Source organism: Oncorhynchus mykiss, chromosome 19, assembly GCF_013265735.2.
Source record: "Oncorhynchus mykiss isolate Arlee chromosome 19, USDA_OmykA_1.1, whole genome shotgun sequence".
NCBI lineage: Eukaryota > Metazoa > Chordata > Actinopteri > Salmoniformes > Salmonidae > Oncorhynchus > Oncorhynchus mykiss.
Window position 1 is genome coordinate 35172676 of NC_048583.1, and position 144179 is coordinate 35316854.

Consider the following 144179-nt stretch of genomic DNA (forward strand, 5'->3'; position numbering starts at 1 on the left):
GTTCAGGCCCTACTCTACCCAAGCCCGACCCTGCCTGAAACCTCAAATAAGAAATAACTTCCTCTGTTAGTAAATCCATTAGCTACCCTCTATCTGTCACTCGCTCCCTGCGCACAGCTTGCTCTGCTCATGGTGGCTCTTAGTCACTCTAAACTCATTTTCTGTGAAATAATTTCTCCTGTCTTATATTTGATGAGGTTGAAAGACTTCTGACACCATGTTATGATCTTAGTCAGATATGGCTGTAATGCACAGCAGAGCACGAGCAAATGGCTCAGCTTCAAAATGTTAGAAATCAATTTAGTGATATCTGTACCCAATTTAGTGATATCTGTAACCTAGTTATTGATGAAAAAACAGGCCCTACCTGGCCCTAACCCAATGTATAATGTCGGGACCTGTCGGGCTCGGGTCGGGTAGCAGAGCTCAGGTCCATGTGTGCTCTGACATAGCACAAGTGTGTCTACATTACTCTATTTATATGTGAGATATGTTTATTCAACAGGAAAAGTTCAAACATCGCTGGTTTGCGTCTTTAAGTGATTAGGGATGGTTTTTGGACAGCACCTTAGCCTCCAGTGTCCCTGCAAGGTGAGGCCATGGGCCAAATGTACTCAGCGTGCCACCGAGAGTGCATGTTAATCCCTGTGTTTTTATCCTATCGGTTCCCAGTGTAAATGACTCGCAGGATATTAAAGACGAAGAGAGGGAGGGATTGTTGCTCTGAGAGCTTAGGGGAAATCAAATGAGTCATTATCATTTTAATGCAGGCTTACTGTTGGAGCTGTGAAATTCAAGAGACATGTACCTTCATATCCATTCCTCCCCACTATCTGTCTCCGCCACCCGCCTCTCATGTTTCCAATACTCATTCCCGTTCATTTACTGAAATGTATACCCATTTAAACCCGTACCACACTTCAGCCCTTTACCTGTTTTGCAACCTAATAGGCTATAGAGAGCTGACAGTGTGCAATTGCATTCGCCCCTATTTCACATTATTAATACATTGGACGATTATGCAACACTTATCAAAGCTGATTCATGTCAAGTGTGGACCGATGCTTTTTAACACATTTGTTTTTTTGTTATATTTTAATTACATTTTTAAAGGGGTTGTATGTGAAATGCAGCCCCTCTTGGAAACTAGGCGAACAACAATTAGCCTGAATTCAAACAACTTCCCCCCCCTCCTGGCTTTTCTCCTCATTCCCTCCCCCGCTCCCTCTTTAAGTTTTAAGGTTCACTTGTGCATCTTTTTACTTTTGGTTTTGTACACCAGCTTCAAACAGCTGAAAATGTCAATATTTTGGGATATTGAAAAGATATTTCACGACGGACCGTCTTATGTTGTCAAATAGGAAGGCTGCATTATCAGAATGTGAAAAAATATTGTGAAACACTATAATTCCACAATTACCGAAGATATATTATGGAAATGTCCTGAAATTACAATGCTAAACATTGTACATGTAGCTCCTTTAAGCAAATTGTTGTTTATGTTTTGACCCTCAACTTCTTGTTTTACTTGAAAAAATGAGACACAGCATGAGCTGTAGAGGAATGATCCCAGAGGCAGAACAAACCTTTCATAAACCCCAAGTCTTTATTTACTACATATTGTCTCATGGTGTTGCTATCCATTTTGAAAATAAAAGAGAGCCGCACACTCTAGGAGCTCAGATGCAAAAATGTAATATCCAGCGTTTCGACAGCCAAGCTGTCTTCATCAGGGTATATCAGGTTATAGGGTATATCAGGTTATAGGGCATATCAGGGTATATCAGGTTATAGGGTATATCAGGTTATAGGGCATATCAGGGTATATCAGGTTATAGGGTATATCAGGTTAAACCCTGATGAAGACAATTTTGCATCTGAGCTCCTAGAGTGTGTGGCTCTCTTTTATTTTCAAGTTTTCTACTTCGCTAGCCAGCACCTCGCCTATATAGGTGTGCGTTTCTTTTTCTTCTCGGGTTGCTATCCACTTTGCCTTCCCACTGCACTTGCTGAGTGATTGCATTATTTTTTTTAAATGTCCACATCATTATTTACCTGCAAGTTCATTTATGCTTTCGTAGATGAGCTTTGCATGAAAAATACACTACTTTCCACAATTGATTTAACATAAATTACAATAGGCTTTCCTGATGCAGACTAGCTATTTTATGGGAATTTCCCAGCTTATATGATTGTTCAGAATGAGGGAGAGGGCAGAGGGGACTCCCAAATAAAAGAGAATGATGCACAATCACATTGATTAAGAGTAAGCACTAGATGTATGGTAGCCATATTAGGACAACCTCAGACTATGACACCAACTTCCTGTGACCCTGAGTTTGTCCAAATATGGACATTGTAAGGGTGGAACAAACTCTTCAAACTGAAAAAAGAGAAACAAGAGAAAAATAAACATAAAATGTGTCATTATTGAAAATATCTCAATCTTTAGGTTAATTTGCACATTATTAAGTCGATTTCTACCTTGTCTATATCTGTAACACAACGTTAGTTCAGCATCAGTTGTTTCATCAGCAACATCCATTCTGTTAAAAGGCATCCTCCGCTCTCTTTTTGTGTTCTGCCGTGTATTTCAGGGATGAAAAGCCCTGTGCTTTCCTGTGTGTATGTACCTGCCACTGGGCCTCCTCCCGGCCCACTCTAGAAGGGCCCAAGGGTATTAATTAAAATATGGCGTTGTGGGAAAATTTAATCAGAGTCAGAATGGTCAGCATGTGATCGTACTCAACGTGGTCTCAGGGCAATTCGTATTATTCTGTATGTAGATCTGTAACACTATTTAGCATAATATGTTATGTTACGTTAGATTATGAATGGAATAGCTGTCGACAATATCATACAAATTACACAACATATAGTGTTAATCTGCTAAATTGTATTTATTCGCTCCTATGGCCTATTTATTGCCTACCTCCTCATGCCTTTTGCACACACTGTATATAGACTTTCTTTTCTCTACTGTGTCATTGACTTGTTTGTGTTATTGGCTTGTTTATTGTTTACTCAATGTGTAACTCTGTTGTTGTCTGTTTCACACTACTTTGCTTTATCTTGGCCAGGTCGCAGTTGCAAATGAGAACTTGTTCTCAACTAGCCTACCTGGTTAAATAAAGGTGAAATAAAAATTAAAAATAAAATATAGTATCATACGTCTTACCTGGTCGTACAATAGCAAACAAATTGGATGATGTAACTTATCATCGTTTTGGAGGACATATGGTATTGCATGTCTTTATCTGAGACTAGGTTGCTTGTTGCACTGTTACAACAAAGGAGAATTATGGGGAGAATTTTATTTTGTATTTTTTTTTTACATTTTATTTTACCCCCTTTTTCTCCCCAATTTCGTGGTATCCAATTGTTAGCAGCTACTATCTTGTCTCATCGCTCGGGAGAGACGAAGGTTTAAAGTCATGCGTCCTCCGATATACAACCCAACCAAGCCGCACTGCTTCTTAACACAGCGCGCATCCAACCCGGAAGCCAGCCACACCAATGTGTTGGAGGAAACTCCGTGCACCTGGCAACTTGGTTAGCATGCACTGCGCCTGGCCAGCCACAGGAGTAGCTGGTGCACGATGAGACAAGGATATCCCTACCAGCCAAACCCTCCCTAACCCGGACGACGCTATGCCAATTGTGCATCGCCACACAGACCTCCCGGTCGCAGCCGGTTACTACAAAGCCTGGCACAGCTGGCGCTGCAGTACAGCGCCCTTAACCACTGCGCCACCCGGGAGGCATCACGGGGAGAATTTACGTTAGTTAGGGGAACTAACAACAAAGGTTAGGAGAATTAAAACTAAAAATGTTTGATGAATTTACATAGCAGGTTAGGTGAATTGGGATAAGTTTAAAATAATGGTTAGGGGAAGGGTTAGAATTGTCCCTGTAACTTCCCTGACTCTACTCAAACATGCAAACATTGGATTGCTAGACTATTGTGGATTACGCCCATCCCTCCTTCACAACCAATCTCCCTGCTTTTGTTTCTGTCTGAAGTAACGAGACCATTAATAGATATCATGAATCTTGGAGGTGCTAAGAAATTCGTAAACTACATTTCGTATGGCTCTGAGACCAGGCTGTCATACTCAGAATCTAAATAAGTCTAGCTATCTTTAACTCATTTACTTCCAGACAGACAAAATTAGAGAGGATCAGGTCTGTTGTGCTGTTTAAAGGGGACATGGTCCTGAGAGACACGAAATCCTCTCTACCCCCCTACCTCACCCTACCTCATCTCTCTCCATTTCTCCCTTTCTCTCCTTCTCCCCCTCTCTCTCTCTCTCTCTCTCTCTCTCTCTCTCTCTCTCTCTCTCATTGTCTCTCTCTCTTTCTCCCCCCTCTCACTCCTGAAAGTGTCTGCTCATGTCTGGCCTGGCTGTCACATTGCATTAATGCCCATGGGAGGCAGAAGCACTCATATCTGCTGACAGAAACCTGGACAGGGAGAAGTGCTGTGTTACTAAGTGTTGGACCCCCAGTGAATAGGTGTCAGCCCCACTGGGACAGAATGGATGGTTTTCCCTCTACTGGTCCACACTACTGAAACCACACTCTTACCAACTCAACCACAGGACCAATACACTCCTGGTCCAGCCATGCAGTTAGAGTCAGACTGGCATTTAAAATATAACTCACAGGTATGAAGTTCTCTTTTCTTCAACATAAAAAAAGACAAACAGCACTATGTGATACAAGTAGCCAGAAGATGCACAATCTGAATGAAAAGTCCCCACCCTAAGCTCACTTCTATGGCACCTGAAGATTCCAGGTGCCATGGGAGTCAAAGAAGAGGCAGAGCTGGTAATTAGACAGACAGTGGCACTAGTGTTTTATTGGGTCTGCCTTTCTTTCTGACATTTGCAGTCTGTGCTTTCGGATCCAGAAAGCTTCAGGAGGTGCGAAGGTTCAGGTGATGCTTGTTAGGAGAATAACAAACAAGAACTATATACTTCTCTACTCTTCTGGATCAAAAGGAAAAATGCCATGTAGACACATCATCTGTGCAGTTAATGTACGTACATACGCCCACACCTTGCATAAGTCATTTTTCCATACTTTTTCAGGCATTAGAGGCTCAGAGTGCTAGTAATTACTGTCATAACTCTTTACAACAACAACAACAACACTATGTCATACATTAATTGAACAACCCTCACACAAGAAGACAAAATAATAACTGGCTTACGGGGAAATTGATGCATACCATAAAGTATTCTCCAGACTTTTCTGCGTTTTGACATCCTCTCTTCTGGCATTTAGCCAGTCGAAATATCAGACATGTTTGGGATTTCAGAAGATCAGAAAAACATGGAACATCTTGATGTTTCCAAGTCTATATTTGTTTTGTGTGCAAGAGAGCTGTTTGAGCACTCTGACCATAGAGTGCGGCTAAAATCAGCACAGCTCTGCATCTACATCAAGGTCCGGTGGGCTTGCATTGCGTGGGTTTCTAGGCCTTGTACACGCCAGGTTGAGAGAGATCTCTCTCTGCTTTGAGAAATAGGGCCAGGGCAAGGTCAATATTAAGGGCCAGGAGCCAAAACATTTTTATTTACTCTTGCTCATACTGAGGTTGAACAATCCTGATAAGGGCCATGGCCTCTGCTTGCGTCACTAGCTATGGCAGAGGGTGCAAATGTGTGAAACACTTTCCATTTGTATACCACATTTGTTGATGTAAAATATTCTCATTCCGTGTTTCAAGGGTCTGTGCATTCCCATATTTAATGTTTATGAATACATTTAACAAAATATATATTGTTTGACTCTATTAAAGTACACTGAGCAAAAATATAAATGTAACATGCAACAATTTAAAAGATTTTACTGAGTTACAGTTCATATAAGGAAATCAGTCAATTTAAATAAATTCATTAGAACCTAATCTATGGATTTCACAGATATGCCTCTGTTGGTCACAGGGACGTGGATCAGAAAACCAGTCAGTATCTGGTGTGACCACCATTTGATAGTTGCCTGTGGAATGTTGCACAACTTTTGAGAGAAATAAGCTTTTGTGAGTATGAAAAATGTAATGGAACTTTTATTTCAGCTCATAAAACACGGGACCAACACTTTACATTTTTCTCATATATTTATGTTCAGTATGGGTATTGGTATTTTATTAGGATCCCTATTACTCTTCTTGAGTAGCACACGGAACATGAAATGTGACATAATACAGAACATTAATAGACAAGAACAGCACAAGGACAGAACTACATACATTTAAAAATGGCACACAAAGCTTACATATCAATACATACACACAAAATATCTAGGTCAAAAGGGGGAGAGGCGTTGTGCCGTGAAGTCTTGCTTCATCTGTTTTTTTAAACCAGGTTTGCTGTTCATTTTAGAAATATGAGATGGAAGGGAGTTCTATGCAATAATGGTTCTATATAATACTGTATGCTTTCTTGAATTTGTTCTGGATTTGTATACGTTACACAGTGAGTATTCTAGACATAGAATTAGTTTGAATGACTAAAACTATATTAGATTTACTTACACCTGTATATCAGAATGTAGCGTGAAAACAGGCAGAACCATTTTACTTGGAAAGATTGATTACATTTACAGCAACTTGGGATGTGATTTATTATTATGACATGAACTAAATGTTACAATGTGACACAGATTTGCAGTGATCCATCAGCACAGATCTGGTTGCCTCGGTCATGGTTAAAAATAACAGGATAGCACTAAATGGATTTGCTGAAATTTATGGTTAACATCAGGAAATCTTACAGTCTTGATTTACAGTAATCCTTGTATCAATTGGACTCCTAGGCATATGATCAAAAGGCTGTATTTTAGCCTAGCAATTGCTCTTAATACCACTCTGGTCACATGACAGACAGTAAAGGATGGAATGAGAGAGAGGGAGAGAGAGGGGGGGGGATAGAGCGAGGGAGTGAGTGAGAGAGTGTGTGTGTGAGAGAGAGAGAAAGGGAAAAGTACTGTACTGTGAGACATATACACTCTTAGGGAAAAAAGGTGATATCTAGAACCTTAAAGGGTTATTTGGCTGTACCGATAGGAGAAGGTAGAACTCTTTTGGTTTCAATGAAGAACCCTTCCTAAAGAGATGGATGTGGAATGGAACCCAAAAGGGTTCTGCCTGGGACCAAAAAGGGTTCTAACTGGGTCCAAAAAGTGTTGTCCAGCTGAAGAACCCGGTTTGAACCCTTTTTCTAAGACTCTAGGTCACAGTAGTTAAGGGTGTCTCCCAAGCAGTTAAGAAATTCATTAATAATGAATTGATGTTGTGTGTCCAGACACTCCTGGCAGTTCAGTTGACTGAGCCGAGCCAAGCAGAGCAGTAGGCATCACAGACACAGCACTGACTGCACTAGGGCTACTGAAGTCACTGTGCATTGAAACCCTCTCCACGTTTCTCCCTCAGTCACATTCAGATTCCAGCTGTCGCTGAGATCAAAGACCCCATTCTAACTTGTAGGTTGAAAAATAGAGGCAAGAGAAATTTTAATCAATATTTCCTTTTAATCTGAGAGAAATGGCATGACAACTCCCATCCATAAAGACACTGCTTCTCCTTCTGAGTCACACTGTATGGCATTGGTGGGATCAGAGACTGAAACCTGACACAAAATCTTTGAGAATACTTCTCACTCCTCTATATGTCAATCATAGTATATTTCATAGACAGTCATGACCCTAAGACTGCATGCAAATCCTGTGGATTTAAAAAAACACTTTTATGTATACATGTATACCTTTGTTGTTTGAATCCCAGATTGCCCCTTTAACTGTCCCTTTTCCATGAAATGTAAGCTAACCCATATTTACAGTAGACAACAAAACAGTTTGCATCCGGATATTTTACATTTTAGTAAACACTCTTATTCAGAGCAATTTACAGGAGCAATTAGGGTTAAATGCCTTGCACAAGGGTACAACCACAGACTTACAACTAGTCGGCTCAGGGATTCAAACCAGTAACCTTTCGGTTACAGGCCCAACGCTCTTAACCGCTAAGCTCCTCTATCGCCTGGTCTTTGACAGTAGAGACTGTTCCTGCTTGCTCAATCATCACTCAGCACTTTCAGTGTTGCAACCTTTTACTACACATGATGCATGATGGGAATAGGCATACTGTACTGTCCATCCACTGGTCTGAGTGTTTTTGCAAATGTCCTACAGTATAGCAGTGGGAAACAGCCATCCACTCTATTGACTTCTGCATATTTATTTTGACAGTACACTATACTTAGTGATAGTAGTAGTACTAGTAGTAGATCTACCAGAGTAATATTTGTAGAGTGGTGGAAATGGCATTGATATACTTGTGTTGTTGAAAAACATACCAATTTAACCAATTTATGATGCCTGGAGTGAAGTTAGAGTGCCATTTTTGGACGAAAAACAGATTGCTCAGAATATGTGTTAAATCATTGTAATTGTTAACTGATTCCATAGGCACAAATATGCTGGATATGATGCTAAAACGTTGACAACTGTGATAACCACGACCAAGGAAACTAAACCAAAGCATGGATTGCTGTCATAACTTGTACACAGACTACTTCTAGGGTAAGGAAACAAATGTGTAATTTTGTAATTTTGGTGTACTATCCCTTTAATTTCAGTGTCGAAATATGAAGATTGTGTTTTAGCAAGCGATCACTCTGGGTAATGTGACCTTAAATTGTAATTATGTTTTATTGTAAGAATTGCTGTATCAATTTCCAGTCACACTTCAGGGGCACAGAGTGTGTGTGTGTGTGTGTGTGTGTTTCGATGAAATATGTGTGAGGGGGTGTAAGGGTGTTTGTTATGTCCATAAACTGTAAATACCAATGTAGGACAGAAGTAAAAACAGGAAAACCGCCTGGGCGAGAAAGAGAAAAACGTGTATTTATCTTTCTACATACATTTCTCTATCACATACTGGTAGGCAAAGTCAAATTTGCTCTGGTTATTCCAGGAATAAAATGTGAAGTAAGAATTGGTGACATAGCCTTTGACATTGCACTTACAGTACCTGTGATATGTGGAATTACATTTTTTGAAATACACTCACTCTTACAAATTGAAGAACATTGTTAAAAAATACATATATTTTAAGTCATTTTAATATGAGTGGCGTAATATATCCTATTCACACTCTGATTCCACACAAATTTTACAACATTTTATTTTACCCTTATTTTACCCAATACCCAATACCAATCATTCATGCATATAATTATGATTATATGGCAGTGGAGCAAAAGGTTAATAAAAGGAGTCCCTAGATTAAAAATGTTAAATTAACTCCTTGTAAAATGTCTGACACACTTCTTATAAATAATTCAAGCTCTTGTCGTACCTCCAGGGCAGGTTTATAGAAAACTGCAATTAAGAGCATGTTAGAGTACCAAATCGGCTGACTAGGACAGGCCGGGCCAGCACTAACATAGAAAGGGTAAGACTGAAATTCAGACGCCCTCAATCCCTCGCTCCTATGCTAGCTCAGCATTTGTATTATCCACCATGACCCATAAGTTATGGTCAAGCTTAGAAACAAACATTACAAACTAATGTCTCACGCATCGATCACAACAATAGCCTCATTGCATTTTGGCACACCAGAAGTACATTCATTTCCAATGGAACGCTGCATTTGCTTTGCAGAATTGCGTTGCAGTGCGTTCTGTTAGGTGTATATGTCACAGTTGTTAAAGTACTGTGTGAATTTCACCAGGTTCATATATTAATATGTCACGTTGATTTGTTATTATGCATGCCTGTATCCTGGGAGTAGGGGAGTGTGTACTTACGTTTTGCGTGCTCGTGCTCAAATCATTTTGATGCACTATGAGAGGTAGGCACGCTATTTTTCTGTCTTCAGAAAAGTTAGATTATTTTAAGCACAAAGTCATACACAAAGGGTTTTGTTCATGAATAATGTTGTATATTTAGAGGTTATTCATAAGTGGATGGTATTGTTATGATGCACTTGTAATTGTACTTTTTAGGATAATATCAACATTCTGAATTCAACCTACGGTTAATAGCTAGCTAAGGTATTAGCAGGCTATTGAATGTGTGAACGATTGCTAGCTCCTCGAATGATCCCAGTCCCTTGTATTGTGCATCTGTTGTGGAAAGAGGCGACGATTCGCAGAACATGTGCTCTCTACAAATGCTTTATTTTCTTTTGGATGCAGGTATGTGGTTTTATCTATGTAAAATATATGACATGCGTTGATACATAATAAGGAGAGGCTGTACTAATTTCGAAAATCATTTTGATGCACTATGAGAGAAAGAGGCGACGATTCACAGAACATATGTGGCTCTACAAATGTTTTATTTTCTTCTGGATGCAGATGCAGGATGCAGAGAGTGAGTTCTGCTTAATTAAAACTACCTGATCTCCAAAGTCCACGTCTATAGTCTTAATCAACCACACACAACGCAGAGTTACAGCAGTGCAGGACAGCACCGGTTACACATAGATAGGATTTATAGGACATATGTGTCAAACTGTATGCATAGACGGCTTGACAGAAATGGTAGCAGTGAACTTTGAACTTTTGTTGCACACATATCCAGAAGATGCAGCATACCATTTTGCACAATGATGTTGTAGGTGTGCACATTACCAAAACACAGTCAGAATATTATAGTTGATTTTTGTCTTCACTGGTTAGACTACCAAGGGCTAACATTCTCCAGACTTGGTCAGCTGGGTATGTTTTTAAGTGCATTTAATAGATTCCCACACCAAGAATCGCTTAGCTATACATCATAATTACTTCGATAATAAGCCAAATTGTGTGCCGCCTTTACAGTAGGACCACACAAGTGTTACAATATAATGAGCTTGAAAATATAAACTATTTTGCCCCAAGACCTTGTTTCATATTTGTTAAGGATACAGAAATAATTGTTTATTCTCCTTATCGAACCAGTCCTAGTCACCGTACAAATCTGTACTATTTGCTAACAGCACATGGTCAGTGGTAGCTCACTAAGCTATGTTTCCCCATCTCAAGTTTTTTTTTTCATAGGTCTGCCATATAGTTATTATTGAGCTCTTTCATTAACGTTAGCTGAAAACCAAATCGGGACTCTCTTGGCATGGTCACTGATTGCAGGGAACTTTGCAGGTATGCTACTAGTGCTTGATTTCCGCATAGCGCTTGTGTTTCACTCTAAAAATCCATCATGCATTCACAATGCTGTGATCCTTATGGGAGGATGCATCATCTGGAAGCTTCAGCCTTGCTTGGAGGATGACAAAATCATCTCAGAACCATTTAATTATTTAATAGAGAGAGACCATGATTATCTCTACCTGCTGCACTGAGAGAGCAATACACTGAGGTCTAGTAGTAGTTTGTGGCATCATGGCTCCAGTGTAGTCTGGAAGGCTAATATAAACTCAGCAAAAAAATAAACGTCCTCTCACTGTCAACTACGTTTATTTTCAGCAAACTTAACATGTGTAAATATTTGTATGAACATAACAAGATTCAACGACTGAGACATAAACTGAACAAGTTCCACAGACAAGTGACTAACATAAATTGAATAATGTGTTCCTGAACAAAGGGAAGGAGGGTCAAAATCAAAAGTAACAGTCAGTATCTGGTGTGGCAACCAGCTGCATTAAGTACTGCAGTGCATCTCCTCATGGACTGCACCAGATTTGCCCGTTCTTGCTGTGAGATGTTACCCCTCTCTTCCACCAAGGTACCCACAAGTTCCTGGACATTTCTGGGGGGGAATGGCCCTAGCCCTCACCCTCCGATCCAACAGGTCACAGATGTACTCAATGGAATTTAAATCAGGGCTCTTCGCTGGCCATGGCAGAACACTGACATTCCTGTCTTGCAGGAAATCACGCACAGAATGAGCAGTATGGCTGGTGGCATTGTCATGCTGTAGCGTCATGTCAGGATGAGCCTGCGGGAAGGGTACCACATGAGGGAGGAGGATGTCTTCTCTGTAACGCACATTGTTGAGATTGCCTGCAATGACAACAAGCTCAGTCCGATGATGCTGTGACACACCGCCCCAGAACATGACAGACCCTCCAGCTCCAAAACGATCCCGCTCCAGAGTACAGGCCTCAGTGTAACGCTCATTCCTTCGACGATAAACGCAAATCCGACTATCACCCCTGGTGAGACAAAACCGCGACTCGTCAGTGTAGAGCACTTTTGCCAGTCCTGTCTGGTCCAGCGACGATGGGTTTGTGCCCATCGGCGATATTGTTTCCGGTGATGTCTGGTGAGGATCTGCCTTACAACAGGACAATCCCTCAGTCCAGCCTCTCTCAGCCTATTGCGGATAGTCTATGCACTGATGGAGGGATTGTGTGTTCCTGGTGTAACTCGGGCAGATGTTGTTTCCATCCTGTACCTGTCCCGCAGTTGTGAAGTTCAGATGTATCGATCCTGTGCATGTGTTGTTACACATGGTCTGCCATGGCGAGGACGATCAGTTGTCAGTCCTGTCTCCCTGTTGCGCTGTCTTAGGCGTCTCTCAGTACGGACATTGAAATGTATTGCCCTGGTCACGTCTGCATTCCTCCTGCCTCCTTGCAGCATGCCTAAGGCACGTTCACGCAGATGAGCAGGGACCCTGGGCATCTTTCTTTTGGTGTTTTTCAGTCAGTAGAAAGGCCTCTTTAGTGTCCTAAGTTTTCATAACTGTGACCTTAATTGCCTACCGTCTGTAAGCTGTTAGTGTCTTAACGACCGTTTCAATGGTGCATGTTCATTAATTGTTTATGGTTCATTGAACTAGCATGGGAAACAGTGTTTAAACCCTTTGCAAAGAAGATCTGGGAAGTTATTTTGTTTTTTACAAATTATCTTTGACAGACAGGGTCCTGAAAAGGGATGTTTCTTTTTTTGCTGAGTTTAAAAGCCAATGTGAGAGGAATAGATCTGTCACTCCCTGACCATAGAGAGCCCTTGTTTCTCTATGGTGTAGTTAGTCAGGGTGTGACTAGGGGGTGTTCTAGTTTAAATTTTCTATGTTGGTGTTTTGTATGGTTCCCAATTAGAGGCAGCTGGTAATCGTTGCCTCTAATTGGGGATCATATTTAAATAGCCATTTTTCCCACCTGTGTTTGTGGGATATTGTTTTGTGTTTGTGCATGTGCACCACTTTTTCAAGTTTCGTTATTGGTTTATTGTTTTTGTTTAAAGTTGTACCTAAATAAAGATATGGAACTTCAATCAAGCTGCGCATTGGTCCGCTCATTACGATGATTGTGACAAGATCAAAACTACATCATGGTACTAGTCTTTCAGACATCCTACATAGAAAACACAAGCGTTAGGGGGATCTACTTCTAAAGGCACTGTAATAAAGTGAAATAATACTATAAGACACATGTAATAGCAAGTGTGCATTGTTGTGGTGTGCAGGTTCTATGTTTGCAATTACTACACATTATTCAATACATTTTGACCTAAATGTATAACCCTTGTCTTCCATATTTTCAGCAGTCTTCCTTTGAAGTTGTGTCATCAATGTTCCCGCTAACATTTTTTGCCACTGAGCAAATTTCAGGTGTGCTGAGCACAAACTTGAATGTTGTGTAAATTCTGTGCAACTTCCAGCGTGTTTACTGTGAACACTGAGGCTGTACCCACTTTAAGGCCTACATTCCATTAGACTTTTGGAGAGAAAAAACATGCAGGGCTTAGTATTTCCCTGTCCAGACAAGGAGGTGACTGCTATTGTGTTGTTTGATGCAAGAAAACACTTTAAAAAATACAATTCAGGATTATTCCCCTACCATTATTACATAGAATCAGACAAATTATGCTACTCTCTGCCTATTGGCTACTTAGCTTTTTCAAGCCTGTCTCCAAATACAACACTGTCCTTTTAAGACAAAAAAAGCTATTTATCTGACTCGCTTTTCAAAGATGTACATGTTTTGTGCTCTTGTAGGAAGCAATCACATTGCTGACTACAGATGATCTATAACTGGGCTAATAACTCACTTACTAACAAAGGATATGAACAAATGGGGACACGTGGCTACAAACGCATGTACTCACGACTGCTCATGCTGTAAACACAGTCCAGTTCAAAGTGAATGGCAGAGATCCATATGTGACAATGGGCTATTTGCAGACAGGCCTCCTGCAGCTGTGCATGGTTACTCCGAAATGTTCTGCCTACAAAAAATCTCTTGGTATTTTGCATTGAAAGTAGCTAGAATTTAGTTGATTCAATCACAATTCATACAGTAAAGTGAAATGTATATAGTGTTAATTAACTAAGGGAGATAATTAGAAAGTTGAGTCAAGTTCAATCTCGTGACAGTCCTGGGGGAGCTGTACACCCGCCCATCGGCGCAGCTTAGAGTTAACATTGTGCGTCACCTTTGGAACACTGCTGTCATTGTACTAAATAAGAAAAGTAAACAGTAGGACCCATGCATTTTTAACACCTGCTGTGCCTAAATCAGGCCCTCCAGGAGAGTGAATGTAGTTCAGATGGATTCTGGGGCTTGGTGGTGGGATTTCAGCAGAGCGTGATGAAGATGTACTTAAGTTGGGGCACTGACTGTCTGCCCTGAGCTGACATCATTGCTTCCATGATCTGCATGTACAGTGTGATAAGAGAGAACCACTGTCCATGTGGACAAAGACACAAGAGCCATCAAATAGTACTTGGTATATCTTTATTGAGTGTTGTTTTTCCGGTCCATTTACACTGACTATGCCAAACATTAGGAACACATTCCTAATGTTGAGTTCCTTTTGCCCACAGAACAGCCTCAATTTGTCGGCACATCGACTCAAAAAGGTGTCGAAAGCATTGCACAGTTTAATCAAGTCGGCTGGTTGTTCTTTGGTTGGTGGACCATTCTTGGTACACACAGGAAACTGATGAGCATGAAAAACCTACATAGCAGCATTGTAGTTCTTGACACAAACCGGTGTGCCTGGCACTTACTACCATACCCCGTTCAAAGTCACTTAAATCTTTTGTCTTGCCCATTCACCTTCTGAATGGCACATAAACACAATCCATGTCTCAATTGTCTCAAGGCCTAGAAATCCATCTTTAACCGGTCTCCTCCCCTTCATCTACACTGATTGAACCTGGTCAGTCTATATCACGGAAAGAACAGGTGTTCTTAATGTTTTGTATACAACAGTGTATACATTGAGTGTCTCAGAGTAGGAGTGCTGATCAAGGATTAGGTCCCCATTTACACTTAATCTTATTGATTGTGATCTATAAAACTGATCCTAAATCGGCATTCCTCAGAATTTGATACTTAAAGTGCATTTGGAAAGTATTCAGACCCCTTGACTTGTTACACATTTTGTTAGGTTACAGCATTATTCTAGGTGTGTTGGGTCATTGTCCTGTTGAAAAACAAATGCTAGTCGTACTAACCGCAAACCAGATGGGATGGCGTATCACTGCAGAATGATGTGGTAGCCATGCTGGTTAAGTGTGCCTTGAATTCTAAATAAATCACAGATAGTGTCACCAGCAAAGCACCTCCACACCATCACACCTCCTCCTCCATGCTTCACGGTGGGAACCACACATGTAGAGATCATCCGTTCACCTACTGTGTGTCTCAGAAAGACACGGCGGTTGTAACCCAAAATCTCAAATTTGGACTCATCAGACCAAAGGACAGATTTCCACTGGTTTAATGTCCATTGCTCATGTTTCTTCGCCCAAGAGAGTCTCTTCTTATTATTGGTGTCCTTCAGTAGTGGTTTCTTTGCAGCAATTCTCCTCTGAACAGTTGATGTTGAGATGTGTCTGTTACTTGAACTCTGAAGCATTTATTTGGGCTGCAATCTGAGGTGCAGCTAACTCTAATGAACTTGTCCTCTGCACCAGAGGAAACTCTGGGTACTCATTTTCTGTGGCGGTCCTCATGAGAGCCAGTTTCATCATAGCGCTTGATGGTTTTTGCTACTGCACTTGAAGAAATTTACTAGATTGAGCTACCTTTGGGCGGCAGGGTAGCCTAGTGGTTAGAGCGTTGGACTAGTAACCGGAAGGTTGCGAGTTCAAACCCCCGAGCTGACAAGGTACAAATCTGTCGTTCTGCCCCTGAACAGGCAGTTAACCCACTGTTCCCAGGCCGTCATTGAAAATAAGAATTTGTTCTTAACTGACTTGCCTGGTTAAATAAAGGTAAAATAAAAAAAATAAAAAAAAACCTTCATGTCTTAAAGTAATGATGGACTGTCATGTTTCACACCTGTTAATTGGAATTAATTCCACCTGATGAAGCTGGTTGAAAGAATGCCAAGTGTGCAAGGCTGTCATCAAGGCAAAGGGTGGCTACTATGAAGAATCTCAAATATAACATATTTTGATTTGTTTAATCCAGCAGCTCAGATTTCAAAAAGGCTTTACGGCGAAAGCAAACCATGCGATTATCTGAGGACAGCAGGTGCGACACGAAAGTCAGAAATAGCGATATAAAAAATGCCTTACCTTTGATGATCTTCTTCTGTTGGCACTCCAAAAGGTCCCAGTTACATCACAAATGGTCATTTTGTTCGATAATGTCCTTCTTTATATCCATAAAAACTCAGTTTAGGTGATGTGCTTCAGTCAATAATCCACCCAGTTTCCCTGCATCAAAATGCATACAAAATTAATCCCAAACGTTACTAATAAACTTTTCCAAACAAATCAAACAACGTTTATAATCAAAGCTTAGATACCCTAATAAGTAAATAAACGATAAGATTTAAGACAGAGAATCGTTATTGTCTTTACCGGAGAAAAATACCAAAGAGCACGTTCTCTTCCACGCGCTTGGAAACACTACAGGCAAAATGGGAGCCACCTAGAAAAACTACAATTTCTGGCAAATTTTTCCAAAAAACAGCCTGAAATTCTTTCTAAAGACTGACATCTAGTGGAAGCCCTAGGAACTGCAATCTGGGAGGACTTGGCCTTATAATAAAAGTGATAGCCATTGCAAATAAGGGTAGGCAAAAACATTTTTTGGGGGGGATAGTTTGTCCTCGGGGTTTCGCCTGCCATAGCAGTTCTGTTATACTCACAGATATCATTTTAACAGCTTTAGAAACTTTTTTTTTCTTCTATCCAAATGTAGCAATTATATCCTAGCTTCTGGGCCTTTACTTTGGGCACGCTATTCATCCGGACGTCAAAATACTGCATGATTCCATATGTGTTATATATTAGTTTTGATGTCTTCACTATTATTCTACAAAGTAGAAAATAGTAAAAAGAAAGAACAAGTAAGTGTTTCCAAACTTTTTACTGTTACTGTACTTATTCAGACTCAGTACTTTGTTGAAGCATCTTTGTTAGCGATTTATTTGTTGGCACACCTGTATTTTGGGAGTTTCTCTCATTTTTCTATGCAGATCTTCTCAAGCTCTGTCACGTTGGTTGGGGAGCATCGCTGCACCGCTATTTTTAGGTCTCTCTAGAGATGTTCGATTGGGTGAAAGTCCGGGCTCTGGTTGGGCCTCTCAAGGACATTCAGAGACTTGTCCCGAAGCCACTCCTGCATTGTCCTGGCTGTGTGCTTAGTGTTATTGTCCTGTTGGAAGGTGAAACTTCGCCCCATTCTGAGGTCCTGAGCTCTCTGCAGTCAGGTTTTCATCAAGGATTTCTCTGTACTTTTCTCTTTCCTTCGACCCTGACTAGTCTCCCAGACCCTGCATCTGAGAAACATCCCAACATTATGATGCTACCACCAATATGCTTCACTATAGAGATAGTGCTAGCTTTTCTCCAGACGTGATGCTTGGCATTCAGGCCAAAGAGTTCAATCTTGGTTTCATCAGACCAGAGAATCATTTTTTGGGGTCTTGGAGTCCTTTAGGTGCCTTCTAGCAAACTCCAAGTGGGCTTTCATTGGCTTTTACTGAGGAGTGGCTTCCATCTGGCCACTCTACCATAAAGGCCTGATTGATGGATTGCTGCAAAGATGGTTGTGCTTCTGGAAGGTTCTCCCATCTCCACAGAGGAACTCTGGGGCTCTGTCTGAGTGACCATTGAGTTCTAGGTCACCTCCCCGACCAAGGCTCTTCTCCCCCTACTGCTCAGTTTGGCTGGGTTGGCCAGCTCTAGGGATAGTCTTTGTGGTTCCAAACTTCTTCCATTTAAGAATTATGGAGGCCACTGTGTTCTTGGGGACCTTCGATGCTGCAGACATTTTTTGGTACCCTTCCCCAGATCTGTGCATCAACACAGGTGGACTCCAATCAAGTTGTAGAAACATCCCAAGGATGATCAATGGAAACAGGATTCAATTTCGCATCTCATAGCAAAGGGGCTGAAAATGTATGTAAATAAGGTATTTCTGATTTACATTTTTTATACATTTGCAAACATTTCTAAAAACCTGTTATCACTTTGTCATTTTGGGATATTGTGTGTAGATTGATGAGGGAACATTTTTATTTAATCTATTTTATAATAAGGTTGTAACAAAATGTGAAAAAATTCAAGTGGTCTGAATGCGCTGTGGCCCTGTCCTTAACCTCATCCTCCCTCACAAAGTTCCTTAGTTCTTTGTATGTCTGAATGTTGTACATCTGCAGGGAAATCTTATTTTACTGCCAAATTATGTTTCATGGAATGCATAATGGACTGACACACGCTAACTGATGCATTAAATTGCTCAGTCTGCGGGTTGTCGCTTTAATGCCAGCATATTCATTTTTAAAACAAACTGCGGCATACACCCCACACTAGATCCCTGCCAGCACAGTGACTCAATCTTCGTTAGCACCTCGCTGTGTCTGCCTGTACGCCTCTGCTGCCTCTGCCTTTGTCCCCGGCAAATCCAACACACTCCTGAAATACCTACAAAGAAAAGGCCTTGATAAGGCATTGGAGAACTGACATCCTGTTGGCAATCAGAGTCAGACATTTTTCCCCCAGTCTAAAGGTGTTCCTAATCAGTGCTCAGCATTGTTCTCGTTTGTGACTCTTAGCATCACTACCGTCCGTCGCTGGGTGATTGCACTCTGATTCAGGCTTGTTCTGTATGTACGTCTCTAGTCTCTCTCTCACTTTTTTATTTTATTCCCTCTCCCTCTGTCTCACCCTTTTTTCCATAATGAAAGTGAATTTTTTAGACCTACAGTGCATTCACAAAGTATTCATACCCCTTGACCTATTCCACATTGTAAGGGTTTTCCTCCTCCTCTTAGTCTGAGGAGGAGAAGGATCGGAGGACCAATGCGCAGCGTGGTAAGTGTCCATGGTTGTTTATTTAAAAAACATAAACTGAACACTATGAATACAAAAACAATAAACGTGAAACGAACGAAAACCGAAACAGTACCATGTGGTGAAAAACACAGACACGGAAACAACCACCCACAAAACCCAACACAAAACAGGCTACCTAAATATGGTTCTCAATCAGAGACAATGACTAACACCGGCCTCTGATTGAGAACCATATCAGGCCAAACATAGAAACTGGAAAACTAGACACACAACATAGAATGCCCACTCAGCTCACGTCCTGACCAACACTAAAACAAAGAAAACACAAAAGAACTATGGTCAGAACGTGACAGAACCCCCCCAACCCCCCCCCCCCCCCCCTTGCCGCCGACCCTGACCTGGGACCCTAATAAATAGGCCCACAGGACTGAGGGACACCTCTGGCCTTAACAAATTCCTCCGGACTGAGGGGCAGATCCGGACTGAAGGGTAGCTCAGGACTCAGGGGTAGCTCAGGACTGAGGGGTAGCTCAGGACTGAGAGGTAGCTCAGGACTGAGAGGTAGCTCAGGACTGAGGGGTAGCTCAGGACTGAGAGGTAGCTCAGGCTGGTTGACGGCTCTGGCGGCTCCATGCTGACTGGCGGCTCTGGCGGCTCCATGCTGACTGGCGGCTCTGGCGGCTCCGGACAGACTGGCGACTCTGGCGGCTCAGGACAGACTGGCGACTCTGGCGGCTCAGGACAGACTGGCGACTCTGGTGGCTCAGGACAGACGGGAGACTCTAGCGGCTCTGGACAGACGGGAGACTCTAGCGGCTCTGGACAGGCGGGAGACTCTAGGGGCTCTGGAGAGATGAGAGCACCTGTAGCCAAAGGACGGAGAGACAGCCTGGTGCGGGGGACTGCCACCGGAGGGCTGGTGCGTGGAGGTGGCACTGGATGTACCAGACCGTGAAGGCGTACTGGTGATCTATAGAGCAGGGCTGGCACCATCCGCCCTGGCTGGATCTTCACCCCAGCCCGGCAGATGTGGGGAGCAGGGATGTAGCGCACCGAGCTAAGCACGCGTACTGGGGACACCATGCGTTCCATCTCATAACACGGTGCCTGACCAGTACAACGCCCGCCACGGTTAGCACGGCTAGGAGCATTGGTGATTCCCCTTGCCACTTTATTGTTAAGCCAACGGGTTTTTGGTTTGAGTTTGTTTTGCCTTCACCTACTCAACATGGCATCTTATTGGCTGGTTTGCGTAGCTTGCTTACGAGGGGGGATGTTCCAGTTAGAATCGTCCCAGTGAACAAGCACCAAACCAGCGGTAAGTTGTTGGTTGCAAAGCACTGTACATCAAAAGTTATTTTTACACTCTCAAGTGATGATTTAAATGTACAATTTATATCAAATTGTTTGTGAATGTTATTCGAACATCACACATAAGATGCAGCGTTTCTTTTAGAATATTTGTTGTGCATTTTGTTGTAGAGAATTCCCGCCAGTATTAGCTAGCAACTTACTGTGTCTGGTGGGGGGGTTCATATATTTTGTACAGTGCGTGAGGGCAGAGTTGGAGGGTGAGACGTGCATTGCATGACGTGCAATTTTGTGTCGTTCTTATCAGGTACATTGTTAAAGATATTATATTGTATATTGTAATTGTATTATTTTGGTAACTAGCCCAGTGAACAAGCACCAAACCAGCGTGCGTGAGTGCAGAGTTGGAGGGTGAGACGTGCATTGCATGACATGCAATTTTGTGTCGTTCTTATCAGAATAAAGCTACATGACTGGTGCTACATGTTGGAGTTCCGTGTCGATGACTGATTGTACACAACGCAAGACGAGTACTGTTACAATGGCACAGGACGTGCAGGTCTAGGAAGGTGCACAGGAGGCCTGGTGTGTGAGGCTGGCACAGTCTTCACCAGATGACTAGCACGCACCTCAGGACGAGTGCCGTGCATACTGGCGCCAAACTAACAGCTCTCTCTCCTCACTCTCCTCCAATTTCATCAACAACTCCTCGAATGTCTCATAATCTCCCCTCCGTTCACTCTCCTCCAATCTGTCCAACAACTCCTCGACAATCTCAGACTCACCACTCAACTTCGCCGACTGCTCCATTACCGCCCTGACCGGCTCTGGTTTCCTCCTTGGCTTCTTACGGAAAACAGGGGGAGTTGGCTCAGGTCTAACTCCTGACTCTGCCACACTCTCCCTGTGCTACCCCCAATACATTTTTGGGGCTGCATCTCGGGCTTCCAGCCGCGCTGCCGCGCCAGCTCCTCCTAATGCCACCCCTCTGCTTTCGCTGCCTCCAGCTCTGCTTTGGGGCGGCGATATTCCCCTTGCTCTGCCCATGGTCCTTTTCCGTCTAGGATTTCCTCCCACGTCCAGGAGTCTTGTGTCTTCGGCCGCTGTTGCTGCTGCCCGTTACCACGCCGCTTGGTCCTTGGTTGGTGGGTGATTCTGTAAAGGTTTTCCTCCTCTTCGTCTGAAGGTGTAGATAGCAAATGTTCCTTTTTTCAAAAAATATTATTTTTGTAGCCGAGAATTCGGCCGGAAATTGCGGTCACGACAACGCCGAAAAATATTCCAAATTAGCTCCATAATATTGACAGAAACATGGCAAACGTTGTTTATAATCAATCCTCAAAGTGCTTTTCAAATATCTATTCGATAATATATCAACTGGGACAGGTGGCTTCTTAATAGGAAAGAGAGAAACAATGGCCGCATTTGTCTTTTACGCACAAAACACTCTGAGAGCCTCCAGCTGACCACTGACGCAATGTTGACGTTCAGGCTCATTTTTCAAAATAAAAGCCTGAAACTCTCTGTTGTGACACATTAGGGAAGCCATAGAAAATGGAATCTGGTTAATATCTCATTCACTGCTCAATAGGGACGCATAGGAACGCAGAGCTTTCTAAATAAGAGTCAATATCAGTTCTGTTATACTCACAGACAATATTTTTACAGTTTTGGAAACTTTAGAGTGTTTTCTATCCTAAGCTGTCAATTATATGCATATTCTAGCATCTTGTCCTGACAAAATAGCCCGTTAACATTGGGAACGTTATTTTTCCAAAAATGAAAATAGTGCCCCCTAGATTCAACAGGTTAACTAACCTCCAGACGAGCTTCAATGCCATTCAACTCTCCTTCCGTAGCCTCCAACTGCTCTTAAATGTCAATAAAACTAAATGCATGCTATTCAACCGATCATTGCCTGCACCTGCCCGCCCATCCAGCATCACTACTCTGGACGGCTCTAACTACAAATACCTAGGTGTCTGGATAGACTGTAAACTCTCCTTCCAGACTCACATGAAGCATCTCCAATCAAAAATTAAATCTAGAATCGGCTTCCTATTTTGCAACAAAGCTTCCTTCACTCATGCTGCCAAACATACCCTCGTAAAACTGACCATCCTACCAATCCTTGACTTCGGCGATGTCATCTATAAAATAGCCTCCAACACTCTACTCAGCAAACTGGATGTAGTCTATCACAGTGCCATCCGTTTTGTCACCAAAGCCCCGTATACTACCCACCACTGCGACCTGTACGCTCTCGTTGGCTGGCCCTCGCTTCATACTCGTCGGCAAACCCACTGGCTACAGGTTATCTACAAGTCTCTGCTAGGTAAAGCCGCTCGTAGCACACGCTCCAGCAGGTATATCTCACTGGTCACCCCCAAAGCCAATTCCTCCTTTGGTCACCTTTCCTTCCAGTTCTCTGCTGCCACTGACTGGAACGAACTGCAAAAATCACTGAAGCTGGAGATTCCCATCTCCCTCACTAGCTTTAAGAACCAGCTGTCAGAGCAGCTCACAGATCACTGCACCTGTTCATAGCCCATCTGTATACAGCCCATCTATCTACCTCATTCCCATACTGTATTTATTTATTTTGCTCCTTTTGCACCACAGTATATCTACTTACACATCCATCTTTTGCACATCTACCATTCCAGTGTTTAATTGCCATATTGTAATTACTTCGGCCTATTTATTGCCTTAACTCCCTTATTTGACCTTATTTGCACTCACTTTATATAGACTTTATATTCTTTTTTTTTCTACTGTATTATTGACTGTATGTTTTGGTCATTCCATGTGTAACTCTGTGTTGTTGTATGTGTCGAACTGCTATGCTTTATCTTGGCCAGGTCACAGTTCCAAATGAGAACTTGTTCTCAACTAGCTTACCTGGTTAAATAAAGGTGAAATAAAATAAATTTAAAACATAAAAAATAAGTAACTATCTTAATTTCGCTACTACCATTAAAATGCATGTACTGAAAATACACGCCTACTCCCTTTCTCCCACTCCGGCGCTCAACGTTGCCGGGCTCTTCACCACCGGTGTTGGTAACCCACATTACACACACCTGGTAACCATCATTGCACACACATGCTCCCCATCGTTACGCACACCTGGACTTTATCATCATCCTGATTACTCTCCCTTTATTTAGCCCTCAGTAGCTTCAGTCTTCAGGCAGTAGTGATTTTGTTAACATTCAGTACGCTACTCCTGTTTCTCATTATTATACTCACCTTCTGCACCTGTTTACTGACTCCCTATGTATACATTATAGAATACTGCCTGTCAAGATATGGAAGCAACAGAAGGATACCTCCCAGGTGGTCGACAAACAGGAACACCTATTCCATCAACATCACGACCAGCTGGCTGAACTGGGTACGGTAATGGATCCTCTGCTTTCACCACCACATCAACAACACCCGAGAGGATTCATCTCCAACTAGCGAAGGATTCTCTACCATGATTTGTCAAGCCAGTCCCCCAGCACATCCAGCAGTCCGCCCAGGTCAGCGATGCCCTATTGTCCCTCCTGGACAAATATGATGGGAATTCATCAAAATGCCGTGGCTTCCTACTCCAGTGCTCTCTCCATTTTGGCCATCAGAGAGGAGCCCTCACCATCGAGAGGTCAAAGGTTGCCACTGTCATTTCCCTGCTGACCAGACGGGCTTTGTAGTTGGCTACGGCTGTCTGGGAGAGAGGGAGGAGGAGCTGGGTTCCTATGAGAGGTTCATGGCTCTGTTCAGGGCAGTCTTTGATCATCCACCTGTGTAGCAGCCTCCAGCGGATGGAATGAGCCGGCGCTCCGCGCCTTATTCCGAAGAGGATTGCGCGATGAAGTCCAGAGACCCCTCTCATCTCCCGCCTTCCTCCTTTGTCCGTCTTGAAACAGAGCTTGAACCCATGGAGGTAGGGGCAACACAAAGTGGCGTTGACAGAGACGGCTGAGGCACTGCTCCTCTTCTGGTCAGGAGGGGCACCAGTTTTAGCGGTGTCCAGTGCGTTGCAAGCCAGAGTCCACAAGGACAGTGATCATCCGTTTCCTGGGTAGGCATCAGTATTCTATCATCATCATCTCTTTCCGCCAAAGCCTTTCTGGTTTCCATTTCACTGGCTGGATGTCCCTCATGTGTTGTCACTACAGCTCTAGCGGACTCCGGCGCCACGGGGAATTTCATCGACCAGACCCTCACCCCCTCCCTGAACATCACCTCATACTCACCCTTCCCTTCCTCATCATCAATGCACCAGTACACAAAGTCGTTATCGGCCTCCCGTGGCTCCAATGGCATGACCCCACCATCTCATGGTCGAGGATGAAAATCCAAGACTGGGCACTGGTGGACCTGCTTTTCCTTCCTCTGTGGTTGAGAGTCCTGTGGTTACTCTCTAGCCCAACATCCCAGAGGTATACCAGTATCCCTGGGAGGTTTTCTCCAAGACCTGCGCCACCTGTCTACCTCAACATCGCCCCAGGGACTGTGCCATCGACCTGTTCTGCACCTTTGCGCAGCCTCAATCTACCCTCTGTTGGTAGCTGAAACCAAGGCTATGGAGGAGTACATCCAGGAGGCTCTCCAGCACGTCCACCTCCCCTGCATCGGCAGGCTCTTCTTCATTGCCAAGAAGGGCGGTGGTGTAAGCCCGTGCATCAATTACGGAGGCCTCAATTCCATCACCACCAAGTACCGCTGCCGGCCACGATCAAACAGCTCCGCTGGGCCCGTTATTTTTACCAAATTGGACTTCTGGAGTACCTACAATCTGATCCGCATCCGGGATGGGGATGAATGGAAAACGGCATTCAGCACTATGATTGGCCACTACGAGTACTTGGTGATGTTTTATGGATTAGCCAATGCTCCATCAGTGTTCCAGGCATTTGTTAACGAGGTGTTCCGGGACATGGTTCGGCTCAAGATGGTCATATATATCGATGACATCCTGGTCTACTCAGCCACCTTGGAGGATCACAGCGCCCACGTCAGAGTAGTCCTGGAATGCCTCCTGGAAAATCACCTGCATGTGAAAGAGGAGAAGTGCCAGTTCCATCAGGCCGCTGTCTCCTTCTTAGGATACCAGATCAGTCCACAAAGAGTGATGATGGAGAAGAGGAAGGTTGATGCAGTCAGGTCACGGCCAGTCCCAATCACCATAAAGGGGCAACAACGGTTTTGGGGTTTGTCAAATTCTACCGCCGCTTCATTAGGAACTTCAGCTCCATCGTCTCACCTCTCTCATCAAGGGTGTTCCCCGTAAATAGATGCAGAGTCCTGCAGCAAATGAGTCCTTCCAGACACTGAAGGAACGTTTCACCTCCGCCCCATTGCTGAAATACCCAGATCCTACATGGTGGAGGTGCGAGGGCCATCCTGTACCAACGTCAAGGTAACCCACAGAAATTGTATCCATGTGCATACTACTAAAAAAAATGTCTCCTGCAGAGAGGAAACATGACGTCGGCGACCAGGAGCTCTTGGCGGTGAAGGTGACATTAGAGGAGTGGAGACACTGGCTGGAGGGCGCCAAGGACCCATTTTTCATCCTCACCGACAATCGGAACCTGGAGTACAGTCACATGTCATGATGGCAGTCAATTTCCACATGACCGTTTAGTCACTGTAATTAGGCTTCTTCAAGCTCTGATGCTCTCCAAGCTCTGATGCTCCAAGCTCTGATGCTGCTTATGGCCATTAGTAGCCTACCAAACTAGTGTCGCTCTAATCACTCTGAAATCAATGTCATCGAAAATCTAATCAAACACTTCATGAGAGCCCATAAGCTATGTTGCAAATGTTGCGCAACATTTCTACAGGCTATGCAATTGCAGGAGAAAACAGAGTGATGGCCTCTATTAAAAATAGGAGGATCCCATCAGCTTACCAGCCACCAATTTATTTATTTCAAAAACATTCCTAATATTAAGCACATTGCTTCTCTTTGCAACAGGAGTATAGCCTACCTGGCTGGCATGAAAATGAACCAGGGGAAAAGAAAATTCACAATCACTTGTAAATGATGCCCAGGTTAAGGCAAGAAACAGACCATGCTTTTTTTTTTACTTTTTCAAATCATAGTCGCACACCTCATGTAGCCAAGCCCATAGGCCTAGATGTTTTGATAAGGTTTTTATCACAGCTAGTGTCCAAATAGTTTCTTAAAATGAAGCACATCTATCCGCTTTACAAGGGGTGTAGGGCCTAACTGGCATACATATGCAGAGCGTGAATTTCAAGTTTGAGGAAGAACATTTTTACCATAAAAATGCATGTTTATAATAAAAGCATTACATACATAATCACATTTGTGGTGATTTCCTGCTAATGGAACATTCACACTTATAGCCTACTGCCGTGTGCGTTTTGCTGTAACCTATATATAACTAGGCAGGTTAGTTAAGAACAAATTCTTATTTACAATGACAGCCTACACTGGTCAAACCCGGACGAAGCTAGGCCAATTGTGCACCGCCCTATGGGACTCGCAATCACAGCCAGATGTGATATAGCCTGGATTTGAACCAGATTGTCTGTAGTGAGGCCTCTAGCACTGAGATGCAGTACCTTAGAGTGCTGCGCCACTCAGGAGCCCAATAATATATAATGTGAAGAAATAATATAATGGAATAAATAATATAATATAATAATATAGTAGCCTAATAGTTTATCAACATGTTAAGCTAAATGTTCTCATCTGTTGCATCCGGCTCATTGCTTAAAACAGGTTTTTGATGCTAGTGGTTGTAATAATTTGGAATCTATCGCATCCCACAACTGTCCCAGACTATATTTGGAATATTTATTTCTCGCACAGAATAGGCCAACTTTTGTATTATGTGGGAAAATAGATTGACATAGGCTAGTGCATTTGCTGTTCGTTAGGCCTACTTATCTTGTTTCCTCACGAAAAGCAAATGTGCACAATTCTTCCAATATCTTCAATATGCACCTCTGATTTTGTTAAAATAGTTTTAAAAAGTAGTTACTTGCTGCTCGATCATCCTATTTTTCCAACTTAATTGAGGAAAAGAAGAACAATCCGAAATGTATTTTTGATACTGTCGCAAAACTAACTAAAAAGCAGCATTCCCCAAGTGAGGATGGCTTTCACTTCAGCAGTAATAAATTCATGAACTTCTTTGAGGAAAAGATCATGTTCAGCAGAAAGCCATGGCCCTCCTATGTTGAACATAATAAACGGCTCTCTATCCACCGGATGTGTACCAAACTCACTAAAAGTGGCAGTAATAAAGCCTCTCTTGAAAAAGCCAAACTTTGACCCAGAAAATATAAAAAACTGTCGGCCTATAACGAATCTTCCATTCCTCTCAAAAAATTTAGAAAAGGCCGTTGCGCAGCAACTCACTGCCTTCCTGAAGACAAACAATGTATACAAAATGCTTCAGTCTGGTTTTAGACCCCATCATAGCACTGAGACTGCACTTGTGAAGGTGGTAAAATACCTTTTAATGGCATCAGACAGACTCTGCATCTGTCCTCGTGCTCCTAGACCTTAGTGCAGCTTTTGATACCATCGATCACCACATTCTTTTGGAGAGATTGGAAACCCAAATTGGTCTACACGGACAAGTTCTGGCCTGGTTTAGATCTTATCTGTCGGAAAGATATCAGTTTGTCTCTGTGAATGGTTTGTCCTCTGACAAATCAACTGTAAATGTCGGTATTCCTCAGGGTTCCGTTTTAGGACCACTATTGTTTTCATTATATATTTGACCTCTTGGGGATGACATTCAAAAACATAATGTTAACCTTCACTGCTATGCCGATGACAAACAGCTGTACATTTCAATGAAACATGGTGAAGCCCCAAAATTGTCCTCGCTAGAAGCCTGTGTTTCAGACATAAGGAAGTGGATGGCTGCAAACTTACTACTTTTAAACCTGGACAAAACAGAGATGCTTGTTCTAGGTCCCAAGAAACAAAGAGATCTTCTGTTGAATCTGACAATTCATCTTAATGGTTGTACAGTCGTCTCAAATAAAACTGTGAAGGACCTCGGCGTTACTCTGGACCATGATCTCTCTTTTGACGAACATATCAAGACTGTTTCAAGGACAGCTTTTTTCCATCTACGTAACATTGCAAAAATCAGAAACTTTCTGTCCAAAAATGATGCAGAAAAATGTATCCATGCTTTTGTTACTTCTAGGTTAGACTACTGCAATGCTCTACTTTCCGGCTACCCGGATAAAGCACTAAATATACTTCAGTTAGTGCTAAATACGGCTGTTAGAATCCTGACTAGAACCCAAAAATTTGATCATATTACCAGTGCTAGCCTCCCTACACTGGCTAGAGCTCCATTTTTATGGAATGGTCTGCCTACCCATGTGAGAGATGCAGACTCGGTCTCAACCTTTAAGTCTTTACTGAAGACTCATCTCTTCAGTGGGTCATAGGATTGAGTGTAGTCTGGCTCAGGAGTGTGAAGGTGAACGGAAAGGCTCTGGAGCAAGGAACCGCCCTTGCTGTCTCTGCCTGGCCGGTTCCCCTCTTTCCACTGGGATTCTCTGCCTCTAACCCTATTACAGGGGCTGAGTCACTGGTTGACTTCATGTCGTCCCTAGGAGGGGTGCGTCACTTGAGTGGGTTGAGTCACTGATGTGATCTTCCTGTCTGGGTTGGCGCCCCCCCCCCCCCTTGGGTTGTGCCGTGACGGAGATCTTTGTGGGCTATACTCGGCCTTGTCTCAGGATGGTAAGTTGGTGGTTGAAGATATCCCTCTAGTGGTGTGGGGGCTGTGCTTTGGCAAAGTGGGTGGGGTTATATCCATCCATCCTGTTTTGCCCTGTCCGTGGATATCATCTGATGGGGCCACAGTGTCTCCTGACCCCTCCTGTCTCAGCCTCCAGTATTTATGCTGCAGTAGTTTGTGTCGGGGGGCTAGGGTCAGTTTATTATATCTGTAGTACTTCTCCTGTCTTGTCCGGTGTCCTGTGTGAATTTAAGTATGCTCTCTCTAATTCTCTCTTTCTCTCTCTCGGAGGACCTGAGCCCTAGGACCATGCCTCAGGACTACCTGGCATGATGACTCCTTGTTGTCCCCAGTCCACCTAGCCGTGCTGCTGCTCCAGTTTCAACTGTTCTGCCTGTGGCTTTGGAATCCTGACCTGGTCACCGGACGTGCTACCTGTCCCAGACCTGCTGTTTTCAAATCTCTAGAGACAGCAGGAGTGGTAGAGATACTCTTAATGATCGGCTATGAAAAGCCAACTGACATTTACTCCTGAGGTGCTGACTTGCTGCACCCTCGACAACTACTGTGATTATTATTTTTTGACCATGCTGGTCATTTATGAACATTTGAACATCTTGGCCATGTTCTGTTATATTCTCCACCCGGCACAGCCAGAAGAGGACTGGCCACCCCTCATAGCCTGGTTCCTCTCTAGGTTTCTTCCTAGGTGTTGGCCTTTCTAGGGAGTTTTTCCTAGCCACCGTGCTTCTACACCTGCATTGCTTGCTGTTTGGGGTTTTAGGCTGGGTTTCTGAAGAGCACTTTGAGATATCAGCTGATGTACGAAGGGCTATATAAATACATTTGATTTGACTTCCTGAGCTTTGTATTCAAATAGTTGTAAAAAGTATACGAACCCACAAAGTCCTCAACAGATAAGCACTTTGAATAATGAGCAGTAGGTCGTCACTGTCAGAATTTCACCATCGTCATCTTGGACTCTGCATGGTGTGTTTCCGTTAGTGAACAGATGCAGCATTACAGTGGAATGTCTTCTTACAATGACACCGTGGGCTCTATTTCTGGCTAGCGTTAATGCAGAGCTAGTGTCAAGCGCACGTTAGTTTGCAATTTCATAATGTAAAAGCTGTCACTCTGGCATTTTCCAGCCCTAACGCCAGGTTCGGCAATTTACCTAACAAACATCAGCACGCTTGCACTCAGATGGGAGGGGTGGAAATATTTGAGGCGTGTCCTTAAAAACATGATGGAAAGTGCTAATTTCAGGCAGCGCTGGTAGGGATATTTAAAACTGCTCTAGGGTAGGGGGCACCATTTTCACCTCTGGATGAAAAGCGTGCCCAATGTAAACAGCCTGCTACTCAGGCCCAGAAGCTAGGATATGCATATAATTGGTAGATTCGGATAGAAAACACTCTAAAGTTTCCATAACTGTTCAAATAATGTCTGTGAGTATAACAGTACTGATTTGGCAGGCAAAAACCTGAGAAAAATCCATCCAGGAAGTAGATTTTTTTTATTTTTGTCATTTTCTATTCAATGCCATTACAGTATCCATTGACTTAGGACTCAAATTGCACTTCCTATGCCTTCCACTAGATGTCAACAGTCTTTAGAAATTGTTTCAGGCTTGAATTCTGAAAAATTAGGGAGTAAGACCAGTCTGAATGAGTGGACCCTACAGTGTCACAGAGCTTTTTCATGCACAATTCCTAGAGCGCACCTCTCTTGTTTATCTTTTATAATAACGACGTTATTGTCCGGTTGAAATATTATTGATTATTTAGGCTAAAAACAACCTGAGGATTGAATATTAACATCGTTTGACATGTTTCTATGAACTTTACGGATACAATTAGGATTGTTTTCTGCTTGTTGTGACTGCATTTGAGCCTGTGGATTACTGAAGAAAACACACAAACTAACCAAAATATTATTTTTGTAGGCGAAATAGCTCCGTTTGTTCTTCACGTTTGGCTGAGAAATCGACCGGAAATTGCGGTCACGACAAAGCCAAAAGATATTCCAAATTAGCTCCATAATAATCGACAGAAACATGACAAGCATTGTTTATAATCAATCCTCAAGGTGTTTTTCAAATATCTATTAGATAATATATCAAACGGGACAATTGGTTTCTCAGTAGAAGCGATTGGAATAATGACTACCTCTGTGTTTTACGCGAGAATTTCTCTGGGAGCATCAGGTGACCACTTGCGCAATGAAGCCGCCTACGGGTATTCTTCAACATAAATGCGTAAAACTACGTCACAATGCTGTAGACACCTTGGGGAATACGTAGAAAGCATAATCTGGTTGATAGGGCATTCACAGCTCAATAGGGACGCATCGGAACGCAGGGCTTTCAAAAGATGAGTCACTTCCAGATTGGATTTTTCTCAGGCTGTCGCCTGTAACATCAGTTATGTTATACTCACAGACAATATTTTTACAGTTTTGGAAACTTTAGAGTGTTTTCTATCCTAAGCTGTCAATTATATGCATATTCTAGCATCTTGTCCTGACAAAATAGCCCGTTAACATTGGGGACGTTATTTTTCCAAAAATGAAAATAGTGCCCCCTAGATTCAAAAGGTTAACACAGTGTCCAAAGAAGGGCCAGAAGTATACAGAATGGTGTCGTCTGCGTAGAGGTGGAATAGAGAATCACCAGCTGCAAGAGCGACATCATTGATGTATACAGAGAAGAGAGTCGGTCCCAGAATTGAACCCTGAGGCACCCCCATAGAGTCTGCCAGAGGCCCGGACAACAGGCCCTCCGATTTGAAACACTGAACTCTATCAGAGAAGTAGTTGGTGAACCAGGCAAGGCAATCATTTCAGAAACCAAGGCAATGAATACGGCTGCACAGTATTGTTTCTTATCGATGGCGGTTAAGATATCGTTTAGGACCTTGAGCTTGGCTGAGGTGCACCCATGACCAGCTCGGAAACCAGATTGCATAGCGGAGAAGGTATGGTGGGATTCTAAATGGTCGGTAATCTATTTGTTGACTTGGTTTTCGAAGACTTTAGAAAGGCAGGGTAGGTCTGTAGCAGTTTGGGTCAAGAGTGTCCCCCCTTTGAAGAGGGGGATGACCGCATCTGATTTCCAATCTTTGGGAATCTCAGACGACACGAAAGAGAGGTTGAATAGGCTAGTAATAGGGGTTGCAAAAATTTCGGCAGATAATTTTTAGAAAGAAAGGGTCCAGATTGTCTAGGCCGGCTGATTTGTAGGGGTTCATATTTTGCAGCTCTTTCAGAACATCAGCTGACTGGATTTGGGAGAAGGAGAAATGGGGAAGGCTTGGGCGAGTTGCTGTGGGGGGTGCAGTGCTGTTGACCAGGGTAGGGGTAGCCAGGTGGAAAGCATGGCCAGCCGTAGAAAAATGCTTATTGAAATTGAAAGTGGATTTATCCGTGGTGACAGTGTTTCCTATCCTCAGTGCAGTGGGCAGCTGGGAGGAGGTGTGCTTATTCTCCATGGACTTTACAGTGTCCCATAACTTTTTTTAGTTTGTGTTGCAGGAAGAACATTTTTGCTTGAAAAAAGCTAGCCTTGGCTTTTCTAACTGCCTGTGTATATTGGTTTCTAGCTTCCCTGAAAAGTTGCATATCACGGGGGCTGTTCGATGCTAATGCAGAACGCCATAGGATGTTTTTGTGTTGGTTAAGGGCAGTCAGGTCTGGAGAGAACCAAGGGCTATATCTGTTCCTGGTTTTACATTTCTTGAATGGGGCATGCTTATTTAAGATGGTGAGGAAGGCATTTTTTTAAATAACCAGGCATCCTCTACTGACGGGATGAGGACAATATCCTTCCAGGATACCCCGACCAGGTTGATTAGAAAGGCCTGCTCGCTGAAGTGTTTCAGGGAGCGTTTAATAGTGATGAGTGGAGATCGTTTGACCGCTGACCCATTACGGATGCAGGCAATGAGGCAGTGATCGCTGAGATCTTGGTTGAAAACAGCAGAGGTGTATTACATAATGGCAGGTACACATATTATCATTGAGAGGTATGATAATGGTTTGAGAGTGTAAAGTCACATTTGTAAAGAGGGCCAAGGTGAATTAGTTTTATGTTAACCTTGCACCACCAACACAAATCTTCTCCATGGTTTGGATACTGGTTTGCATAAATTACCATTTGCAATATAAGAAAGTATTTTCTCTGCACCTGCCAGAGAGAAACGTTCTCATTATTGTCCTTTTTTATTTTCCTTCAAGCCAATGGATTTACATTCAACATATGAACGGAGAAGGGATCTCGTTTTAATTTTCAAGGATAGTTCTTCTGCAGCAATGTGAATACCATTTCCATAAATTTTCATAACCTTTCATGGCAGTAAACCCATATTACATTTTCTTTAAGAGAATTATATAAGGTCTGTCTTTCTCCTTTATGGTGCATCAGCTCTCATCAGTGTTGGGATTTGGGTCAAGGTTTCTTGGCAAGTGATAGAAGGACAAGAGCAATTGCTGTGGACACGTTTCGATTCCCCGCAGCAATCTTTACTGCAAGTCTTCCTTTAATCATTTCGAGAGGCTCCCAAAGCATCCACTGGAGCTTCTCCTCTGTGTCTTACCAAAAACTGTGCAACACGTTTCTGGCAAAATGCTTTTGCAGTCTTGCCAAAAATGATTTACAATTTTTTTAAATAGAGTACATACACTAGAGAAGGGCCCTTTCCTGAAAAGCATGAGGTGCACTTGCACTTTAAACTGTGGGTGCAAAATAAATATATTTGAGCCAAAAAGCTCCATTATACAATTTCTCAAACAGTTTAGTCCTTAGGACTTAAAAGTAAGAACTTTGTTGGAACACTGTTTCAATTTAAATCAGTTGACTGCTAAGTGTCTTGGTGTCTTTCCCCAAGTACGGCAGGGAAGTTTTTGGGAACAGGGACAATGGTGGTACAAAATGTTTCTTCTATGCAAATGTTGTTGATCAGTAGAACAAAATAAGTCTCAATGGAAGGGAATCTGCTGCCCCATGAAAATCAGCGAAAGCAAGCTCAATAACTCAATGCATGCTCACACTCCTATTAAATATGCATTCACCTGTATTGAGAATAGGCCTAGACTACATCCTGATTTACCCAGTTTATCAATAGAGATTTAGCATTCAAATAAATTATTACCATTATGTGGTTATGTAGTTAGATTCGGCAAAAACAAAGTCAAATTGATTGTATGATTGTATAATTGAGTCTCTAAAAAATGGACACGAATTTGTATTCAAATGTAATGATTTTGAACTCAAAAGATCTGTCTGGATCAAGTGCCATTCTGTGACTTTGACTAATACCCCTTATTTTTTGATGTGGTATCATTTTGGTATTGTTTTGATATAGAGTATCATGATGGGATCTAATATTGTGACACTAAACCTGGTAACGTGACAATACTACCCTGCATTGATGTTGATAAGTGAAGGTAGGTTTCTACCATTTTGATTTCAGTAATCCAACTCTCTGTACCTCTCAGTAATTACAGTGCCTTGCGAAAGTATTCGGCCCCCTTGAACTTTGCGACCTTTTGCCACATTTCAGGCTTCAAACATAAAGATACAAAACTGTATTTTTTTGTGAAGAATCAACAACAAGTGGGACACAATCATGAAGTGGAACGACATTTATTGGATATTTCAAACTTTTTTAACAAATCAAAAACTGAAAAATTGGGCGTGCAAAATTATTCAGCCCCTTTACTTTCAGTGCAGCAAACTCTCTCCAGAAGTTCAGTGAGGATCTCTGAATGATCCAATGTTGACCTAAATGACTAATGATGATAAATACAATCCACCTGTGTGTAATCAAGTCTCCGTATAAATGCACCTGCACTGTGATAGTCTCAGAGGTCCGTTAAAAGCGCAGAGAGCATCATGAAGAACAAGGAACACACCAGGCAGGTCCGAGATACTGTTGTGAAGAAGTTTAAAGCCGGATTTGGATACAAAAAGATTTCCCAAGCTTTAAACATCCCAAGGAGCACTGTGCAAGCGATAATATTGAAATGGAAGGAGTATCAGACCACTGCAAATCTACCAAGACCTGGCCGTCCCTCTAAACTTTCAGCTCATACAAGGAGAAGACTGATCAGCCAAGAGGCCCATGATCACTCTGGATGAACTGCAGAGATCTACAGCTGAGGTGGGAGACTCTGTCCATAGGACAACAATCAGTCGTATATTGCACAAATCTGGCCTTTATGGAAGAGTGGCAAGAAGAAAGACATTTCTTAAAGATATCCATAAAAAGTGCCGTTTAAAGTTTGCCACAAGCCACCTGGGAGACACACCAAACATGTGGAAGAAGGTGCTCTGGTCAGATGAAACCAAAATTGAACTTTTTGGCAACAATGCAAAATGTTATGTTTGGCGTAAAAGCAACACAGCTGAACACACCATCCCCACTGTCAAACATGGTGGTGGCAGCATCATCATTTTCTTCAGCAGGGACAGGGAAGATGGTTAAAATTGATGGGAAGATGGATGAGGCCAAATACAGGACCATTCTGGAAGAAAACCTGATGGAGTCTGCAAAAGACCTGAGACTGGGACTGAGATTTGTCTTCCAACAAGACAATGATCCAAAACATAAAGCAAAATCTACAATGGAATGGTTCGAAAATAAACATATCCAGGTGTTAGAATGGCCAAGTCAAAGTCCAGACCTGAATCCAATCGAGAATCTGTGGAAAGAACTGAAAACTGCTGTTCACAAATGCTCTCCATCCAACCTCACTGAGCTCGAGCTGTTTTGCAAGGAGGAATGGGAAAAAATGTCAGTCTCTCGATGTGCAAAACTGATAGAGACATACCCCAAGCGACTTACAGCTGTAATCGCAGCAAAAGGTGGCGCTACAAAGTATTAACTTAAGGGGGCTGAATCATTTTGCACGCCCAATTTTTCAGTTTTTGATTTGTTAAAAAAGTTTGAAATATCCAATAAATGTCGTTCCACTTCTTGATTGTGTCCCACTTGTTGTTGATTCTTCACAAAAAAATCCAGTTTTATATCTTTATGTTTGAAGCCTGAAATGTGGCAAAAGGTTGCAAAGTTCAAGGGGGCCGAATACTTTTGCAAGGCACTGTACCTCAAGGAAGGGAGGAAGGAAGGATGCATTTTGAAGTCATTCAAACTGGGCCATCATCCTCATGGCTATTTTCTCTTCAATCATGGTTAATCTCTGAGGCCTATTTGCTGCTGTCTGTGCAACTAAATTCTCCCTCTATGATGTCCTTGTGTGCTGGTACAGCAGGAGTGAGAACCTTGTTTAGGAAATTGCCCTGTGTTGTGAGCATGGCTGACCTAGCAGTGCTGCCCTAAGGTGGAGCTGGGGAGGGGAGGCAGCCTTCCTGAGACTGGGTTGCTTCATGCCTGGGTCCTGATCTGTCACTACTGATTATAAGTAACAGTCTCTGTGGAGGTGGCAGGTTTGATGTATGAGACCGGACAGGCATGGTTTGAACATGTGAAAACAGGATGGGAAGAAGGGCATTATGGAAAGATATGTATGACCAACTATTGAACTGCTTTTGTGAAAGTGATCCACTGCACTGTGCAGACCAATCCTCTCTCTGTACCCCTTTGTCAACTAGTAGTGTTGTAAACTGCACCCTCTCTCAGGGAAGCACACATCAAACTCGGCCATTTAAACTCATCCAACTCATGAGTGGGCACTGTTAATGTATCTCTATGGCAGCACCCAATTGGGAGCTAAAGCTGCCTGGACCTCCCAGAACATGCTGCGGTCGAGCACTGTCCCAGTGACTTCACTAACCCACCAGAATCCTTGAGCTCACACCAATCTCACACAGCCAATTCAGCACAAACAGAGATCAACAAGGGCTGCCCCCGAGGCTGAAACAGCTGCATTAGAGAGCTACCTTACTCAATGAAAATTTACCAAAACAACAATACAATGTAAAAGTGACCATGTTTGCTTTATTAGCTAAAGCAATTTAAAAAATCTAATTAAATTATTTGCTAACTGACATGATATCATGTTGGGACATGAATGCATTCCAGAATTACTGCAAAACAGCACCGTCTCTTGGATAGTGGTGGGGCAACACCCATCTTGTCCTGAATAACGTGTCGCAATCACATGTTCCACCACATATAACAACTTTTTCCATTTGTCTTCTTTTTCTTAAAATATTAGCATCTTGTAATGAGCTGCCAGTTGTGGAAGGTTTTCAAAAGCAGACCCTTTGACACCATGAACAGAGCGTGTGATGTTTACAGAGACAGACACGCCACAATATTTCTGGCTACTGTCTCATGTGTGAAACATTCATTCCTATTCTTTCTTTAGAATGGAGATTGAGATCAGTGACTGCTTGAGAGACAATTTTTGAGAGACTGGCCTTCAATATTGGAGAAACATGACATTTTAATCAGTAATACCGCTCACCCGCTGCCAAAGTGTTCAATATTATATCTTCTACTTTGAAGAATCTGAAATCTGTTTTGATGTTTAAAACTTTTTTGGTGACTACATGATTTCAAATGTGCTATTTCATAGATGTGATGTCTTCACTATTATTCTACAATGTATAAAATAGTTCAAATAATGAAAAACCCTTGAATGAACAGGTGTGTCCAAACTTTTGACTGTTTATACAGTCGTCTGACTATTATCAAAAATATTTTAGAATGTAAATTCTAATTATTATGTTATATTAGATTTCTTTCTGACATTTTATCTTCAAAGCAAGTGAAATGATCACAAAATGGGAATTATTCCTCTGCAGTTTACAGGTTTGGAAAATGGCTGTGGTCCTTTATGGCTCAGTTGGTAGAACATGGCACTCGCACCGCCAGGTTGGTGGGATTGATTCCCAGAGCCACCCATCCGAGAAAAGGTATGCACGCATGACTGTAGGTCGCTTTGGATAAAAGTGTCTGCTAAATGGCATATATTATTATTATTATCTTACAGCTCAGGAGCTCTGATGTACTCCAAGGACTGGGCAGACATACAATCGAAGCAATCTTTACACGGTCAACTTGACAGTTCACTGGAGAATTGGTATATCTTCTTGTGACTATAATTTAATCTGATGACTCTGTACTAGACAAGACAAACCCTCTTATGGTTCATGGAACACTGTGTGAGTGGGATCAAATCTTCCTGTAGTGCTGTCTCAGAGAGCAGAAGGTAGAAGCCCCATCAAGTGGCAGGTTTAAGAGAGAGAGCCAAGGAAAAATAGGAACGTTTCCCTCGGGGCCACAGGTTCCCCAGTGGCTAGGCTGCCACAGGCATTGACAATTCACAGAAGAAAAAAATGGGAAAAGGACATTTTTTTGTTGTCTTTTTTTGTGTGCAAGCCACCCTCTTTTTTGACTAATTCACAGAAAATCTCAATGATTTCTATCATTAGTTCCTAGTTCTATTCTCAACTCACCACTTTCTCAAACCGTATCTTTGAATACCATGTAAAGGCATTACTGGACGGAATCATAGGGAGTGTTGTACAGTAAAGAAGGGAGATATTGGTTTCATCCAAACTGGCACCCTAAAATATTCCTTATAATGTCCACTACTAATAGGGTGCCATTTCAGACACAGCCTATGAGAAAGTAAACACAAAGAGATGGCCTGGCTTCAGAGGGGTCACCACTGTGTGCATATTAAGAAGCATATTAAGTGTCTTTGCCCAGCGCTAATGGACCTCTTCACCTGATGTGTTGGTCTGGCTGTTATAGATTTTTAGTCTATAATATGAACTGGAATAAGAGGTATGCATTTATGGTAGGTAGAGGTGTTCTGTATAAATAGCTTTTTACTCTCATCTTGACCTCTCCTCTCTCCATGAGCCTTGGGACCTAGCTAGAACATGTTGTCCACTTGTACTCATCCTGAAAATGTACCGGACAAAAGTAGGACAACGTTCGGTTGGCGGCATTGGCTCCAGGTTCTGATTGAGAGAGAATAGATTAAAATCCTGTAAGAATTAATCTAGCCGTCAATCAATTACATGATACTGTCTGCTGGCTGACCCCCTGTTATTTGGCTGGTTTAAAGGGTTTGAAGGGCGATAATTGGACTTTGGTTGGGGGAGTGTGCAAGTCATATCTTCTTCTCCATCTCAAACAGAGGATGCCTCCGAGCATAAAATGCACATCTCATAAACATCGTACTGGGCACACCACTTAATTTCAACGTTGACTATTGGGTAATATTTGGTTGAGACGTTGATCAATGAGATTACAACCTATATTCACCCAGTCAAAAAGACAGCCAAATGTTAGTTGAATTTCCAATGTGTTATCACTATGATTTCAACCACCTAAAAGCACAGCTGAATTCTAATGTAAAATCTATGTCAGGTTTTGGTTTAGTTGTCACTCAAATGTCTAGCACTGCACATTCAACCATTTAAAAGCGCAGTAAAGTTAAAACGGGAATACAATGTCAGATATTTTATTTAAATACAACATATTCATGTGTTATCACTGTGATCATCTAATAGCAGAACCAAATAACCTGGATTGCAGTTGAGATTACATTAAAAGTACATAGTGCAAGTGTTCAATGCCGTTTGAGATTCTGCGTAGATTATTTCAGCAGTTGTGAAGATATCCACACACCTGCGACGACCTATGCATGCTATTTTGAACATGCAGGTTTTATATGATTACATAAGAACAACTGTATAGTTACAGTAACATAAAAATGTGGCCATGGATGTGTTACTCATTTTAAAGTTGAATGTTACATTAGAGCTTAAGTTAGCCTTAACATTGGGCTATTTACTGTATTATAAAGGTAATATTGAATGGTGTTTAGTTAACAGCACAAGCAAATGTAAACATACTTAGGCAGCCATTTATTCCACTTTCTGTTGTGGGATCTTGTTTTGTTAGTTGCTGGTTTAGCGCTACTATACTTTATGTGTCGTTTATCTTGTTTTTTTTGTTGTTGATTTAACAAATTCAAAATGTACGCCAACCACGCTGCACCTTGGTCTCATTCAGACAACAGCCGTAACAGAGCTGCTGCCCAGCCTACAGTTTTTTTTTTCTGAGAGTGGATATAACATTGAAAATCTGACGTTGTTTTAAAAGGTACAAATTCAACATATTTTATACAAGGTTTGTCTAATTTGGTTACCATGATGACATCAACCATGATTACTTTTTTCAAATCCAATGTATTTTTCATGTCGATTCCACGTCACAATACGTTGAAAATTACATTGAAACAATGTTGATTCAAGCAGTTTGTGCCCAGTGGGATTTGTTTCCATACATATTCATCTCAGAAGAGTATGACTCTCTGGTTTATCACTACTAGATGATACTATGGCTGTCAGTAGCCTTAAACCTCCTCTATTCTGCTCAGTGAATCTACAAAAACAGGCAGCAACTTGTTGCAGTACTAAACCTGAGATGAATTGCTCCATTTTCTGTTGTGCTGTAGAGCTGTATGTATGAGCGTGCTGATTGATGTCTAGATATATGGCTGATTTGTTTTTACCTAAAAACTAGGGCTTCATAGACAGAATGTGTTCCTTATTTATTTATTTTTTGCATTTTATTATTTCAGTTCAAGGCCTCCATTATGCTATGCTTCTTAGGGTTCAGTGTTACAATGTTTTGAAATATCAAATCATGATCTGAGAGTATCTTTAATCTCATGTACTCCTCCTTCTTAAAAAAACTATAATTGATCCATTCGAAATCAATGGAAAGTTGTTCAATCTGAATGTGCTGTATTTAACCTTGTTTTCTGAGTTGTTTTGTACATATCATGTGGTGATATAAGAGGGCAGAGGGCATAGCATAAAGTTAGGGTTTGCTTTGCCTGAGGAACTGACAGTAACAGATACGTCCTGGATTTTATCTAATTTCAAGAAAAGACAAGGCGACATCTCTCAGATGTTGGCTTTAAATTGGCCTTGTCTGTTTAATGGTCCATTGGCTCTCGCTGACATGAAGTGGCTAGACAGAAGATCATCACTGTGAGATACAGAGATGTGTGACGGGTGAGATACAATTTATGAACAGATGTAAGGTCTTAATTTGATCACCCTGTTGCAGTAAATGTAAAACTTGTAGTGCATTTCAAGATATAAAAAGGCTTCTGAAAAGTGTAATTTCATAACAATTCAAATTTCCTGTTGCTGCAGGATTATTTTCAACACAAGATTCAAGCTTTTTGGGACAATTGGCACTGTCTGCTTTCTTGTGCTGGTCATGTTTGGCTGGTTGTGAACCGTGCTGCTCTTCATCAGTTGAATCCTGTCCCTTGGACCACAGGATCAGGTCAGAAGGCATGAACTCCACATATTCACACAAAAATGTTCACACACACAAACACACAAAACGCGTACATATGTAGGATCTTACTTTGATCATTTTGGTTGATGAGAATTTCCCTGTACAGCAGGAAATTCAAACTTGTAGTGTATTTGAGGTTTAAACAGACCTCTAAAGTTTGTAATTTCCATTTTAAAATGTCAGACTTGATTTGCCCTAACGAAAAAATGTATCAACCCCTATAAAAAAATGTTCACATAATAATTCTAATTTCCTGTTGCTGCAGGATTATTTTCCTGCTGTAGCAAACTGCCTTGAAATAAGACATCTGTACAGACACACACCACAACTAATACCAAACAGATCACAGATGGCTCCAACGTACCAAAGTGAGAGGTTGCCATGACAGATGGACAGTAATTTGCAGTGAAGTGTATCAAGGGATTTTCCTGACTAGCCATTTTTCATTATTCTCTGGGATAGGGGAATGTTTGCATATGGAGCAGTCATCTGACATTTTTCTGGCGTGCCGCAGACTGACTGAAAGGCTTAAACTAGGCTACGTCTGTGTTTTATTCCAAATGCCACTGGCCCCGGAGGGCCCCTATGTCTGAGTTGATCTCTATGGGACATAGTCTAATATGAGGAAACAATAGATTCAGGCTTATTTCTAGTTGAGTTAGTTCGTTTTTCTGGCCATTTAACTTTAGAGGTCGGTCTTTTACGGGTCAGTGGTGTAAAAGGCTAGGAAGTTCAGGCATGTGATGAGCGAGCGTGCGTGCTTGCGTGTGTGTTTCTCAGGGACTTGTTGAGCTGAAAGAAGAAGTAGCGGTCCATTAAATACTGTATGCCTTAATTAGCCAGCTGGTATGACTACTTTCTATGACAACCCAGAAGACATTTTGACCTCTGACAATCTGAAGCTGCAATCCCCACTGCCTCTCTATGAAAAACACATTCAGGTTGACATAGTTCCCTATTCTTAGCCTGAGATGGATACAACTGACATAGTATCCTGGTTACATGACAATTGTTATATTTGACAGACTGTGGAGGAAATTAGCACCTGGCCAGACAAGAACTCATTGCCTACAAATGTTTATTTCCTTTCATCATTTCTTCTCTGTATGACCTGCTGTGTCTCGGTATAGCTGCACAAAGTCTTGGTATATTTCCACTCAATAGCCATTAATTGTATTTGATGGCGACGCTAAGGAGGGCACGTCTCTTGCCGGTTCTTGATCGACTTTGCCTTTTTAAGACTATTTCTGCGTTAATTATTACTTTCTTTGCTCAGAATGTTAGTGCAAAAATATCCTATGACCGATTACATTTTATGGATCATGAATAGGAAGCTACACACTTCTCTCAGCCTCCCAGATCTGGAATATGACAATCGCCGCTATGTTCCCCGCACATAGCAAACCAAGCTCTAAACAAGCTGCTGTCTTGATCTTAGCTTGTTTGCTGTTGCAGGTGAATTCATAAACTGATCACATCCCATTGTTGCTCTCAGTGTATCTATGATAAAAATTACAGACCTCTACATGCTTTGTAAGTAGGAAAACCTGCAAAAGGGGCAGTGTATCAAATACTTGTTCTCCCCACTATATTTTTCTACATGTATATAACCCCTTATTTTTGGTACTAAACAGTCTCTTTATACAGTGCCTTTGGAAAGTATTCAGACCCCTTGACCTTTTCCACATTTTTGTTACGTTAAGCCTTATTCTGAAATGGATTTTAAATCCTCATCAATCTACACAATACCCCATAATGACCAAATGAAAACAGGTTTAGACATTTTTGCTCATTTACTAAAAATTAAAAACAGATATACCTTATTTGCATAAGTATTCAGACCCTCTACTATGAGACTCGAAACTGAGCTCAGGTGCATCCTGTTTCCATTGATCATCGTTGAGATGTTTCTACAACTTGTTTGGAGTCCATCTCTGTTAAATTCAATTGATTGGACATGATTGGTCAGGGACGTGACCATGAACCCGATGGTCCCAACTAATATGACCCCTCTATGGAAGGATTAGACTCTTATGAACACGTACATGTCAGTTGTTTTGCTCTAGGACTTGTCTGAAGGTCCCCAGGACTTGTCTGAAGGTCCCCCGGTACCAGCTAAAACATGTATGGAAGTATACAGTGCCTTCGGAACTATTCATACCCTTCTAACTTTTTCCATTTTGTTAGATTACAGCCTTATTTTTCAAATGGATTAAATAGTTTTTCCCCCCCTCATCAATCTACACACAATAACACATAATGACAGAACAAAAACAGGTTTAGACATTTAAAAAAAAAAAACAAAGTAATACATTTGCATAAGTATTCAGACCCTTTACTCAGTACTTTCTAAAGAAGAAAAAAAAACTATTTGTCCATCCCTTAGCACCTTAACTTCTTCGTTCAGGGCTCTGTTTTCCTGCTGGAGTCTTTGCATTTCTGCCCTGTCTTCATTCAGTGATTTCTTCCCCGAAAAGCAAAAATTAAAAAAGGTTAAAAGTTTCCCTCTTGGAAAAAGACAGGTTACTTTTTAATACAATTACATACTGTGCAAAACAGGACCGATAAGCATAGTCTTATAATTTGGCCCGTTAAAGTGTTTAACTGTAGGCCCTGTTTGAAATAATACATTGAAATGAAATACTGTGCAAAAATGAACAGATAGGCAAAGTCTCATCTGGAAAAAGGGAATGTACTACATACCTCCATTGCTGTCCTCCACATGCTGCTGTGGTGAATATGATTCTGGGTAATATGATGCTTGTCCTAATTGAAAGAAAAATTACATAAGTACATTTGGAAATTGACCATGAAAGCTGATCATGGTTCAGAAATTGAACTTTGCATATCATCTATTTTACATAACAGCTCTAAAGTCCGCTGGCACCGCTATGTTTTCATGGTTCGATAGAAGCTCGCTATACGGTGGGACTGGCGGTGCATCTGGAAGAGAAGCTTTAACACACCAACTCTACCATCCACTGGCACCTCAGTGTTTTCATGTTACATCTGTACCTTCTCCCAATTGTCTAGACCAATTATTAATAAGGTAGAAGCATGAATTATCCCGCAAAGCACTGACTTTACATCAGGCAAGTTAATTACACTAACAGTTCACATGAGTATATCAGAGGTGTCATGACATTGGCCTGTGGGTAAGGTTTATGACCCCCCCATACTGAAGGACTCTTGAATAGGTGTTGTTAAACATAGAGAGTCTGGGAACATCAAACGGTGGGGAGAAAGGGACCATATTTCAGTAATAGAACCAGTTGAAAATATGTGTTGGTACTTAATGAATATGATGTGAGTTTGATTGTCATCTGAGACATTATGACTGATGACAGGATGACATAAACTGTATCTGGGAAAGTCTACACATTCTAGTTATCAGATTCACATGGAATTGTTGTGAAATTTAAATGTTAAAATATGACACTATTTGTGAAAAGATTCAATGTAATTTTAGCTTCCAAATGAGAGATTTGGGTTTTCATAAAGTTAGAGCTCTGCTCAATCAGTGGCCCGCCCCTGTGAAGAGACATGGGCTGTAAAACTATGAAACACACCCTTCTCCCTCCACTATATAAGCCCTTGACGAAAATGTAACCTCCTGTTCCGGGTACATTAGGACAACGGTCCGATGTCAGAAAGATTCAGATAATAACTACAGAGCAAAGCCAACCTCAGCGTGAGCTTTGGTTGTGAATGGAATGACCTTTGAACTCTTATTCACTACAGAAGTGATACCTCCTAGCCGTTGAGTTAGCAGCGGCCGCTGTAAATGTGGGCTAGGAAAGGACGGACAGAGTATCCCATCTACCACACAACAACGACACTACAACGTATTCCGTTCACCACCAGAGACACTCTTCAAAGGACTCTGTTGGGCAACACGGCCATCCATCCACGACCAGAGACACTCTTCAAAGGACAAAGGACTCTGTTGGGCAACACGGCCTTCCATCTACCACCAACCTATTGAAGCGCAGCTCAGAGTAAATATTTATTGCATTTTCCTTTTCCAAATGGGTGGCAATTGAGAATGCATAAGATTCTGTATTTACAATAGAGTAGCTGCCTACGACCTGATAGAGACATAGCTTCTCCCTTTGTTCTTCAGTCTTCCCGCTCTTTCACTCAAACCCAACCCCCTTTTCTTTGTGTAACCAGCTGTCCTATATGTTCCGTCCGCTAGGGACGTTTTCCTTCATGACATCATTTGTAATCAAGGTATGATTTGTCCTGTGTATATGTAATTCTGTGTGATTAGTTAGGTATTTAGTAAATAAATAATTCAACCCAATTTTCTATTGCTGATTCAACTTGTTAGCCAGGGTTTGTGAAGATAACCAAGAATTTACAACTTTCAGATGAGACTGAAATAAGGTGACGATTAATATTGACTGCTATTGATGTAAAATATTACTAGGTCTTTGAGAGTTTATGCGGAAGATAACTGCTCTATACATGTTCTTTCGTGGTGCCCCGACTTTCTAGTTGACCTCTCTGGGATAGGGGGACGCAAATGTCCCACTTGGCCAATTGCCAGGGGAAATGCAGAGCGCCAGATTCAAATAAAATACTATAAAATTCAAACTTTCATTAAATCACACATGCAAATTAAAGCTAAACTTGTTGTGAATCCAGCCAACATGTCAGATTTCAAAAAGGTTTTTCGGTGAAAGCAGAAGAAGCTATTATCTGATGATAGCACAGCAGTAAACAATGAGTAGCATATTTCAACCCTGCAGGCGCTACACAAAACGCAGAAATAAAATATAAAACATACCTTATCTTTGCGAGCTTCTTTTGTTGGCACTCCAATATGTCCCATAAACATCACAAATGGTCCTTTTGTTCGATTAATTGTCCATATATATCCAAAATGTCAATTTATTTGGCGCTTTTGATCCAGAAAAAAACAGCTTCCAATTTGCGCAAAGTCACTACAAAATATTTCAAAAGTTACCTGTAAACTTTGCAAAAACATTTCAAAATACTTTTGTAATACAACTTTAGGTATTTTTAAACGTTAATAATCGATCAAATTGAAGACTGGTCTATCTGTTTTCAAAAGAGGACGAGAGGAAACTAACGCTACTTTTCAAGTCTTGGCCAACTCTCAACAGCATTACCCTTTTCCAGGATGGCCGTACTTCTTCATTGCACAAAGGAAATACCTCAACCAAATTCCAAAGACTGGTGACATCCAGTGGAAGCGGTAGGAACTACAAACACAAGTGCCTAATAAATATTGTTTCCCCATGAGAACCCATTGAACAGACAGCGACCTCAAAAATAAATAATTCTGAATGGTTAGTCCTCTGGGTTTTGACTGCTACATAAGTTCTGTTATACTCACAGAAGTTATTCAAACAGTTTTAGAAACGTCAGTGTTTTCTATCCAAACCTACTAATAATATGCATATCTTATATTCTTGGCATGAGTAGCAGGAAGTTGAAATTGGGCACACTATTTATCCAAAAGTGAAAATGCTGCCCCCTATACCTTAAGTTAATTACATTTACATGATTAGCTCAATCAGGTAATATTAACTACAGAGAAAGGATTTTATAGAATAGCATGTCGTATCACTTAATCCGGCATAGCCAAAGACACGACAGAGACATAGTGTAAATTAGGCAAAATTACCTGCTCTCTTCATGAACTTCATGAACCTATTTCCCAGGTGCTGTCTGGTGACACACTTGAAGGCTAAATTGTTTCTTTTGTAATTGTTTTCTGAGTGGTGGCCAATAACAGATGTCATCATTGGGCCATACTACTACATACGGCTCATTCTTTTCATCCAGGAACTGAACTATGGCAAACTTCATGATCTGAAGGCAGAAGAGAAAGAAGGAGAACTAGGCATAAAGACCACTGACGTCCAAAACGTCCTCCCATGTCTAGGAGTCCTGACATCGCTGCCGCTGCCCGTTGCCACGCTGCTTGGTCCTTTTGTGGTGGATGTTTCTGTAACGGCATTCAGAGGTGGAAGAAGGATCGGACCAAAGTGCAGCGTGGTAAGTGTTCATGATGTAATATTTAATGAAACGAACTGAACACTGAAATACAAAACAATAAAGTGAACGAACGAAAACCAAAACAGTACCGTGTGGACCAAACACTCACACAGAAAACAAACACCCACAAACCAAAAGTGAAACCCAGGCTACCTAAGTATGATTCTCAATCAGAGACAACTAACGACACCTGCCTCTGAGAACCATACTAGGCCGAACAGAAAACAAACATAGAAAAACAAACAGACTGCCCACCCCAACTCACCATAATAAAACAAATAATAAAATAACAGAACTAGGGTCAGAACGTGACACTTACAACCTGGAATTAAAATAGATTTTTGGGGAGTTTGTATCATTTGATTTACACAACATGCCTAGCACTTTGAATATGTGAAATAAGAGAAAAAAAAACGGAAAACTTGAGCGTGTGAAACAATTCACCCCCCCCAAAGTCAATACTTTGTAGAGCCACCTTTTGCAGTAATTACAGCTGTCTCTATAACCTTGGCACATCAAGCCACTGGTATTTCTGCCCATAACTGCTCCAGCTTCTTCAAGTTGGATGGGTTCCGCTGGTTGTACAGCAATCTTTAAGTCATACCACAGATTCTCAATTGGATTGAGGTCTGGGCTTTGACTAGGCCATTCCAAGACATTTAAATGTTTCCCCTTAAAACACTTGAGGTTTGCTTTAGCAGTATGCTTCGGGACATTGTCCTGCCGTCCCAGTCTCATATCTCCGGAAGACTGAAACAGGTTTCCCTCAACAATGTCCCTGTATTTAGCACCATCCACCATTCCTTTAATTCTGACCAGTTTCTCAGTCCCTGCCGATGAAAAACGTCCCCGCAGCATGCTGCCGCCACCATGCTTCACTGTGGGGATGAGGTTCTCGGGGTGAAGAGAGGTGTTGGGTATGCGCAAGACATAGTTTTCCTTGATGGCCAAAAGCTCAATTATATTCTCATCTGACCAGAGTACCTCCTTCCATATATTTGGGGAGTCTCCCACATGCCTTGTGGCAAGCACCAAACGTGTTTGCTTATTTCTTTCTTTCAGCAATGGCTTTTTTCTGTCCACTTCCGTAAAGCCCAGCTCTGTGGAGTGTACGGCTTAAAGAGTTAATGTTAGCATCTAACATTAACAAGCTAGCTAGGTTAGTATCTCAGCTAGCAAGGACACAAGCAGATAATAAGCTAGCCAACTTAACAATACAATGAAACCATTTAGCAAATAACGTTAGCTAGCTAGCTAATGTTAGGCTAGAAACACCATACAGCTAGCTAACATAACCCCGCATTAACATTATTGTCCTACAAATAATGCAGAGAAAAATGCCAGCTAAGTTAGAATGTACTTCATCTTTGAGTTTACTTTTCTTGCTTAATGTGTTAACTTTACTGTTTAAGTAAACATTAAAGACAAACAATCGTAAGTTATAAAAGTTTGCATTAGGTATGACAACAGTCTGATAACATGTAACACAAGAAGGAAAGCTGTAATGTTACTGACTTGAACGAACAAGCTGAGTCGCAATAAAAAAAACAATCTGTACTAGAAGGGATTTTTTTCCCCCAAAAAATGTGTGGTTGTCAAAATGTGTGCTTCTCATCTCCCAGCATCTGTCCTCACATAATGCAGACACCAATATTGGAAGCATCTGAGTTTTTTTGTTGGGGTTGGTGATGTCCGGTCTGGGTGCCGCTGCCCGAAGGAACTGGGGGTGCCTCAGCTTCCATGCCTTAGCTGTCTCGAAAGGTTTTCTTGCCTCGGTTGGCTCGGCAGGCTCCCAAGCCTCGGCCGGCTCATCAGGCTCTCATCCCACGTCATGCCTCAGCCAGCTCGTCGGGCTCTGACGCCTCGGCCGGCTCGTCAGGCTCCCACGCCTCGGCCGGCTCGTCAGGCTCCCACGCCTCGGCCTGCCCGTCTGGCTCTCACGCCTCAGCCTGCCCGTCCGGCTCCCACGCCTCAGCCAGCCCGTCAGGCTCGCCCAAGTGGGAAGCCAGGTGGCGCCCCTAGAGGGAGGGGGGGGGGGGGTACTGTCACGCCTGTGCCCGCTCCCCATCTCTGCTGCTCGAGGGTGCCAGATGGCCTATCATTACGCGTGCCTGTCACCATCGTTACGCACATCAGCACTTCATGGGACTCACCTGGACTCTCTATTACTTTATTGATACCTCCCCTTTATCTGTCACTTCCTCAGTTTCTTCCCCGTGTCCGCACTCATGTCATTTTGTTTCATGTCTGTTATTTATTAAATGTTCACTCCCTGGACTTGCTTCTCATCTCCCAGCGTCTGTCCTTACACATAGACATGTCTGTTCAGTTTTTCTTCCTATAATGACAATTTACCAGAGATATCTGAGAGAAGAGAGAGAGATTACATTTTGAAGACGAAAACTTTGGTGAGACAGAGATAGGGAGACTGCAGTTGGTAATTGTATCAAATTAATCTTTTCACTTGGTTAACAATCCTTCTCTGCTCAGAGCTAGAGTGGCAGCCCGCTTCTCCCTGAGCATGACGGAAATAAATAGATTTTAGCACTTAAAAAAATAGAAATAGATTGAAATCTATTTTGTGCATCTGAAAAATATTAGTATGCTCCCGTCAACCATGAAATACATCCCCTGCTGAAATCATGAAGTGTGGGGCAGGGTTTGGCTGTTCGGCTTTACTTACCACTTGATAGATAGAAAAAGAACGCTCTTATCCTCTGGGGTCGGCTAGAGTTTCTAAAGGTTTGTGTCCTCTATTCTAAAAAAGAGACTGTATGGCTGCTCTTAACAGCCAATGTGGGTTCTTAGAATTGGTTCTGCATAAGAAAGCTTTCTACTTATCACATTTTTTCATAAAGTTATTTTTATATCAGCAGATGTCACAAAGTGCTTTTACAGAAACCCAACCTAAAACCCCAACAGCAAGCAATGCAGACGTAGAAGCACGGTGTGAGAGACCTTTGACGTTATCAACTCTTAATGCGCAATGACCTTGTGCCAAGTCAAGGATCAAAAGACTCCTCAACAGCTTCTACCCCAAGCCATAAGACTGCTGAACAATGCATAAAATCGCCACCAGACAGTTCACATTGACACCCCCCGCCTGTACCTCCACACACTGACTCGGTACCGGTGCCCCCTGTGTATAGCCTCATTATTGTTATTCATATTGTGTTACTTTTTATGACTACTTTTTATTTTTGTCTACTTGGTAAATTTTTCTTCTTGAACTGCACTGTTGGTTAAGGGCTTGTAATAAAGCATTTCACGGTAAAGTCTACACTTGTTGATTTCGGCACATGTGACAAATAATGTTTGATTTGATTTGTTGTCAAGATTGCAGAGCACACTTAAAGACAGGTTTCAAGTCACGAACTGCCCTTATATTGTACCGTCCCATGTTACCGACAGGGATTAAGGGATGGTGAGAGATGGACCGAGTCAATCATTGGATTGCCAGCCATCACCATCAAGGGATCGCTTGGGTCCAGTTAAAGACAGGCTGCGTATGGACTGACACACTGTGGAGCCTATCCCAGATCAGCAATAATACTAGCTAGCTAACTCACCATCAGAGCACTTAACTCCAGACAACTCAAACACTGAGAGGACTGAAATGAGCGGACTGAGAGGTCTGGTCTTTGATTTATTTAAATATATACATTTAAATATAAATATATATTTCACCTTTATTTAATAGCCAGTTGAGAAAAAGTTCTCATTTACAACTGCGACCTGGCCAAGATAAAGCAAAGCAGTGCGACACAAACAACAACACAGAGTTACACATGGAATAAACAAACTTACGGTCAATAAAAAATATTAAAGAATATGTACAGTGTGTGCAAATGAGGTAACGCAATAAATAGGCCTTAGTGGCAAAGTAATTAGAATTTGGCAATTAAACACTGGAGTGATAGATGTGCAGAAGATGAATGTGCAAGTAGAGATACAGGGGTGCAAAGGAGCAAAAAAATAAATAACAATATGGGGATGAGGTAGTTGGATGGGCTATTTGCAGATGCAATGATCTGTGAGCTGCTCTGACAGCTGATGTTTAAAGGTAGTGAGGGAGATATGAGTCTCCAGCTTCAGTGATTTTTGCAATTTGTTCCAGTCATTGGCAGCAGAGAACTGGAAGGAAATGCGGCCAAAGATGAATAGGTTTTGGGGGTGACCAATGAAATATACCTGCTGGAGCGTGTGCTACGGGTGGGTGCTGCTATGGTGACCAGTGAGCTGAGAAGGCGGGGCTTCACCTAGCAAAAACGTATAGATGACCTGGAGCCAGTGGGTCTGGTGACAAATATGAAGCAAGGGCCAGCCAATGAGAGCATACAGGTCGCAGTGGTGGGTAGTACACAGGGCTTTGGTGACAAAACGGATGGCACTGTGATAGACTGCATCCAATTTGCTGAGTAGAGTGTTGGAGGCTATTTTGTAAATGACATCGCTGAAGTCAAGGAACAGTAGGATGGTCAGTTTTACGAGGGTATGTTTGGCAGCATGAGTGAAGGATGCTTTGTTGTGAAATAGGAAGCCGATTCTAGATTTAATTGGATTGGAGATGCTTAATGTTTTTTTTATTTTTTTATTTATTTATCCTTTATTTTACCAGGTAAGTTGACTGAGAGCACGTTCTCATTTGCAGCAACGACCTGGGGAATAGTTACAGGGGAGAGGAGGGGGATGAATGAGCCAATTGTAAACTGGGGATTATTAGGTGACCGTGATGGTTTGAGGGTCAGATTGGGAATTTAGCCAGGACACCGGGGTTAACACCCCTACTCTTACAATAAGTGCCATGGGATTCCATCCGAAAGACGGCACCCTACACAGGGCAATGTCCCCAATCACTGCTCTGGGGCATTGGGATTTTTTGTGAGTCTGGCCGGAGAGTTTACAGTCTAACCAGACACCTAGGTATTTGTAATTGTCCACATATTCTAAGTCAGAACCGTCCAGAGTAGTGATGCTGGACGGACAGGTAGGTGCGGGCAGTGATCGGTTGAAGAGCATGCATTTAGTTTTACTTGCATTTAAGAGCAGTTGGAGGCCCCGGAAGGAGTGTTGTATGGCATTGAAGCTTGTCTGGAGGTTAGTAACACAGTGTCCAAAGAAGGGCCAGAGGTATACAGACTGGTGTCGTCTGCATAGAGGTGGATCAGAGAATCACCAGCAGCAAGAACGACATCATTGATGTATACAGAGAAAAGAGTCGGCCTGAGAATTGAACCCTGTGGCACCCCAATAAAGACAGCCAGAGGTCCGGGCAACAGGCTCTCCGATTTCACACACTGAACTCTGTCTAAGAAGTAATTGGTGAACCAGGCGAGGCAGTCATTTGAGAAACCAAGGCTGTTGACTCTGCCTATAGGAATGTGGTGATTGACAGAGTCGAAAGCCTTGGCCAGGTCGATGAATATGGCTGCACAGTATCGTTTAGGACCTTGAGCGTGATTGAGGTGCACCCATGACCAGCTCGGAAACCAGATTGCATAGCGGAGAAGGTACGGTGGGATTCGAATTGGTCGGTGATCTGTTTGTTAACTTGGCTTTCGAAGACCTTAGAAAGGCAGGGTAGGATACTATAGGTCTGTAACAGTTTGGGTCTAGATTGTCTCCCCCTTTGAAGAGGGGATGACCGCAGCAGCTTTCCAATCTTTGGGGATCTCAGCCGATACGAAAGAGAGGTTGAACAGACTAGTAATAGGGCTTGCAACAATTGTGACAGATAATTTTAGAAAAAGAGGGTCCAGATTGTCTAGCCCAGCTGATTTGTAGGGGTCCAGATTTTGCAACTCTTTCAGAACTCTTTCAGAACATCAGCTTTCTGAATTTGGGTGGGGGAGGTTTGGGCAAGTTGCTGTGGGGGGTGCAGGCCTGTAGACTGGGGTAGTTGTAGCCATTTGGAAAGCATGGCAAGCGGGAGAAAAAATTATTATTGAAATTCTCAATTATCGTGGATTTATCGGTGGTGACAGTGTTTCCAAGCCTCAGTGCAGTGGGCAGCTGGGAGGAGGTGCTCTTATTCTCCATGGACTTTACAGTGTCCCATCATTTTTGGGAGTTTGTGCTACATGATGCAAATTTCTGTTTGAAATAGCTTTCCTAACTTCCCTGAAAAGTTTCATATCGCGGGGGATATTCGATGCTAATGCAGTACGCCACAGGATGTTTTTGTGCTGGTCAAGGGCAGACAGCTCTGGAGTTTACCAAGGGCTATATCTGTTCCTGGTTTTACATTTTTTGAATGGGGCATGCTTTTTTAAGATGGTGAGGATATCACCTCTAAAGAATAACCAGGCATCCTCTACTGACAGAATGAGGTCAAAATCCTTCCAGGATACCCGGGCCAGGTTGATTAGAAAGGCCTGCTCGCTGAAGTGTTTTAGGAAGCGTTTGACAGTGATGAGGGGTGGTCGTTTGACTGCAGACCCATTATGGACGCAGGCAATGAGACAGTGATCCTGGTTGAAGACAGCAGAGGTGTCTTTAGACGGCAGGTTGGTCAGGATGAAATCTATGAGGGTGCACATGTTTACAGATTTGGGGTTGTACCTGGTAGGTTCATTGATACTTTGTGTGAGATTGAGGACATCTAGTTAGATTGTTGAACGGCCGGGGTGTTAAGCATGTCCCAGTTTAGGTCACCTAACAGTATGAGCTCTGAGGATAGATGGGGGGCAATCACATATGGTGTCCAGGGCACAGCTGAGGGCTGAAGGTGGTCTATAACAAGCAGCAACGTTGAGACACTTGTTTCTGGAAAGGTGGATTTTTAGAAGTAGAAGCTCTAATTGTTTGCGCACAGACCTGGATAGTATGACAGAACTCTGCCCCCTATTGCAAATCAAATCAAATTTTATTTGTCACATACACATGGTTAGCAGATGTTAATGCGAGTGTAGCGAAATGCTTGTGCTTCTAGTTCCGACAATGCAGTAATAACAAGTAATCTAACTAACAATTCCAAAACTACTGTCTTGTACACAGTGTAAGGGGATAAAGAATATGTACATAAGGATATATGAATGAGTGATGGTACAGAGCAGCATAGGCAAGATACAGTAGATGGTATCGAATACAGTATGTACAAATGAGATGAGTATGTAAACAAAGTGGCATAGTTTAAAGTGGCTAGTGATACATGTATTACATAAGGATACAGTCGATGATATAGAGTACAGTATATACGTATGCATATGAGATGAATAATGTAGGGTAAGTAACATTATATAAGGTAGCATTGTTTAAAGTGGCTAGTGATATATTTACATATTTTCCCATCAATTCCCATTATTAAAGTGGCTGGAGTTGAGTCAGTGTCAGTGTGTTGGCAGCAGCCACTCAGTGTTAGTGGTGGCTGTTTAACAGTCTGATGGCCTTGAGATAGAAGCTGTTTTTCAGTCTCTCGGTCCCAGCTTTGATGCACCTGTACTGACCTCGCCTTCTGGATGATAGCGGGGTGAACAGGCAGTGGCTCGGGTGGTTGATGTCCTTGGTGATCTTTATGGCCTTCCTGTGACATCGGGTGGTGTAGGTGTCCTGGAGGGCAGGTAGTTTGCCCCCGGTGATGCGTTGTGCAGACCTCACTACCCTCTGGAGAGCCTTACGGTTGAGGGCGGTGCAGTTGCCATACCAGGCGGTGATACAGCCCGCCAGGATGCTCTCGATTGTGCATCTGTAGAAGTTTGTGAGTGCTTTTGGTGACAAGCCAAATTTCTTCAGCCTCCTGAGGTTGAAGAGGCGCTGCTGCGCCTTCTTCACGATGCTGTCTGTGTGAGTGGACCAATTCAGTTTGTCTGTGATGTGTATGCCGAGGAACTTAAAACTTGCTACCCTCTCCACTACTGTTCCATCGATGTGGATAGGGGGGTGTTCCATCTTGTTGGAAAATGTTAAGCCTAGGAATGTAAATTTCAGGATTTTTAGTGGCCTTCCTTAGCCAGACACGGTTTGGACATCCGAGTTGTCAGAGTGTGCTAAAGCAGTGAGTAAAACAAACTTAGGGAGTAGGCTTCTAATGTTAACATGCATGAAAACAAGGCTTTTACGGTTACAGAAGTCAACAAATGAGGGCAACTGGGGAATGGGAGTGGAGCTAGGCGCTGCAGGGCCTGGATTAACCTCTACATCACCAGAGGAACAGAGGAGGAGTAGGATAAGGGTATCGCTAAAGGCTATTAGAACTAGTCGTCTAGTGCATTCAGAACAGAGAGTAAAAGGAACAGGTTTCTGGGCGTGGAAGAACAGATTCAAGTCATAACTTACAGACAAGGGTATGATAGGATGTGAATACAGTAACAATGAGAGAGGTTTTGTCTCTAGAGATATAATTTAGACCAGGTGAGGTCACCACATGTGTGGGAGGTGAAACAAAAGGGCTAGCTAAGGCATATTGAGCAGTGCTGGAGTCTCTACAGTAAAATAAGACAATAATCACTAACCAAAACAGCAATGGACAAGACATATTGACATTTGGGAGAGGCATGTGTAGCCCGGTGATCATAGGGACCAGTGGGAAGCTAGGCGAGCTGGAGACACATTGATTCAGACAGCTAGCGAGCCGGAGCTCAGAGCTTTTTTTGACGGAAAAAGTCTGTTGTAGCCCCCTCGGACGGTTACGGTGCCAGACCGGTCGTGTTGGATCGGCAGGGCTCCGTGTAGGCAGTAAAAGGGTCCATGCCAACTGGCAAAATAGGTGTCCCAATAAATTGTCTGACAAACCTCTTCAGCTAGCCGGGAGATGGGCCTAGCACGAGGCTAGTTCCAGGCTCACTGGTGCTTGCTTCGGGACAGAGACATTAGCCAGGGGGTAGCTACTCGGATAGCAGCTAGCTAGCTGCGATGATCCAGGTGAAAAGGTTCAGAGCTTGCAGTAGGAATCCGGAGATGTGTAGAAAAAGCAGTCTGGGTTGAATCATGCTCTGGGATGATTCGTGCTGTGCAGACTGGCAGGAGTTGACCGTGCTAAGGTTAGCTGATGACCGCTAGCAGTGGCTAACTGACTGCTAGCTTCTGTTTGTGGTCCCGGTTCTAAAGTATAGAAAATAGCAGATCCATACCACATTGGATGAGGCAGTTGTAGGAGAGTATGTTGAAACTGAGGTTAAATATATAAAAAAATATATATATATATATATGAATCAAAAAAAGATACACGGGACACGACAAGACAAAGACGTCTGAACTGGTACGCCATCGATCATTTGTTTGTTTGTTTGTCTTTTCATTCAGGTGGATGAAATGAAATACTCAATAACATAATGTACTTTCCACATCCAGGAAGCCCTTACTTTCATTTGTTTTACTTTTATCTTATATACACAGTGGTTCGTCCTCTTTTGTCATCCTTTTTGTTACCGTAATGATGTTTCTATCTAATGTGCTGCTTGGCACTCAACAAAAAGGCATGTTGGTTTTTGCTTTATACTCTTCCCTCTCCAAATGTTTTCATCTAGTAATTAGTATTAGTTCGGTTGCTCTGGGCCTCTGTTCTTATCGACGAAGAAGTTGAGGCTGATGATTGCCAAGGCGTTAGTATGTTAGTTTACTTGACTACCGTGAGATAATTCAGTAGGTTTTACATTTCCACCGACAGCATAGTGAACATCTTCTGTGTGTGTTGGGGGAGAGGGGCAATGATGGAAGGAAACAATGGCTCTCTACGGTGATATGTTCAAGATAAATCACCAGAGAGCAATGGAGAGAGAGAGAGTGAGAGAGAAAGAGTTAGTAGATATATATATATAGATATAGATATAGAAAGAGTTAGTAGATATGTATATATATATATATATACCGAACCAGTCAAAAGTTTGGACACACCTACTCATTCAAGGGTTTTTCTTTATTCTTACTATTCTCTACATTACAGAATAATACTGAAGACAACAAAACTATGAAATAACATAAATGGAATCATGTAGTAACCAAAAAAGTGTTAAACAAATCAACATTTAGTTTATATTTGAGATTCGTCAAAGTAACCACCCCTTGCCATGAAGACTGCTTTGCACACTCTTGGCATTCTCTCAAACAACTTCATGAGGTAGTCACCTGGAATGCATTTCAATTAACAGGTGTGCCTTGTTAAAAGTGAATTTGTGGAATTGTTTTCCTTCTTTAATGTGTTAGGTAGGGGTGGTATACAGAAGATAGCCCTGTTTGGTAAAATACCAAGTCCATATTATGGCAAGAACAGCTCAAATAAGAAAAGAGAAACAACAGTACATCAGTATTTTAAGACTGGAAATTTCAAGAACTTTTAAAGTTTCTTCTATTGCAGTCGCAAAACCCATCAAGCGCTATGATGAAACTGGCTCTCATGAGGACCGCCACAGGAAAGGAAGACCTAGAGTTACCTATGCTGCAGAGGATAAGTTCGTTAGAGTTATCAGCCTCAGAAATTGCAGCCCAAATAAATGCTTCACAGAGTTAAATGAGGACCCACTGTAGTATGTGCCAGGCCCTCCGGTTTGAGTGAGTCAAGAACTGCAACACTGCTGGGTTTTTCACGCTCAACAGTTTCCCGTATGCATCAAGAATGGTCCATCATCCAAACAACATCCAGCCAACTGTGGAAGCATTGGAGTCAGCATGGGCCAGCATCCCTATGGAACGCTTTCAACATCTTGTAGAAAGCATTCCCCAACGAATTGAGGCTGTTCTGAGGGCAAACAGGGGTGCAAACTCAATATTAGGAATCTGTTCCAAATGTTTTGTCCACTCAGTGTATATATACTGCAGTGGAGGCTCCTCAAAGGAGGACCATCCTCCTCAGTGAATTATATATTTTTTATATAGTGAAACATTAAAAAGGTTATTGTTTAGATAAAATTATGTTCCACTGAACAACATGCAACAATTTCAAAGATTGTACTGATTTACAGTTCATATCAGGAAATCAGTCCATTGAAATAAATTAATTGATCCCTAATAAGAATTTCACATGACTGGTAATACAGATTTTATACTTTGGTCACAGATAACTTCAAAAAAAAGTTTGGGGCCTGGTTCTAAAAACCAGTCAGTATCTGGTGTTACCTCATGCAGCGTGACACAGAGTTTATCATGCTGTTTATTGTGTCCGGTGGAATGTAGTCCCACTTCTCTTCAATGGATGTGCGAAATTACAGGATATTATCCGGAACTGGAATGCTGTCGTGCATGTCAATCCAGAGCATCCCACACATGCTTAATGAGTGACGTGTCTGGTTAGTATGCACTCCATGGAAGAACTAGGACATTTTTAGTGTCCAGGAATTGTGTACAGATCATTGCGACATGAGCTGTGAATTATCATGCTGAAACATGAGGTGATGGCTGCGGAAGAATGGCACGACAATGGGCCTCAGGATCTCGTGATATTATATCTGTGCATTCAAATTTCCAAAGAGAAAATGCAATTCTGTTCGTTGTCCGTAGCTTATGCCTGCCCATACCATAACCCCAATTTCACCATGGGGCACTCTGTTCACAAAGTTGACATCAGCAAACCGCTCACCCACACAATGCCATAGACGCTGTCTGCCATCTGCCCGGTACAGTTGAAACCGGGATTCATCCGTGAAGAGCACACTTCTACAGTTTGCCAATGGCCATCGAAGGTGAGCATTTGCCCACATAGTCGGTTTCGACGCGGAGCTGCAGTCAGGTCAAGACCATGGTGAGCTTCCCTGAGATGGTTCCTAAAAGTTTGTCCACAGAAATTCTTTGGTTGTGGAGGTTGTGGGATGCAAACAAATTTGTGCACATAATTGAGAGAAATAAGCTTTTTGTGCAAATATCTGGGATCTTATTTCAGCTCATGAAAAATGGGATGCTCAGCTTATATTTTTGTTCAGTATAAATATATTCAAGTCACCAAATAATTGATTAAAACACACTGTTTTGCAATGAAGGTCGACAGTAGCCTCAATAGTACTCTCTGATGTAGCACCATGGTATAGCCGGAGGACAGCTAGTCAAAAGTGAAGAGGCGACTCCGGGATGCTGGCCTTGTAGCCAGAGTTGCTGGCCAATAAAAAGGAAAGATTAAGATGGGCAAAAGAACACAGACACTGGACAGAGGAACTCTGCCTAGAAGGCCAGTTGCCTCTTTACTGTTGAAGATGAGACGGATGTTTAGTGGGTACTATTTAATGAAGCTGCCAGTTGAGGACTTGTGAGGCGTCTTTCTCAAACTAGAGGCTCTAATGTACTTGTCCTCTTGTTCAGTTGTGCACTGGGGCCTCCCATTCTTTCTATTCTGGTTAGAATCAGTTTGCGCTGTTCTGTGAAGGGAGTAGTACACAGCGTTGTACGAGATCTTCAGTTTCTTGGCAATTTCTCAGAACAAGAATAGACTGACAAGTGTCAGAAGGAAGTTTTTTATTTCTAGCCATTTCGAGGCTGTAATCGAACCCACAAATGTTGATCCTCCAGATACTCAACTAGTCTAAAGAATGCCCGTTTTATTGCTTCTTTTTTTTTTTTTTTTTTTTTTTTTTTTTTATTTTTTTTTTTTTTTTTTTTTTTTTATTTTTTTTTTTTTTTTTTTTTTTTTTTTTACCTTTATTTAACCAGGCAAGTCAGTTAAGAACAAATTCTTATTTTCAATGACGGCCTGGGAACAGTGGGTTAACTGCCTGTTCAGGGGCAGAACGACAGATTTGTACCTTGTCAGCTCGGGGGTTTTGAACTCGCAACCTTCCGGTTACTAGTCCAACACTCTAACCACTAGGCTACCCTGCCGCCCCTTTAATCAGTACAACAGTTTTCAGAGGTGCTAACATAATTGCAAAAGGCTTTTCTAATGATCAATTTGCCTTTTAAAATGATAAACTTGGATTCGCTAACACAACGTGCCATTGGAACACAGGGGTGATGGTCCCTCCTTCCCTCTGCCTCCCTCCCATAGCTTTTCCTCCCTCCGTGCCTGCCTGCTTGGCACTCTCTCTCAACGCTGTCGTCGCTGCTCTGCCACTGCCAACTGTTCCTGTGTATTTGAGTCCGTCTCTGAGGGGAAAGGTTCAGAATCTATTTATCAGGATGTTTTGTAATTCATTTGCAGTAAACACCCAACTCAATTAGACAGCGAGCTGGATTTTCCGCTCTCTCACTCATGCACCAAGATGGTGATGGTATTTGGAGCACTCTCACCAGCCATACTGTAAGGACGCTCGTTTTTTCCTCTCCCTGCACAATTATGCTTCATCTCATAGTAATTGTTGTTTCTGTTTAGTTATGAGTAAATAATTTATTTTTAACTGTAGGACCTACTCTAATGCTAACAATTTGTGTCTTCATTGTGAATAGGGAGACTGAAGCCACATTGTATTCCAGCACATTGTATTCCCATTAATAACCTCAAAGATTTTACCAGTGATTTAGGTCTACTTTTGCTATGCTATGAAACTGGTTGTGTTGGTTGTCAAGCCAAGAAATTCCTTCCCATCTTACATTGTAGGAGAACAGAGTTTTCGGCACTCAGTAGAACATATAAATGTCAGATGATATGTCAAGTGCCATGTATTTTCTATGGTGCTGGTACATTAGGGTTATCTGCCAAGAGATAGGGTTGAATATGTAATCTCATGTCACATTATCCGAGTGGAGATGTAAAGCTATCTGCCAAGGGTTTGGAGGGAAAATCCCTTATAATCTTCCCCTCCTTGTGTGAATGTGGCAGGTTGTTTGATGGCAAGATATGACAGAGACAGTTGTACCTCCAGGAGTTCCACACACAGCTGTGCATGGAACAAAGTCTAACTGATCCGACAGCCAGGTCCGTGTGGTTACATGAACACACAACACATCGACTGGCTGCTGCTGGCTGATTTAGGATGGACAGAAAAAAGAACAAGGTGAACTTCTTAAAAAAAAAATAATAATAATGTTTTACAGCACCAACCATTTGCTTATGGGATATTTAACTTGTTATGATGTTTTCATGTTCTAAGGCCTTCTGGTGTGTGTGGAAGTGGATGAGGCCCCAGTGGGACAAATGACAGTTGAAGTACATTAGTGTGTTTTCATTAGGAACCTCTTCTGTCAGCATTCCCTGGCTCTGGAGCGAGACTGTGGGCAATAAAACAAAAAACTCACTCCCTCTGCCTGCTATGCCAACTCTGCTTGCTACCATGATAGAGTACAGCCATACATCTCCAACTCACACTAGAGTGAGCACTGGGCGACCAGGCGATGTGCTGCTCTGCCTAGGAAAGACAAAGCCCCAGCAAATGATGTATGGTTGAACAAACTTAAAGAAGAGCAATGTTATGGGTAATAACTTTCATCTGTCTTGGATATCGTCCCACTCCTGACTTAGATGACCAAATGCTGTAGATGGTATGTGTGAGAATAGACGAATTAGGCTTTATTTGAAGCTGCCGTTGAAAGATGTATGGTTTGATAAAATATTGAGACATTTTTCAAAGCAGCTTTTTGGGGGAATTTTGCAACAGGGACAGGAGGAAAATGCATAAATTGTTGGAGTGGAATATTCAGATTCACTCATCATTAGGCTTCTGCACATTTGATACCACAAAACAAAATAACTAATTGACGGACATCGGTTCAATTACTTGAATTCCATTTAGTTCAGGGTTTTTTGTTAGCCCAACATGCCATTCCTCTAGAGAGAAATCAAATCAATCACGAGAGAAATTGAGTCAAGAACTACACTGAACAAAAACAAACGCAGGATGTAATGAGAAAAAAGATCACAGAAATGTTCCATACGCACAAAAAGCTTGTTTTCCTCAAATTTGTTTACATCCCTGTTAGTGAACATTTCTCCTTTGCCAAGATAAATCATCCACCTGACAGAGGTGGCATATCAAGAAGCTGATTAAGCAGCATGACCATTACACCGGTGCACTTTGAGGGGGGACAATAAAAGGTCACTCTAAAATGTGTTTTGTCATGCAATACAATGCCACAGATGTCTCAAGTTTTGAGGGAGCCTGCAATTGGCATGCTGACAGCAGGAATGTCCACCAGAGCTGTTGCCAGAGAATTGAATGTTAATTTCTCTACCATAAGCCGCCTCCAACATTGTTTTGGAGAATTAGTCAGTACATCCAACCTGCCTTAAGCACAGACCACATGTATGGCATTGTGTGGGCGAGTGGTTTGTTGATGTCAACGGCATGAACAGAGTGCCCCATGGTGGCGGTGGGGTTATGGTATGGGCAGGCATAAGCTACAGACAATGAACACAATTTAATTTTTCAATGGCCGATTTGAATGCACAGAGATACCGTGACGAGATCCTGATCCTACCGTGACGAGATCCTGTCATTCATCTGCCGCCATCACCTCATGTTTCAGCATGATAATGCACGGCCCCATGTCGCAAGTATCTGTACACAATTCCTGGAAGCTGAAAATGTCCCCAATCAACTCTACGCAAAGGAGATGTGTCATGTTGCATGAGGAAAATTGTGCTAACACCAGATACTGACTGGTTTTCTGATCCACTCCAATGCGTTTTCTTGAAGATATCTGCATATCTGCATTCCTAGTCATGTGAAATCCACAGACAAGGCCTAATGAATGTATTTAAATTGGCTGATTTCCTTACATGAACTGGAACTCAGTAAAATCATGTAAATTGTTGCATTTTGGGTTTATATTTTTGTTCAGTATATGGGATGCTGGGCTACAATAGTTCAGTGCAGAAACGTGGTACTTAACTACAATGACCATAATCAATTGTGCCTGTTGTTTTCCGGCTCAGACACAAATGAATAAACCTTTATGCCTGCTATGTTAGGTTAGATACACGCATACGCTGCCGTATGAGTGAGGAATGTACACAACACAATGATGAGAGAGGGGTAGAGTTTGTGAAAGTATGCCTGTACTATACACAACTGAAATATTGTATTATTTAATAGTGATTTCCTATATTTCTATGTGAACCTGACAGAGACAATGGAATATTTTCAATGTTATGGCAATTGGATGTTCACTATTTGGGGATTTGGCATTTCCATTAAAAAGCTCTAATTTTAATGTGATTATTTCATAATGCATTTCATATAAAAAAAAAAATTTAAACCATGATTGTTTTAATAATGCAACCGAAACCAAACCAACCTCAAAAAGGACTAATCGCTCAGCACTAGTTACAATATACAGTATCGTCATGTTTCCCCGAACACAGATTGAGTTTATAGGCTCGGACTAAAAAGCACTTTCAAGGCGGGTTTCCCGGAGTCTCTTTTGAAAGACTTATGGTTAATTATATACCTGGAACACTGACCCTACCGATGTCTGATCTTAATTTGCTAAATAATCCTGCCGCAACAGGATTTGAACATAAAGTCCATAATGTTGCTCGATCAGTGAGTAGGCTATTAGCTGGACAAAAATAGGCTACGTGAAAATTGCAATACTGTTAATATAAACGTGTGTTAGTGTGGGTTCTCAGTGAATTTATGTAAACCACTAAACTTCTCTGCATTGTCTGCGGAGCAGGAACATTCTCAGCAACAAAAGTGATCAAATTAAAACTTAGACCTGAATGTATTCTTATGATGATGTCATAACACTGCAACAATTCTGTGAGCAGGGGCTAATGGGTGTAGCTTTTTGTTTGCCAATTAAAGCCCATTCAAAGAAGTGGAAACAGACTAGTGATGACACCACTGTTTGTGCTCTGTAGTGCTGATGGAGGCGTATGAAGAGCCCCTCAGAGCTTTAATGCTACAAGAAAAGACAGTGCCTGTTTACTGTCATATCGAATCACAGACTTTTGCTTGTCCTTTCATCATGAAGGCATTCCTGGGTTTCAGTTAGAGAGACTAGGATTCCTCTGATAGACTTTCCTCACTTCAGATATGATACACTTTTTGTTTTTTAACTCATATGCTACTCTACGAAAGTATGTAACTATCTTCGGGCTTAGTGTGTGCATGTGGGGCGTGGTGTGCATGCCCATGTGTGTGTCAGTGAGTGTGTGTATTTGTATGTTTACTCACGTCATCATGTGTGCCGAAGCGTAAGGAGTGAGTGAGAGGGATTGTTGACATTAATCTCCCCATGTAAAGCATTCATCCTCCTCATTGAATGTATTGATATCTGAGGAGCTTGGTGTGGATGCATCACCAGAGGATCTGTAGCGATGCTATCAGGATCGGTGCGAAGCAGAAGAACACTAAATACCCTCGCATGGTAAGCTGTGAACTATCAGACCAAAGTCAACATTCTGAGGGCACAGGGGGGAAAGGAGATCAAGGTACATGCCCAGTCCATTCGATTAGTCCAGAACATGTCTGCTGGATTGAAGAAAACGCAAGCAACTCATTCTGATCAGAAAGTCACTGCCCTTCAAAAAAAAAACATTTGCAGCAAACTTTCTGCAAGTTTGTGACAAATTTGGTGCAAATTAAATAGTGTGCTACAAAATGTTGCCAGAAGTTTGCAAACATACCAATTTCATTCTGTCATCATCACTGACTGACTGGTTATCATATTTTTGCAGAATTCATTTGATATGTAGCTAGCTAACTAATGATTTGAATAAACATTTATATTTTTAGGTGAAAACGTTTCTGTCTTAATACCAATATGCTAGTGTTGCTGTTCAGTAGCATGTTAGACAGCTAAGGTAGCTAGCTAGCAACAATATGAGTTGATTTGACAGAGCAACACTTCACTTTTGCAATTGGATATGCTTCTTCTACCTGTGGTGTTGGAAGAGGCTGTATTGGGAGGAAGATGCATCAACACCTTGGAAATACATTATGTTTGTAGTGCCCTCACTCATAAGACTTTTTTGAGTGATAAATGAGTGTATCGTCTTCAAGATTGATAAGGTAAGTAAATGCATGTATTATTCTTATAAATGTACTCCATACATTCATTCTTTGTAACAATTAGATATTTCACTGCTTTAAACTAGTAGCTAACTCAAAATGATATTGTATTTGTCACATGCGCCGAATACAACAGGTGAAAAGACCTTAGTGAAATGCTTACTTACAAGCCCTAACCAACAATGCAATTTAAAATACATACAAAAAAAAATAAGTGGGGAGCCAAGCTTCCTGCTATCCAGGACCTCTATACCAGGTGGTGTCAGAGGAAGGCCCTAAAAATTGTAAAGGACTTAGTCATACTGTTTTCTCTGCTACCGCATGGCAAGCAGTACCGGAGCGCCAAGTTTAGGTCCAAGAGGCTTCTAAACAGCTTCTTCACCCAAGCCAGAAGACTCCTGAACATCTAATCAAATGGCTACCCAGATACTGTATTTGCATTGTCCCCCCCACCCTGTTTTACGCTGCTGCTACTCTCTGTTATCATCTATGCATAGTCACTTTAATAACTCTACCTACATGTACATATTACCTCAATTACCTCAACTAACCGGTGCCCCGGCACATTGACTCTGTACCAGTATCCCCTGTATATAGCCTCGCTGTTGTTATTTTACTGCTGCTCTTTAATTATTTGTTACTTTCTTAAAACTGCATTGTTGTTAGGGCTTGTAAGTAACCATTTCACTGTTAAACTACACCTGTTGTATTCGGCGCATGTGAGAAATAACATTTTATTTCATTTGAGGGACAATTGAGTGCTGAGTACCATGCAGTTAGCAAGTTTGGTAGGCTACTAATGAACAGCACCAGCATCAGAGCTTGGAGAAGCCTAATTACGTGACTAAAGCGGTCATATGGAATTTGACTGCCTTCATGACTCGTGACCGCTGGTGTGGCTGTAATACGTTCACCGCAACAGCCCTAGTCCGGTCCGGATTGACCCTTCTCTAGGGTCCGGACCCGGACCGCAGTCCGCTAGTTTAGTTTGGCTGATCTAGACTCGATTGTCCCCAAGTAACTAATCCCCTCTAGGAAATAATGATAGAATTATTCAATGCAAATTAGATACATTGACACTGAAAAGACCATATAAGAGGAAATATACTATGTAAAACAATAACTGTCAATACATTCAGAAAGCATTCAGACCTCTTTTTCCACATTTTGTTACGTTACAGCCTTATTCTAAAATGGATTAAATAAACAAAATGTCATCATTAAACTATGCACAATACCCCAAAATGACTAAATGAAACAGATTGTTTACATTTTTTTCTAATGTTTTAAACAGAAATACCTTATTTACATAAGTATTCAGACCCTTTCCTATGAGACTCGAAATTGAGTCCACCTGTGGTAAAGTCAATTGATTAGACATGATTTGGAAGTGTCAAAGAATTACAACATTATGTTAATCACATTCATTTTATATTAGAATGTAATCTTATATTAGTACTCACACTGTCTGTTTTTCTTAGAGGCAACAGCATAGGTTTCTTAGAACTCTCATGTTTCTGCGTGAAGAGAGAGAAGCCTCTGAGATTTAATTAAGGTTGACATTAAATTTACAATGGCTTGGTGATAAGACAACATTCCATGATTAGTGCCTGTCTGTCAGTGCCAGGGAGACTCAATCTCCAATTTATTTAAGGAAAGGATTTAGTATTCTATGTTGCGTTATTATTTTTATATAAGCAAGCAGTAAATGAACTAGAGACAGATGTTAGGCGCCATGTAAATCTTGATGTCTTGTATGAGCACAATGTACCTTTTTGTATTATTTGCACATATCTCTTCTTCGTCACAAGGACTCAGGAAGACTATAAAGAGATGTAACCTGACCCTGTTTATTTTGGACTATAACTCTACACCATTGGGTGATTGTTAACATTCCATTACTGCAGTAATTACTAATAAAGTTTAATTGTTTTGAAGAAAGCTAAAAGTCTCTCCTTTGTATAGAATAATTCCACTACAAAAGGCACACACCTGTCTATATAAGGTCCCACAGTTGACAGTGCATGTCAGAGCAAAAACCATGCCATGGGTTTGAAGGAATTGTCCGTAGAGCTCCAGGACAGGATAGTGTCGTGGCACAGGTTCTTAAATGGAACCACCAAGACTCTTTCTAGAGCTGACCGCCCGGCCAAACTGAGTCAAACTGAGCAATCGGGGAAGAAGGGTCTTGGTCAGGGAGGTGACCAAGAACCCGATGGTCACTCTGACAGAGCTCCAGAGTTCCTCTGTGGAGTTCCTCTGTGGAGATGGGAGAAGCTTCCATGAGGACAACAATCACTGCAGAACTTCACCAACCCGATGGTCACTCTGACAGAGCTCCAGAGTTCCTCTGTGGAGATGGGAGAAGCTTCCATGAGGACAACAATCACTGCAGAACTTCACCAACCAATATGGTAGAGACACTCCTCAGTAAAAGGCACATGACAGCCCACTTGGAGTTTACCAAAAAGGCAAGACAAGATTCTCTGGTCTGATGAAATCAAGATTGAACTCTTTGGCCTGAATGCCAAGCATCATGTCTTGATGAGACCAGGCAGCACTCATCACCTGGCCAATACCATCCCTAAGGTGAAGCATGGTGGTGGCAGCATCATGCTGTGGGAATGTTTTCAGTGGCTGGAACTGGGAGACTAGTCAGGATCAAGGGAAAGATGAATGGAGCCAAGTACAGAGAGATCCTTGATGAAAACCTGCTCCAGAGCGCTCAGGATCCCAGACTGGGGCGAAGGTTCACCTTCCAACAGGACAACGACTCTAAGCACACAGCCAAGACAATGCAGAAGTAGCTTCGAGGCAAGTCTCTGAATGTCCTTGAGTGGCCCAGCCAGAGCCCGGACTTGAACCCGATCGAACATCTCTGGAGAGACCTGAAAGTAGCTGTGCAGCGATGCTCCCCATCCAATCTGAAAGAGCTTGAGAGGATCTGCATAGAAGAATGGGAGAAACTCCAAGTGTGCCAAGGTTATAGCGTCATACCCAATGAGACTTGAGGCTGTAATCACTGCCAGAGGTGCTTCAACCAAGTACTGAGTAAAGGGTCTGAATACTGATGTAAATGTTATTTTTCAGTTTTTATTTGTTATAAATTTGCAAACATTTCTTAATAACCTGTTTTATGCTTTGTCATTGTGGGGTATTGTGTGTAGATTGATGTGTGAATAAACAATTTAATCAATTTTAGAACAAGGCTAACATAACAAAATGTGGAAAAAGTCAAGGGGTCTGAATACTTTCCGAATGTACCGTATGCAAAATGTATATATCCACAGATTTTTTTGGTACATGAGGAGTTGGAGCTTAAAAGCCCTAAAGGCATAGTGCCTAAAGTATTTTATGTTCTTCACATGCCCACACACTTTATGCATGTAATGTATACAATAACGATGTATTTATAATATGATCCTTCAATTCTATGGAATGCCCACTGTCCTCATATATCATGTCTGCTAAAAATAATATTTGGTTCTTCAATTATAGATGGAACACAAAGTTAACTTTGATTCTATACAAGTAAAGACCAACAAAATCCAACTCATCACATGGAACGTCCACGGGCTCCGTTAGGGGGGAAAAAGCATACGTTTGTCGAACACTTTAAGAGATTGTCAGCGCATGTGTTTTTTTTTTTTTGCAAGAGTTTACAAAACGGAGAAATTTAATATTTAAAGAGGAGCTGGGTTGGAGATGCCTATGCTGTCACCTACTGTAGTATTAATTAAGCAGGGGTGTAGGAATCCTGATCAATAAGAATTATTTTCCCTTATATCCCTGTCACGCCCTGATCTGTTTCACCTGTCCTTGTGCTTGTCTAAACCCCCCTCCAGGTGTCGCCCATCTTCCCCATTATCCCCTGTGTATTTATACAGTTTTCTGTCTGTGTGTTGCCAGTTTGTCTTGTTTGTTCAACCCTACCAGCATTTTGTCTCAGCTCCTGTTTTTTCCCTAGTTTCTCGTCCTCCTGGTTTTTGACCTTTGCCTGTCCTGACCCTGTACCCGCCCACCTGACCACTGCCTGTCTCTGAGCCTGCCTGCCGTCCTGTACCTTTGCTCCACCTATGGATTACCTACCTCTGCCTGACCTGACCCTGCCTGCCTGTCATCCTGTACTTTGGCCTCTGCTCTAGATTATTTACCCCCTGCCTACCATGACCTGTCGTTTGCCTGCCCCTGTGGTTACAATAAACATTGTTACTTCACATAGTCTGCACTTGGGTCTTACCTTGATTCCTGATTGTACAAACTGGCCATGACTGACCCAGCAGACTTGGACCAGCTCCGTAACGCCATCTCCTCCCAAGGAGCCCTCATTGGTAGACACGAGGAGATAATTTGTGATCTGATGGAAGGGTTCCAGGATGTGGCCGAACATCACGACCTAGCATTGGACGGGAGCAATTCCGTAGGCAGCCTACCACGACGGTAACCTCCCAGCCCCTCAGTAACCAGGCTGGCTGGTAGCAGCGCCGTCACCCCGGTTTCCCGGGAACCCCGCTTACCTCCACCTCTGGATTATCGACCCCTGTCTGCCTTGAACTGTCGTTTGCCTGCCCCTGTGGATACAATAAACATTGTTACTTCACATAGTCTGCACCTTGATTACTGATAATCCTAGCACATGGACCAAGAAGGAAGTTGAAGAAGTTACATTTCATGGTGAAGTATATACATTGTATATCACACCAGGGGCATATCTGTTTTTTTTAGATCAAATCCAGAGAGGAACTATTATTTTAGCAAGTGACCTAAATTATAAATTCGATAAGAATGGTAGACGTAGTAATAAAAACAGTACATTTAGGGAGGCTCCAAAGAGGCTGAAATGTTATCTTCTTTTTTTTTTTACCTTTACCAACATGATTAATGACAAATTTAAAAGCTTCTAAGAAAATGTATATATATATCAGAATTAAACAATAGTTATTAGACTACTTATTAGACTAAATAACCCTGAAGCAATTATCAGCAGACAAACCAGTTTCATTGCAATCAACTGGTTTGTTTGTAACACAACCAAACGTGTTGGGCCATTTCGCGGGGCGTATTGACTGAAAGAAACCGATTTGAAGACAACAAGTAATGACATCACTGTGCACCAATGATATGACCACTGTTTCGTTGACTGACTGTATTTTAACCCAATGACCACTGATCGTCTTGAAATCTAGCTGGGTAGATAGCCAATGAGCTGAGGTAAATAGCAATATGCAATGGTTATGTGTTGGAAGACCAACCCATGTGGTAAACTCCGGAGTAAAGCGAGTCATTCGCTATTTAAGTTTTATACCGGAAGGAGCTACGCATATTACGCAAATGGTAAATGCGCAGATTCAGCTGTTTATATATCCATCAGTATGGCGACTAAGTCAGGGAAAGCTAAATCTAAGTCTAGATATACAGATGTACACACAATTTTAGAAGAAATTGATAGGAAAAGTGAGACAGAGATTGTTGTAGGACGATTCATTTAGCGATTCCCAAGTGGAGGAATTTTTTTTGAATGAGAGAGGACATGTTTTGGACTGGTAAGTTCTTCTCATGCCAATGCCCTTGTTTGAAATTAATAATATAAAATATTATTTGTGATTTTTTTATTTATTTTATAAGCAATATATAAACATGTAATGGAATGAAATGTGAGATGCGTGTGTCTGCCGCCCCACCCCAACCCACATGAAATAGCCTATTTGAGGCTGTTGAGGGGAGGGCAGGCCCACAACAATGGCCAAAGTGAAATGGAGACATAGTCTGTCATAATATAATAGAGACAGTAGATCTAGCTGAAATGTCATAATATAAAAGAGACAGTAGACCTAGCAGGTATATAATAATACATTCACCCTTGTGTTCCCTGTACTCTATATATATATATATATATATGTTTATTATACCTGTTGATACTCACTTTACAGCACAAAGAGACTGCTATTGCACCTGGCATCAGCAGCACAATATTGTGTAGAGCTTCAGAAAAGTGGGTGGGGTTATATCCTTCCTGTTTGGCCCTGTCCGGGGGTCTCATCGGATGGGGCCACAGTGTCTCCTGACCCCTCCTATATCAGCCTCCAGTATTTATGCTGCAGTAGTTTGTGTCGGGGGGCTAGGGTCAGTTTGTTATATTTGGAGTACTTCTTCTGTCTTATCCGGTGTCCTGTGTGAATTTAAGTATACTCTCTCTAATTCTCCCTCTCTCTCTCAGAGGACCTGAGCCCTAGGACCATGCGTCAGGACTACCTGGCATGATGACTCCTTACTGTCCCCAGTCCACCTGGCCTTGCTGCTGTCCCCAGTCCACCTGGCCTTGCTGCTGTTCCAGTTTCAACTGTTCTGCCTGCGGCAATGGAACCCTAAACTGTTCATATTTACTCTTGGAGGTGCTGTCCTGTTGCATCCTCTACAACTACTGTGATTATTATTATTTGACCCTGCTGGTCATCTATGAACGTTTGAAAATCTCGGCCATGTTCTGTTATAATCTCCACCCGGCACAGCCAGAAGAGGACTGGCCACCCCGCATAGCCTGGTTCCTCTCTAGGTTTCTTCCTAGGTTTTGGCCTTTCTAGGGAGTTTTTCCTAGCCACCGTGCTTCTACACCTGCATTGCTTGCTGTTTGGGGTTTTAGGCTGGGTTTCTGTACAGCACTTTCAGATATTAGCTGATGTTCGAAGGGCTATATAAATCAATTTGATTTGATAGAGGACTGAGGGTCTTCCAAATATTGAAAGTGTGTAAATAGTTACCCATGTTATTTTGTAAATGTATATATTTTTTTCCATTGTTTTTTTTTGGGGGGGGGGGGTGTGTTAGAACACCATTTTGGCATTTGGTATATAGTTATTTGTTTCAAAATGTATACCTTCACCAATTTGGCCACTTGTACATTTGAGCTACTTGTGTGGGACACCTGGGTGACTTCATGATAAATGTCATGTAACAAATGTAGCACACTCATTTTGGAAGTTATCATTCTGAAACTTTGCACAAGTACTGTTGCCCTCTTATATTTTTCACTGAAATTGTCCCCATCATCCTATCTGAATGTTTGTTTTATCTTGTTCATTTTAAAGATGATGATACAACAATAAAAAGAAAAAACGTATGTTGTTTTTCATTGTATTATCTAAACCAGATCTATTGTGCTATTTTCTCCTACATTCAATTCACATTTACACAAAAGTCAGTGTTTTCTTTCAAATGGTACCAAGAATATGCATATCCTTGGGCCATATTCTGGGCCAGAGCTACAGGCAGTTAGATTTGGGTATGTCTTCAGGCGGGAATTGAAATAAGTAGGGGGGTATTCGCACAGAGAAAAGCACCAGGAATGGATCGCTTTCCCATAGAATTCTATTCAACATTTTGGGACAAAGTAGTGCCCCTATTTACACAAATGACAACACACATCACTCAATTCAGTACTTCCCAGTTCAATGTATCAAACAGTTATTTCAGTTATATTAAAACCAGGACAAACTGGAGAGTCCCCTACTGATGAGAGACCAATAAGTTTAATAAACTGTGACAATAAAATAATAACAAAGCTTAAAAGTAATAGAATGGCAACAGTAGCATACTTGATACAGCATACTTGATACATATCCATCAAATAGGGTTTATAAAAAATAGACAAACAAATACAATAACTTTTGTGTATTGAATACAATACATTATTGGTACAGATGTACCAATAATGGCGGTTGATGCCTAAATGTCTTGAATTTCCTTTTCTCCCCAATTTTTGTAGTATCCAATTGTTAGTAGTGTATCTTGTCTCATCACTACAACTCCCGTACGGGCTTAGGAGAGACAAAAGTCCTCCGAAAGACAACCCAACCAAGCCACACTCCTTCTTGACACAGTGTGCATCCAACCCAGAAGCACCAATGTGTCAGAGGAAACACTGTGCACCTGGCGACCTGGTTAGCGCACACTGCACCCGGCACAGGAGTCACTAGTGTGCGATTAGACAAGGATATCCATACTGGCCAAGCCCTCCCTAACCTGGACGACGCTAGGCCAATTGTGCGTCGCCCCACGGACCTCCCGGTTGCGGCCGGTTGTGACAGAACGTGGGCGCGAACCCAGGGTCTCTGGTGGCACAGCTGGCGCTGCAGTACAGCGCCCTTAACCACTGCGCCACCCCATAGGCCCGGTCCCATATTCTTATCACACAACGATAACATCAAGTTTGTGACTCTACAAACTTGTTGGATGCATTTGCAGTTAGTTTTGCTTTTGTTTCAGATTATTTTATGCCCAATAGAAATTAATGGTTAATAATGTATTGCATTGTATTGGAGTCATTTTTATTGTAAAACCCACAAGTCATGCTAACCTCTCACCTTTACCAATAACGGGAGGTTAGCATGTCTTGGGGGTATGATCTTTGACCTTCTGTAACTTTCTCACTCATCATTGTCCACGAATCATTCAGTAAATAAAAGTGACTCCAAAATTACACAATACAGTATTTGCCATTCATTGAATAAGAAATATTGATGAATAGGAAATAATGCCATACTCCTTAATATGTGCTCCTTCAAATATTTCAGATTAAACTCTGCAACTACTCAGCACAGCAGCATCTCTAGAACATGAGGAGACTAAAAACACCTTCATATGCTGCAGCACACAATAGAACTGTCTAGGCCTCAAATTAAATCACTTGAAGTGAACTCCACAAAAACTTTATATATATATATATACACATATATATATATATATATATATATATATATATATATATATATATATATATATATATATATATATATATACATACATATATATATATACATACATATATATATATACATATATATATATACATATATATATATATATATATATATATATATACATATATATATAGGCCTGTTTTCTTCCCTCCGGATTTGCCGCATTATTAAGTAAGCACTTATCCCTGCATTCCCCTCCAGATAAGAATAGGCGTTGCACAGCCATTCACTGTTTACAGCTCTGCACAGGCGGAGGATCCAGGGGGAAGAAAGCAGCTCTAGACAGTAGACACCATGCCAAAGGGAGCTCTGCCGATTTGGCTGTGCTGCTGCGTTTCCAACCACATGGGAGTTTGAAGTGGACATAATTTTAATCATTAATGAGCATATGTCCTTACTGACTAAGTGTTTTGAAGAATTTAAAGAATATTTCTGTGCGAAAGACCAGGGGGATTCTTATCACACCCAATGAGCACACTGTTATTATTGGGATATCTGATGGGCTGTTTGTTAATGTCTCAACTCATCAGCAGTGGTCAGAGGGCAAACTTAGAGCAGGTTGCACCAAGATAACCTACGACAGCGCAATAGATTGAACAATAGCCCAAACAGAGATGCTGGTTAGCGATTTTGCTTTCATATTGTTTACTATACCCGCGTTGTAAGCCGTTGCAATCTGCTTGGAGATTTACACAGCTTTTCAACCTCGAGCTGTAGCCACCTCATTCCCATTCTCTGGGCTACTCATTGTGTGCAGGCAGCTTTGCAGCTTTGTATTGTGTGGTTTATTGTTCTCTGACAATAATTGGGTTTTGGTCAGTCTATCTGGATGTTGTCATCATCACAGAATACTGAGGAAATTACTGGTAAATTAATCCAGAATGTCACTCAGCACCTGCATGCGTAGAGAGGCAGATGACATGGTCCCTGCTTTTATCCCATGGTTCACAGTGATTGAAAGAATCAACATTGTGTGTTTCCTGAACTGCCCTGGCTTAATCTTCAAATGATCAAATCCCTTTGGCTAACCCCTGGATTACTATTGGATTCAGACTTTGTTGTTCTTGTCATAGTGATGATGAAACTGCTGTAGTGCATTGGTGTTCGTGAACTGAAGTCTCTTTATTTCTTGTTTGTAAGTCCCTTTCATTCTTCCATTTTAATCAATATACTGTAGTACTGTGACAGTGTTTGAAGATGGCTGTCCTTACCTCGTCGCTCCCTGCCTTTTCACATTTCCCTGCTTTTTCCACTTCTCTCTTCACTATCTCATACCTTTTCAAGGGGAATTAAGCTTGAACAACAATACTATTGTGCGTTGATGCTATCGAAGGATGTTAAATCAATGGAACTGATTCTTGTTGGTGTTTGTTGTGTTGTGCTTATTTGAAGTTGCCACCTAGTACCCAGTGTTGTTGCTGTACCTGAACAACAAATAACACTTTTTTTACCAGTCCTTTTGATATGACTGATTTTTCAAGAGATGTGCTCTACTTGCTTTGTCCATCAGAACATACAGTAATATCACATTTACACATATGTTTGCATGTGGAATACTTGAAGAGGAAACCCTTGAGTTTCACTTAGGGCCTCACTTATGTTTGCATGAATGTGAAATTTGTTGGTAAATACGTAACTGTGTAGCCTATGTGTGAACAAATATGCATACATCTGCATTACAAAAGTATACGTTTGGTTTGATTGGTTTGGAATGATTCATTTAATGTTGGCTTGATTTCAAAAATAATTCTAAAGAATGTGTTTAAAAAAATGCCAGCTTGACATGAAAAGGTTATTTTCTGCACTTTTCTGCATATATGATTTCTCTTTTCAACTCCAAATCCTCCACTGTTGTTCATGGCATCCAACAAATGTAAACACCTGGAGTTTGGTAAACGGGATTGGCACTTGGATTCGTGCCAGTTCTATGGTAAGATGACATGCTAAGAATGGAGGGTTGTAAACAGAAAAAGAGTATGGGGAAACCTCCCATAGCATTAAGCAAAGCCAGTTCAGAAGGGAACCCAGAGAGTTGTGGCATCAGCTGATGCATCAGCGGATATTGTGGCAATTGGATTCACACTCTACTTACATGCGGTTTATTTAAGTTGACCAGTTCTATACATGCTTCCCTGATGCCAGATGTCACGCGCACACTTGTGCTTTTGTCTCTCCTGCCATTGCGTTGCTGCTGAAACTAGCTGTTACTCGCTATCCTTGCTGTTTTCGGATATCCAATCTCCACCCCTGCCTCCACCTGTCTGGGTTCTTATTTTATCATCTTTATATGACACTTCGCTCTGGCTGTGAGCTAGCCTGAAGGAGCAGAACCTAAGGCCAAGACTATGCATTGTAATCTTTTCTAAATAGGTAAACATACATGTGGTGTTTCCTTTCTGAACTGTATTTCCACTATTTTAAGTGCTTGGTGCTGTAACCAAAACAAGTCACGCTGATGGAAGTTAAACTCAAAACGGAAGCAGAGTGCCCATTTATCAGAGCAGTTATCTTTTCATTTCAGATCTATTCTGAAAGAGAAGAGAGGCGGGATAAATTCTTAATATGTTCAGGGATGTAGCTAGCTAGTATCCCATTGGAAGTATTTCATTGGGGACCCAGTGAAGACGCTAATAGCTGGCTGCTATGTTGCAGTTCTTTCCTTAATGCATCTCAGTCAAAGTGAAGGTCCAAGCTGCAGGGAAAGACATTATTCATGCAGCTAAATATCCAGTGGAAAATAAACTTCCTCTCCCTCTGTGACTATTTACAGATCACTTACTTGACTATACTGTCTGTATATGAGGCCCTGGTGGAGCCATTCATACATATCACTTACTTGACTATACTGTCTGTATATGAGGCCCTGGTGGAGCCATTCATACATATCACTTACTTGACTATACTGTCTGTATATGAGGCCCTGGTGGAGCCATTCATACATATCACTTACTTGACTATACTGTCTGTATATGAGGCCCTGGTGGAGCCATTCATACATATCACTTACTTGACTATACTGTCTGTATATGAGGCCCTGGTGGAGCCATTCATACATATCACTTACTTGACTATACTGTCTGTATATGAGGCCCTGGTGGAGCCATTCATACATATCACTTACTTGACTATACTGTCTGTATATGAGACCCTGGTGGAGCCATTCATACATGTCACTTACTTGACTATACTGTCTGTATATGAGGCCCTGGTGGAGCCATTCATACATATCACTTACTTGACTATACTGTCTGTATATGAGGCCCTGGTGGAGCCATTCATACATATCACTTACTTGACTATACTGTCTGTATATGAAGCCCTGGTGGAGCCATTCTTACATATCACTTACTTGACTATATTGTCTGCTATAGACCATCAAGTGCTAACAGTCAGTATCTGGATAATATGTGTGAAATGCTTGATAATGTATGTGATATCAACAGAGAAGTATATTTCTGGGTGATTTAAATATTGACTGGCTATCATCAAGCTGCCCACTCAGGAAATAACTTCAAACTGTAACCAGTGCCTGCAACCTGGATCAGGTTGTCAGTCAACCTACCAGAGTAGCTACAAACAGCACAGGAATTAAATCAATCATCAACATGTATTGATCACATCTTCACAAACGCTGCAGATATTTGCTTTAAAGCAGTATCCAAATCCATAGGATGGAGTGATCACAATTTAATCGCCATATCTAGGAAAACCAAAGTTCCAAAGGCTATGTCAAACAATACGTTCTGTAGTGATTCATATCTTGATGATGTAAAGGATATTTGTTGGTCTGTGGTGTGTAATGAGGAGCAACCAAACGCTGCACTTGACGCATTTATGAAACTACTATTCCAGTTACTAATACGCATGCACCCATTAACCTCTGCGCACCGAACCCGGTAGCGGGATGAAATTCAACAACATATGTTGATCGCTACATAAATAGTGATATTAAACATTCATGAAAATACAAGTGTCTCACATGTTTCAAAAGCCTAGAATCTTGCTAGTCCAACTGCGTTGTCAGATTTTAAGAGGATTTACTGTGATTTACACCAATGATATGACAGCTGTTTCGTTGATTGACTGTATTTTAACCCAATGACCACTGATCGTCTTGACATCTAGCTGGGTAGATAGCCAATGAGCTGAGGTAAACGGCAATATGTAATGTTTATGTGTTGGAAGACCAACCCATGTAGTAAACTCCGGCGTAAAGAGGTTCATTCGCCATTGACGATTCATACCGGAAGGAGCCACGCATGTTGCGCACAGCATTGTTTTGGTAAAGCGCATATTCAGCTGTTTATATATCAATCAGTATGGCGACTAAGTCAGGGAAAGCTAAATCTAAGTCTAGATATACAGATGTACACACAATTGTAGAAGAAATTGATCGAGGACGATTCATTTAGCGATTCCCAAATGGAGGAATATTTTTTGAACGGAGAGGACATCGTTTTGGACTGGTAAGTTCTTCTCATGCTAATGCCGTTGTTTGAAATTAATAATATTAAATATTATTTGTGAAATGAAATAGCCTATTTGAGGCTGTTGAGGGGAGGGCAGGCCCACAACAATGGCCAAAGTGAAATGGAGACAGTAGATACAGCTGGTCTGTCATAATATAAATGAGGCAGTAGATCTAGCAGGTCTATAATAATATATTAAATCTTAAGAAAATTACTGTAAAAACTGTTAAATCTCCTTGGATTGATGAGGAACTGAAAAATGTATGGTTGATAGGGATGAGGCAAAAGGTATGGCAATTAATTCTGGCAGCCCAACTGATTGGCAAAAGTACTGCAAATTAAGTAATCATGTGACTAAACTAAATAAAAAGAAAAATAAACTACACTATGAAACAAAGTTAAATTATATAAAGAATGATAACAAAAAGCTTTGGGGCACCTTAAATTAAATTTTGGGGAAAAAAGCCAACTCGACTCCTTCATTTATTGAATCAGATGGCTCATTCATCACAAAGCCTACTAATATTGCAAACTACTTTAATGACTTTTTAACTGGCAAGATAAGCAAACTTAGGGATGACATGCCAACAACAAACGCTGACACTACACATCCAAGTATATCGGACCAAATTATGAAAGACAATAATTGTACTTTTGAATTCTGGAAAGTCAGTGTGGAAGAGGTGAAAAAAATTATTGTTGTCTATCAACAATGACAAGCCACTGGGAACTGACAATCTGGATGGAAAATTACTGACAATAATAGCAGATGATATTGCCACATCTTGTTGGGGAATAATCAGAATTAGTTGGTAACATAGGTAAGATGTTTTATATTCATTATATGTTTGTAAGTTACTTCTCATCGGAATGTTTATTTTTGTATAATACTGTGGCCGGGTTGCAGTCATCTGTTCTCTGTCAGGACTAAGTTACTTGGAGAGAGGGGAGAGATCAAGCGTGTATCTCTTGGCTCCACAATGTCTGTGTGCCAGTCAATGTGTCTCTGTGATCTTGTCAAGGAGGGGGCATGTGATATATGCCTGTTGATATGATGATTTGTTTTATGGTTCTGAGTTTGAGAAAAGAACATAGTTTAGGAGACAAAGCTGAACGATAATTTATGGCCAAGGCTGTCTGGCTATGTGTGTCTTTGCTGGAGGGAAGCAAACGTCATTCCGCTACCCAAGAATAGTAAAGCCCCCTTTACTGGCTCAAATAGCTGACCAATCAGCCTGTTACCAACCCTTAGTAAACTTCTGTAAAAAAAACAAATTGACCAGATACAATGCAATTTCACAGTAAACAAATTGACAACAGAATTTCAGCATGAGTACAGGGAAGGACACTCAACAAGCACAGCACTTACACAAATGACTGATGATTGGCTGAGAGAAATTGATGATCAAATGATTGTGTGGGCTGTCTTGTTAGACTTCAGTGCAGCTTTTGACATTATCGATTACAGTTTGCTGCTGGAAAAATGTTTGTGTTATGGCTTTACACCTCCTGCTATAATGTGGATAAGGGGTTACTTGTCTAATAGAATGCAGATGTTGTTCTTTAATGGAAGCCTCTCAAATATAATCCAGTTAGAATCAGGAATTCCCCAGGATAGATGTTTAGGCCCCTTGCTTTTAATTTTTTTAACTAACGACATGCCACTGACTTTGAGTAAAGCCAGAGTGTCTGTGTATTCGGATGACTCAACACTACAGTGCCTTGCGAAAGTATTTGGCCCCCTTGAACTTTGCAACCTTTTGCCACATTTCAGGCTTCAAACATAAAGATATAAAACTGTATTTTTTTGTGAAGAATCAACAACAAGTGGGACACAATCATGAAGTGGAACGACATTTATTGGATATTTCAAACTTTTTTAACAAATCAAAAACTGAAAAATTGGGCGTGCAAAATTATTCAGCCCCCTTAAGTTAATACTTTGTAGCGCCACCTTTTGCTGCGATTACAGCTGTAAGTCGCTTGGGGTATGTCTCTATCAGTTTTGCACATCCAGAGACTGACATTTTTTCCCATTCCTCCTTGCAAAACACCTCGAGCTCAGTGAGGTTGGATGGAGAGCATTTGTGAACAGCAGTTTTCAGTTCTTTCCACAGATTCTCGATTGGATTCAGGTCTGGACTTTGACTTGGCCATTCTAACACCTGGATATGTTTATTTTTGAACCATTCCATTGTAGATTTTGCTTTATGTTTTGGATCATTGTCTTGTTGGAAGACAAATCTCCGTCCCAGTCTCAGGTCTTTTGCAGACTCCATCAGGTTTTCCTCCAGAATGGTCCTGTATTTGGCTCCATCCATCTTCCCATCAATTTTAACCATCTTCCCTGTCCCTGCTGAAGAAAAGCAGGCCCAAACCATGATGCTGCCACCACCATGTTTGACAGTGGGATGGTGTGTTCAGGGTGATGAGCTGTGTTGCTTTTACGCCAAACATAACGTTTTGCATTGTTGCCAAAAAGTTAAATTTTGGTTTCATCTGACCAGAGCACCTTCTTCCACATGTTTGGTGTGTCTCCCAGGTGGCTTGTGGCAAACTTTAAACGACACTTTTTATGGATATCTTTAAGAAATGGCTTTCTTCTTGCCACTCTTCCATAAAGGCCAGATTTGTGCAATATACGACTGATTGTTGTCCTATGGACAGAGTCTCCCACCTCAGCTGTAGATCTCTGCAGTTCATCCAGAGTGATCATGGGCCTCTTGGCTGCATCTCTGATCAGTCTTCTCCTTGTATGAGCTGAAAGTTTAGAGGGACGGCCAGGTCTTGGTAGATTTGCAGTGGTCTGATACTCCTTCCATTTCAATATTATCGCTTGCACAGTGCTCCTTGGGATGTTTAAAGCTTGGGAAATCTTTTTGTATCCAAATCCGGCTTTAAACTTCTTCACAACAGTATCTCGGACCTGCCTGGTGTGTTCCTTGTTCTTCATAATGCTCTCTGCGCTTTTAACGGACCTCTGAGACTATCACAGTGCAGGTGCAATTATTCGGAGACTTGATTACACACAGGTGGATTGTATTTATCATCATTAGTCATTTAGGTCAACATTGGATCATTCAGAGATCCTCACTGAACTTCTGGAGAGTTTGCTGCACTGAAAGTAAAGGGGCTGAATAATTTTGCACGCCCAATTTTTCAGTTTTTGATATTGTTAAAAAAGTTTGAAATATCCAATAAATGTCGTTCCACTTCATGATTGTGTCCCACTTGTTGTTGATTCTTCACAAAAAATACAGTTTTATATCTTTATGTTTGAAGCCTGAAATGTGGCAAAAGGTCACAAAGTTCAAGGGGGCCGAATACTTTCGCAAGGCACTGTATACACGTCAGCTAATACAGCAACTGAAATGACTGCAACACTCAACAAAGAGCTGCAGTTAGTTTTAGAGTGGGTGGCAAGGAATAAGTTAGCCCTAAATATTTCTAAAACTTAAACCATTGTATTAGGAATAAAACTCACTAAACCCTAAACCTCAACTAAATCTTGTAGTAAATAATGTGGAAATTGAGCAAGTTGAGATGACTAAACTGCTTGGAGTAACCCTAGATTGTAAACTGTCATGGTCAAAACATACTGATGCAGTAGTAGCTAAGATGCAGTGAAGTCTGTCCATAATAAAGCGATGCCCGGCCTTCTTAACAACATTGTCACCAAGGCAGGTCCTACAGGCCCTAGTTTTGTCGCACCTTGACTACTGTTCAGTCATGTGGTCAGGTGCCACAAAAAGGACTTAATATTAATAATATGCATGTCAATCTCTCCTGGCTGAAAGTGGAGGAGAGATTGACTTCATCACTACTTTTATTTATGAGAGGTATTGACATGTTGAATGCACCAAGCTGTCTGTCTAAACTACTGGCACACAGCTCGGACACCCATGTATAACCCATAAGACATGCCACACGAGATCTCTTCACAGTCCCCAAGTCCAGAACAGACTATGGTAGGCACACAGTACTACATAGAGCCATGACTACATGGAACTCTATTCCATATCAAGTAACTGACGCAAGCAGTAAAATTAGAGTTTAAAAAAAACATTAAAAAATACCTTATGGAACAGCGGGGACTGTGAAGCAACACAAACATTGGCACAGACACATGCATACATACACATGGATTTAGTACTGTAGATACAGTTGAAATCAGAAGTTTACATACACCTTAGCCTAATACATTTAAAACTCACAATAGCCATTTGTGACCAAGCTTTAACTTCCTTTAACTGATGTCTTGAGATGTTGCTTCAATATATCCACATAATTTTCCTACCTCTTGAGGCCATCTATTTTGAGAACTGCGCCAGTCCCTCCTGCAAGAAAGTACCCCCACAACATGATGCTGCCATCCCTGTGCTTCACGGTTGGGATGGTGTTCTTCATCTTCCAAGCATCCCCATTTTTCCTCCAAACATAACAATCGTCATTATGGCCAAATAGTTACATTTTTGTTTCATCAAACCAGAGGACATTCCTCCAAAAAGTACGATCTTTGTCGCCATGTGCAGTTGCAAACCATAGTCTGACTTTTTTATGGCAGTTTTGTAGCAGTGGCTTCTTCCTTGCTGAGCGGCCTTTGAGGTTATGTCGATATAGGCCTAATTTTACTGTGGATATAGATAATTTTGTACCTGTTTCCCTCCAGCATCTTCACAAGGTCCTTTGCTATTGTTCTGGGATTGATTTGCACTTATCGCACCAAAGTACGCTCATCTCTAAGAGACAGATGTAACTTTCACACATTAACAAGTCCAATACAGCAAATGAAAGATAAACATCTTGTTAATGTACCCGTCATGTCCTATTTGAAAAATGCTTTACAGCTAAAGCACAACATATTATGTTAGGACAAAGACAAGTCGAAAAAAAACACAGCCAAAAAGCAGAAATATAGATACAAATTAATCACTAACCTTTGATGTTCTTCATCAGATGGCACTCATAAGACATCATGTTACACAATACATGTATGTTTTGTTCGATAATGTGCATATTTATATCCAAAAATCTCAGTTTACATTGCCGCCTTACGTGCAAAAATGTTTTGATTCCAAAACATCCAGTGATTTTGCAGAAATACTCAGAAATAAAACATTGATAAAAGATACAAGTGTTATTCACAGAATTAAAGATAGATAGACTTCTCCTTAATGCAACCGCTGTGTCAGATTTCAAAAAAACTTTATGGAAAAAACATAATCTGAGAACGGCGCTCAGAACCCAAAACAGCCAGAGGAATATCCGCCATTTTGGATTCAACAAAGTTAAAAACAACATGAATATTCACTTACCTTTGATGATCTTCATCAGAAGGCACTCACAGGAATTCCAGTTCGACAATAAATGACTGATTTGTTCCATAAAGTTCCATAATTTATGTCCAAATAGCCACTTGTTGTTAGCGTGTTCAGCCCAGTAATCCATCTTCATGAGGCGCAGGCACTTCATCCAGGCAAAAACTCAAAAAGTTCCATTACAGTCCTTTAGAAACATGTTAAGCGATGTATGGAATCAATCTTTAGGATGTTTTTAACATAAAACATCAATAATGTTCCAACCGGAAAATTCCTTTGTCTTCAGAAAAGCACTGGAACGAGAAGTATCTCTGTCGGGAGCGCTCGTCATGAGACCGAGGCTCTCTGCTAGACCACTGACTCAATGACTCACTGTCTCATGAGCCCCTCCTTTATAGTAGAATCCTCAAACCAGTTTCTAAAGACGGTTGACATCTAGTGTGAGCCCTAGGAAGTGCAACCTCATCCATATCTCAATGTGTATTCGGTAGGCCAAGCTTTGAAAAACTACAAACCTCAGATGTCCCACTTCCTGGTTGTATTTTTCTCAGGTTTTTGCCTGCCATGTGAGTTCTGTTATACTCACATCATTCAAACAGTTTTAGAAACTTCAGTGTTTTCTACCCAATACCAATAATAATATGCATATATTAGCATCTGGGACAGAGTAGGAGGTAGTTCACTCTGGGCACGCTATTCATCCAAAAGTGAAAATGCTGCCCCCTATCCCAAAAAGGTTAATGGCACAGTCAACTTAGTGTATGTACACTTCTGACCCACTAGAATTGTGATACAGTGAATTATAAGTGAAATAATCTGTCTGTAAAGAATTGTTGGAAAAATGACTTGTGTCATGCACAAAGTAGATGTCCTAACCGACTTGCCAAAACTATAGTTTGTTAACAAGAAATTTGTGGAGTGGTTGAAAAACAAGTTTTAATGACTCCAACCTAAGTGTATATAAACTTCCGACTTCAACTGTATGTGGTAGTTGTGGAGTAGGGGCCTGAGGGCATACAGTGTGTTGTGATATCTGTCAATGTATTGCTTTGGCAGCAGCTAATGGGGACCCATAATAAATACAAATACCACGAGGCTACCAGCCTATCCCATTTTCCTAATATTGAGTTGAACACATTAGATCAGGGTGAGTGTGACATCAATATTGTGAGTTAAAACAAAGGCTAATAAACATGATGGTCAACATAAATTCCAATGTATCCATTTTGACTGAACATTGATGTATGTTTCATGTTTCAAGGATTAAGTAGCTTGATGACAAGAAATGTGTTTCAGATAGTCCTTGGATGTCATTAAAGTTGTGTGTTCATTGCTACATGAATGATTGCATTAACATTTTAGTCATTTAGCAGATGCTCTTACAGGAGCAATTAGGGTTAAGTGCCTTGCTCAAGGACACATTGGCAGATGTTTCCTCTAGTTGGCTCAGAGATTCAAACCAGCAACCTTTTTGGTTACCGGCCTAACACTCTTAACCGCTAGGCTACCTGCTGCAACTATATTTATCTCTCAAAGTACCTGGAATCTCTCAGGTATGTGTTGCTCTTGCAATTCAATTCCAGAGAGAGGGAATTCACATTTTGGTTAAGCCATTTTATCAAATCAGTGGATAAAAACTATTTTCAACATGGTTAGGGAACAATAATTTATTCTACCCTGCTATTGTTTGTTACATCTGATTTCCTGTTGTTATTGAGATCTGTGACTACTAAAGGGGCGGAGATAGATAGTAGGTAGAGCAGGCTATTGTATGAGCTCCAACCTGCCATTAACTTTTGGAATTATGAGTCTTCTCCTTACTATTGAAATGGAGGTCCTCAAGCTTCTAAATAGAGCTTTGCATGTAAAAGTATGTTTAAAAGCTTTCATTTACATTTTTAACAGTTCTTATGAAAAGCATCCATATATCCTGGAGTAATTCATTCCTGGCATGAAGAAGTCAGTAACGCTGCCTAAAGGTAACTGCCAAAATAAAGGAAACACCAACAAAGTGTCAAAATAGGGTGTTGGGCCACCACAAGCCGCCAGAACAGCAATGCGCCTTGGTATAGATTCTACACCATTCTTCCATGAGAAATTCCAGCTGTCTCAGGCGCCGCGACAGAATCTCCCATAAGTGTTCAATTGAGTTGAGATCTGGTAACAGAGAGACACACTTTAAACCCTCCTTTGCTCCTTTAAGACCCCTCTTTTAAAGTCAAGTCACTGAGATCTCTTCCTCTAGCCATGGAAGGCAAGATAATGAGGAACTGGGCATTTTTAAACATGACCTTAAGCATGATGTGATGCTAATTGCTTAATTAACTCATGGACCACACCTGTGTGGAAGCACCTGCTTTCAATATACTTTTTATTTTGGCAATTACCTGTACTTCAGGGTTCCAATACTGGGGAAATTAGATGAGAAGGTACAATAGTGCCACCTGGGTGTGTTTGGCAGTACTGCTTCATGCAGATCTGTGACTACGTCGTGCTGTACTGCAAAATGATTTATGCAATATCCGCTGAAAGAGAGCACTACAGGCCTATTTGGACACTGTCTCGGTTCTGTGACCTTGTCTGTGATAAGATTGTCTGACCCCAATACCACTGTAGCATGCTGTACATGCCTACTCTAGTATTCCTACACAATGTATCACTTTGACTTCAAGAGTACCCTCCATGAGCACATCTCAACCCCTTACTAGTTTACTATCAGGGCTTGGATAGACAGACGTAAGTCAGTTGTCTGATAGACCTGCACAGAACCACAACCCAGTCCGGTGTTCATCTATAGTAGACAACATGAACTGCACACTGAACCACAAGCCTCTAGGGTCAAGTCCTATTTCTAAGAGGCAGCAACATCATTGCTTTCTGTCAACATGTCAGCAGCATGGCGTGCTTGGTGTAGAGTATGTGACAACAATGCTAGATAGAGGTGATGTCATATGCCTGACGCCAGCAGAGATTGCAGACATGTTGAGTATGTGTACAGTCGAAGTCGGAAGTTTACATACACCTTAGCCAAATAAAAATTCTAATTATGTTTCACAATTCCTGACATTTAATCCATGTAAAAATTCCCTGTCTTAGGTCAAGTAGGATAACCACTTTATTTTAAGAATGTGAAATGCCAGAAAAATAGTAGAGTGAATGATTCATTTCAGCTTTTATTTCTTTCATCACATTCCCAGTGGGTCAGAAGTTTACTTACACTCAATTAGTATTTAGTATTGTTACCAATCCCTTTGGCCCGGCAGTCTAGGGAGGGGATGGTAACGAGACCAGACGTGGTAACGAGACCTAGACGTAACATAACTCATGCAAAGGAAATTTGTGAAAAAGTAACAGTGAGAATGGAAAACCACAGACAACTAAATTAACGTCAAATACTCATGGTTTATTGTCCTAACCTACTTGCCAAAACTATAGTTTGTTAACAAGAAATTTGTGGAGTGGTTGAAAAAAGTTTAAATGACTCCAACCTGAGTGTATGTAAACTTCTGACTTCAACTGTATGTGATCGCTGCGGAAATTGAACCCACAACCTTTGGCATTACTAGCACCACCATCTTTCCGACAAAGCCACACAGAACCATTGTGTTGGAGGTTTACATGGTGCTGAAGAATGGAGATGTTGTAATACGTTTCAAGCGGCCACTAGCCTCTCTAACCACTCCCTTCATCAGCCTGATGCCCTCCTGCTTCACTCCCAGACAGGGTTAAATTCACAACAGCCTGTCATTATAGATTGACATCGGTTTTGGACAGCTCATATTGTTGATGTCAGCTCATTCTGGGAAAGGGGATAAAAATCAGGGGAGGAGGGGGGTCAAGTGGGAAAGGGTAGTATTACTGTCTCAGAGAATGATGCTATTTTCTGACAGTAGACTTTAAGACGTAGCATCTGACATTGCACTTGTGATACCAGGAGACCATTGTAGCATACTGCAGGACAATCAGCCTTACACTTCTGGCAGTTGACATTACGTTATTATAACCCTGATATGAAGCCTAAAATGCTTCATATCCCCCCATTTATTGTGGATCTTCAGTATAGCTATCATAACTATAGCTTTGACAGTAAAACACAAAGTGTCTGCTTACAGAGATCAACAACAATATTTTCTATGTTTAGAATCGCAGTAAAGAGTTTTAAATCCACATGATTGCGAGTGAAACATTTTGCACGGCAAAGAAAAGGTTATACGGGCAGTATGTCATCCCTTCCTCTGGCAGTGTGTTGTGTATGCATGTAAAATAAAATGTAAGGGTAAAGAACAGCTCATTAGTTTAGGTTTTTAATCAACTGTCAGAGTCCTTTTAGCAAGACACGCCAGCATCCCAGAAACAGGACTGCCATGCTTTCATTTAAGTGAGGTCCTGCGCCACTGCTTGAATGTCATTCAGCTCATGGTTCTGATTCAGCCCAGCATTTGGTCGGTCAGTGGGAGATATCAGTCTAAAATAGAGCTCTGGGATTCAAGCATTTACATTTTGAATCATTCCATTTCTCGCCGTTGCCCGATATGTTGCTGAAATGACATGTTTTAAACCACATTTTTCACAAATGGACACAGACATTTATTGATGTCCGGCTGTGCACAGAGGAGACCTATTTGTGTAATGTAAGACACCCAACTGTTCCCTCTGAGCCACTCTCTCATAAGCAAAATAGTAAATACAGCTGGGTATAATGACCTGCCAAGATAAAGCAGTTAAATTGTGCTCTATATTATAAATGATATGTCTATATTATAAACAGGATGCATATAAACCAACCATTATGCCCTTGTATATTATGCCCTTGTATGTGATATAGCCTATTCTTACTGATAGTATAAATGTTATTTGTTTGATCAAACGTACGTTTTGTGAATGTTTTTTTTATTTTTTAGGTTATGTGTGTCTGTGACCATTTTTCCTATACCCCAGCCATTTAACCGGGCTCTAGAGAACTAGCAGACAAAAGGAGAGAAAGAGAGAGAGATAGAGAGAGGAGAACCCAGGATCACACATCTGTTCTAATGCTCCGTCCCCAGAGAGAGATGTCCCCATTCAGAGTTCAGCCCCAGAGGGATTGACGGATGATGGGCCTTGTTGAAATCCTTATCTGTCTCACAGCGGCTAGCTATACTACGTTGGTATTCCATGGCCTTTTTTCTGAGATTTACCCAGACAGCGATGTATAACGCGCCTTCCCCTGAGACATGCATTCACTCTGTTTAGTTGGTTAGGTTGATAAGTTGGGTGTCTGTTTGATTGCTCAGTTGCCATACTATAAGAGTGATTTCTAGTCTGATATACAGTAAGGCAGGTGCTCCATCCATGTGTCTAGTCCATTTGAAAACACTGCATCACCTGAGACATGTATTCGATCTGAATGATGGTTGATATATTGTTGTCTGTATAATCGTTAATTTGCTACCCATAAGAGTAATCACCAGGATAATACAGGGACAGTAGACCATGTAGGTCCATTTGGAGTAATTTAATCACCCGAGACATCCAAGGTTGGTTGATCAATTGTCTGTTTTATTGTTCATTTGCTACCCATAGAGTAAGAGTGATTACCAGTATGATACAGGTGCTCAGTGTGTCTACCAGGATAAGATGAACGTCCATTTGGAGAACAGTTTATTTTGCATTGGCATATAATGAAGAGGCTATTCTGACTGTTCATCCATGCATTATCCTCCTCACACACAAATAAATAACTTCCTACCTTGACAGGAAAACATTTGATGTGTCTAAGAATGAATTAGAAAGTAAAATGTCCAATTTGGTTGTTATAAAAGGTGTGGGAGACTGAGTCTGCATCCCAAATGGCATCCCTATATACTGTAGTGCCCTACTTTTGACCAGGACCATTTGGGACACATCCTTAGACTGTTAAAGGGAATGACACATTCCTCCTCTCCCTCATTACAGCGACATCAGAGGCAGGAAACCTGAATGTGGCTCACGCTGCTATCTTAATTACCCATTCCAATTAATGTGTCCTTTACTCTAAGGACATCTGGGGCAGAGTGACACTAAAATGAGGGCTGTAAAGTAAAAAGCTGCTCCTCTTCTATTCTTACCTAGCTAGGCTGTGGTGGGAAAATACATTTGAGTGAAGTGTGGCCATGACATTTTGTTAAGCATCATTATGATGAGTGATGCACACTGAACACCTTGACCAGATTGGTTTGAAATTAGCAGCTCGTGTTAATAATATCCTCTTAAGGATCGGACCCTTTTGGGGGGCTTTTTCACCAAAAATTACATACCCAAATCTAATTGCCTGTAGCTCAGTACCTGAAGCAAGGATATGCATATTCTTGATACAATTTGAAAGGTAACACTTTGAAGTTTGTGGAAATGTGAAGTTAATGTAGGAGAATATAACACATTAGATCTGAAATGCAAGGGAAAGGCCATACATTGAAATAGGATTGGTGTAATTTAGATGTTGTCCACAAGATGGCAGGAGTGTGTGTGCAAAGTTTCAGACTGATCCAGTGAAGAATTACTTAACTTCACAATATTTTGTATCGAGACTGCCAGGAGTTTGCCCAAATGTACAGAATTTGTCAATGTATACATTTTCAAGTACATAACCATAGAGAACATACAACAACAAAAAGTTTTTTTTTACACACTCCCAGGAATGTCATACATAGCTGTCATTAGCTTCTCTACAGGGAGGGGGGGCAGAGACAGCAGTGGGGTCAAACTGTAGAACCCAGTACCTACATTTGAATATTAAAATAGATTTTATCAAACAAAACTATGCTACATTTTATCTCTGGGACCCTCAGGATAGGATTACTGAATGTAAGTACATTTTTGAGTTTCAGTGACAAAAGTGTTTTGTTGTTGTGCACTATCCTCAAACAATGCCATTGTATTTTTTTTGCTCTAATAGCTGCTGTAAATTTGACACAGCAGTTAGATTAACAAGAATTGAAGCTTTCTGCCCATATAAGCCCATGTCTATGTCCTGGAATTGGCTGCTGTTTACAACGTCATTCTAGTCACATTATCGCATATTGAGCATTAACTGTCCCGGTTTAGGGACACCGAATACCTTGGTTTGACTAGATTGGTTTGAAATTAGCAGCTCATATTAAGAAGGTGAATGCTAGATACAGGAATATGTACTGTTATGTCCTGAGGAATGACATGATGATTTTGACCTTGTCCATGGGAACATGTCAAATTGTATTTTCTTGCTTTTGCCAGGTGTTTGTCACTGGTTTGTTAGCTGTCACTATAAAAGCTCACTCATTAATTAAAGCTAGGTTAATCTTATCAGTCAGTTAATGTATTCATGTAATGCAATGATTAAACTCTAATCTATTACACTGACATGAGCATTGGTATTATGTAGTTAAAGGTGTAAATTACTGTTAAATGACCCATCTGCTCCACTCTTAGTGAGAGAGAACTCCTTGTGCTCACAATTCTGCTCCACCTTTGATATGGACCAAGGAGCAGAGTATGGCTCCATCCCAAATGACACCATATTCCCTATATAGTGCACTACTTGTAGAACAAATTTAGTGCACTTAATAGAGAATAGGGTGCCATTTGGGATAATACATATGATTGGCCCCTCTATTGCCTCTTTTAGACAAAAAATACACTGCCTTTCTTTACAACAGATAGATATATTTTAAACTAATGTCATATTTTGTTTAATCTGTTCATGTAGCACACAGCTTATTTTCAGTATGTCAGACCAAGTAATTTACTATGCAAAAAAAACAAGGCCTTTCTCCTTTAATGGTACACTCTCAGGTTCATCTGTGATGTCTCTCATTAACTATGAGAAAGGAGCAGTTTACTATCGTCTCAATCCAAGGTAGTCAATTTGAAGGTAATGAGCATGGCTTTAGTGTACGCACTACACAGAGGCCTGACATCTGTAACAGATTAACAACTTCTCCAGATGAGTGCAATGTACTGAGTTCTCCATCCCCATTCTGAGTAGGACGCTATCACTGTGACAGTGAATGGATAGAGGAGAGCATGGCCGTATGTGCAGAGAGACATTTGAGAAAGATTATACGACAACGAATGGTTGCAGAGTTCTAACAGCGTCCATGGTATTATACCAACCAATCTGAACTTTATGCAAAGCGTGGCATTTGAAGTGATGAAATATGTGCTTATAAGCGTGTGTGTGTGTGCACACGCATGCGTGGGCTGGTGCCCATGCCTGCATACCGTATGTACTGTATGTTCAGTATGTTTTGTGTGTGGCTAGGTTGGTGGCTATAGCAATATTTAGACCGAGAAAAATCACTCCACTCAATCCCAGGCTGAACAGGAAGGAAATGGCACAGAATCTCAAAGAAACCGTTTCCCTAATCAGAACTCTACCACAGACAATTATTGTATTCTAGATTAATGTTCCCAACAGAGTGATTCTTAAGACATATTTCACAACCCAATGGGTGTTTTCGCAGACAAGTAAAACAGTCTTGACGTAGTGTTTTTTTTAGATGTTTCAACTAAGAGAACGTGTTTTAAAGCCATGCTCTGGTAGAGTCAAGTCTCTTCATCCTAGAAATGTTCCACCACAGATCAGAGTGTTTTTAGAGCCAAGCTGCAATACAAAGAGAATTTCCAGAGTCACACAGATTGCGTGGAGGTATAGGCTGTGAAGGGTCTCTCCCCCTTAAAGAGAAAAATCTGTTTGTAGTCAATGACTGGGAGTGGGAGTTACAAGGTTATGTAAAGGAAAGGCTGTCATATACGGGACAATGTATTTGGGAAGTTTTCAGACGCCTTCACTTTTTCCATATTTTGTTATGTTACAGTCTTATTCTAAAATGGATTACAAAATCCCCCCCCCCCCCCCCCCCATCAATCAACACACAATACCCCATAATGACAAAGCAAAAACAGGTCCTCAGACATAAAAAATAAAAAAATCAATATCACATTTACATAATTATTCAGACCCTTTACTCAGTACTTTGTTGAAGGACCTTTGGCAGCGATTACAGCCTTGAGTTGTCTTAGGTATGATGCTACAAGCTTGGCACAACTGTATTTGGGGAGTTTCTCACATTCTTCGCTGCAGATCCTCTCAAGCTCTGTCAGGTTGGATGGGGAGCGTCGCAGCACAGCTATTTTCAGGTATCTCTAGAGATGTTAAATCATGTTCAAGTCCGGGCTCTGGCTGGACCACTCAAGGACATTCAGAGACTTGTCCTGAAGCCACTCCTGCATTGTCTTGGCTGTGTGCTTAGGGTCATTGTCCTGTTGGAAGGTATACCTTTCCCCCAGCCTGAGGTCCAGAGCGCTCTGGAGCAGGTTTTCATCAAGGATGTCTCTGTACTTTGCTCCGTTCACCTTTCCCTCAATCCTGACTAGTCTCCCAGTCCCTGCTGCTGAAAACATCCCCACAGCATGATGCTGCCACCACCATGCTTCACCGTAGGGAAGGTGCCATGTTTCCTCCAGACGTGATGCTTGGCATTCAGGCCAAAGAGTTCAATCTTGGTTTCATCAGACCAGAGAATCTTGTTTCTCATGGTCTGAGAGTCCTTTAGTTGCCTTTAGGCAAACTCCAAGCGGGCTGTCATGTGCCTTTTACTGAGGACTGGCTTCCGTCTGGCCATTCTACCATAAATATCGGGTTCTTGGTCACCTCCCTGACCAAGGCCCTTCTTCCCGATTGCTAAGTTTGGCCGGGCAGCCAGCCCTAGGCAGAGTCTTCTTCCATTTAACAAGTCCAACACAGCAAATGAAAGATAAACATCTTGTTAATCTACCCATCATGTCCGATTTTTTAAATGTTTTACAGCGAAAACACAACATATATTTATGTTAGATGACCACCAAATTCAAAAACACACACAGCGATTTTTCACAGTCACAAAAGCATAAATATAGATACAATGAATCACTAACCTTTGATTATCTCCATCAGATGACACTCATAGGACATCATGTTATACATGTATTGTGTGTTTTGTTCGATAATGTGCATATATATATATATATATATATATACAAAAATCTCAGTTTACATTGGCGCGTTACGTGCAGTAATGTTTTGATTCCAAAACATCGGTGATTTTGCAGAAATACTCACAATAAACATTGATAAAAGATGCAAGTGTTATTCACAGAATTAAAGATAAACATATCCTCTATGCAGCCGCTGTGTCAGATTTCAAAAAAACTTTACGGAAAAATAATAATCTGAGAAAGGCGCTCAGAACCCAAAGAAATAGCCGCCATTTTGGCGTCAACAGAAGCTACAAAAAATACTATAAATGTTCACTTACCTTTGAATATCTTCATCAGAAGGCAGTGCAAGGAGTTCTAGTTCCACAATAAATCGTTGTTTTGTTCCATAATGTCCATTACTAGTGTCCAATTAGCTGCATTTGCTACCACTTTCAGCTCACGTGCCCAAAAGCTGACGCTGGTCCAGGCGAACTCGGACGGAAACTTCAAAAATATATATTCCAGGTCGAATAAACTGGTCAAACTAAGTAGAGAATCAATCTTCAGGATGTTATTTTCATATATATCCAATAACGTTCCAACTGGAGCATACGTTTTCATCTGCAGCCAAATGGAACGATGGTGATATCAACAGACAAATGCGCAACAGGGAAATTGCATTCTGCCAGGACAGTGACGCATTCCCCTCCCATTCGGTCAAAGTTCACACCAGAGGCTGAATGAGGATATCTAGTGGAAGGCATAGGAAGTGCTAACAGATCCATATCTTGTTTGGAAGTGAAGAGGCAATAACTTAAAATTAGACCCTCATTCAGAATTTCACTTCCTGTTTGGAAGATTGCCTGCCCTATGAGTTCTGTTATACTCACAGACATAATTCAAACAGTTTTAGAAACTTCAGAGTGTTTTCTATCCAATAGTAATAATATATGTATATAATATGCATATATTAGCAATCTAGGACAGAGTAGGATGCAGTTCACTATGGGCACGCAATTCATCCAAATTGAAAATACTGCCCCCTATCCCCAACAAGTTTTAATGAACTTTCACTTTTATTTGAGTGATTTTCTATTAAGGTATCTTTACTTTTACTCAAGAATGACAATTGGGTCCTTTTTCCCCTCATCAATCTTAACACAATACCCCATAACAACAAAGTGAAAACAGGTTTTTCTCAATTTTAGCAAATGTGTAATAAAAAAAACATTTACAGACCCTTTGCCATGAGATTCGAAATTGAGCTCAGGTGCATTCTGTTTTCATTGATCATCCTTGAGATGTTTCTACAACTTGATAGGAGTCCACCTGTGGTAAATTCAATTGATTGGACATTTGGAAAGGCACACACCTGTCTATATAAGGTCCCACAGTTGACAGTGCATGCCAAAGCAAAACCCAAGCCATAAGGTTGAAGGGATGGTCCGTGGAGCCCCGAGACAGGATTGTGTCAAAGCACAGATCTGGGGAAGGGTACAAAAGAATTCAGCAGCATTGAAGGTCCAAGAACACCGTGGCCTCCATCATTCTTAACTTGAGTTCATTGAGTTCATTAACACACCCTGAACATGATGGGATGTAAATTGCTTAATTAACTCAATAACCACACCTGTGTGGAAGCAACTTCTTTAAATATACTTTATCCCTCATTTACTCAAGTGTTTCCATGATTTTTTCAGTTACAGTACCTATAGATAGAGGCTATCACTATCAACACTCTCAAAATATTAATATAGGATGTGTAGTGTAGACTAGAGGTATGCAATGATGTATCTTCTAGTAAATGCACGTACCAGCTTTTAGTCTGTTAAATTTTAATCAGTATGGCAGATTTGATGTCCTTCACATACAGTTTCAGTCAAAAGTGTGGACACACTTACTCATTCCAGGGTTTTTCTTTATTTTTACTATTTTCCACATTGTAAAATAATAGTGAAGACATCAAAACTATGAAATAACACATATGGAATCATGTAGTAATCAAAAGTGTTAAACAAATCAAACATTTTTTTTTTTTAGATTTCTTGCCTTGCTGACAGCTTTGCACACTCTTGGCATTCTCTCAACCAGCTTCACCTGGAATGCTTTTCCAACCATCTTGAAGGAGTTCCCACATGATGAGCACTTGTTGGCTGCTTTTCCTTCAATCTGCGGTCCAACTCATCCCAAACCATCTCATCTTGAACACACACGTTTCATCCCCACTGCCTGGCCATATCATGTATCTGCTACAAATGAGATATACTCTGTTATGATACGCTGCTTTGACAATCCCCTTCATAAGTAGCTTGTGGCTGTTTGCAGTGAGAGTGAATGGAGTTTATCGCTCAACTTATCAGCAGGCGTCCACTCTCCACTTTGCAGCCGGCAGGGGATTGTTGTGGTGTGTGAGTGTGTCAGTTTGACTCTCTCTCTCATGCACGCATAAATAATGGGGTTGGTGTCAAAAGCGTTCCAATGTGTACAAAATCAGATAAGCCTTTCTCTGGAACACCCCATGACAAACAAAGCCTAAGTATCCATGCAAGTAAATATTGTATCATAACAATACATCATATGCAGACTCTTATCTTAGTCTTTAGATTCAGTCTTTATATTATCATTCAAAGCAGGCTACAACAGCCAATTATGGAAATAGATGAGGCCAGTGTGAAAGCATTCTTAGGGACCATCATTATTATTTCCTTGGAATGCACCATTTTAAACAGACATGGTTCAACTGCCGCAGTGGTGACTCCTGTTAGTCATCCACACAGAGAGAGAGAGTCATGGGAGAAAGGTGGAGCAGGAGCAGGAAAACTACTGTATGTCAGAGGATATGAGGACAGATTAGCCATTTTAAAGTAAAGCACATTGAAAAAGGTTCCACCTGAACTATTTAGACTGCTTGGTAGAACTGCATCAGTGACAGTAAATTGACAGCAGTTTCACAAGATGCAGACCAGGTCTGAGTTTTCATATAAGAGATGCAGAATGACAGCGTGTTGCAGTGGTGCATGCTGTCTGTAAACAATCTGTAATTAGTTTGTGACATAGTGCAGTAATTAACAAGGTTCAGGTGTCCTATCCTCTGCAAACCCAGTTACATCCTAATCTAAACAAATCCAGTGTGCCCCACTTGCTTGGGGATAACTTTGTTGGCTCCTGCTCTCCTGCCTGTGCTAATGTTGTCATGAACAAATCTGAATTATCCATTCATCTGCATTTTTTATGGCCCAACACTAGCCTAGCAGGACACGCAAACAAGCCTCCCCTCGGTTTCAGCTGGTTTATTTGGAACAGGATGCGATATGGTATTTAAACCCCGACACACACACACACACATGCACGGATGCACGCCCCCACACGTGCACACACTCACACACTCGTAAACACAATCATAAACAGACAGAGGGGATCTGCACTGCAGCTGTGGAAATGAATTATGTATTTTTTGGGTGGAAGGAATTGAAACTCAAAGAGACACATGAATTCCACACGCAACTTAATGACTGTGAACAGGAGGGAAGCGGGGAGAACACATCATCTTACTCAGTATGACTTTCCTTACCCTTCCCTTCCTAAACACACAGATTTACATAATGTACATACATTTACACACATGCACATACATAGTCAAAAACCTCCAGGGTCCCATCTCTCCAGCAGTGATACTCATTGACTGCTGTGTTAAGAGTGCTAACTGACAAGCTCCACATCTATCAATCTTTCTCTCTCCAACTCTTTCTCTCCTCACCTCTCCTTTCCATCCCTCCCACCCCACATTTCTCCACCCCTCCTAACCCCCCCCCCCCCCCGCCATCTTTCCCTCCTTCTCTCCATCAATCTCTCTGTGATCTGTGTACTGTAGAAACAGAGGAATGGCCGCTCCGCTTGATACAGTCTCTATCTTTCTCTCTCCCTTCCCTCAATCTCTGTCTACATCTCTCCTACCATCTCTTCCTGTGATCTGTAGGCTGTAGAGAGGAGGAATGGCCGCTTCACTTGCTACAGGCCTCCCTCTGTACCCTCCTCATTAATGAGAATCGCTCCTCTCCTTCCCACAATCCCCAGGAGTGTATCTATAAGAGCACAATTCTTTTTGCAGCTTGTTACTGGACAGCAAGGATGTTAAAGCTACATTGTGGGATTTAGGGAACTGTTCAGTGGTCTTTTCAATTCTTGAAATTTAGCCATTGATTCTTGAAGAATATAACTTAGAAATGCCTAATGAGCTTAGCACTGTCTGTCTTTATTTTCTTTTTTATAATATTTACAGTGCATTTGGAAAGTATTCAGACCCCTTAACTTTGCCAACATTTTGTTATATTACAGCTTCATTCTAAAATGTATTAAATAGTCCCCCCCCCCCTCAGCAATCTACATACAATACCCCATAATGACAAAGCAAACAGGTTTTTGATTTTTTTTGCAAATATATAAAAAAAAAAATGAAATCACATTTACATAAGTATTCAGACCTTTTACTCAATACTTAGTTGAAGCACTTTTGGCAGCGATTACAGCCTCGAGTCTCATTGGGTATGATGCTACAAACTTGGCACACCTGTATTTGGGGAATTCATCCCATTCTTCTCTGCAGATCCTCTCAAGCTCTGTCAGGTTGGATGAGGAGCGTTGCTGCACAGTTATTTTCAGGTCTCTCCAGAGATGTCCGATCGGGTTCAAGTCCGGGCTGTGGCTGGGCCACTCAAGGACATTCAGAGACTTGTCTCGGAGCCATTTCTGCATTGTTTTGGCTGTGTGCTTAGGGTTGTTGTACTGTTGGAAGGTGAACCTTCGCCCCAGTCCTGAGTTCTCTGGAGCAGGTTTTCATTAAGGATCTCTCTTTGTAATATGCTCCAATCATCTTATCCTTGATCCTGACTAGACTCCCAGTCCCTGCTGTTGAACAACATCCCCACAGCATGATTCTGCCATCGCAGCAGCTACTCTTCCTTCGGTCCAGCAAAATGAAGGCAGTTTTTACAGTTTAAAAAACATCACGATACATTCACAGACCATGTGCCCTCAGGCACCTACTCCACCACTACCACATATATACAGTAAAAAATCCATGTACGTGTGTATAGTGCGTATGCTATCGTGTGTGTATGCATGTGCATCTGTGCTTATGTTTGTGTTGCTTCACAGTCCCCGCTGTTCCATGATGTGTTTTATTTATCTGTTTTTTAAATCTAATTTCACTGCTTGCGTGAGTTACTTGATGTGGAATAGAATTCCATGTAGTCATGGCTCTATTTAGTACTGTGTGCCTTCCATAGTCTGTTCTGGACTTGGGGACTGTGAAGAGACCTCCTGTGGCATGTCTTGTGGGGTATGCATGGCTGTCCGAGCTGTGCGTCAGTAGTTCAAACAGACAGCTCAGTTAGATTACTTGTTGGTTATTACTGCATTGTCGGAACTAGAAGCACAAGCATTTCGCTACACTCGCATTAACATCTGCTAACCATGTGTATGTGACAAATAAAATTTGATTTGATTTGATTTTGATTTGATTTGATTTGGATACAAGCAGTGATGAAGTCAATCTCTCCTTCACTTTGAGCCAGGAGAGATTGACATGCATATTATTAATATTAGCTCCCTGTATACATCCAAGGACCAGCCATGCTGCCCTGTTCTGAACCAATTACAATTTTCCTTTTATACGGCACCTGACCACACGACTGAACAGGTGCAACAAAATTAGAGCCTGTAGGACCTGCCTTGTTGACAGAGCTGTCAAGAATATAGAGCAGTGTCTTATTATGGACATACTTCTCCCCATCTTAGCTACTGTTGTATCAATATGTTTTGACCATGACTGTTTACAATCTAGGGTAACTCCAAGCAGTTTAGTCACCTCAACTTGCTCAATTTCCACATATTATTTATTACAAGATTTAGTTGAGATTAAGAGTTTAGTGAATGATTTGTCCCAAATACAATGCTTTTAGTTTTAGAAATATTTAGGATTAACTTACTCCTTGCCACACTCTGAAACGAACTGCAAGTCTTTGTTAAGTGTTGCAGTCATTTCAGTCGATGTAGTAGCTGACATGTATAGTGTTGAGTCATCCGCATACATAGACACTCTGGCTTTCCTCAGTCAGTGGAAATTCATTAGTAAAAAGATTACTTTTTTCAAAGGGCCTAGACAGCGGCCTTGGGGAATTCCTGATTCTACCTGGAATATTTTGGAGACGCTTACATTAAAGAACAACCTTGGTGTTCTGTTAGCCAGGTAACTCTTTATCCACAATATAGCAGGGGGTGTAAAGCCATAACACATACGTTTTGCCAGCAACAGACTATGATTGATAATGTCATAGGCCGCACTGAAGTGTAACAAAACAGCCCCCACAATCTTTTTATCATCAATTTCTCTCAGCCAATTATCAGTAATTTGTGTAAGTGCTGTGCTTGTTGAATGTACTTCTCTATTAGCATGCCGAAAGTTTGTTGTCAATGAATTTACTGTAAAATAGCATTTTTATCTAGTCAAACACAATTTTTCCCAAATGTTTACTAAGGGTTGGTAACAGGGTGATTGGTTGGCTATTTGAGCCACCAAAGGGGGATTTACTATTCTTGGGTAGCGAAATGACTTTTGCTTCCCTCCAAGCCTGAGGGCACACTCACACACTGATCTGTTTCACCTGTCCTTGTGCTTGTCTCCACCCCCTCCAAGTGTCACCCATCTTCCCCATCATCCCCTGGGTATTTATACCTGTGTTTTCTGTCTGACTGTTCCAATTCGTCTCGTTTTATCAAGTCAACCCGTGTGTTACACCGTGCTCCTGCTTTTTCCTTTTCTCTGTTTTTTGCTGGTCCTCCCGGGTTTGACCCTTGCCTGCCTTGACTGAACCTGCCTGCCTGCTCATAATGCCTGCCCTGACCTGGAGCCTGCCTGCCACTTTGTACCTCCTGGACTCTGACCTTATGATCTTTTGCCTATCCACGACCATTCTCTTGCATGCCCCTTGGATTATGATAAATATCAGAGACTCGAACCATCTGCCTCCCGTGTCTGCATCTGGGTCTCGCCCTGTGCCCTTATACACACACTTTCTAGTAGGCTTAAATTGAAGATGTGGCAATATCATCCGCTATAATCCTCAGTAATTTTCCATCCAAGTTGTCAGACCCCGGTGGCTCGTCAATGTTAATAGACAACAATCATTTTTTCACCTCTTCACACTAACTTTACGGAATTTAAAATTACAATGCTTGTCTTACATAATTCGGTCAGTTATACTTGGATCTGTTGTGTTAGCACTTGTTGCTGGCATGTTATGCCTAAATTTGCTAATCTTGCCAATGAAAAAATCAAGTAGTTGGCAAAAATGAGTTGGTTTTGTGATGAATGAGCCATCTGTTTTAATGAATGATGGAGCTGAATTTGCCTTCCCAGAATTTCATTTAAGGTGCTCCAAAGCTTTTTACTATCATTCTTTATTTAATGTATATTGGTTTCATAGCATAGTTTCTTCTGCATTTTATTCAGGACCTTAAATAGACAGGTGTGTGCCTTTCCAAATCATGTCCAATTGTCACGTTCACCATATGAAGGAGACCAAGGCGCAGCGTGGTATGCATACATTCTCTTTATTAAAAGAATGAACACTGAACAAACTAACAAAACAAAAAAAGGCCTGCCTAAATATGATCCCCAATCAGAGACAACAGCTGTCTCTGATTGGGAACCATATCAGGCCAACATAGATATACAAAAACCCCTAGACATACAAAAACCCAAGAGTATCCACCCTAGTCACACCCTGACCTAACCAAAATATATAGACAACAGAGATATCTAAATCAAGTTGTAGAAACATATCAAAGATGATCAATGGAAACAGGATGCATCTGAGCTCAATTTCTAGTCTCATAGCAAAGGGTCTGAATACTTATGTAACGGTATTGTCGTGGAAATTTCCTGTATTTACCAAATCATGAGAGCAAACCACACACAAGTCAGAGTTTATCACAAAGTCCATCTTTAATTATATGAGCTCCATCAGAACCCTGTGACTCTCAGATCAATTCAGTGTCTATAAATGAATTCTCTGAGGGTCCCTTACACATTGCAACTGAGATCCTTTATAGCAAAGACACACATAGCCAGACAGCATTGGCCGTAATTTATCGTTCAGCTTTGTCTCCTAAACTATGTTATTTTCTCAAACTCAGAACCATAAACCAAATCCACATATCAACAGGCATATATCAAATCCACCCCTCCTTGACAAGATCACAGAGACACATTGACTAGCACACAGACATTGTGGAGCCAAGAGATACACGCTTGACCTCTCCCCTCTCTGCTGCCCAAGTAACTTAATCTTGACAGAGACCAGATGACTGCATTATACAAAAATAAACATTCTGATGAGAAGTAATTTACAAACATATGATGAATATAAAACATCTTACCTATGTTACCAACTAATTCTGATTATTCCCCAACAGTATTTTTGTTTTTTATTTTTAATACATTTGCAAACATTTCTAAATATCTGTTTTCACTTTGTCATTGTGGGGTATTGTGTGAAGATTGATGAGGAAAGACATTAATCCATTTTAGAAAAAGGCTGTAATGTAACAAAATGTGGAAAAAGTCAAGGGATATGAATACTTTCAGAATGCGTTGTGTGTGTATATATATATTTGTTCTTTCTTTTTTTCACTCCATGTACAAACGTATACATATGAAAAACAACTTACAGACACATACAAACAATGACTACATCTCATCTCCCAATAATCGCATGCTCACACCCCCATCCTTAGTGCCTGTGTTATTATTTGCCACCTGCCACCTTTTCTTCGGGTGCCCTTTATATTTCAATAATAAATCATTTGATTTTTAAATTGTGGTAAGTATTGCAGATATACTGATTGACAAGTTTTTTTGTATATATGTTTTTTCAAGATGAGTGATGAGAAGAGAATCGTCCAGCCTATTGGGTATAGGCAGGGCAGACTGATTAAAAGTAATTATAAACTTGGGTGGATCGAGCCCTGAATGCTGATTAGCTGAAATCCATGCTATAGCAGTCTGTATACTACAAATATGACAGCATTTTTTATCACTGCTCTAATTACGTTGGTAACCAGTTTAAAACAGCAATAACGCACCTTGGGGGTTTGTGGTATATTGGCACTATACCACGGCTAAGGGCTGTATCCAGGCACTCCAAGTTGCCTCGTGCTTAAGAACTTCCCTTAGCCGTGATAAATTGGCCATATACCACAACCCCTCGGACCTTATTGTTCAAGTATACATTGTAATACTCCTGACCGCCAACTTTCTAGCTCCACCCACAACTTCCGGATTTTACTGTATAACATTCATAGAAAGCATAGATTATTGAGTCATTCTTAGTTTTACACCTAAGACATGACTGCCATTGTGCTGTAGAATTAATGAATTTTGTCTCTTGTATAATAAATTCTATAAATTAGTTATACTTGTAAAGGTATTCCTCCTCTTCGTCTGAAGAGGAGGTGTAGCAAGGATCGGACCAAGATGCGGCGTGGTAAGAGTCCATGGTGGTTTATTTAAAAACATAAACTGAACACTCAATGAATACAAAACAATAAACGTGAACAAAACCGAAACAGTACCGTGTGGCGAACAAACACAGACACGGAAACAATCACCCACAAAACAACAGTGAAACCCAGGCTACCTAAGTATGATTCTCAATCAGAGACAACTAACGACACCTGCTTCTGATTGAGAACCATACTAGGCCGAACACAGAAAACCAACCTAGAAACACAAAACATAGAATGTCCACCCAACTCACGTCCTGACCAACTAAAACAAACAAATAACACAAGAACTAGGGTCAGAACGTGACAATACTGGATTAAGTGTACATTTTCGTTAACTGTAATTTTGTTAGTTGTACTGATGTCCAAAAGTTTCAAATCGAAATTCCGGGACATGTAACTTTTAAGTTGCATGTTTTTGAAGATATCTACATTGATCAGTCCAAAATTACTTTTTAATTCTGTCATGTTTATACATTTATTGCCTGTAACCAAGTCATTTACAGTTTCAATGCCTTTAGATTTCCATGTGGACCAATTTATCCGTGGAAAAGCTATCCAAGGATTTTTACATAAGGTTGTGTTTTTAGAGTGATATTTCTTCTTGTAGAATACTTTAATTTTCTCCCATATTGTTACAGTGTTCTTAACTATGGAGTTCTTAGCTTTATCCTTTGACAAAACGACGCGTAAAAATGTTCTGGGGATGAGCATGTTCAATATGTACCCATTGTTCCTCTTTAGTGCATTTAACTATACTGAACAAAAATATAAATGCAACATATAAAGTGGTGGTCCCATGTTTCATGAGCTGAAATAAAATATCTAAACAAAAATTCTCACATTTTGTGCACAAATTTGTTTACATCCCTGTTAGTGAAAATGTCTCCTTTGCCAAGATAATCCATTGAAGCGGACAGGTTTGGCATATCAAGAATATGATTAAACAGCATGATCATTACACAGGTAATTACACAGCACCTTGTACTGGTGACAATAAAAGGCCACTCCAAAATTGACAGTTTTGTCACATAATGCAATTGACATGCTGACTGCAGGACTGTCCACCAGAGATGTTGCCAGAGAACGTGATGATAATTTCTCTACCATAAGCCGCCTCCAACGTTGTTTTAGAAAATTTGGCAGTATGTTCAACCAACTTCACAACCGCAGGCCTCATGTAAGCACACCAGCCCAGGACCTCCACATCCGGCTTCTTCACCTGCGGGATCATCTGAGACTTTTGAAGCTGTAGGTTTGTACAACTGAAGAATTTCTGCACAAACTGTCAGAAAAAGTTCCAGGGAAGCTCGTCTGCGTGCTTGTCGTCCACACCAGGGTCTTGAACTGACTGCAGTTCGGTGTCATAACCAACTTCAGTGGGCAAACACTCACCATTGTTGACCACTGGAGAAGTGTGCTCTTCATGGATGAATCCCAGTTTTAGCTGTACCAGGCAGATGGCAGACAGTGGGTATGGCATCATGTGGGCAAGCGGTTTGCTGATGTCAACGTTGTGAACAGAGTTCCCCAATGTGGTGGTGAGGTTATTGTATGGGCAGGCATAAGCTATGGAAAATGAACACAAATACATTTAATTGATGGCAATTTGAATGCACAGAGATACCGTGAGGAGGTCCTGAGGCCCATTGTCATGCCATTCATCTCCCACCATCACCTCATGTTTCAGCGTGATAATGCATGGCCCCATGTCACAAAGATCTTTACACAATTCCTGGAAGCTAAAAATGTGCCAGTTCTTCCATGGCCTGCATACCCATAGACATGTCACCCATTGAGCATGTGTAGGATGCTCTGGATCGACGTGTACGACAGTGTTCCAGTTCCCGCCAACTTCGCACAGCCATTGAAAAGGAGTGGGACCACATTCCACAGGCCACAATCAACAGCCTGATCAACTCTATGCAAAGGAGACGTGTCGCACTGCATGAGGCAAATGGTGGTCACACCAGATACTGACTGGTTTTCTGATCCACACCCCTACTTCTTTTTTAAGGTATCTGTGACCAAGAGAGGCATACCTGAAATCCAGTAAAATCTTCTAAATTGTTAAATTTTGCATTTATATTTTAGTTCAGTGTATATGTCAGAAGTAAAAGCTTTAGGTGGTGAACTGATACAACTCCAAGATCCCACAAAACACAGTGGTGAAATGGCTGCCTAAATATGATCCCCAATCAGGGACAATGATAAACAGCTGTTTCTGATTAGGGATCATACTGTATTTAGGCAGCCATTCCCCCACTGTTTTTTTGTGGGATCTTGTTTTGAGTATGTGCATGCAGCACCTCTTATGTTATGGTTTGTTGTTTGTTTCCTTTTGTTTTTGTAAGTTTCACAAAAATTAAGATGTGGAACTCGGAGCATGCTGCGAATTGGTCCGTCTCTACACACAACCGTGTCAAGAGAATGAATTATTTCAGCTTTTATTTATTTCATCACAATCCCAGTGGGCCAGACGTTTACATACACTCAATTCATTTTTGGTAGCATTGCCTTTAAATTGTTGAACTTGGGTCAAACGTTTCGGATAGCCTTCCACAGGCTTCCCACAATACGTTGGATGAATTTTGTCCCTTCCTTCTTGACAGAGCTGGTGTAACTGAGTCAGGTGTGTAGGCCTTCTTGCTCGCACACACTTTTTCTGCCCACATATTTTCTATAGGATTGTGGTCAAGGCTTTGTGATGGCCACTCCAATATCTTGACTTTGTTAGCCATTTTGCCACAACTTTGGAAGTATGCTTGGGGTCATTGTCCATTTGGAAGACCCATTTGTGACCAAGCTTTAACTTCCTGACTGATGTCTTGAGATGCTTCAATATATCCACATAATTTCCCTCCCTCATGATGCCATATATTTTTTTAAGTGCACCAGTCCCTTTTACAGCAAAGTACCCCCACAGCATGATGCTGCCACCCCCGTGCTTCACAGTTGGGATGGTGTTCTTCGGCTTGCAAGCCTCCCCCTTTTTCCTCCAAACATACAAATGGTCATTATGGCCAAACAGTTCTATTTCTGATTCATTAGACCAGAGGACATTTCTCCAAAAAGTACAATCTTTGTCCCCATGTGCAGTTGCAAACCGTAGTTTGGCTTTTTTATGGCTGTTTTGGAGCAGTTGCCTCTTCCTTGCTGAGCGGCATTTCAGGTTATGTTGATATAAGACTTGTTTTATTGTGGATGTAGATACTTTTGTACCAGTTTCCCCCAGAATCTTCACAAGGTCCTTTGGTGTTGTTTTGGGATGGATTTGCACTTTTCGCACCAAGGTTCGTTCATCTCAATCCAAGATGGCATAGCAGTCAGACGTCTTTGTCTTGTCTTATAATATATATTTTTATATATTTTTCTTCGCATTGTTTTTAATATTTTTCCTAAACCTCAACTTCAAAATACTCTCCTGCAACATGCCTCACCCAATGTGTTGTGGATCTGGGTTTTTTTCTAAAGTATTTCTATTTACCTCCGAACTGGAATACCTCAACTGAAGCTATCTAGCTACCAGCTAGCGGTCATCAGCTAACCTTTAGCTCGGAAAGCTCTCGCCAGTTCATACAACGCATTTCAAACCAGAGCATTTTTCTCTCCATATCCCTGGATTCTAACCGCAAACTCTGAACCTTTTCATCTGGATCATCACAGCTAGCAAACCGCAACCCGGGTTGACTTCTCCTGGCTAACGTTTCCGTCCGGAGCTAGCACCAACTAGCCTGGAGCTAGCCCATGCTAGACCCATCTCCCAGCTAGGGCTCCTGGGCTACTCCTGAAGCCCACTCCTCAGCTACAATATCCGGACCCCTCTACTGCCGGTACAGGGCACGGAACCCCGCTGATCCTTCATGACTGGAATACCGTCATAATCCTAACAGGATCCGAACAGGCCCCTCGGGTGCGACGTCCCCTGAAGGCCATTCTGCTAACCATCTAGAGCATATTGGACTGTTAGCTGATCCATCGGCCAGTTTCTTGAACCACTATACCCATTTTGCCAATTGGACTTTGACCTCTCTGCTACTTGGAACCCTACTAATTCCATGACTGGTCTATCGACGTCACCGTACGAGGAGGCAAAAGACTTTCCCCCATTGCGATGTCCATCTAAGACCCTTATGCTACCTTGCTAGCCCCGGCCTGCTAACTGCTAGCTTGCTAAAACCGATCGCCGTGTCCCCAGCCAGCTCAACCACCCACTGGACCCATACGACCACTTGGCTACGCATGCCTTTCCCTAATATAAATAGGCCTTGTCTTGTACTGTCTTGGTTAGTGATTACTGTCTTATTTCACTGTAGAGCCTCTAACTCAATATGCTTTAACCAACCATGTTGTTCCACCTCCCACATCTGTGATGACATCACCTGGTTTAAACGTCTCTAGAGACTATATCTCTCTCATCATTACTCAATACCTAGGTTTACCTCCAATGTACTCTATTCCTACCATACCTTTGTCTGTACATTATGCCTTGAATCTATGCTAACGTGCTAGATGGCCAGTTCTTATAGCCTTTAACCGTACCCTTATCCTACTTCTCCTCTGTTCCTCTGGTGATGTAGAGGTTAATCCAGGACCTGCAGTGCCTAGCTCCACTCCTACTCCCCAGGTGCTCATATGTGTGACTTCTGTAACCATAAAAGCCTTGGTTTCATGCATGTTAACATTAGAAGCCTACTCCCTAAGTTTGCTTTATTCACTGCCTTAGCACATTCTACCAACCCGTGTCTGAATCCTGACTTAGGAAAACCACCAAAAACCCTGAAATTTCCATCCCTAACTGTAACATTTTCCGCCAAGATAGAAATGCCAAAAGGGGCGTTGTTGCAATCTACTGCAGAGATAGCCTGCAGAGTTCTGTCTAACTATCCAGGTCTGTACCAAAACAATTTGAGCTTCTACTTCTAAAAATTCACCTTTCCAGAAACAAGTCTCTCACCGTTTCCCCTTGCCATAGACCACCCTCTGCCCCCAGCTGTGCCCTGCATACCATATGTGAATTGATTTCCCCCCATCTATCTTCTGAGCTCGTGCTGCTATGTGACCTAAACTGGGTCATGCATAACACCTCGGCCATCCTACAATCTAAGCTTGATGCCCTCAATCTCAGATAAATTATCTATGAACCTACCAGGTACAACCCCAAATCCGTAAACACGGACAACCTCATATATATCATCCTAACTAACTCGCCCTCCAAATACACCTCTGTGGTTTTCAACCAAGATCTCAGCGATCACTGCCTCATTGCCTGCATCCGTAATGGGTCTGCGGTCAAATGACCACCCCTCATCACTGTCAAACACTCCCTAAAACACTTCAGTGAACATGTCTTTGTAATTGACCTAGAGGATGCCTGGTTATTCTTTAAAAGTGCCTTACTCACCATCTTAAATAAGCATGCCCTATTCAAAAAATTTAGAACCAGGAATAGATATAGCCATTGGTTCACTCCAGACCTGTCTGCCCTTGACCAGCACAAAAACATCCTGTGGTATTCTGCATTAGCATCGAATAACCCCTGTGATATGCAACTTTTCAGGGAAGTTAGGAACCAATATACACAGGCAGTTAGGAAAGCTAAGGCTAGTTTTTTCAAACAGAAATGTGCATCCTGTAGTGTAAAGTCCATGGAGAATAAGAGCACCTCCTCCCAGCTGCCCACTGCACTGAGGCTAGGAAACACTGTCACTACCTATAAATCCGCAATAATTGAGCATTTCAATAAGCATTTTTCTATTGCTGGCCATGCTTTCCACCTGGCTACCCTTACCCCGGTCAACAGACCTACGCTCACCCAAACCTCCCCCACTTCTCCTTCACCCAAATCCAGATAGCTGATGTTCTGAAAGAGCTGCAAAATCTGGACCCCTATAAATCAGCCGGGCTAGACAATCTGGACCCTCTCTTTCTAAAATTATATGCCGAAATTGTTGCAACCCCTATTTACTAGCCTGTTCAACCTCTTTCGTATCGTCTGAGACTCCCATAGATAGGAAAGCTGCCGCGGTCATCCCCCTCTTCAAAGGGAGAGACACTCTAGACTCAAACTGCTACAGACCTACAGTATTTCTACCCTGCCTTTCTAAGGTCTTTGAAAGCCAAGTTAACAAACAGATTACCGACCATTTCGAATCTCACCGTACCTTCTCCGCTATGCAATCTGGTTTCAGAGCTGGTCGTGGGTGCACCTCAGCCAAGCTCAAAATCCTAAACGATTTCATAACCACCATCGATAAGAGACATTACTGTGCAGCCGTATTCATCGACCTGGCTAAGGCTTTCGACTCTGTCAATCACAACATTCTTATTGGAAGACTCAACAGCCTTGGTTTCACAAATGATTGCCTCGCTTGGTTCACCAACTACTTCTCCGATACAGTTCTGTATGTCAAATTAGAGGGCCTGTTGTCCAGACCTCTGGCAGTCTCTATGGGGGTGCCACAGGGTTCAATTCTCGGGCCGACTCTCTTCACTGTATGCATCAATGATGTCGCTCTTGCTGCTGGTGATTCTTTGATCCACCTCTACTCAGACTACATCATTCTGTATACCTCTGGCCCACTGTGTTAACTAACCTCCAGATGAGCTTCAATGCCACACAACTCTCCTTCCGTGGCCTCCAACTGCTCTTAACCTCTCTGGGATATGTGGACTAGCGTCCCACCTGGCCAAAAGCCAGAGAAAATGCAGAGCGCCAAATTCAAATAAAACACTATAAAAATCAAAAACTTTCATGAAATTACACATGTAAGATACCAAATTAAAGCTACACTTGTTGTGAATCCAGCCAACATGTCAGATTTCAAAAAGGCTTTTCGGCGAAAGCAAACGATGCTATTATCTGAGAATAGCACCTCCATAAACAAAGAGAGAAAAGCATATTTCAACCCTGCAGGCGCGACACAAAACGCAGAAATAAAAATAGAATTCACGCCTTACCTTTGACAAGCTTCTTTTGTGGCACTCCAATATGTCCCATAAACATTACAAATGGTTCTTTTGTTCGATTAATTCCGTCTATATATATATATATATCCAAAATGTCAATTTATTTGGCGCGTTTGATCCAGAAAAACACCTGTTCCAACTTGCGCAACGTGACTACAAAATATCTCAAACGTTACCTGTAAACTTTGCCAAAACATTTCAAACTACTTTTGTAATACAACTTTAGGCATCTTGTAGCTAGCTTTCTGGTCACGGGTCTCTATCTAACAGTACACTTGAAGTGACCCTTGTTCTGAACAGTGCTACTTCTTCATTACACAAAGGAAAAACCTCAACCAATTACTACAGACTGGTGACATCCAGTGGAAGTGATAGAAACTGCAAGAAGGTCCCTTGGAAATCTGGATTCCCAATGAAAACCATTGAAAAGAGTGACCTCAAAACAAAACTAAATCTGAATTGTTTGTCCTCGGGGTTTTGCCTGCTAAATAAGTTTGGTTATACTCACAGACATGATTCAAACAGTTTTAGAAACTTCAGCGTGTTTTCTATCCAAATCTACTAAGAATATGCATATATTATCTTCTTATCTTCTGGGGATGAGTAGCAGGACATGAAAATACTGTCCCCTGTCACCAAGAAGATCAATGCAAATAAAACTAAATGCATGCTCTTCAACCGATACTCTGGACGGTTCTGAATATGTGGACAACTACAAATACCTAGGTGTCTGGTTAGACTATAAACTCTCCTTCCAGACTCACATCAAACATCTCCAATCCAAAATTAAATTTAGAATCGGCTTCTTATTTCACAACATAGCATCCTTCACTCATGCTGCCAAACATACCCTTGTAAAACTGACCATCCAACCGTTCCTTGACTTCAGCGATGTCATTTACAAAATAGCCTCCAACACTCTACTCAGCAAATTGGATGCAGTCTATCACAGTGCCATCCGTTTTGTCACCAAAGCCCCATATACTACCAAACCCACTGCGACATGTATGCTCTCATTGGCTGGCCCTCGCTTCATACTCGTCGCCAAACCCACTGGCTCTAGGTCATCTACAAGTCTCTGCTTGGTAAAGCCCCGCCTTATCTCAGCTCACTGGTCACCATAGCAGCACCCACCCGTGGCACGCGTTTCAGCAGGTATATCTCACTGGTCACGCCCAACGTTAATTCTTCCTTTGGCCGCCTCTCCTTCCAGTTATCCGCTGCCAATGACTGGAACAAACTGCAAAAATCTCTGAAGCTGGAGACTCTCACCTCCCTCACTAGCTTTAAGCACCAGCTGTCAGAGCAGCTCACAGATCACTGCACCTGTACATAGCTCATCTGTAAATAGCCCATCCAATCTACCTCATCCCCATACTGTATTTTTTGATTTATCTTGCTCCTTTGTACCCCAGTATCTCAACTTGCACATTCATCCACTGTACTTTCTACCATTCCAGTGTTTAATTGCTATATTGTAATTACTTTGCCACCATGGCCTATTTATTGCCTTACCTCTTATCCTACCTCATTTGCACATGCTGTATATAGATTTTACTACTGTATTATTGATTGTATGTTTGTTTATTCCATGTGTAACTCTGTGTTGTTGTATGTGTCGAACTGCTTTGCTTTATCTTGGCCAGGTCGCAGTTGCAAATGAGAACTTGTTCTAAACTAGCCTACCTGAAGGTGAAATTATTTTTTCTTTTTTTTTTAAAGACAGAACGCATTTCCTTCCTGAGCGGTATGATGGCTGCGTGGTCCCATGGTGTTCATACTTGCGTACTGTTGTTTGTACAGATGAAGGTGGTACCTTCAGGCGTTTGGAAATTGCTCCCAAGGATGAACCAGATTTGTGGAGGTCTACAATGTTTTTGCTGAGGTCTTTGCTGATTTCTTTTGATTTTCCCATGATGTCAAGCAAATGAGTTTGAAATTATGTCAGTTAGCCTATCACAAACTTCTAAAGCCATGACATCATTTTCTGGAATTTTCCAAGCTGTTTAAAGGCACAGTCAACTTAGAGTTTGTAAACTTCTGACCCACTTGACTTCTGATACAGTCAATTATAAGTGAAATAATCTGTCTGTAAACAATTGTTGGAAAAAGGACGTGTCATGCACAAAGTAGATGTCCTAACCGACTTGCCAAAACTATAGTTTGTTAACAAGAAATTTGTGGAGTGATTGAAAAACTCGTTTTAATGACTCCAACCTAAGTGGATGTAAACTTTCGACTTCAACTGTATATAGAGCCCGTATTGCATGGAACTTCCTTCCATCTCACATTGCTCAAATAAACAGCAAACCTGGTTTCAAAAAACAGATAAAGCAACACCTTTGCGGCACAATGCCTCTCCCCCATTTGACCTAGATAGTTTGTGTGTATGCATTGATATGTAGGCTACGTGTGCCTTTTTAAAAATGTATGTAGTTCTGTCCTTGAGCTGTTCTTGTCTAGTGATGTTCTGTATTATGTCATTCTGTATTATGTTTCATGTTTTGTGTGGACCCCAGGAAGAGTAGCTGCTGCTTTTGCAACAGCTAATGGGGATCATAATAAAATACCAAATACCAAAAATGGAAGGCCCCCTTTCAGCAAAATATATTTGACCTAAATCCTCACTGAACGCTTGAAAAAAAACAGGTGACCGTCCCCTATACCCAAAATAATTCAAACATAAAGTGAATCGCAGAGAACATGCCTACCATTTACCCTCACTTCTTGGACAGACCAAAGCCTTAGATATGCAGTTTTAGAAACTGTCCTTTAAGCATTGCATAGCAACACAGGAATTCTGATAGAGCACAGGGCTGCGGGCCAGAAGGTTGTAGGTTCACAGACCACCGTTAACAAGAGTAGGGGTGGAAAGATCTCCTTTATAGTAAAAGCATTTGTATGAATCCATCATTGTATTTGCAAGCCCAATAAAAATTGCTTTTTATAAGCATTTCATGCAATTCTAAGTCATTTTACAGTAATTTTACAGCAGACTATTTTTTAATACCACACGAATTACAAAAATTACAGACAGAGAAGGGACAGAGAGACACTATGTTCATTTTATCATCTTTCTCCAATGCCAAATCATTGTGTCTTGTTTGCAATGAAACTGTCCCTGTTTGCAAATAATTTAATCTGAGACATGATTAGGGTTCTGAGCATGGTACTTTCAAAAGTTAGGCCTACCTTTCCACCCCAGACAGAGTAGGCCTACTGACGCATAAAAATGTAAGCTTTACATGCTGGCTACTCTTCTTCTGTGGCTTAACTCAGCGAGAGAAGGTCACAAGTGTTTCCCTAAAAGCTGCCTGGGGTTAAACTTCTATTGTACAGAAAGTGAATAGCTTAATTAAGTACGACACAGTACATCACTGGCGACAAGATTCCTGCCATCCAGGACCTATATACTAGGCTTTGTCAGAGGAAGGCCCGAAAAATTGTCAGACTCCATTCACCCAACTCATAGATTGTTTGTCACGTTCTGACCTTAGTTCTTTTGTTATGTCTTTGTTTTAGTATGGTCAGGGAGTGAGTTGGGTGGGTTGTCTATGTTAGTTTTTCTATGATTTGCTATTTCTGTGTTTGGTCTGGTATGGTTCTCAATCAGAGGCAGCTGTCAATTGTTGTCCCTGACTGAGAACCATATTTAGGGAGCCTGTTGTCTATTGTGTTTCGTGGGTGATTATTTTCTGTTGTCTGTTGTGTGTCTGCACCAGCCAGAACGGTTTTCGGGCGTTTATCTTTGTTATTTTGGTTATTTCCATGTTCATTCTAATAAATATGGACACATGTCATGCTGCACCTTGGTCCTCACCTTCTTCCACCAACGACGACCGTTACATTGTTCTCTCTGCTACTGCAATGCAAGCGGTCCCAGAGTGCCAAGTCCAGGTCCAAAAGGCTCCTGAACAGCTTCTTCGCTGTATATAGCCTCATTATTGTTATTTTATTGTTACCTTTTATTAACTCTATTTCTTGAACTACATTTTTGGTTAAGGGCTTGTAATAAGCATTTCACGGTAAGGTATTTGAGGCATGTGACGTGACATTCTGGTAAGAGCCAGTTTGCGCTGTTCTGTGAAGGGAGTAGTACACAGCATTGTACGAGATCTTTAGTTTCTTGCCAATTTCTCGTATGGAATAGCCTTCATTTCTCATAATAAGAATAGACTGATGAGTTTCAGAAGAAAGTTATTTGATTCTGGCCTTTTGAGCCTTAAATCGAACCCACAAATGCTAATGCTCAACTAGTCTAAGGAAGGCCAGTAATATTGCTTATTTAATCAGGACAACAGTTTTCAGCTGTGCTAACATAATTGCTAAAAGGTTTTCTAATGATCAATTAGCCTTTTAAAATGACAAACTTGGATTAGCTAACACAACATGCCACTGGAACACAGGAGTGATGGTTGCTGATAATGGGCCTCTGTACGCTTATGTAGATATTTCATAAAAAATCTGCAGTTTCCAGCTACAATAGTCATTTACAACATTAACAATGTCTACCCTGTATTTCTGATCAATTTGATGTTATTTCAATGGACAAAAAAATGTGCTTTTGTTTCAAAGAAACAAGGACATTTCTAAGTGACCCCAAACCTTTGAATGGTAGTGTAGCCTCATTTTTTCTGTCAAACAGGTAGGCCTTCCTCATTTCTTAAATAGGAAGAAATAGACTCCAACACAAAACTATTTTGTTGTTAGTCTTATTAAAATGAAGACAGTTTAAATGAATTATGCCTCCTCGAATTTGCCTACTTTCAGCACCATGAGCTGTCCATTTCCAATTGATTGTGCAGCAGCTTCAGGTTTTCGCACCACAATGTAAGTTTCTCAAATCTGGCCAATGAGGTCAATAACTCTGATAAATACATCATGGGCAAGAAACATATTGTTTTTATTAAAATCTAGTATAGTAGTAGCAAGCTATCAAAATTGACCTCCTGCTCTCCTTCTCAAACTGAACAGAACATAGGCTAGTCCGGGCGGAAGAAATCGTTTTGGGAGGAATTGGCCTAATCAAAATATATATATTTATATATTATTTGACTCTCCTCATGAACTGCTACTGTATGCCTACACAGCACATCAATTGTTTAGCAGCACAATAAAAAAAGTTTTGATCAGCAAGAGCAGAGCAGGCCAGGGCTCAGGGTTGGAATATCCATTGCCGAGTGGAATGCAGTCTAGTTTTATCTATACCATCCCAACTGAGCAAAAGACTCTGTGCTTCTGTGCTTCTGTGCTTCTCTGAGCATGCACTTCATAGCCATTAGGCTCTGCAGAGAATCAGAGATGAGGGGTGGCATCGAGCACACATCAATATATAGCCTAATAAGCAACTAATTCTATTGACCTATCATAAATTACTTGACCCTCCCGTGGGCTAGATAAAGAAAAATACTAAACCCTCCCCTTGACTGCAATTGATAAAGCATGACCCTCGCCCATTTTCCTCCAGGTACCCATTCTGTAAATTTCGATCCATCCCTAATTGCTGTTAATATGATTACTACTATCATTATTATTGCTTTATTACAGTCAGTCTTTGTTATTTTGTCAGCACAGACCAGAGGTACACAACAGATCCATCGAGTAGAGCTCATATTCTTGCTTCTAAGTATTGTTTGTTTGTTTTTTCATTTGGACACTTGAAAACGAGATGGTACATCTCAAGAGATTTCATCCTGCAAAATGTCAAATAAATAACACCAACCTGGTCACAATCACCCGGCTTCCTCTATGGTAAATGAACAGACCAGAACAGAACCCACGAATCAGCATAGGAACCTACTTAGGAAGGCAGGTGACAGTGGAGCGAGCGATTAAGGCTGGCTGCCTGACTGTGGCTGGATGGTCGCCCCCCCCCCCCCCCGGCTGGGACCCTAATGACTCTGGGAGCAGCAAGCGGAGGCAGAGAGAGCTAAGATGAGGGAGAGTTATGTGATTCAGGGCATCAACAAGAGTCTTCCACTAGAACAAAGTCTCCCTCCAAAGATTATGTTGGTGAGAGTGATCAATTGTCCTAAAAGGACGAGGTAAGCAAAGTGAGGGTTCGAGGGTTAGAAAGCAAAGGCACTTCTGTTGAATTATCGCTGTTGTTGGAGGAGCAGGGTGTTTTCAAGTGGTGATTTTTCACGCACGTTAACTAAATGCATGAACAAAGTTGTGTGGGTCTATTCTTCTACCTGGGTGTTTCTATACATTGTTGTGCCAACATAGCTATCAATAGCATTTTGCAGTTACAATATATTTTCTCCTTGAATAGTCGTTTTTGTATACATGGGCGTACTGTTACTGGTGGTTAACATACTAACTGTACATGTGTCAACCATGTATTTCTGTGTTTATCTTATTGTAAAATATAACTTTGCCTTTTCTTATATTTAATGCCTCAAACTTCAGAATTAAGGATCCATGGTGTGTGGGTGGTCTCTTGGAAAAGGGGTTCTTCCCTGGCTGGAACTCAATGCTGATTGGATCACTGTCTGGCTGCCTTTACCCCCTTTATTATTTATTTCTTTATCTTAATTGTTTTACACCGACTCTATCCCCACTCTCTACCCACACATACTACAATGACACTCCAACACACACACTGTCATGGCAGATTTCCTCCTCTTCGTCCGAAGAGGAGTAAGGATCGGACCAAGATGCGGCGTGGTAAGTGTTCGTCATTTTAATGGAAAAACTGAACACTCCAAAACAACAAAGTGACAACCGTGACGCTACTGAAACACTGTGCTAACAAGCAACATAACATAGACAATCACCCACAACCCACAATGACAAAACAGGCTATCTAAATATGGTTCCCAATCAGAGACAATGACTAACACCTGCCTCTGATTGAGAACCATATCAGGCCAAACACAGAAACAGACAAACTAGACATACAACATAGAATGCCCACTCAGATCACACCCTGAACAAACAAAACACATAAACATACAAAGCAAACTATGGTCAGGGTGTGGCTCACACACACAAAACACACACACACAGTTCACATACGCTGCTGCTACTCTGTTTATTATATATCCTGATTGCCTAGTCACTTTAACCCTTACCCACAGTGCCGTGAAAAAGTATTTGCCCCCTTTCCAATTTTCTCTACTTTCGCATATTTTTGATACTGAACGTTATCAGATCTTCAACCAAAACCTAAAATTAGATAAAGGGAACAAATAACACAATTACATACTTATTTAATTAATTTAATAAACAAAGTTATGCAACACCCATTGCCCCTGTGTGGAAAAAGTAATTGCCCCCTTACACTCAAAAACTGGTTGTGCCACCTTTAGCTGCAATGACTCCAACCAAACACTTAGACGATATGGGTCCAATTATGCCTGGTGAAAACTAAACACTGCATTCTATGTAAAAACCTTATACCAACGGTCAAGCATAGTGGTGGTAGTGTCATGGTTTGGGGATGCTTTGCTGCCTCAGGACCTGGACGACTTGCCTTAATAGAAGGAACCATGAATTCTGCTCTGAATCAGAGAATTCTGTGAGCTGAAGCACAGCTGGGTCAGCAAGCAAGACAATGATCCAAAACACACAATCAGGTCTATATGAAAAGCACCAATTTCAAGTTTTGGAATGGCCTAGTCAAAGTCCAGACCTATTCCCAATTGAGATGTTGTGGCAGGACTTGAAACGAGCAGTTCACGCTTGAAAACACACAAATGTCGCTGAGTAAAGCAGTTCGGCATGCAAGAGTGGGCCAAAATTCCTCCACAGCGATGAGAGAGACTGATCAACAACTACAGGAACCATTTGGTTGTAGTCATTGCAGTTGCAGCTTTAGGTGGCACAACCAGTTATTGAGTGTAAGGGGGCAATTACTTTTTCACACAGGGGAATTGGGTGTTGCATAACTTTGTTCATGAAATAAATAAAAATAAGTATGTTTGTTAGGTTGTTATTTGTAAACTCAGGTTGTCTTTACCTAATATTAGGTTTTGGTTGAAGATCTGATAACATTCAGTATCAAAATGATAGCAAAATATAAGTGCTTAAGGTTTTGCTTAGTTTTAATTGTTACATTTGTTACTAATCAAACAGATCACTTATGTTTTGGACAGTTCACCTTAACTTATTTCACTTGTCCTTTCCGTTGTCCACTGGCCCTATGGTACTGGAAATCATCCTTTGTGTGCAGCATCTGGACAGACACACATAACAAGCACAACATAGTTGCCTTTAAACATATTCAATATTCTGTTTTAAAAAAAGCTATTATAAATAGAGCACATAGTCAAGTTAAATCTTTGTTCAATCAAAATCAATGTAAGATCAAACAAATAATGGAAAAGGTTGGTTTTTGTACTTGCCAATTGCCCTCATTGCACATTTATACATCCCACTTAACATACATTGTACTTAATTGTTTCACTTGTACATTTTTTGTTCTCTTTTATTTGCACTTCTGGTCAGATGCAAAGTGCATTTCTATGTACTGTACTTGTACTTGTTCAATGACAAAGTTTAATCTAATCTAATCTTTTGTACCTTGTAAATTCTGTCTTCTGTTCTTACCACTTTTCCAGTGATTGTAGACTCTGTCCAGGTTTATTCCCCCCTCTTCTTGTATGGTAGACTTTATTCTGATGAGCTGATCCAAGTGCTTCACCTGAAGGCAGTTCCTCGATTTTAGTTTTGATCCGGTTCATCTGGTCTGCGATTGACGCTTGGAAAGTACCACAAATGTCAACAAGTTTAGCCACGTCTTCCAACTCCTTACACTTCAGTGTCATCTTTACCATATCGGAAAATGTATTCAACACTCCCATTTTCATTTTCTTCTTTTACAATACACTTGTAATCTGAGTGTTGCTTGCTGATGCTTTCCGGCTCTGACCTCAGTAGCGCTATGTATTTCTGGGTCAGGTGTGGTGACACCACGCCTTTTTCCAGGCATCATCAGTGCCTACATCTTCCCTATGAGCGACGCTGTGATGATCAGTCAGATTGGGTATTTGCATTTCAATATTGTAGCCACTCCATTGTGCTTGCCTAACATGACAGACACACCATCAGATGTGAGACCGCCATCTTCTGCAGACCCTGATTGTGTTCTGTGTAGAACTCGGTTATAGCATCCACGATATACTGAGCAGTGCAAACACATTCTGCTCCCTATACTTTTTATTGTGATGTCAGTGTTTTCATCTACAATCAAAGTGTGAAAACTGGCATTGTGGATGTTATTCATTAGTTCTATTTGGACCACTGCGTTTATGGACTCAACAAATTCAAATGCATAATTCTTCCTTCTCAGGGAGGGTGACATATTTAGCCAAGTGATCATGAATGTCCTGAACAGACAGCATGGACGCATGTGTTCATTGTTATTGGAAGAATCACGTTATCAATGAGTATTTTTGCTTGCTGAGCATCAGATTTTTCCTTTGATTACTTTTTTTTTTTGCTCCCTCGCTTCTCTGTCCTGAAAGAAAGCAGAAATGCTTCCATGCTTCCGTTGCTGCAAGTCCTTAACAGGATCCAAGTGTATTTTCTAAAGATAGACACCATTTTTATCCTAGACAGGGTGGATTTTTTTGCTGTCTAACTTTCTTTATTGCGACAAATGATAATGGAAACAATGTTTTTAGAATAAATGATTGCTGAATCCTTTTGAAGGTATGCAGGTGATGTCGCCGCGTAGCTTAAATATAAAGCTCCACTCCACAATTAACTCAAAATGCCTGTCTTGCTAAATGCATTTTTTTAACTACAAAAATTGTTTCTTTGCAGGACAAGGATTGTCCTGACTTTCAAGAATGCCAGAATTGCTTCTCCTTGCTTTTCTGGTTGCCTGGAAAGTTTCACCATCCAATTATTTCAGCTCTACAGGAGTGCAGGTTTCACCAAGACATCGACCGTGGCGACACATTGGCACATGAGAATTATTAGAACATGTCAAATATTAGTCAATTATTGCAATCTATCCAAGCTGGCTTTCGCGGGCTACCTGAGACGTGAAACAGATAGGTGGGAGGGCAAACAGGCTGTTGCCAATTTATTAATGCGCAATTTACCTAAATGGATCATGGAAACTCTTCAACAACTACATTTTTATTTGACACTATAGGTTTTTGCAATACTGTAGGCGTGTCATCATTACGTCCAGTTGTTTTCATCGACACGAGATAGTTAAATGGAAACGCACCCTAGCAGGCAATCGTTGCATCTGTTTTCTATGCAAAGTTTTCCAAATCTTTTAGAAACAATACAAAACCTACACATACAAACGACAACATCATACAAACATCCACTAGCACAATCCACCATCTCCAGCGCCCGCATCACTTTCTACCACCTGGCCTGAAACTGTACCATTTTGTTTCTCTCTGTAGCCCACGCACTTTCAATATTTAAATAATAATAATACCGCCGTGCTTCTCGGTTGGGATGGTGTTCTTCGGCTTGCAAGCCTCTCCTTTTCCCTCCAAACATAAAAATGGTCATTATGGCCAAACAGTTCTATTTCTGTTTCGTCAGACCAGAGGACATTTCTTCAAAAAGTACAGTCTTTGTCCCAATGTGCGGTTGCAAACCGTAGTCTGGCTTTTTTTAATGGCAGTTTTGGAGCAGTGGCTTCTTCCTTGCTGAGCGGCCTTTCAGGTTATGTCGATATAGGACTCGTTTTACTGTGGATATAGATACTTTTGTACCTGTTCCTCCTGCATCTTCACAAGCTCCTTTGCTGTTCTGGGATTGATTTGCACTTTTCGCACAAAAGTGCGTTCATCTCTAGGAGACAGAACGCGTCTCATTCCTAAGCGGTATGACGGCTGCGTGGTCCCATGGTGTTTATACTTGCGTACTGTTGTTTGTACAGAAGAACATGGTACCTTCAGGCGTTTGGAAATTTCTCCCAAGGATGAACCAGACTTGTGGAAGTCTAAAAAAAAATTCTGAGGTCTTGGCTGATTTCTTTTGATTTTCCCATGATGTCAAGCAAAGAGGCACTGAGTTTGAAGGTAGGCCTTGAAATACATCCACAGGTACAACCTCCAATTGACTCAAATGATGTCAATTAGCCTATCAGAAGCTTCTAAAGCCATGACATAATTTTCTGGAATTATCCAAGCTGTTTAAAGGCACAGTAAACTTAGTATATGCAAACTTCTGACCCACTGGAATTGTGATACAGTGAATTATAAGTGAAATAATCTGTCTAGACAATTGTTGGAAAAATGTCTTGTGTCATGCACAAAGTAGATGTCGTAACCGACTTGCCAATACTACAGTTTGTTAACAAGAAATTTGTGGAGTGGTTGAAAAATGAGTTTTAATGACTCCAATGACTCTGTAAACTTCCGACGTCAACTCTAGCATTCCCAGAAAGCATGGATTATTGAGTCATTATTAGTTTTACACTTCAGACATGACTCTGCCAATGTGCTGTGGAATTTGTGAATTTTGTCTCTTTTATAATACATTCTCTATATTAGCATATGCTGGATTAAGCGTACATTATAATTTTGTTAGATATGCTCCACCTTTCAGTCTTGGTTCCAATAGTTTCTATTTTTTTCTAAGAGATTGTCAGTTGGATATGCTCTCTGCAAGGTTTTGTATATCTGCAAATATTCTAAATGTCGACAAAAAAATCACTTCTCCACACTGCGGGAACATAGTACCGAGAACAGAGATCTATCCTAATCACATTAACTGCTAGTGTAGATCCATTACAAAGCTATAGGGCTAGAATGAACTATTTGCACAATCCAAAAAACAAGGGAAAAGAAAAAACTATGAAAATCCATTATCAACCACACTATAAAAAATCTTTGCAGTGGAGTGTGATGTAGAACTTAATGGTGGATTGGTTTCCAAGGCAACCAACATTATTTATTTATTTGATAGGAGCTGGCTGGCTGGCTGGCTGGCTAGAACCACTCAATCACATACAGGAATTAAACTTACCTGAGGCTTTCGGCTGTTTAAAAATAGAACACCATCGAATTAGAAGCCGTATGCAGAACCTGTCGCATGGGCGGGAGGCGCTCAGGAAAGAAAAACCGACGTAGCTTCAGTCAGAACAGTTTGTCAGATGTTAACGTCAATAGACTAGAGTCTCAGCAAGAGAAACATGGTGATGAATCAAGTTTGTAAAAAAAAGTATGCTTGCTTTTCTTCAAGCAGCTCTGCTACTTTTAAGACTAAAAGGTGAAAGCCAGAAAGTATTATATATACATACACATTTAACAAAATTCTCTAAAAACAGGATACTTCATTTGGTTTAATAAACTTCGAAACAGACAGCAAAAGTCTGAGTTGTGACAGTATTTTGAGAGGTGCCGTACTGTAAGAAAAACTAGAAAGGTAATGTAGAACTGACACTCTTACCTTGTACCACAAAGATAACAGGGATTTGTTTGCCACTGACTGTTACCATATGAGCAGGAAGGGTCTGGTAGACTATTTCTCAGTGGAGGAGAGATGAGCTCAAAAACATTATCTCTGGCCAAATTTCCACAACAGTCCTCACCTCCACACATTTAAAACCCTTATAAACGGTACCCTATTCTCTTTCTACATTTATAACTTCTTCCCAAACTGAAAATAAGCTTCACTTGAAAGCGTTAAAACAAGATGATGTAACCTGAGGAGTATGGTTGCTATTCCCTATTGGCCCTAGTCAAAAGTAGGGCACTATATAAGGAATAGGGTGGCATTTAGGACACAGTCTATGTGTCCTCCTTGGACTCTTAATGCAGCCCTCTGAGGATATCTAACATGAGACAGGGACATGGGCACAGGACTCAGATTAGAACCAGACACATTTACAGTTCTTATGCTAATATTCCTCATCCTATAACCAACCGGCTGTGACATACAGTACACAGCAGACCTGCAGTGGACTTCCCAAGTGATCAATCCCTCACTGCCACGACACAAAGTCATCAACAAAATGTAGTTAAGGGTCAAGAAACTCAAACTGGTAGATATTCTCTGTGACAATGCCCACAGACCCCACTAGACTAGGTCAACTCTATTCCAAGGTGAAAAGAGCACTGATCTGGCAGCACATTCTTTAACACTGTATCCAGCTACAGCAGTGTGAACAACACAGCTGTCTCCATCACTCACTATAGAATATTATTCTGTGATTGAAGCTGTACAGTACATACACTCGTCATACATATAGATACATAAATGTATGGCTTCCCTGAAACATGTAGTTGGTCTGTTAAGAATGTGTAGCTTTCCCAGTCTAATTTCACGTTGAACATTACCATTCTTTACTTATTCATGAGACTGTACGATTTACACATGGTAATAGTTTTGCATAATAACTGCGATTCCAAGAAATTCAAAAGGCCATTGTTCTATGAAAAAGCTAATAGAAACATGGTTGACTGCACTGGAGCTCACAAAAGCGAGTTAGTAACACAAAAGCACAAGAAGAAGTTTCTTTTCATTTTGACTGCACTCCCTGATACTGTATATCAAACGGTGGCCCAGGTGACACTTTACCCTACTATCCTACTGCTCCCCTCTTCCTGACTTGGTGTCAGCCAAAGTGGTCAGAGCAGAGGATAGGCTACAGTACCCCCGGATCCCATGGCTCAGCCACTGGCTTTGATTCCCATCCCACCCAACAGGCCCAGGCTTTGTAGTGGGATCTGTCAGAAAGACAATGAGAACATGAGTTACTCCTCCACTCTGCTTGGCTGGAGCTTCCCTTTGTGGGAAAGGGCCAGTACCGCCAACCTATTTCAGCTGGCCAATACCACAAATGGAATAGGATTTTCATGTCTCTCTTTCTCTCTCTGATATTTGCAGGCCTGTGTGTATGCATGTGTATTTCTAAGAGAGAAATCATGCACACAATTGAGTGGTATGTGCGTGTGTGAGTTATGCATGGGTAAAATACACACTTAGGAATGTAATGGGTTATTTACATGCTCTGCCAAAAAGTATGTGGCTTAGGAATCCATTTTACAGAACATCACTAAACAGATAGCTGCAGTACTTTTGGACTTTTTCACATTTTGTTACGTTACAGACTTTTTTTCTCTTCAATCTACACATAACACACCATAATTGCAAAGCAGAAACAGGATTTTTGAAATCTTTGCAAATTTATGGAAAATAAAAAACATAAATACCTTATTTACATACATATTCAGATCATTTGTGATGAGACTCAATTGAGCTCAGGTGCATCCTGTTTCCATTGATCAACCTTGAGCTGTTTCTATAACTTGATTCGAGTTCACCTGTGGTAAATTCAATTGATTGGACATGATTTGGAAAGGCACACACCTGTCTATACAGTGCCTTGCGAAAGTATTCGGCCCCCTTGAACTTTGCGACCTTTTGCCATATTTCAGGCTTCAAACATAAATATATAAAACTGTATTTTTTCGTGAAGAATCAACAACAAGTGGGACACAATCATGAAGTGGAACGACATTTATTGGATATTTCAAACTTTTTTAACAAATCAAAAACTGAAAAAATCTCCCCCGATTGCTCAGTTTGGCCAGGCGGCCAGCTGTAGGAAGAGTCTTAGTGGTTCCAAACTTCTTCCATTTAAGAATGATGCCTCCATCATTCTTAAATGGAAGAAGTTTGGAACCACTGTGTTCTTGGGGACCTTGGGGACCTTCAATACTGCAGAAATGTTTTGGTATCCTTGCTCAGATCTGCGCCTCGACACAATACTGTCTTGGCGCTCTACGGACAATAACCTTTACGGACAATTCCATGCACTGTCAATTGTGGTACTTTATACAGTGCCTTGCGAAAGTATTCGGCCCCCTTGAACTTTGCGACCTTTTGCCACATTTCAGGCTTCAAACATAAAGATATAAAACTGTATTTTTTTGTGAAGAATCAACAACAAGTGGGACACAATCATGAAGTGGAACGACATTTATTGGATATTTCAAACTTTTTTAACAAATCAAAAACTGAAAAATTGGGCGTGCAAAATTATTCAGCCCCTTTACTTTCAGTGCAGCAAACTCTCTCCAGAAGTTCAGTGAGGATCTCTGAATGATCCAATGTTGACCTAAATGACTAATGATGATAAATACAATCCACCTGTGTGTAATCAAGTCTCCGTATAAATGCACCTGCACTGTGATAGTCTCAGAGGTCCGTTAAAAGCGCAGAGAGCATCATGAAGAACAAGGAACACACCAGGCAGGTGCGAGATACTGTTGTGAAGAAGTTTAAAGCCGGATTTGGATACAAAAAGATTTCCCAAGCTTTAAACATCCCAAGGAGCACTGTGCAAGCGATAATATTGAAATGGAAGGAGTATCAGACCACTGCAAATCTACCAAGACCTGGCCGTCCCTCTAAACTTTCAGCTCATACAAGGAGAAGATTGATCAGAGATGCAGCCAAGAGGCCCATGATCACTCTGGATGAACTGCAGAGATCTACAGCTGAGGTGGGAGACTCTGTCCATAGGACAACAATCAGTCGTATATTGCACAAATCTGGCCTTTATGGAAGAGTGGCAAGAAGAAAGCCATTTCTTAAAGATATCCATAAAAAGTGTCGTTTAAAGTTTGCCACAAGCCACCTGGGAGACCCACCAAACATGTGGAAGAAGGTGCTCTGGTCAGATGAAACCAAAATTGAACTTTTTGGCAACAATGCAAAACGTTATGTTTGGCGTAAAAGCAACACAGCTGAACACACCATCCCCACTGTCAAACATGGTGGTGGCAGCGTCATGGTTTGGGCCTGCTTTTCTTCAGCAGGGACAGGGAAGATGGTTAAAATTGATGGGAAGATGGATGGAGCCAAATACAGGACCATTCTGGAAGAAAACCTGATGGAGTCTGCAAAAGACCTGAGACTGGGACGGAGATTTGTCTTCCAACAAGACAATGATCCAAAACATAAAGCAAAATCTACAATGGAATGGTTCAAAAATAAACATATCCAGGTGTTAGAATGGCCAAGTCAAAGTCCAGACCTGAATCCAATCGAGAATCTGTGGAAAGAACTGAAAACTGCTGTTCACAAATGCTCTCCATCCAACCTCACTGAGCTCGAGCAGTTTTGCAAGGAGGAATGGGAAAAAATGTCAGTCTCTCGATGTGCAAAACTGATAGAGACATACCCCAAGCGACTTACAGCTGTAATCGCAGCAAAAGGTGGCGCTACAAAGTATTAACTTAAGGGGGCTGAATAATTTTGCACGCCCAATTTTTCAGTTTTTGATTTGTTAAAAAAGTTTGAAATATCCAATAAATGTCGTTCCACTTCATGATTGTGTCCCACTTGTTGTTGATTCTTCACAAAAAAATACAGTTTTATATCTTTATGTTTGAAGCCTGAAATGTGGCAAAAGGTCGCAAAGTTCAAGGGGGCCGAATACTTTCGCAAGGCACTGTATGCAGCTTCTCATTAAATGTAGGCTATTCTTAATCTTCATTTTCAATGTGTTGGTTGCATTTCCCTTCGCAACACACTAAAATGTTATTCCACATTTCAAAGGAAAAATATCTCACCTGGGATTTGAATTTGCAGCACCTGCAACAATTACCAGGAACCAGGCTCGCAACACACAATTCGTTGAGTTTAAATGTCACACTTTTAGTAACTTTGATTAGCAGATGGTGCAGTTTGACTACTGTTAAGGACGCACTCATGGAAAAGTATTTGAGGACGCCCACTACGTCAACATTTGTAATTGGCGGATGCAGAATTTGTTAGCGGACATAATCACTGACACCTGGTCAGGTTAGCATAGGGCTGAATGTGGCAGGTTATGTAATGGGAACAGCAAACGTTTTATCACATGCAATTACATTTTAATTGTCTGATTTGCATTTTAAACTTTTTGAAATACTCGCAAGTATGGACCCGATATGTGCAATTCACTGAAATGTTTACTCCTAAATAACATTATTTCTGGGGAACGTTTTAATACTCACAGGCAACATAAGACCATAATACCTTTCAATACCTTTTAACGATTTAATAGTGCTTCAGAATAGTACGACATGTAAATGCCCTACACAGGGGGGGGCTATACATTATAAAATTAGCCTCAAGCTTGTTATCACTACATCCACACTCTCTCTGCTGACATATTGGTGCTGAAGCACTTTCCAGCTACAAGTGGAACTGATCTAAGTGCCTACACAGGCAAGGCAGAGCAGTTGGGTACACAGTAGTTGGGATGGATGATGATGGGTGGTACACATTGAGGAAATTCAACATAATGGTAGCTCTTTATTTTCCAATCCTGCTGTTTCCATGGCACTCTGTCTGCAGGTTAGGTCTGCGGGGAACTACTGGAGCCTGTATAGTGCAAATCTATGTTTTTGTCATTTTAACCAGGGAAGTCACATTGAGATTCACATATCCTTTTAAGGTGAGCCCTAATTCGAAGTGTGACCTGAGGACGGTAAGTACGCACTAGGCAAGGTATTTGTATGGCTCAGCAGCACCAAGACATTTAGCCAGACACTCATTTAGCCAGGTAAACATGTATTTCTAGCTTCAGCGTTCTCGTATGACAGAACTGGGTAGAGTTACTATTACATCCCTGTCTCTTGGAGCAGAGGGTGTTCTGTTGAATGGACAGCATATTTAATGATTATCCTGTAATGAACAAGAGGGGAGAGCAGGCAGGGAATAGGAAAAAGGCGTCGTTAGTGAGGCAGGCAAAAAACTATCATACAACGGAGGTGTAAATCACAGGGAATCCCAGTGCTCCCTAAAGCCATGTGTCACAATACCTCACAGTGATGGGGTGCAAAGAACTGAACTAAATAGTGTGTGATAATGACATGCAGGTGTGTGAACAGGAGATTAGAATTCAGGTGATTGGGATCTAGAGAGTGAGCTGCGTTCAGGGGATCTAGGTGTTTGAGAGTGTGAGCTGGAAAGTGGACTGGAAAGTGAGCAGTGTTTGAGGGTGTGAGTTGGAAGCAGACATTACATCTGCAAGCAATGACAGCATCAAGGCTGAAACCAAGCTGATAGGCACACGTACCTGTCTGTCAAATACTGCAGTATACTGTCAATTCTTAAATAGATTCCTCAAATCACAGAATATACTATGCAACCCACCCACTGGGCTTATGGACAATTCATTCATATTTGGTTGAGACGTTGATCAATAAGATTTCAACCTTTATTCACCCACTCAAAAAGACAGCAAGAAGTTTGCTGAATTCCCAATACGTTATCGCATGCTTTCAACCATCTAAAAGCACAACCAAATTCCAATGGAAAAATGTCCAATTTTTGGTTTAGTTGTCATCACTGCACTTTTAACCATTTAAAAACCAAGCACAGTCAGTTCAGGGAGAATAGCATCAGCTGACATCGCACCAGTTAGATCACTCTGCTAATATGGTCTCTTTATTCCACCAGGTTCTGCACACACTTCTGATGGCTGCTGCACGCAAGCTATGCACTGATGTTCTTGGTGACATGCTTTTGCTGTAACATGTGTTACTCGCATGGATGTCTATTTTACACTGAACCAAAACACTTTACATGTTTTGGTTCAGTGTAATTAACTTGAAGATCCCATTTGAAATCAAGTTTTATTAATCATGCATGCGGGATACGCATGGTAAACACTAGGGGTATTCATCTCTTACTCTACAAGGTCCAGAGCCTGCTAGTTCTCTTCTACCCGATGATTAGTTGCACACATCTGGTGTCCCAGGTCAAAATCAATCCATGATCAGAGGGGAACAATGAATGAAATGCAGTGGAACTGGTTTCAAGGTCCAGAGTTTATTTTGTAAGGGTATACACCGTCCAACAATATGGGCCCTGGTCAAAAGTAGTGCACTAGGAACAGACTGGCATTTCGGACACAACCAAAATGAATGTGTGATGGATATACCAATGCCCCACCAGTCAGCATTTACAGCTAGCAGCATATTTGGGTTGTTTTCCAAAATGCACAGCTGCGTCTCCTGTTCTTTAAAAAGTGATCTTCCAAGAATACCTGAGAGCATACCTTCTAGTGTGGGACAGAGTATGTGAGAGGAGCGGACGGAGTGTGCACAATTTGACTGAAGGGTGGAGCAAGATTCCCAAAGTCTGGAGCTTCGACCTTCTCGCCCGCTCCAATTTCACTCCAGTTGTGCTCACTTAACAAGCTCTGAACAAATGCCCGCTCCAGTATGCATTTCTAGTCTACTTGTGTGCTGCTATAGCCCCTTGCTTAAGTTACTGTCATGGAGTTTGCAAAACATTTTCATAAAGAAACTTATTTTAAAAAACTAGCTTCTAAATCAAGGTGACTTACAAAGATGAAGACCAAGATCAAGAAATGGAGTGCGGTGATGTCGTGTCCACAACTAAAGAATCATGGTGGAATCTGAAAAACACTTATCACGAAAGCATGATGGTGTACTTACTATGTACACATGCTAAAAAGGAACGAGGTGGCATTGTAGCAAAGTATTTATAAACTACAAATCAGATCTCTTAAGCATTCATTTTCATTCTATTATCTGCCCAATAGGCCTGGCATACTCCCATGTTCAAGGACATTTGTTTTGATTGGGTTATTTTGCCTAAACCTTTAGGTTTCTTTACAAACTTCTGCACTGTTAAGTTAATCTGAATATGTGCATCATATCGTCACATAGGCAGGAGGCCTATATATTCTCATGTGTGTTCTGCTTTAGCCTACATTGACCCATTTCATTTGAGGTTATATTCCAATATTTGATCTACTGCTACATTGTTTTAAATTATATGAAATTCAGGTCCTGTAAAGCCCACAGCTGAGTATATGTGCATTTGCATATGGCCGGTGTTCTGCAGTGACATCTACAAGATTTGCTGGACATTGTTTAGAAAATTAAGCTATAAGAAATCTGACTTGTGTAAGCCCGCAGCTATACTCAAGTGTGTGGGCATACTGCAGTGACATCTAAAATGCTTTGAATTAATCAGCACCTTGGAGAGGGCTGTCCATTTCACCACCATAGAGAGTAGGCTACTTGGCTGTTTGCGCGGTCTGCTGCGCTGCTAAGTTGGGTTTGACACGTTTGTCAATGTGTTTCAGTTCCGCAGAGCCACCCTGATAAACACCCCCCACCACCATGTTTTCCAGGACCCCCCGATTTACAAATAAACACAGTCTCCAGGCACTATCGCATGAGCCTGAAGCCAGACTGGCCAAACGTGTTTATAAAGATGTATTCAAAGGCACTAAGTAATTTTGTTTAATTTGTATTTCATTCTAAGTCACAGCCTATATGCGCAATATATAGACTGATTTAATACAACAAAATGTTTAAATGCCAGCTGTCGTGGTAATTTCCTGTATTACTAAACATTAAGAGAGCAAATCACACACAAGTCAGAGTTATATTATAAAGTCCATCTTTTTTTTCTTTTTTTTTAACAGTATTTTTATTGGAATTTTACAATTTTCACCCATATTAAGAGATACAACAACAGAGACAAAGCACACAGAAAGCTTCTCTCACCCCATCACCATCATTGCGTCTCTCAATACATACATTTTAAACAAACTTACAAACAGAAATAAAACAATTAAACAAAAAAGCTCAGTTTAAACCAAGAGGTTAGGTTCCACACATGGAACGTACAGTGTAGTTCTGAAATACATACATCCCCGTCATTCTACGAGAATCCTTGCAGCATAATAGCTGATACCTCAGGTTCTAGGTAATTTAGATAAGGTTCCCATACTTTGTAGAACTGGTCTGTTTTAGAATGCAATGTACATGTCAGATATTCCAGAGGCACCCATTCAAATAGTATCTTATGCCAATCTTTAATAGAAGGAACATTATCACTAATCCACTGTAAAATGATGTTTTTCCTCGCTGCGAAGGTGAGGATGTTGTAAAGCCTCCTTTTACTCACAGAAGTAACCTGTCTACTAGGGAGACCTAACAGTAAAGAAACTGGGTCCAACTCTAGATCAACCCCTAGGATCTTTTCAATTTCTTGCAGAACACCAGACCAGTATCTTTGTATTTTGGTACATGACCATAAACAATGTGTTAGGGTGCCTGTATCAGTTTTGCATTTAAGACACTGAGGGGAAGAGGAGATGGGGCTAAAAGCATGTCTGCGATTTGGGGATATATGCAATCTGTGTATTATTCTTAATTGGATTGCTCTAGTACGATTACATATAGATATTGTTTTTGCATATCTCCAAATGTCCTCCCACATCTCTTCGTCAATAGTAACAGACAATTCTTTCTCCCACACTTGTTTCACCCTCTGTGTGTTGACAGCAGAAAGGGACCTTAAAGTATCATAAAACAGACTTACAGACATTTTCCTTTGTGGGAAAAAAAGCATTCTTTCAATGACAGACACATCAGGGTTACCAATTAAGGTGGTGCCCTTCAGGATATAATGTCTTACTTGTAGGAAGCTGAAAAAGTCCTGCTTTGGGAGTCGATATTTCTCGACCATCTGCTCAAATGACAACAAAATCTTATCAACAAATAAGTCATTTAGCCTGCGTATGCCCTTATTAAGCCAAGAGTTAAAGCCGGCATCCAGCAATCCTGGACTGAAATCTGGATTGTTAAGAATTGGGGTAAGAGCAGAGGTTAGTTTGGACCTTCCCAGGAAGCGTTGAACTGACCTCCATACTTTGAGTGTGTTAAGTGTAACGGGATTATTGCAGTGATCTTCTACAGACTTAAAACTTCTGAAAAATAAAATATCCTGTAAGGGGTATTTTGAAAGAGAAGTCTCAATGTCTAACCAAATAGAGGAGTCATCATTTGTGATCCAGTCAGAAATATAACAAAGGTGTGCACACCATTGATAGAACCTGATATTGGGCAGGTCCAAGCCGCCCATAGAACTTGGCAGCTGCAATATTGCCATCTTAAGTCTTGGTTTGCGTTTACTCCATATAAAGGAACTTAGCCATCCATTTACATCCTTTATTACCTTATTGGAGAGTAATACTGGGATCATTTGGATTGGGTAAAGTAGTCTAGGTAAAATGTGTATTTTCAAGAGGGATATTCTACCCAACCAAGAAATCGGGAGAGAGTTCCAGCGCTCCAGATCCTGTCTTATTGTATCAAACAAGGGAACAAAATTGGCTTTGTACATTTGCTGGAATTTAGGAGTTACAAATATACCCAGATACATGAAACCTGAGGGAGACCATTTAAAAGGGAAGGGGGGAGAAGTATTAGGTACAGATTGCAGGCTACCAAGTGGCATAGCCTCTGACTTAGTTAGGTTAATCTTGTAGCCTGAGAATTCGCTGAATAATTCAATAATATTAATAAGAGCTGTAATTGAAGTCTCGGGACTAGAGATGAACATCAGGACATCATCAGCATACAAGCTTATTTTATGGTGAACATCACCAAGGAGCAGCCCCTGTATAGCAGGCGTTACCCTGATGGCGTCAGCCAGTGGTTCCTTAACGAGTGCAAAGAGGAGGGGGGATAAAGGACAGCCCTGTCTGGTACCTCTGTGTATAGAGAAGTTATTTGACCTTAGCCCATTAGTAAGGACAGCAGCCTGAGGATCATCATATAAAACTTTCACCCATTTTATAAAGTTGTCACCCAGACCAAATTTATTTAGAGCAAATAATAAGTAAGACCACTCCACACGATCAAATGCTTTCTCAGCATCTAGGGAGAGCACCAGACCATCCACAGCACTTTGTTGGTAAGCTTGAATTACATTAAGAAGCCGCCTGACATTGTTGCATGACTTACGGCCCTTAATGAAGCCAGTTTGGTCTCCTTTCACAATTAATGGCAGTGAGTCCTCTAATCTTGTGGCTAGAATTTTAGAAAGCAATTTTCTATCCACATTCAGAAGGGAAATTGGTCTGTACGAGGAACAAGACTCTGGACATTTTCCCTTTTTGAGAATAAGTGAAATGTTGGCTTCTCTCAGCGTTTGAGGGAGTTGGTCATTTGAAAATGAGTGATTAAACATATCCCGCAATGGCTCAAGGATCAGGCCATGGAACTCTTTATAGAACTCACTACAAAACCCGTCTGGTCCTGGGGCCTTACCATTTTGCAGATTCTTAATTGCGAACATTATCTCTTCCTTGGTTATAGGGGCATTAAGGAGGGACCGCTGCTCTTCGGAGATAGTAGGGAGCTCAATCTTACAAAAGAAGTTCTCCATTAATTTGGGTGCATCATTTGGCAGTTCTGAGGCATAAAGATTTGTATAAAATTTCTTAAATGAGTCACTTATCAATTTATTTTCATATGAGTGATTACCATCAGAGTCAGTAATAGTAGCAATTGACTGAGAGTCAGCTCTCTTTTTAGCTAGGTATGCCAAGTACTTTCCTGGCTTATCGCCATGTTCATATAGCTTTTGCCTCACAAATCTCATTTTCTTTTCAGCGTCCTGTGTTAGGAGAGAGTCTAACGTTGATCTAATGACTGATATTTCCTTTAATAGGGCAGGAGTGGGCGTTTTAATGTAGTCCTTCTCTTTAGTTCCTAATTCACCCTCTAACATTTTTTGATTTTCACGCTTTTTCCGTCTCTTAGTAGCTGTGTATGACATAATCAGACCCCTGGCATACGCTTTACAGGTCTCCCAAAGGAGCGAGGGGTTATCTGTTGATTGAGAGTTAATAGAGAAAAATGCTTTAAACTCTGTAATGAAATATGATGTGAATGTATGGTCTTTAAGAATGGTTGTGTTCAACCTCCAATGTCTTGACCAATTGAATGCCCCGTTGAGTTTTATGTCCAGGATCACCTCGGCATGATCAGATATGACTATGCTTCCTATCCTAGCGGATAGAACAGACTGCAGAGACGTCCTGGGCACAAAAAAATAATCTATTCTAGTCTGACATCCATGAGGTGCAGAGAAAAAAGTGAACTCTCTGTTGGAGGGATGAAAAGCTCTCCAGACATCCGCATACCCCAGATCATCACAAATAGCTTTAAGTGACTTAGCTTGAGGAGAGAGTGAAGCTAAACCGCTGGGGAACCTATCAATAAGGGGGTTCAACAAGCAGTTAAAATCTCCTCCAACCACTGCAGTGTCCGAGTTTAATTCTGAAAAGTCTAGAAAAACCTTAGTGAGGAAATCAGGGGGATGAGCAGGGGGGAAGTAAATATTCATTATAGAAATGTTCTGCCCTTGTAAAGTACCATTAATTATAACAAAGCGACCAAATTTATCTTTCACACAATTCAAGACCTTAAGTGGTAAGTTATTTTTCACCAGAATTGCTACCCCTCTACTTCTGGATGTAAATGATGAGAAAAACACTTGACCAAACCCCCCTTGTTGTAATTTCAGGTGCTCCTTATCCTCCAAATGAGTTTCTTGCAACAGGGCAATATCAATATTTTCTTTTTTCAAAAAAGATAGTACCTTCTTCCTCTTAATGGGGTTATGGCTCCCTCTAATGTTCCATGTACATACACGCAGTCCATTACCTGCCATTGTATCTTGACCATTCAATATCCAGACTGAATCCCACTGTAAAAGTGGGGTGGTACCTTTTTCCATGTGTTGAACTCTCCTCCATCTCACTGAGCATAAACAAACGATATGAACCCTGAACTCGAACTATACTAAACCCAAAAATTAAACATGTAAAGATCCAAAAGGGGGGTTTCCCACTAGCTAACATGCAGGGGATTTCAACTCTCCAATGTAGACTCTTAAGTCTGCATTGCCGCTCCATAGCCTCATCCTTTATATGTATGGAAAAGAAAATCAATAGGAGAATATTGAGGCTCTTCCACCTAAAACCAAACCTGGGCACCAATATGGATTCACACATATCTCAGCCTGAGCTATAGCGGCTATTACTTTAGCAAGAAAAATAATAAAGATACGAATATTACTGAGCCGAAGTACGTGAGGACTCACGTCACTGTTTCATGATCAGATTCAACCAAAAATAAACAAAGTTATCCAATGCTGCTGAGGTGCAGCTTAAAATGTATTTACCCGAGAGAGTCAATGAACGCAGCAGCCTCTTCAGGTGTGTAGAGCTTTTTAGGTGAACCGTTGACCATAATCTTCAATGTGGCCGGGTACAACATAGTCCATCTTCATTCTCCTGAGTCGAGCCTTCGCCTCATCAAACGCTTTGCGTCTTCGTACAACCGCCGTGGAATAATCATTGAAGAATAAAACCTTAGGACTTTTACGTTGACTACCATCAGAGCCGATGTTTCTAGCCGTATCCATGACGCGCTGCTTGTCGGTGAAGTTGTGGAACTTTATAACCACCGCTGATTGGGACCTGGTATCGGTGCTTGAGAGCGATGGGCTCTGTCCAGCTTCACACGGCCAGCCTTAGTGTCCATTTGTAGGGAGCCAGGGATCCATTCCTCAAAGTTCAACTCACATGACGAATAACAGATCTTAGGAACATTACAAAGGAAGACTTTTTTTTATTTTTATTACCCCTTTTTCTCCCCAATTTCGTGGTATCCAATTGTTTTTAGTAGCTACTATATAGTCTCAGGCTCGGGAGAGACAAAGGTTGAAAGTCATGCATCCTCCGATACACGACCCAACCAAGCCGCACTGCTTCTTAACACAGCGCACATCCAACCCGCAAGCCAGCCACACCAATGTGTCGGAGGAAACACCATGCACCTGGCAACCTTGGTTAGCGCGCACTGCGCCTGGCCCGCCACAGGAGTCGCTGGTGTGCGGTGAGACAAGGACATCCCTACCTGCCAAGCCCTCCCTAACCCGGACGACGCTAAGCCAATTGTGCGTCGCCCCACGGACCTCCCAGTCGCGGCCAGTTACGACAGAGCCTGGGCGCGAACCCAGAGTCTCTGATGGCACAGCTGGCGCTGCAGTACAGCACCCTTAACCACTGCGCCACACGGGAGGCCTCTCAAAGGAAGACTTTTGAATGAGAGAGGAGTATCCCATAGCCAGACAGCATTAGCTATAAATTATTGTTCAGTTTGGTCTCTTTAGACGAGATTCTAATCTCATTCTTGGTACCACTTAGGACCAAAACATTACCTCATCCAATGGCATATATTAATTGTCAATTCTAGATACTCCCATCTCAAATACACCCCCTCCTGGACAAGATCAGAAAAGACAGTGAGCCTTTTAGGTCATATACTAAGTCAAGATAAGGGCAACCTCAGAGGGGACATACAATAGTTAGACACATTCCCATAAGACAAGCCTCCATTCTGTCCTCCTCCCCTTCTGATATTCTTCATAGCATCACATGGTTAGATACATTGACATATGAAGACAAGCCTGACCTCTCCCTGGAGAAGAGAGAGGAAAATGCAACTGCCAACAGTATTATGCAAAAGAAGACATTCTAATCACATATCTCGCATAAGCATTATGTAAATAAAACATCTTATTTATCAATGTTACCTAACTAATTCTGATTCTGCTACGACACAGCCTATTGTGTCGCACTCGCAAATGATTCACAATGTATCTCTTTGTAAGCTATAGCCTTGAAATAGTATCGCCTAAATAATTCATTTTTGGCTCCCTTAGTTGCGGGTTGGCAAAAACACTGCTCATATGCCCTGGTATGGGAGGATGCAGAGCGCTTAAAATCTCCTAAATTTTAAATGTACTTCGACTTGACCTCTAACACAAACAGGAAATGGCATCACCAAAACTAGCTTTTATGCTAGCAAGCTACATCTGTTTACATCATACCCAGCGTAGCAGCGTGAGCAACTAGTGATAGCAATCCAGTGAACAACTATCCCAGAATGAAAATATTTAACACAAATAACAAGTAACACAAATCAATTTAGTACCTGTTAATGAATCAAGCTGACACTGACCAGAATAATTTTACATAGGGTCCTCTCGCATATTGCTTGGTCTGCTGCTACGTCGGTGTATAAGGGCACAAGGCGAGACCCAGATGCAGACATAGGAGGCAGATGTTTAGAATCCAAGATGTTTATTAACAATCCAAAAGGGGTAGGCAAGAGAATGGTCATGGACAGGCAAAAGGACAAAACCAGTTCAGAGTCCCAGAGGTACAGAATGGCAGGCAGGCTCGAGGTCATGGCAGGCAGAATGGTCAGGCAGGCGGGAATGGAGTCCAGAAAACAGGCAAAGGTCAAAACCGGGAGGAATAGAAAAGCAGGAGCATGGGAAAAACCACACTGGTTGACTTGAACATACAGTGGGGCAAAAAAGTATTTAGTCAGCCACCAATTGTGCAAGTTCTCCCACTTAAAAAGATGAGAGGCATGTAATTTTCATCATAGGTACATTTCAATTATGACAGACAAAATGAGAAAAAAAATTCCAGAAAATCTCACATTGTAGGATTTTTTATGAATTTATTTGCAAATTATGGTGGAAAATAAGTATTTGGTCAATAACAAAAGTTTATCTCAATACTTTGTTATATACCCTTTGTTGGCAATGACAGAGGTCAAACGTTTTCTGTAAGTCTTCACAAGGTTTTCACACACTGTTGCTGGTATTTTGGCCCATTCCTCAATGCAGATCTCCTCTAGAGCAGTGATGTTTTGGGGCTGTTGCTGGGCAACACGGACTTTCAACTCCCTCCAAAGATTTTCTATGGGGTTGAGATCTGGAGACTGGCTAGGCCACTCCAGGACCTTGAAATGCTTCTTACGAAGCCACTCCTTCGTTGCCCGGGCGGTGTGTTTGGGATCATTGTCATGCTGAAAGACCCAGCCACGTTTCATCTTCAATGCCCTTGCTGATGGAAGGAGGTTTTCACTCAAAATCTCACGATACATGGCCCCATTCATTCTTTCCTTTACACAGATCAGTCCTCCTGGTCCCTTTGCAGAAAAACAGTCCCAAAGCATGATGTTTCCACCCCCATGCTTCACAGTAGGTATGGTGTTCTTTGGATGCAACTCAGCATTCTTTGTCCTCCAAACACGACGAGTTGAGTTTTTACCAAAAAGTTCTATTTTGGTTTCATCTGACCATATGACATTCTCCCAATCTTCTTCTGGATCATCCAAATGCTCTCTAGCAAACTTCAGACGGGCCTGGACATGTACTGGCTTAAGCAGGGGGACACGTCTGGCACTGCAGGATTTGAGTCCCTGGCGGCGTAGTGTGTTACTGATGGTAGGCTTTGTTACTTTGGTCCCAGCTCTCTGCAGGTCATTCACTAGGTCCCCCCATGTGGTTCTGGGATTTTTGCTCACCGTTCTTGTGATCATTTTGACCCCACGGGGTGAGATCTTGCGTGGAGCCCCAGATCGAGGGAGATTATCAGTGGTCTTGTATGTCTTCCATTTCCTAATAATTGCTCCCACAGTTGATTTCTTCAAACCAAGCGGCTTACCTATTGCAGATTCAGTCTTCCCAGCCTGGTGCAGGTCTACAATTTTGTTTCTGGTGTCCTTTGACAGCTCTTTGGTCTTGGCCATAGTGGAGTTTGGAGCGTGACTGTTTGAGGTTGTGGACAGGTGTCTTTTATACTGATAACAAGTTCAAACAGGTGCCATTAATATAGGTAACGAGTGGAGGATAGAGGAGCCTCTTAAAGAAGAAGTTACAGGTCTGTGAGAGCCAGAAATCTTGCTTGTTTGTAGGTGACCAAATACTTATTTCCCACCATAATTTGCTAATAAATTCATTACAAATCCTACAATGTGATTTTCTGGATTTTTTTTTCTAATTTTGTCTGTCATAGTTGAAGTGTACCTATGATGAAAATTACAGGCCTCTCATCTTTTTAAGTGGGAGAACTTGCACAATTGGTGGCTGACTAAATACTTTTTTGCCCCACTGTACAAGACAAACTGGCACAGAGAGACAGGGATAAATACACCAGGGGAAATAAGCGACACCTGGAGGTTGTGGAAACAATCACATGGACAGGTGAAACAGATCAGGGTGTGACAGTTGTGGACGTTTCACGGGTAAGCTAAACAACCATTTTTGAGTTTAACGACAAATAGCCAGAATAGTGGTGTTTCACTGTGAAGCTAATATTGCAATGCATTAGGACTGCTGGTGTTTTATTTCAATGAGCAGGCTTGCATTGTGATAAATAACACCCATGCTCTTACACCCATGCATATTATTAAATGACACTGATGTTAAAGATAGATTTTATATTCACCTTATGCATTGATAACTAATTGATAAGTGGTATGATGCATTACTAGATTAGAAAGCCTAGACTACTTCATCCTAATGTAACCTAAATGCATTGAATACAAAATAAACACTGGCATATTATAAAGGAGAACATGTCTAATTTCATATTATGCATGCATATCAAACAGGAATATATATTAAATTAAATGAATACACCATTGAAATATTATTAATGCTTTTCACTCCTTGCAGGGGATTAGACAAATGAAATGCAGTCCCCAGATGCCTAAGCCTCAAAACCGTGGGGAGACAACACTTGTCATTTAAAAACAATATGGACCCTTTAATTGGTTTTCCTGTATCTGTGTATGAATTCTTACAACACAGTCCAGTGTACAAAAGAAGTCAAATTTCAAGTTTTATTAGTCCTATGTACAGGATACACATGGTCCAATGAAATGCTTACTTGCAGGTTCCTTCGACTATAAAACAACAATAAATAATAAAAGATAATACGAACATAAAGTAAATGGCTCAGTAGAATAGAATAAACCTTTTAGCATCCCCAAGTGAGGCACATCAAGGAGATTAACATTCAAAAGCTTGTTCAGTACACGAGGGCACATTTTGTCATAAAAGCCACAGGTTTTTTTATACAGAGGACAGGAGTTTACAGGTTTTTGTTCCAGCCTTTCACAAACACCCCATTCAACTTACTGTGGTCTAAATTGTAGACAATAAATAATTTAACATGATTGCTGGGCAGGAATAAAAATGCACACACGGTGCAGTACCCTGGGGCAGAAATCACTCGTCTGTATTTTAGAATGAGCTTCATGTTACAATGAGCTGACAATTCTGCATGATAGAGAATAACGTGTGGATCTACTTTTAACATAGTGAGGTTTCAAGTTCGGGAAAGAGGTTTGCAAGTTCTTTACATCAGTCTGGCTGATGGGGTGGGATGTGCTTAAACCTGAGGAGAACAGAGCAGAAACATAATGCCAAAGGAGGAGAAATTAACCTTGCTGCTCAAATTTCAGTGCTGGTTCCAGTTGCTGAGAACCACAACTACCTTGTCAATGTGCAATGATTTTGTAAACAGTTTTACATATTCATAGGCTTGATCAAGTTGTCACTGATTTACTTTTACTTTATCATTTAAAACATTTTCTTTATATGCAATGGTGAAATACGAGGGGAGGGGAAAGTAACAAGAAAGTTAGCGAACGTCAGGTGAACAGACTGCATGCATGTATTGACTGATCATGTATGAATGCACAAATAACTTGGCTGGCTAGCAAGCCTAGATTGAACAGAACACAGCTAGCTGCATTTCCTATGTTTTTAATCAAATGTTGTTCAAATGTCTTGCCTCCAAACCAGTCGGGCACAAATCTTTTGTCCTGCCATGGAGTGAAAGGAACGCATCAGTTGCCATCTTTCCCTGAAAACAAAACAAAAAAACAAACAAAAAACGAGTTGCCTCATGTTTAATTAGCTGGCTTGCAAGTTCACAAATTCTGGATTTTAAAACATGTCCGGGTCTTCAGAATTGAAAGTGATCATTTTATAATTAGCTTGTTTAGCTAATAACCAGGACGAGATCTCCTGCTCGCTAGCCATCGACGCTAGCCATCTACGAGCTAACTTAGCTTGGCTAGCGGGCTGCTAAACAGCGGTGACTTAACATCTGAATTCAAAATTCATATGAAATAATTTGTAAAAAAAAAAATTTAAAAAAATAAATAAACGTAATACTTACATTTAACAAAGTTATTTATTCCTTACATTTTCTCCCAAGTGGGGAGGATTTTATTTTATTTTATTTATTTTTTTTTTTGCTGTGTCACAAAGTGTTATGGGATAGCTTCCCTGGCGAAGGGAACGAAAAAGTATGCTCCCATGTGTGCTTCGTTTTCCAGACCTCCCAAGTATGCTAATAGAACTTCCGGTATACTTATGTTGTGGAAATTCTTAAACAGGGACACTCGAAGTCAATCTTAAATAAATCATTGTTTATTGTCAGCGCACTGGTGAGGTTGCATCCAACTCAATGCACCATAGTACACATGTCAATCGGGAGTTCTCCTTGGGCCACCTCAGTAAACAATGAGAGCTTCTCAGAGCTTCTACTCTTTTCTGTCCATAAAAAACAAATGGATTGGTGGAAGAGGCAGTCCAGGAGCAAGGAAGGAGGGTGTGGTCAAGCAAGGCATCCCCTGAGGCTAAATGCCCTAAGGTTTTTATCAGAACAGGCGTAGATTAGTTTCATCTTTTTCTTTTCCCGACATGAGTTTGTGGTGTTTAAAAAAGGAAAAAGAAAAAAGTATATGGCTATACACAGTTATATTTGCATGATTCAGCATAATTAATTAATCATTACCGTTTTGTTTCATTCATGTGATTGACCAATACTGGTTCATAACATGTGACAGACCAATACCTCACGAGGCTTCTTCTCTCTAAGCTGAGACCTTGAAATTGAGATATATTTCGTTCTCAAAACAAGGTCTGGGCGTACTGCCAAATTGCAGCTACTGATAGTGAGGATTCGTACAGTCAGTCACTTGCATGAACACAGAAAATGGTTATTAGAACAGCACATGAATAGAACACAAAAATGAATTATAAGAAAAGCACATGTATAAAATATCCATCACACTTTTTTTTTAAATATATATTTTTTATTGAATATCCGAAACATACAATATACTTGCGGTGAAGCCGCTCAACAACTACATCATACCAGTCATCCAACAGATTCCCATTCAGAGCGACACACAGAAGCATCCAGGGTCAGTGCCCTGCTCAAGGGCACGTTGACAGATCTACCACCAGGCCAAAAAACGTGAACCCAAACCCTCCAAGATCCCCCCTCAGTTCACAAAAGCTGTCCCTCAACCAACTACTGAGAAAAAAGGAAAAAACAGAAGAAAACAGCAAAACAACAATGCAATTTTTTTTTAAATAATAATAATAATACATTTAAAACAACGGATATCAAGGACAACTAAAATCATAAGAGCAATGCCAACTGTATATGTTTGTGTGCATGTCTGGCACTATTACATGTATGTGTGTGTTCTTGTATGTGTTTATTTTGAATGAGAGTGTGTGTATATGCATGTGTACAAAACACCTGCACGGCATCAGCCTCAGGCAAACCGGCATTGGTTGTAAAAACACAGTGTCATTCAAATGTACTTTTTATGATGTTTTATTTTGACTTTTTTATTTTTTATTAAAAACTTTTATATTTGACCATCATTCACTCCCACATAGCAACTCCACTCCCACTTGTCTCCAATTCCGTCACACTTAGTACTTGCCTTTTCGTTATGTTTGGAATCGCCCTTGAAAAAATGACAGTTTACTTCCGGACTCGCTAAACACTCTAGTCTAGATAGAACACAAGTATGCATTTTGTTCCAGCTAGTTTGAGCTGGCTTTAGGGGACACACAGCAGATTCTAAAGAGCCCTGTGGTCTCATTAAGCCCAGCTCTACCCCCACCCACCCTCGGCTTTGAAGCTTGAAGGGAAAAATCTCACTATTGATCTGAAAATCAGACTACTCTCAAAACAGCTGACCGCTGAGAAAGTACTAGAGCTCAAAGAACACCTAAATGCAAGAGTCAGGAGGATTAGATCATTCAGTTCCGCTGTATATGATGAAGGGCCAAGAAGAGAAGTATCGTAACTTATTATTAAACCCTCAAATTATTGTTGACGTTATTTCTCCAATAGCTTGCCTCTTTCACACAGTCACTTGAACTTTTTGGCAATTACCTGATTCTGTAGGAAGACCAGGAACCAAATACATCAAGTTTTTCATAACCCACTCCTGTTTATCAGGCTGGTCACTCACACTGCCCCTCTACCATAGTACCCCCCCTACCCTGCCTCCCCCTACACCCCAGCACCTTAACTGTCCTGATGGGCAGCTCTCCAAGAACCGTCCCTTATAGGCTTGTGGACAATCCTCAAAAAGGGCTTTCGTTTTTGAGATGAACAACCATGTTTTTATACATCTGTAATGTCTGCGATTTATGAAATGGATGGTTGTGAAAAATATGTTTTACCCGAAAACGTGGTTAAATTGATAGATATTGTGACACGCTCTAAACTCAAAAAGTGAATGCCTGGTTGTGGGGGACATAAGCTCGTGTAACCCAATATTGCAAGCTCTGATATTGCTAATGTGGAATACAAGTAGTCAGTTGTCTGCACTACATACACAAATAAATAGCATTAGGATATCTTAATGCATCTTGGAAATATAGACCTGTAAACACAGAGATACAATAGGTGGAAATATAAACTATGAATATTTATGAAAGTAAGCTTGGCTTTTTGGTAGCTGATTAATAGACAACTTGCTGTCATTCAGTGCTGCATGGTCCTGTATGACAAAAATACGTACAGTTACACGTTTTTTGATTTTTTGGGTATTGTAATCTAATCTGTTCTAAGGAAAACAAGTGGGCTGAAACAGTGAAAATTGTCTCTTTTTTTCAGTAAAAGGTTCCTCTGTGGATTTTATATGTTTAGGCTCTTGCAATTACGTAAGGTGGCTCCGCCCACATTTGACTCCAAATACATTATGGCTGCCACAATACCATTATATATATGGTGGTTTACAGTTTTCCACAATTGTTTACACACGTTTGCTGAATCTTTGGCTCATTTT